This window comes from Mesocricetus auratus, unplaced genomic scaffold, assembly GCF_017639785.1.
Source record: "Mesocricetus auratus isolate SY011 unplaced genomic scaffold, BCM_Maur_2.0 Super-Scaffold_100029, whole genome shotgun sequence".
NCBI classification, from domain to species: Eukaryota; Metazoa; Chordata; class Mammalia; order Rodentia; family Cricetidae; genus Mesocricetus; species Mesocricetus auratus.
The window spans coordinates 7973286-8117464 of NW_024429210.1; the positions used below are offsets into that span (position 1 = coordinate 7973286).

Below are 144179 nucleotides of genomic sequence, written 5' to 3' on the forward strand. Positions count from 1 at the left end.
TATTGTCTTCTTCCAATCCCTTCTTCCAGTGAGTGCAGGAAGAGTCTCTCCCTCTCCTGGTGGGTAGGGGACCAAGGTTCCCTTCCATTGGGTGCAAGCAGGTTCAATACTCTGATGGCTCTCTTCTTCCCATAGATGGAGGTGGGACTAGTACCTGGACCTTGGCTGTCTCTGGGTGGGCTGTTCTGCTGGGATCAGTTCCCCAGTGCAGTCTCCAGGACTCAGGTGATTCTGAGGAGGGTACCCAGAAGGCTGGCTGGAAACAGGCCCAAGCTTATCTCATCCTGTGGGCAGAGAAAATGACTAGGAAGCTGGCAGTTTCTGGCTGGGCTGGACCATGCCAGGATGGAATCTGCAGTGTGCAGTCCCCAGGCCTCAGGTGGCTCTGAGTAGGTTACTGGATGTGCCTGTGGCTCTTGTGAAAGAATTCTCATGTTCTGGAATCCTGATATTTACTGAAATATCAGCATAGCACAAGACTTGCTATTATTTAAGAAAGACACTGCTGAGAGATGGGCTGTGCAAGCATAGCAGCCAGTCACTATCTCTTATCCCATTGCAGTGGACCCCATTCCCTGCTCTGATCCCTAGTTCATGGCGATACCTAGACAGGTGGTGCCTAGGGAGGTGATACCTAGAGGGATGGTGATGTGTTCTGCTTTTCATTCTGCTTGACAAGAGTTTCTTATATCCAGATGCATAACATTTCAGGAAACTCATTCAAAAGTGTCATGAACCAGTGAGGTTTCTGAGATATTTTCCTTTTCCTTGAAGGATTTTCTTCTCTGCCTTGACCTCTCAAGCCTCAGGATGCACATTTCCTTGGCCAGCTGTTTCTCACAGGCCATGGGGAAGGTTGGGCACAGACCCAGCTCCTCTCTGCCTCCTGCCAGTATACTACTTGCCATTTATTTTTTCTAAGTACAGTTTTTCTGTTTTGTTTCTTTTCAAGGCAGATGAAACTTTGTGGACCGTCTCTTCCTACTTTCCTAGAAACAAAGGTTGACCCAAGGGAGGGAGTGTGAGACAGGAGACTTACACAGAAAGTCACTCCTCAGCATCCGCCAAGGAAAGTGCTGACCTAGTAGAGGGGCTCTGGGATTTGACGCCAGTGCTCCAAGAAGCTACACAGCTGTGTGTGCACATTAATCACGCAGCTTCCTCTGCACCAGGCAGAGTGGGATTTCTGTGATCAAGGGCTCAGTATAAAAAATGTTGTACTCTCTCTTCTCTCTCTCTCTCTTCCTTCCTCTCTCCCTCCCTCTCTTTGCATCTTCATCCTCTCAGTCTTGCTAACAGTGTTTTTTAAAGAAGAGTAGATGCTTTTCATTTCTCCCCCAAATACTCTTATTTTTCTGCTATTTGCACTTTCCCAGTTGAAGTGCAACAGATGTTTCAAAAGGGTTCAGAACAAAATTCCTCATTAGGGACCATGACAAATAAATCACATCCTAACTGCACAGCCCCCATTTGCTCAGATCTTGGTGGTTTTTTTCCCAGGGTGAGAAATGGAAGAAGAATCTATAATAAAACTATAAGGAAACAAGCATAATAATAATCATAATAATAATCACATTTATTGACTGATCTGGGAGTTGCTGCTTGTCATCTGCACCTTCCCATCTGTTATTTCACTCCACACTCACAGCCACCCTCAGGGACAGGTATTATTGTCTCCATTTAACTTATAAGAAATGGAAATCCAAACAGGACTGGGGAATTGAGCAAAAAAATTAAGCTGATGCACATCTGAAGTGTTTGATTAGAGTATTGAATGTTACAGTGTCCACACGGATGCAAATTTCAGATTCCAACACTAAAGCAAGCTTTCTAAGTGTTAACAGTAAGATGATTCCTATTACCAACACGTTCTGGGCTTCAATTTTCCCTCCATTATTTCTGTGAATGTTAGATATATTCATCAACTTCTTTTTCTATCTCACATTGTTTAAGTGTGTTTTTTTTTGCAAATGTTAATAATGGCAATATAACCAGCAGTAGACTCTCAGAGTGAAACAGATTGGATTGTAACTCCTTGATAGATATGTATGTATCTAGTGTGAGTTTCCTGATGACTGATGCCAGATGAGAAGTTCCATCAAGTTCTAAAGCAAATGTGGCTTCAGTCACATGTAAGCAGATGATGACTACAGCTTGTAGTTTATTCAGTAAGGATGCCTGAGCAAAGGGAAAATGCTGTGAACTCTTTTGTATCCCTCATCTCTCCTGTGGCCCAGTCTTCCAGTCTTTCTCTTTCAGATCTCTGGACCAAAATCATCTCTTTTTTTGTTTTTTGTTTTTTGAGACAGGGTTTCTCTGTATTGTTTTGGAGGGTACTGGAACTCGATCCATAGAGCAGGCTGGCCTCAAACTCACAGAGATCCACCTGCCTCTGCCTCCTGAGTGCTGGGATTAAAGTTATGTGCCACCAACACCCGGCAACCAAAATCATCTTATCAAGAACTCTATTTCAAATGGCTACACACTACCCAACTAGTCAACTGGTCAACCCATTAATCATGGATTTCTGTCTGCTTTGAAAGGTGCAATGCCAAAGACCATAGAACAGGATGTAGACTGAAGTAGGTACTCAAAAAATATTTTCTGAAGGGATCAGAAGTCAGAAGAAAATATCAAAGTGAAACAAAATTCATTGAGGGGTATCAGAGTGGTGGTCTTTTTAAGGACTTCAGTCTTGAGATTGCTCACTGACCAAGGTGCTGTTCTCTCCTCAAAGGTCAGTCTCCTAATCATGATGTTAAAAGTTGTGTACACATATGGACTCCCTTGCATAAGACAATGAGAAAAGGAGGTAGTCATATGTCTAAGGCCAGCAGTGTAATTTTTCATTACCATGCCCAGCCTAATGTTGATGCAAGAAGCTTGCAGGGAACAGGGGAGTAGGAAAGCAGATAAGACTTCCTTTCCATGTGATGTCTGTTTTTTTGTTGCTGTTACTATTTTAATCATCTATACAGAATACAGATCTTCAATGATCCACAATCAAAACAATAAAAAATTCCTGGGTGCTTATTATAGTGATTATTGTTAAACTAAAACTTGGCGGGACTAGAGGTGCCTTGGAAATCATCAAATGGGAATTGTCTTTACACTATCTGCCATCAATTTTCCTGGAAGCTGATCACCTACAGACATTTTACACTAAGTTGGTCAAGGTAGAAACCATAGCAGCAGTGGTATCTAGGGAAATCTTTCTCATGGGCTATGGATACAGTTGGGAGAGTACTTGTCCAGCGTTCACTGGATGTCTGCTTTGTTACAGCAAATAAACACATGAAAAGGGTGCCATTTCAGCTCTTCCCCTGATTCACTACAGACTCAAGTGCACCCTGGGAAAAATCACCAGCATAGGGCATTAATTCAGCTGAATAATGACATTCTTCCCTCATAGTTAGGGACATTTACCTTTCCTGTAACTGCTGAGAGTAAACTTTCATCTCATTCCATTAATGTAGTTTACGAGCCTTGATACTTAAATATGATATCAATTATTATTTTTCATTTACTGAAAGAACTGCTAATTTTCAGACTGTGGAGGTACCACTTTGAAATTATGATGTTAGAAGAGAGTTGATGCAGTTTAAGACTGAGGAGTAAGTTTCACTGAATAAAAGTATAAAAATGACAGATTCTGTGACTGGAGATCTGGTTCTGCCCAGGAAGGTACTTGCTGCTGAGCCTAAGGACTCGGGTGCGATTCCTTGGACTCACATGATGAAAGAAGAGAACTGATTCCCTCAAGTTGTCCTCTGACTCCACTTCATGCTTTGGCTTGCACATACACACATGTACACACACACACACACACACACACACATACACACACCACAACAAGAGATTCATCTTTACAGGTCTCAGAAGTCATATCTAATCAGTTGAGTAATCATCATAGTTTGGTTATTTCATTCTACATTTTGGGAAAAGTTTCTGTACTACTCATTGTTCAAAACATAGCTAGGGTTAATAGGTCAAGTAACATTTCACACGATGCTATTTCCCTTATTTAAAATGAGGCTTCTATTGTCTTTAAATTAATAAACAAAAATAAAATCCTGCATCTTAAGACACCTTTTTGTTCTTTACACATGTTTGTGGAGATAGGAGATCAAATGGAACAGAACAATCAATATAACATTCACAGCAGTTTAACCTCTTCCCTTGACTGATGGGGAAACTGCAAGTTAGAGAATGGATCCATTGGAGATCAGAACTCAATGGTGCTTTTCCATTGTATTAACAGAAAACAGCATGAGGGTATGGGGGAGGGGTGGTGCTGACTGCCAGCCCTGGGGCTGGATGCACTTTATTTAAAAGTATAAGCAGGCATGCAGGTATGCCTCCCACTTAACCTGCCCCTTGCTAACTCCTGCTGGGGGAATCATCCAGCACACTATACATGAGGGCATTTTAAAATAAGCAAATGGTCTCGGAGCTTCCTATGTCTGATAGCATTAACAGTTGGTTAAAATTGGCTTACAATGTACTGGTGACCTCTCACTGTCGAGGCCTCTATAATACTTTGATTTCCTGTGAACCACTCTTTCCCATTCCTGCTGCCTTGAAGTCAAGGCGTAGAAAAACCATATAGGATGCCTCAATTTGGATCAAATGACCTGTGTAATAGCAGCAGTTACAATTGATTCCAGAGGACACACACTCTTTCCTTCTTCCATTCCTACGCTATGAGGCAGATAGAAAGAATGAGTATTTGGGACAGGGAGTTAAAAAAAAAAACCAATTGCTTCCCTGGATAGGCACAGCATGAATGCATGAATCCTTATTCCAGGACAGATTAAAGCTCACTTGACAGAAACAGAGCCAAGCTTAGACATCAGAATTCAAATAGAGTCGTTACAGCATGCACCCTTGGGGCTTCTTAGCATTAATCACAGGTGATTATGAGGGCCTTGCCATGTTGTGAGTGCCTGCCATGCATTGAGACTTGCAAATCTCCTCCAGCAAAATGATGGGAAGGGCTGACTCATAAGACAGTGATGGCTAACTGCTGCTTCAGAAAAAAAGGTCCAAGTTGTTGGAGAAGCTGAGTTTAAGAGAAAAGCTGGGGGGAGCAAAGGGAAAAGGAAGAGAGAATAGTTTTGCTTAAATCTAAAACTGCTTTGTGTTTCATAAGTTGATAAAACTCAAGATGTTTGATGGGATTTAGATCAAAGAGAGGGATGCCTTTTTTTTTTTTTTTTTTTTGAGATAGGTGACCAAAGAGCTCAAATCCGGATCCATGAGAGCCATGTTCAGTGTTTCAGTTTGTGGGCAGTTAATAACGGGGTGCGGAGGAAGAAGGCCCCTGGGAACACTGGTGAGGCACAGGATCTAGAGTCAGCAGCTGGCTCGCTTCCTCCTGAAGAAGATCGAGACTGCCAGGGGAGGAGCTGGGGATGCGTATAAGATAGGGAGCACTCTTGCAATCGTTCCCTTGAAAATAAGTCAGCCATTGGTCCCACATACAAGAGAACTGACTCACCAGAACCGTGTTCAATTCAACTGTAGTGATTTCATCATGAGCAGGATGGAATCTGCTTTAGTTCATTATTGGCTGAACATCCCCTTCCTTTTGGACTGTAGGCTACTCCATCCCCAGAGACTATTGCATCCAGGTTTTTAAGCTCAAGTCTTTTAATATACATCCCCATTGCCCCATGTTGACTCTCATTCAATAGTACTTGAACACTTGAAATACTGTTTTTTTTAATTTGAACTATAAAGAGTCAAATGAACAATTTATAGGCTTTTACAGTGGCAATGTTTTTTTTCTGTCAGAAATAAGAAGTAATTAACTTCCAGATGCAGGGGTGGTTTGCTCTGGAATTTTCTGACCTAGGTTTTGAGAGTACCCCTGGAGCCAGCCCCTTCTGTGTCTACATCTCGAGTTAAGATGGGCACAGGGCTCTTTCCAGACAAACCATGTGGTACACGAAGATTAAGGCCCCAAACAAATGGTTTCTGACTTCATACATTTTGGAACAAGAAAGAGCCCAAAGCATCCAGAAACCTTTATTTCTATGTGATTTATTTCCCAACCTTTTTGGTAGTCACAATCCATAAGTCAGAAAATTGCTTCAGTTGTGGATGGTCGCAGGTTTTTTCTTCTGTTTGATTTTCACTTTACATCAACAATCACACACTTCCCTACTGTTGAGTCATCTCTTTTCAGTGATCCTTTCTAATTTTAAGCAGGGCTTGGTCACCTATGTCATAGCATTTTCAGTGATGCAAGGTCAGAAGACAGTAACCTAAAGAAATTTAAAGAAAAGCTTTACATTAGGATATCTTTAAATTAGGGTACAATAATCACATCCCACAAATAAAAATAGAGCATCTAACAAAGTGAAGTCAAAAGGGGTGAGGTCATTTCATAGGGCTATTGGAGTCAGATTGTGGTTCTCATCTACAGAAAACACCAAGTGCATGACCTTACTGTGATTAGCAACTAAGGAGAGAAATTGAATCAGTTGCACCATGCCAGGGTTTGGGAGATGAAGTATGGTCACAGATGCAAAGCGAGGTTAGTCAGGGGACCAAACTGGACAGTTTTTACATGTTTTGTTCCCCATAACCCATGGATGTCTTCTTTATATTTTCCATCTAAATGTCTCATGAATGTTGATGAAGCTTGCTATCTAGTGATGCTATGGGAGGCTGAGCATTAATGAAGAAAAGGTGGCCATCTGTCCCAGTTCACAACTCTCTGGGTTTTTAACAGTAACCAGCCTGTCCTCCTGTTAGAATGAAGCTGGTGCCTCCGATCCTCTTACCCAGCTGGGACTTAATGCACAGGGCAGACCTGATAAACCTGTCAAGGAGTCAGGCCTGATCCCCTGGATCTGGCCTTGTGACTCCTGGCTCTAATCTTCTCCGGATTGGGGGTGGGGGACGAGCATCACTGCCAATGGAGAGAAAGTACAACGGCAACCGGGGCGTGTGGAACGGGGCTTTCTATTCTGCCATTTGCTCGCTCTCTTCACAACTAGAAATAAACATACGCCGGGGTGAATGGAGTGACTGAATAGGGTAAAGGGTGTGCCAGTCGCCTGGAGCAAAGAGAACGCCAGACACACCTCGGAAAGGGATATGTCACTTCCTTTGCTCTCTTGGTACTTTCCTTCCTAACAGTCACACAGGTCAGTTTTCCCAGCATAGCCTACCTAGATTTACCCCTGCTACCCTGTTATAATTGATAGCAGCTCTTCCATGCCGAAGCATGGATGGCGTTGTGAACTCAGGTAAGCTTGCTCTTGAATACCGACCTAGGATCTACTGAGTGGCAAGCTAGCGAATGGCACTAGCATTCCGTCAGAATTCTCACATCGCCAACAGTCCAGGAGCACCCAGTCTTCTGTTGCAAGCCAGTGCTATACTGAGTCTCACTTTAACTCCAAAAGTGAGGGAGGGCGTCTAGGTAGAGATGGGGTTGAAAGAGTCTTTTCTCTCCTTTCGAAAGCCCCTGTGAATACTCCTTCTCAGCCTGTTTTTGCTAAAAAAGCTACATCGAGATTAAACATGTGAAAGAAGACAATTTGCAGAGATCTGGAGGGCCTTCCTTCCCATGGCATCATCTAAGGCAAAATAAAGCCCTTATAAATATAAGTGGAAGGGGGAGGGGCTGCAAAAGGCCATACACTGTGTGGCCAGACATTATTGGCCTCTTTTCTTAGCTCACTGCCTCACTTCCTCTGGTGGGAATGATTTTCTTTTCCTTAGCAGGCTATTTCTATACGATGCCTAAATCAAAAGGCAAAACCTTTCCTCTATCTCTCCTGGCAGCAGCTGCCGAAAATTTCACCTAAGCTGTTGTGTTTTTCTCTTAAACTCCAAGGAGAGTGCTGTAGAGCTTCTTTTGGAGTCCATTCCCAGGTTGTTTTATTAGTTTCCAAAGGGGAGGGGGGAGCTCCTGTTGCTCTGCATCTTTGCCTTCAACAAACTGGATCTTATTTTTCCATCCTACCTTGTGGAGATCACTTGAAGACCTGTCATCTTGTTGAGCTAAGCTGGGGCTTGCCTGACAATTCCAAAGCAAATGCAACGTGGGGCATTATAGTAGCTTTTAGCTTCACTAATCACCCTTACCGACTAAATAACTGGTTCCCAGTAATGAAGGCTGCTGTTAGCATATGGTAGAGTGAGATTTCACTGGAGTGACAGACCCGTGATTCCACGAATAAACAGGTAAGATGATTGGGTCTCCGAGATCCTTTGTAGCCCAAACTGTTATGTTGTCAGGGACGGAACACTGGAAGAATGCAAAACCAGGGCCATGAGGCCCGCAAGCCAAACTCTCCCATCTGAATAGATGAGGCAATTCTACAATACTGGCCAGTAGATGTCTCTCTCTGTGTTATTTCCCTTCTGATCATTACCTTGGCCATCAGACAGTTCTGCTACATTACTTGACTGCACCGGCGAGAGAGAACTGACAATATTAAAATGACTCCATTGCTTTTATGAACTGGCTATAGGAGACTAGAGTACATTTCCATTACTGAGATGTGTTGCATGCTTAACCAAATGCTTTTGGAAGCAGATAATTAGGCATTGTAAGCTGTGATTATTTAAGGGAGACATACACTGAGGTTTGAGACATGGCACGGGGAATGTCTGCCTTTTGAAAATAACCTGGGGTGATTTGGGCTGGGAACTCGGAAGAGGACAAGACTTCTTCCTGTAACAAACACTGCAGTGGTACTAATGACAGTATTTTAAACACAGGTACTCTTAGCAGACGACTGGTGTGTTGTTCTCAGTCGTTGTTGCCTTTTTAAAACTTTGACTTCCTTGTTCTGATACATTCGGTGCCAGCACGTTTAGTTTGCATGCGCTGACACAAAGCATATTTGAAATCTGAAAGCTTTTATGCGTTAAATAATACAAGGGCCAGTATCTGGAGTAAATTACTGATGATTCTGGTTTAAAAGGAACACATTCACTACACCTTTTAAGGCCTCCCAAAAAGAATCATAAAGGCAAAAAAAATACTTTTTGGATTAAACACATAGACAATCTGGAGCCAATAAGGAAGAAGTAGATGAGGAGACATTTGCTAGTTCTTCCCAGGTAGTCACGAGGGAAGGTAAGGCGATTACTTATTCATATGACTTGTAAAGTATCCATTGAGACACCATCAAGGCTCCCAGAAGATTCCAATGAAGTTGTTTGGTAGACAGACACATGTGAGTGGAGCTGATTCTTAGATCTCTATCTGCCAAAAGTCAACTGGATCCTTGATACTCAAAGTGTGGACAATAGGTGAGGGCTCCCACCTACATCTGGAGCTTGTTAGAAGTACAGACATTCACACTTCACCCCACAGAATCAGAATGTTCACTTTCATAACACATCCCAGTCGTTTTTGTATCTTCCAAAGACGGAAATGCATCTCGTTATGGTTTTATTCATTTGTATATTTGATGAGCAATTGAGTGTGTAGTTGGTGCCTAGCTTGGAAATAAGCTCTGAGGATATGGTGCTAAACAAAACAAGACATACAGGATTTATGACACCATATTTTATTTCTATATTTATTTATCAAATAGTCATAGCACGAGTCTTGAAAACCATGATTATTTGAATCACTTAACTTACACTGATACATTTTATCTTCTAATAACTCCGTGAAGTGAGCTTTGCAATTCTTGTTATTGTCTTCACTTTAGAAATAAAGGTGACAGGGATGCAGAGAGGTAAAGCAACTTCTTTAAGCATCAAAAAAGTCAACAGTGGTGGAGCAAGGATTAGATCCAGAAGTCTGACTTCAGAGTCCAGATCAGTAAGTCAGTCAGTTACGTTATGTCATTTACCTCCTAAGGATATAAGCAGAATGTTGTGACAGAAACAGTGGAAATGCATTAGCCAGGGTGGTCATAAACCCTCATGGGAAGATGTGTGGTGCTAACTCTCAAAACAGAACATGTGTAGAAAAAAAAGCATCTGCAATGTGGCCTCTTCTAAGACCACCCAGAGCAGCCTGGAGAGATGAGAGGTGAGGCAGGGAGAGGTAAGGGAAGGTCAAGATGGGGAGTAAACAGTATTGAAAACACAGGACTCAAAGAGAACAGGGAAGGAAAAAGCTGCTCTAAGTATGCTGAGACACCAAAGAGGGCTTTTTTTTTTCAGGAGAGAGTGATAAAGTGATTGTTAATGTGACAACCAGGAGAGGACAGCAGGTTTTAGAAAGCAAAGGCAGAGGCATCAGAACTATCCAGAGTTGACTGAGTGACCCAGTTATAAGATGGCAGAGCCCTCATCCCTTGTAGCAGTGAGGGATGAAGAGAAGGACTCAGATGTACACGCCTACTTGCAGGTAGGACCAATAGAAACGGTTGCTCACACACTAGGATCTGTGTGTTTTTAAGAGTCAGTGATTCTCAGCGGGCAGAATTAGGTTACTTCTTGGGTTTCTGATTTGAGCATATTGGATACACGGTGTTGCTATTTGTTAGGCTGGGACAAGTTAGGGGCGATCAGTTGGGTGAGTGGGAAATGTGCATTGCTCTTAGGATTTGTCAACTTGAGCTGCTTCAGGGACTCAAAGTAGATACAGAATAGAAACATCATATCTTTTCACTCTTTCATTCTGGGTCTGGGATAGACTGTAGCTTGACATTTACTACATTGACTACGGAGATGCCTGTTATAAGAAGACATATCACTAGTTGCCTGTTTGGCATTACCTGTGAGTTGTTACAGCTGAGATCAAAGCTTTGTCTTGTATAGTTAGGATGACATACAATTGTAAGCAACCACCCCAGCAAACAAATCAGAAAAAATAGCACTAATGCATTAATATAATTTGCACTAAGTATGTAGGAACTTCTTGCCAGAAGTGTATGGTAGCTAGACTTCTGGCATTGGGAGGGAAGATGACACCAAAATGGGAGCACCATGCAAGCATGTTTTATTCTTCAGATGGTGGCATACTCGAGTGTTTCATAGGATGCTGCTTTGGATATGACAACCATGATGACTACTGTCCAAGGCCAATACTACTCTGCCAAAGCAGACTTCTACTCTTTGGAGACTTTGACTATTGTATGGAAGCCATTTATCTCATCACCCTGATGTTAGAGTCACTCCATTCTTTGTTGATCTCTAAACTTCATTCTATGCTACAGTTATGGGATCCTCAAGATGGCTCATACACCACTTAGATGTGCAGAAAAGTATAGTTAGTTTCCATGTTTTCTAAACTTGTTCTTGGGGCATTATATGAATATGCCTGATTGGTGGTGTGAAAGGAGGTAACCACTAACCTAATTTTAATGAATTCCATCTTAAAAGTTAGGCCAGTGGGCAAACCTGTCTCTCAGAGCTTAGGATCCAGATCCTCCGTATACCACATCCTATCTTAGATTTCTTTTGTTGCCATAATGGATGGGGTCTTTACTGGCAAATAAAAGACTCATGTCTCTGGCATCACACACAAATCTGGTTTTGTCATGGAATAACTTGTGTTCTCAATCTATAGTGACTGAGATCTTTGCTGGGTATAGTAGTCTGGGCTGTCATCTGTGGTCTCTTAGTGTTTGCAAAACATCTATCCAGGACTTCTGACTTTCAGGGTTTCCATAGAGAAGTCGAGTGTAATTCTGATATGTCTGCCTGTATATGTTACTTGGTATTTTTCCTTTGCTGCTCTTAATATTCTTTCTTAATTCTATATGTTTGGTGTTTTGATTATTATGTGATGAGGGGACTTTTTTCTTGTCCAGTCTATTTGGTGTTTGGTAAGCTTCTTGCACTTTCATAGGCATGTCCTTCTTCAGGTTGGGAAAGTTTTCTTCTATGATTTTGTTGAGTATGTTTACTGCACCTTTGAGCTGGGCTTCTTTCCTTCTTCTATACCTATTATTCTCAGCTTTGGTCTTTTCACAGTGTCCCATATTTCCTGGATATTTTGTGTTAAGGATTTGTTGGATTTAAAATTTTCTTTGGTTGATGAATCTATTTCCTGGAGTTTATCTTCAACGCCCAAGATTCTCTCTTCCATCTCTTGTATTCTGTTGGTTATGCTTGCATCTGTAGTTCCTGATCCTTTAACCAATTTTTGTATTTCCAGCATTCCCTCAGCTTGTGTTTTCTTTATTGTCTCTATTTCAGTTTTCAGGTCTTGAACTGTTTCAATTGTTTTCTTTATCTGTTGGATTGTTTTTTCTTGGTTTTTAAAAATAGATTTGTTGATTTCTTGTATTTTTTGGTTTGTTTTTTCTTCCATTTCTTTTAAGGAATTCCCTCATATTCTCTTTGAGGGCCTCTATTATCTTCATGAAATTATTTTTAAGGTCATTCTCTTCTGTTTCATCTGCATTGGGCTGTTCAGGTCTTGGTGTTGTAGAGTCCCTAGACTCTGGTAGTGTCACATAAATCTTTCTGCTGTTGGATGTGTTCTTGTACTATCATCTTCCCATCTCTTCTTCTAGTGGTTATTGTTGGGGTCTCTCCCTCTTTTGATGGGTATGGGTTAATGAGTCTATCCTCTCTTCTCTCCCAGATGGCTTATGATGGCAAGACAGGAGTGGTGGCTAATTCTAGCTGTTCTGGACTGCCTCCAAGTCTCTCTGTAGGATTCGGTGGCAGGAAGGGTCTGGTGGACTCTGTAGGTCAGGGGACTCGAAGAGTGAGAGGTTGGCTGGAGGAACCTCTGACACTCACTGCTCTACAGGAGGGTGAAGGGGCAAGGCAGCCTAACAATATTTCTTTAATGCAACTAATCAACATATTGACTAATTCACCTGTACAATGTTTTAAAATTGTATTAAAACTGTGACTGCCTTTGTTTTAATAAAGAAAATTGGTATGTTAAAATTGTGTCAGAAAATATGACAAGATAAAATTTGATATGTATTGTTTATGTAAGATATATGACAGGTGTTGGATTGTTAATGCGCAAAAATGTTTAATACATACATTTTCAAAAAAGATGCATTTATTTATTTTATGTATGAGTGCTCTGTCTGCATGTACACCTGTATGCCCGAAGATGGCATCAGATCTCATTTTAGATGGTTGTGAAACACCATGAGGTTGAACTCAGAACCTCTAGAAGAGCAGCCAGTACACTGAGTCATCTCTCTAGTTCTTAATGTTTAATATTTTAATACTAATTCTAAAGCACAATATATTGCCATCATAGCATTTTGGACACATTATATTAAAGTGTGTTAAATAAATTTCTGTTTCTTTAAATTTCATTTTTATATATGGTTGTTAGGAAATTCAAACCATACTTGTAGTTTGCTTTAATTTCCCTTGGACAGCACTGGTATAAAAATGTGAGAGAAAATATTGCACACGGAAATATTAGATTTATATTACCCAGGAGGCTCTGTTCTTCTGGAAGGCTCTTTCCTCTCATGAGGCTCCTTTCTCCCAGGAGGCTCCATCCTCCCAGAAGAGTTCTTCCTCCAAGGAAGATTGTTTTTCCCAGAGGGGTCTTTCCTCCCAGGAGAATCCTTCAAAGCCAAAGAAAAGAAAGAGAATGTTCTCAAACTCACACAGGACAGGAATTGCTAATTCAAACCCAAACATTCAGAAATTTGGTAACACTTCTATATAGACCCGTACTGTAACAACTTTTAGCAGTTTTACGTACATGAAAATTGCAAGAGCTATTTTGTCAAGAGGACTTGGGCAGGTAAATCCTGAAATCCCTAGCACAAATTTAGGGGTTCTTTTGGAGTCTGAGGTTGTAATTGCTGAGTGGGAACCGAAAACATTGGGATCAGTCAGGATAAGAGCATGAGTCATCTTAACGGGGTAGTGTGTTGAGTGTCAGGAATAGGAGTTTATATCCTGGGTAGTAAGAAATTTGATGAGCTTCACACTTCTGTTTACCTAGCAGGTTTCTGCTGTGGATCATTCCTGTACACCATGTAAATTATGCTCTGGTTGGTTTAATAAAGAAGCTCACTGACCAATAGCCGGGCAGGATGAGGTTAGGCAAAAAAGCCAAACTGTGAATGATGGGGAGAAGGAGATACCAGCCAGCCACTGAACAAGCAAGATGGGTAGACAATGAGGTAACAAATCTTGAGCCAGATAAAATATAGGATACTTGAAATTTAAGAGTTAGCTAATAATAAGCCTGAGCTATTGGTTATCATTAATAATTAATTTAAGCCTCTGGGTGATTATTTGGAAGCAGCTATGGGACAGGGAAACCTCTCTTTACAGGGTTCTGGGATATTCTTGCCTTGTTTTGGTGCTGAGTTATCCTTTCTGGCATCTTGGATCTGAGCCCCTAGACTTACTCAATGAGGAAGTTTAATGGAACTGACTCTTTCTGGGTGTTGTCAACCCTTCAATCAAGATCTAATACATAGCAAGGACTGGCAAGCAAAAGCCCTTTTCATGTCTGTGCAGCAGCTGCTGCTGGGTTGTTATCTTATGGCTAGAAATGCTTTTGAATGCTGGTCCTGTAGTACCTTGAAATCTCTTTTCCAGTTCTGTTTTTAGTGTCCTGAAAGACTGAAAACATCCAACTTACCTGACAAGTAAAAGGTAACCATGACCCATTGTCCAAAGCCTGTTGATCCTGGGACTGCCATGTAGGCAGCTGTCTTTACCAGAATTAAAGTGTGTCTTCTGGGTGTATATCTGAGGTTGGAGATAATTATAGTATGAGGTGTCCATCAAGTGAGTTAGAAGGCAATGTTACAAACTTGAATAGCCCTACTACTGTTGGGGTACAGAGGCTTTTATTTACTGGATTCCCCAAGTATTTCTTGGGAGTCTTGTCTTGACAGATTTATCTTTGGATCCTGTCATCAGTGACTGTTTTCTCACTAAGTAGATGGGGGGAAAAGACAATGGAGGTAACTGTTAAGTTAGAGTCATTTGAGCATTAGCACAATTAAGTGAATGTAAATTATATGCAATACGGAAGGCCTTGGTTTCTTATGTATTTGTTGATAGAATTTCTGTAATGCTAGGGCCCACAGCCATTTTGTCCCAAATAAATATACAGAGGCTTATAATAATTAGAAACAGTTTGGCTGATGGCTCAGGCTTCTTATTGGATAGTTCTTTCTTAATTATTACCCATAATTATTAATCTATGTATTTCTACATGGCCTTATGTTACCAGAGAACACTCCAGAATGTTAGCAGCTACATGACATCTCCCTGGTGGCCTCTCTCTGCCTCTTCGTCCCAAAATTCTCCCGATCTGGTAGCCCCACCTTTAACTCCTGCCTGGTTACTGGACAATCCGTATTTTATTCATCAACCAATAAGAGAAACATACATACAGAAGGGCATCCCCCATCGTGTCTTGTCCCGGGTTTTCTTTTATGAAAGCATTTGCTACTAGTATTGTTGGGGAATTGGAGACCAGCCCTTCCCTACATGTCATGGATAGGTGGATGGGCTGTGAGGATTCACCCTCTAACCCATGCCAGGCAGAAGACTGTGACATCAAGTTTTCAGACTGCACTTGCATCAGCATGTGAATTGATAGACATTTCACCCTCAACACCACAGTGGCAGAAACATTCCCCATACCTTTGCTCAACTTTAGTGGCAGAAGGTTTTGTGGGAAGGAGAGAACTGTGGAATCTTTAAGAAGGCATGCTTCTCAGAATTTCTTTAGCTAGGATATCTTTAGTTCAATATAAGCACTGCCACTGACCCTGGTTTAGCTTATACTGTAAACTAGGAACAGAACTAAATGCTCTATACCGACAGTTTTCCCTCCTGTTTAGTGACAGCATGGAGTCCTGTGCGCTTTACATTATGCCTCCGTGCATGATGATAAGGTTTAATTACCACTTAGACACAATGAGACGTTACAGCCAATAATAAGGTGGAGCAGTTGTAGCGATGCATTGTGACAGAGCTAAGCGATTGTTCTTTCTCTCCGCTTGTGCCTAGCTCACTGATTGCCCGGGGCCCCATGACGCCATCAGTCACAGTCTCTGCTCATGTTCTCCCATGCTCAAATTCAATTGCCTTCTCCCACTTAACAAAGCAATCATCAAGGTGTGTCAACAAAGCCACCATGGTTTTCTCTTTCCTCCTTCAAAGTTTCACAGCTAGGACATGCATTCTTACCACAGTCTCAGAAGCCTTTGAACATAGCTTGTCTTCCCTTATTAAACTGAGAAATTTTAACTTTTTGCCTAAAAGTACTTTGTGATTCTCTTTGGCATAATCACATTGCTGGCATTGCATGCTACTTTTGGATTTTAAAACATTTCTGGGTTTTATTGACTTATTTGGTTTTCCATTCAAAAAACTACTATTTTTTTCTTCATTAAACCCTTCCCCTCAGAGCTTCAGGAATCCATGGAAAGACCAGCAGAAGGAACAGGGGAGCTGGAGGGGATGAAGGACATTGGGAGAACAAGTCCCTTTGAATAAAATGTGAAAAGTTCATTTGAACTCACAGAGACTGAAGCAGAAATCACAGGTCTGTGCCAGGTCCTCTGCATATATACTATAGCTTTCAGTTTAGTAATTTTTCATAATTATTTTTATTTTAGAAACAATCTTATTTTGCATATCAATCACTCACCCTCCCAGCCTCCCATGGCCCGCACCAGCCCCCCAACCCACCCCACTCACTCCCCAAGGATAGTGAAGCACTGCATAGGGGGCCATCAAAGTTCATCACATCATTTGGGGAAGGACCCAGGACCTCTTTCATGTACCTGGGCTGCAATAGTATCTATCCCTCCATACGGAATGTGTTCCCAAAGTCCATTTGAGCTCTAGGGATAACCTCTGGCTCCACTGTTAGAGGTGCCATAGACTTCCCAGGCCTCCTAGCTGGCACCCACATTCAGAAGGCTTGGTTTGGTCCAATGCTGGTTTCCCAGCTTTACTACTAGGGTCTCTGTGCTCTCACTAGGTCAGGTCAAATGTTTTTGTGGGTTTCTCCAGCACAGTCGTTGCTCCTTTGCTCTCTACAACTCTACAACTGGATTCCAGGAGTATGGCTCAGAGCTTAGATGTGGGTGTCTGCTTCTGCTTCCATCAGCTACTAGATGAAGGCTCTAGGAATGGCAACCAAGGTAGTCATCAATCTCATTGTAGGGGAAGGGCATCAAAGGCAGGCTCTCCACCACTGCCTAGATTCTTAGTTGGTGTTATCCCTGTGGATCCCAGAATATTTCTCCAGTGCCAGACCTCTCTCCAAACCTATACTGGCTCCCTCTATCAAGGCATCTCCTTTCTTGCCCTCCTTTATTCCTCCTCTGTCTCAGTCATCCTGATCCCTCCTGTTCTCCTCCTCTCCCCTTCCCACATCCCCCCTCTCCCTCAGGGCTCCCAACTTGCTCAAGGATTCTTGTCCCCCTTCCTTTCTTTGGGTGACCATGTGCTCTTCTCTCAGAGTCCTCCTTGTTTCCTAGTTTCACTGGTGGTGTGAATTTTAGGCTGGTAGTCTTTTGCTGCATGTCTAATATCCATATATGAGTGAGTACATGCCCTGCTTGTCTTTCTGTGACTGGGTTACCTCACTCAGGAAGTTTTCTTCCAGTTCCATCAATTTGCCTGTGAATTTCAAGATATCATTGTATTTTCCACTGAGTAATACTCCATTGTGTAAATGTACCACATTTTCTCCATCCGTTCTTGGCTTGAGGGACATCTATTTTGCTTTCAGGTTCTGACTACTACAAACAATGATGCTATGAACATAATTGGACGTATGTCCTTGTTATATGAATGAGCATTATTTGGGTATATGCCCAAGAGTGGGATTGCTTGATCTAGAGGTAGGCTGATTCCCATTTTCCTGAGAAACTGCCTTACTTATTTCCAAAATGGTTGTAAAAGCTGGCACTCCCACCAGCAATGGAAGAGTGTTCCTCTTTCTCCACATCCTCTCCAGCACAGACTATTTTTGATTTACCCATTATGGCTATTGTAAGATGGTATCTCAGAGGTGTTTTTAGTTGCATTTCCATGATGACTAAGTATGTTGAGCACTTTCTTAAGTGTCTTTCAGCAATTTTAGATTCCTCTATTGAGAATTCTCTATATAGATATGTACTACACTTTTTAATTGGATTGTTTGGTATTTTGGTGGGTAGCTTCTTGAGTTCATTGTATATTTTGGAAATCAGTCCTCTGTCAGATGTGGGGTTGGTGAAGATCTTTTCCCATTCTGTGGGCTGCTGTTCTGTTTTGCTGACTGTGTCCTTTGCCTGATAGAAGCTTCTCAGTTTCAGGGGGTCCTGTTTATTAATTATAAATCTCAGTGTCTGTGCTACTCGTGTTATGTTCAGGAAGTTGTCTCAATTACAAATTCATTCAAGGGTACCTCCCACTGTCTCTTCTAAGAGGTTAAGTGTGGTTGGATTTATGTTGAGGTTTTTGATGCATTTGGACTTAAGTTTTGTGTATGGTGATAGAGATGGATCTATCTGCAATCTTCTACATATCAGTATCCAGTTATGCCAGCACCATTTGTTGAAGATGCCTTCTTTTTTCCATTGTGTAACTTTAGCTTCTTTATAAAAGATAAGGTGTTCCTATGTGTGTGGATTAATATCAGGGTTTTCAATTCAATTCCATTGGTCTACCTGCCTATTTTTGTGCCAATACAAAGCAGATTTCAGGACTAGAGCTCTGTAGGAGACCTTGAAGTCAGGGATGGTGATGTCTCTGGAGTTCCTTAACTATACAGGGTTGTTTTGGCTATTCTGGGTTTTTTGTTTTTCCATATAAAATTTGGTATTATTCTTTCAAGGTCTGTGAAGAATTGTGTTGGCATTTTGATAGAGATTTAATGAATCGTTGAATTGCTTTCGGCATGATTGCCATTTTTACTATGTTGAACCTCCTTATCCATGAGCCTGGGAGACCTTTACATTTCTGGTATCTTCTTTATTTTCTTTCTTTAAAGACTCAAAGTTTTTGCTATTCAGGTCTTTCACTTGTTTGGCTAGCTTTACCCCAAGATATATTATGTTTGAGTTAATCTTGTTTCCTACCACTTTACTGAAGGTGTTTATTAGCTTCATGAGTTCCCTGGTAGAGTTTTTCAGGTCAGTTATGTAAACTATCCTATCATCTGTAAATAGTGAAAGTTTGACTTCTTCTTTTCCAATTTGTATCCCAATGATCTCCTTTTGTTGGTTTATTGCTCTAGCTAGAACTTCCAGAACAATATTTAAGAGATATGGAGAGAGTGGGCAGCCTCATAGTACTTTCATAGTCATTTCCTTCTTTAGGTTGGTGATGTTTTCTTCTATGATTTTGTTGAATATGTTTTCTGTACTCTTGAACTGCATTTCTTCACCTTCTATACCTATTATTCTTAGGTTAGGTCTTTTCATGGTGTCCCATATTTCCTGTATATTTTGTGTTAGGGATCTGATAGACTTGAGATTTTTTTAGTCAATGATTATATTTCCTCTAGTGAGTCCTCAACACCTGAGATTGTCTCTTCCATCTCTTGTATTCTAGTGGCTATACTTACTTCTGTAGTTCCTGATCATTTACCCAGTTTGTCTATTCCCAGCATTCCCTCATTCTGTGTTGTCTTTATTTTTTCTATTTCAGTTTTCAAGTCTTAAACTGTTTGAATTGTTTCCTTCACTTGTTTCGATGTTTTTTTCTTGGCTTTCTTTGCATTCTTTAAGGAATTTGTATTTTTGGTTTTTTTTTGCTTGCCTTTTTCCTCCATTTCCTTAATTTTTTCCATTTTTTAAGGGAGTTTCTCGTTTCATCTTTGAGGGTCTCTAATATCTTCATAAAGTTGTTCTTAAGGTAATTTTCTTTTGCTTCATCTGCTTTTGAATGTTCAGGTCTTGCTGATATAGAGTCCCTAGATTCTGGTGGTATCATTATTGGTCTTCCTGTTGTTGAGTGTGTTCTTATACTGCCATCTTCCCATCCCTTCTTCAAATGGGTGCAGGTGGGGTCTCTCTGTCTCCTCTAGTCTCCCAGTGGTGTATGTGGGCCAAGACTTCAGTGTCTGCAACTCTGGATGGTCTGGCCTCTCCAGATGTTCTCCTCACTCAAGTGGAGGGCTTAGGGGTTCCAAGACTCAAGTGGAGGGCAGAGGGCAGAGAGCGAATGGGAGCCATGACTGAGGTGTGGCCAGACTTCGGGTGGTCTCTCCTGCTTGGACGGGTCCTCTCTATGTGGAGCAGGCCCAGGAAGATGCAAGGGGGGTGAGTTGGAGGGAGTTGGACAGTGACTAGAACCCACACTTACTGCAGCAGAGGACAGGGGGTGTAGGTGAGGCCAAGAATGAAGTGTGGCCAGACTCTGGGTCTTTTTGTTGTTGTTGTTTTGTTTTGTGTTTTGAGACAGGGTTTCTCTGTAGTTTTGGAGCCTGTCCTGGAACTCACTCTGTAAACCAGACTGGCCTGGAACTCACAGAGATACACTTCCCTCTGCCTCCCCAGTGCTGGGATCCTTCCAGTTTAGTCCTTTTTTATGAGACTCCTGGATGTGTAAACAAGTGGGTCTCTATCCCTTCTGTCTCTCTGCCTATATCCATACAGAATTTTCTGTCTAGAAACGTGCAAAATCTTTCACAGTGGAAACTGACAGAGGCATACAAGGAATAGACTGAGCAAGTATCTAGACAGACAACCTTGTGCGGACACAGACAGAGGCATAGAAGTGGTAGACTGAGCACATTTCTAGACAAACAACTCTGTGTGGATACAGAGAAAGGAATAGAATGGATAGACTGAGCAAGTTTCTAGACATACAACTCTGTGTGGAGAGAGTCAATGGCATAGAATGGATTGACTGAGCAAATTTCTAGACAGACAACTTTGTTTGATGCTGACAGAGGCAAAGAAGCAATAGACTGAGCAAGTTTCTAGACAGACAATTATGAGTGGACACAGACAGAGGCATAGAAGGGATAAAATGAGCAAGTTTCTAGATAGACAACTCTGTGTGGACACAGACAGAGGAATTGTTGGGATAGACTGAGCACATTTCTAGAAAGACAACTCTGTATGGACACAGACAACAGCATAGAATGGATAGATTGAGCATGTTTCTAGACAGACAAATCTCTTTGAATGCTGACAGAGGCAAAGAAGGGATAGACTTAGCAAGTTTCTAGACAGACAATTCTGAGTGGACACAGACAGAGAGATAGAAGGGATAGACTGAGCATCTTTATAGACAGACAACTCTGTGTGGACACAGACAAAGGCATAGATTAGATAGACAGAGCACAATACTAGACAGATAACTCAGAGTGGTCACAGACAGAGAGATAGAAGGGATAGACTGCACAATTATCTAGACAGACAGTTCTGTGTGTGGGTCTCTGATTCCTGTGCCTTTTCTTGAGGCTCTTTTATTTTTCTGTTGCCTTATCTGATCCTACTTCAATATGACAGTTTTTGTTTTTACATATATATATATATATATATATATATATACGTATATATATATATATGGTTTTTACGAGACAGGCTTTCTCTGTATTGTTTTGGAGGCTATCGGTCCAGCCCAGCCTCGAACTCACAGAGATCCGCCTGCCTCTGCCTCCCGAGTGCTGGGATTAAAGGCGTGCGCCACCACCACCCGGCTGTGTTGGGGAAGTCTTATGTTAATAAAGCACTGTCTGGCCAATAGGAATCTAGATAGGTGGGACTAGGAATCCAGGAGGATTCTGGGAAGGAGAAACACAGAGAGTCAACATGTAACGCCATGGGGTAGGAGCCCGGAACTATTCTCCGGTAAGAGACATACTTAGATTAACAATTATGGGGTAATTACTTAAAGCAGAGCTAGCCAGTAAGAGAAAAGCAAGGCCAACAGCTTCATAATTAATATAGCCTCCTGTGTGTTTATTTGGGACTGATGCGGCTCTAGAACCAGGCTGGTGGGAAGGCTCCTCTCAAAGAAAAGGTTTCTGTTAACAGAATGGTTGTCAGAATCGGGATTAAATTTCCACGCAAAACAACAAAAGCTTTAAAGGAATTTTAGAAACAGAAGAACAGAGAGAAGCACAGATTTTGGTAGCAGCATTTTTCTCAGGTGTGCTCTATTTTGCTAGCCACAAGCCAAGATTCACGTGGCTGGCTTACCAGAGTCTTCCTGACTCGGCATAAAAAGAAAACCAAAAAATAAAAAACAACAACAACAAAAAAACCACCAAGGTTGTTTTAAGAGACTCTGCTAATGATTGAAAGGTGTGTACGTACAGCTGGAAGTGGCAGCTTTTGCTGGATGTCAGCATGGACTGAGGCGGTAAGCTGGAATCACGCTTACGCCCGCCATCTTGGAAACCGCAGTTTAAACTGCGGCGGTTTTAACAGATAAGACACGTGGCCAGAAAAACACAAAGATTTGCTGTAAAGTCAGACTTGGATAAAGAAAAGCCTCTAAAGGTTTACAGTGTGTTTAAAAATATACGTAAGATTGAGAGAGAAAATAAAGAAGCCGGCTGTGGTAGCGCACGCCGGTAGGAATTGCTCCAGAGGCAGAGGCAGGCAGATTTCCAAAGAGAAATCCTGTCTCAGAGAAAAATAAATAAAAGTGAAAGAAATAGAGTAATAATAATAATAATAATAGATAAATAAATAAGCCACGTAAAGATGGAAAATACACAGAGAGTCTGGATACTGTATGCTATTATGTTTTTCAGTTTTTTGATTGCTAAGGAAGGAACAACTAAAGTACACTTGATTATAAATGCTGCTGAATTAATTCAACTTATATCTTTTAAAAATGCCTTGACTTCAGAATTTAAGTATAAGGATATGTTACTCGGAAAAGGAGTTTTAGTTTATGTTTCCACAGAAAATGAAAAGCTGAGGATTCCTTCCAAGCTTCTGTGGTTTCACCAACCAAGACCCCCGGAAGCAGTGGACCAGGTGTTCCAATAACTGAAACAGCTAAGATGATGGAGCTTTACAGACCACGAAAATAAGGACTTGTACAGGTTTCTGAGTTTTGTCATGATCCCCATGGTATGAACAGTGCCCCCTTCCAGCATGAAGCAGTTTGGAATGAGCGACGTCCTAATTCCCATCTTGTTTATAAATCTTTCTTTTCATTTAAATGGGGTTGTTTATAATTGGCTAATGATCACAGCCAATCTTTTTTTAATGGTAAAAAGGGGAATTATGGTATGGGTATTGTTTTTCATTTATTGATACAAATTCAAGGTCAATTTTGTGATGCTTATATTTCTCCTCTTGATTAAGTATTGTGCTTATACTGCTCTTTTAAAACATAATGCATAATTGAATACAGACTATAGATATTTACATATAATAGTCAGAACTTATAGTTAGGTAAGTTAGGTTTTCTAGATATATAGAGATGTATTTGAGACAGATAGATAGTCTTCAAACCTCTCAAAGACCTTCAGAAAATGGCATTTAAAATGGTTTAGGGTTTTTCTTGACAATGAGAAATGTCTGCTCCTGGCAGCACCAATTATGTCTGAGAGGAAGATGGGCATCGAAAAAACTCGTTATGGAGTTTGCTTTCAACATGGCAAGATTAGCCATTTGGGCAAGAAACTGCTCTTGCCTAGACTGTTTGACTGTTGCTGTACAAACTGAACATGCAGAACCCACAAAAAAGTGACTGCTGAACTCAGTCTTACAGGGTTCCTGCTTCATGGAAGAGTCTACCAGACTTTCTGCAGGACACAGAAAAATGACTGACATACTGCCAATGCAGATGGACAGTTTGAAATTTCCTGCTTTGCTGAGAAGTGTTCCAGACACATTGTGGCCTATGGGCTGAAAATGGATGCCCCAACATTACAGAGGAACTTCGGATGAATGTCCAGGCAGTAAGATGTCTCTGTAAATCCTAGTGTTCATATATTATCCTTCTGTGGTCTTTGATGGAGTTGAAGACAGATAGTTATAGTTACAGTTTTCCTTAGTTATGATAAAATATAAGCTACATAGAACTTTGGACTCACAAGGATGGGATGGATGATATTTCTTTAAATCTTGCTAAAATATTGTAACTATGTTCTTACTTGATAACTGTTCTGTTATATACAATTTGACTATGTTAAAGTTAAGACCTTTCTTTTTGTTTAAACAGAAAAGAGGAGATGTTGGGGAAGTCTTATGTTAATAAAGCACTGTCTGGCCAATAGGAATCTAGATAGGTGGGACTAGGAATCCAGGAGGATTCTGGGAAGGAGAAACACAGAGAGTCAACATGTAACGCCATGGGGTAGGAGCCCGGAACTATTCTCCGGTAAGAGACATACTTAGATTAACAATTATGGGGTAATTACTTAAAGCAGAGCTAGCCAGTAAGAGAAAAGCAAGGCCAACAGCTTCATAATTAATATAGCGTCTTGTGTGTTTATTTGGGGACTACAATGCGGCAGAGCCCAGGCGGCTGGCGGGGGATAAACCAAAGTGGCTAGCAAGGAAAAAGCTTCTCTTTACATGGCTGTTTTTACCTTATTATATTTTATTTTATCGTGTTTTGTTGTGATCTCCTAGAAGCTTGTTCTTTCCCAATGAGACAGAAATAGCATAGATTCAGATGGGAGAGAAGGTGGGAAGCAGCTGGAGGTAGGAGGGGAAACTGTATTTAGATAAAAAAATAAAAACGATTTAAAAAACAAAAAAACAGAAAAAAGGTACATATCAACCCCACATGAAATTAATACCAAAATAGCATGCCATTTCCAATGACAACCACCAATTAAATTCTTAAGATTAAAAGGAATTACTATTTTTAGTTTTGAATATGTCATATATCCATATAATTCATTGTGAACATATTCACCCCAGTACTCCTTTTATTCTCCTTCCACTCCTGATAGCCCCCTGCTTATTCCCACTAGGCTCCTCCTACTTGTGTATGTGTGTGTGTGTGTGTGTGTGTGCACACTTGGAAATGCAAATTACTTACTCTAGAAACTTCCATTGAATACTTTCTTGCCTCAATTGACCACTGAAACCACAAAATTCAACACCATGGAGGCAGCCACTGTTCTACCTTCTTGCTTACTCTTCATAGCATCCTGGGAGAAAGACAAAACTGTCTTTTTCCATTTTTTTAGACAAAGGAATAAGACATAGTGTTTTAAGAATTTTCCTGAAAAGGACAAAAATCTCATGTCTTCTTTTATATGTAGACTTCAAAAAATGTTTCCATCGCCAAAGCGAAAACATAACTCTCATCCCTAAAGGGATAAGAAATAATGCATTCTACAGCCCAATATGAGTGACCACAGTCCTGGAACAGAGATTCCGGTTGTCTCAAATACCACATGGTAAGAGTTTCATGAACTTTTATAGAAGTAGATTAAAGAAAATCATATATCATGACAATTTTCCAATATAGTGGTGGAGATATCAGGTGAGTTGGGTTACATAACAGTGAAACAGCCTCTGCTGTAGGTCTCTGGCACTGTCTGATGACATTATTAGACTTTGGTTGGTGGGAGATAGTGGTCTGCTAAGTTAATGCATTCTGAAAAGTTTCACTTAGTGGTGGAGGAATGTTAGGTCTGACACAAAGGGATGTTAGGTCAGACACAAGACTAGCTATTAAGAGGGTTGGAAGAGAGTGAAAGATAAATTCTAATTGGGCTCTAGACCTACAATGTCCCAATCTATCCATGGCCATTGAATTTCTTATCAGGTTAACCAGACTTGCAGAAGGTCCAATGTAAGTAAAGTTTCTCTTGGGAACATTCATAGTCTCCCCCAACCTCTGTGTGTGTGTGTGTGTGTGTGTGTGTGTGTGTGTGTGTGTGTTTGCATGTGCACACACATGTGTTTGTGTGAAAGAGATGAGAACAGAAGGTGATCGGTCCATATGGGAGAGCAAGGGAAACAGTGGAAAGAAAGAGGGTAGTGAAGGGTGAATGTAAGTGGAGCAATGAATGTAGGTGTATGTAAGCAAGGTGCTATGATATGTATGTATGGAAATTTACGCATGAAAACCACAGTTTCATATGCTAACCTGTCAGAGTTTCATATGAGGTAACCTGTCAGAGTCCCCCAGCTTGGGAGAAGTGGAACTGGGATTTGTGTCTGGCAGCTGGCATTAGAGCTGTTGCTACAGGAACTGGAGGTGATGAGGTTGTCGCACAAAGACATGCTCTTTACCTCTGTGAGCCACTGGTGGGACCAGGATCAGCCAGTCAGCAAAACCTGAGGGAACTTCTCTGACTGAGCTGGGGCATGATGTGACTCAGATCCACTTAGCGCCACCACCTCATCCCACCTTCCTTACTCAGCTGAAATCTGTTGGGGTTGGATGTAAACTGTCTCCCAAAAACTCGCGGGCTTGACTATCAGACCACAGCTAGAAGTGCTGTTTGGGGAGGTTGCAGAACATTTGAGAGGTGAGAGCTCAGAGAGAGGAAGGAAGGTCACTGAGGGGTCAGGCCTCAGTAGCCTGGTCTTTCTGTGAAGATATGTGCTTCCTCACTCACCCAGGTTTGAGCAAACAGCCTTGGGCTTCTCCCACCTTTCCTGCTGCTATGCCTTCTCTGCCGTGATGAGAGCCAAAGGAAAACCTTCATCCTTCCAATGGCTTCTCTGTAGGGTATTTGGTAACAATGGTCAGAAAAATGACTATTAAAACATGATATAAAAGGGTCCAATTAAAAAGTGGGCTGCAGAACTAAATAGAGAATTTTCAATAGAGGAGTCTAAAATGGCTGAGAGGCACTTGAGAAATATACATATATATATTTTTGGTTTTACAAGACAGGGTTTCTCTGTATTGTTTTGGAGGCTGTCAGTCAAGCCAGGCCTCGAATTCACAAGTGCCTAACATCCTTAGCCATCCGGGAAATGCAAATCAAAACAACTCTGAGATACCATCTCACTTCTGTCAGAATGGCTAAAATAAAAAACACCAATGACAATTTATGCTGGAGAGGATGTGGTGAAAGAGGAACACTCCTCCATTGCTGGTGGGAGTGCCAACTGGTTCAGCCACTTTGGAAATCAGTATGGAGATTCCTCAGAAAAATGAGAATAAACCTACCACAAGACCCAGCAACTCCACTCTTAGGCATATATCCAAAAGATGCCCATTCATACAACAAGGATGTCTGTTCCACTATGTTCATAGCAGCATTATTTGTAATAGCCAGAACTTGGAAGCAACCCAGATGCCCCTCAACCAAAGAGTGGATAGAGAAAATGTGGTATATTTACACAATGGAGTACTATTCAGCAGAAAAAAACAATGGAATCCTGAGATTTGCAGGCAAATGGATGACACTAGAAGAAACCATCCTGAGTGAGGTAACCCAGTCACAAAAAGAGAAACATGGCATGTACTCTCTCATATATGGATTTTAGACATAGATCTGGGGAGTGCCAGCCTACAATCCCATTGCCAGAGATTCTGGGAAACAGAAACTTCATTCAGTGGCTGATGGAAGAAGAGGCAGACTCCCATGGCTAAGCACTGAGCTGAACTCAAGAAAGCCAGTAACAGAGAGTGAGGACTGATGACCAAAGGGATTACGACTGGGCTGGTTTAACCCCAGAAACAGCTGGCCTGACAAGGGTTAACTCTTGAATCCCAGGCATCAGCCTGGGAATCCAGCATGGGACTGATCAAGACCCCCTGAATGTGAGTGTCAATGAGGAGGCCTAGGTAATCTATTGAGCCTTGGACAGTAGATCAGTATTCATCCCGAGTATACACATGGACTTTGGACTCTCATCCAACAATGTGAGATGAACTCTCACCCTGAACTCTTGGGGGAGGGTCTAGGCCCTGCCCTGGATGAAATGACAGACTATGGACACCCCCATGGAGGGCCTCACCCTCCCTGGGGAAATGAGGGGATAATGGGGGCCTGGAAAGAGGGTACGGGAGGGAAAGGGAGAGGGCCCTGGAACTGACTTGTGAAGCAACCTTGTTTCTAATCTAAATTTAAACTTAAAAATAAATAATAAAAAATAAAAAACATGGTATAATCATGTGTTCTCATAATATTGCTTGATGAAATGAAGAAGCGAAGCTTGGAAACTAATTAGCAGAGCCTGGCTATCTCACACGATTGCTAGTGTAACCAGCCTGTCCTGTATCCTTCCCTTTAGTGTCAGACTATTGAAACTGTGGACCCCAAGAAATTAGAATTCACCATGGAGGTCCTCACCCTCCCTGAGGATCAGAGTGGAGATTGGGTGGGGATCTGGGGTTGGGGGCTGGTGGGGAGGGATGGGTAGGAGGGGAGGGAGAGGGAGCTGGGATTGACATATGAAACAAGATTGTTTCTAACTTAATTTAAAAAAAAACAGGAAGAAAAAAAGAAAGAAACTAGAATTCTCCCAGGAATCTCCTGATGGAGAAGAAAAAACTGGAACCCTGGGGGCATCGGGTGATGAGCTTGTCTGATGATCTTGACTTAAATCTGAGTCAGTTGTGAACAGGGCTCTCACCTTTAGCCAGACAGCTTGGCTATGCATATCCATTATCTTCTATTTAAATCCTACCCTCAAGTCAGAACTCCCAAAATGAGAGGAAGACATCTTCTTGGGAGGAGGACATCTTCTTGGGAGGAGGACAGTTGTGCATGGATCTTTGTGTCCCTCTTCCCAGTGTAGCCACATTGAATAAATATCCCTGTTTTGGTTCATTTTCGTTTGCTGTGATGAGACAGCATGATCAAGGCAACATATAAAAGATTGGGGCCTTGAAAACTTCAGAGGGCTAGAATTCATGACCGCCATGGTAGGGAGAATACCAGTAGGCAAGCAGGCATGGTGCTGGAGCAGTAGCTGAGAACTTGCATCTTGCTTCACAAGCACAAGTTAGAGAGAGCTAACTAGGAATGGTATGGGCTTTTGAAACCTCAAAGCCTACACCTGGGGACACACCTCCTTTAACAAGGTGAGACCTCATAATCCTTCCCAAAGAGTTCTGGGGACCAAGCTGTTGTGTGATATTTTTATTGCACTCTTGACACTACGTTTGCTTTGAATCAGAGGGCAGAGCTAGCTACTACCTGACTAATATTTACCATAGTGGTTTTGGAGGACTGAGGACAGATAGACAGGAATTGGTAGGGTGGGGCTTAGAGAGGGTCTTGGCCCTTTTGAATGGAGGAACAAAAGAGATAGGAGGTCACCGATAGCTTTTCTGCTGCTTTTCTGATCATTCAGGTTCTTACTCCGATATCTGACTCTTGAGTTTTTATTAACAAAGAATAATTAGATAAATACTTCATCAAGCATTCAAATATGTGAGCCTATGGGGTTCATTCTCACTCTAACCACAAAGCCGCCTTTCCTTCTTTTCACTATTGACTGATTTATTGAGGGAAGGGTAGCTGACTCTAGCTTGATAAAACATGACTAAAGATCTTAGGTTGAGTAACACTAGAGTCCTCAAATGGCATCCCCAAGAAAGCTGACTGCACCTGAAATACTACTACACAATTTCTCAGAGCCAGTGAGTGATGATGTCAGTGTTTCCAATAACTAGAATGTCTTATAGAAACAGACATGTATGTTGACTACATAACGACAACTCCTCTCAGGTTTGGATGAGCTGATGGAGCAGGTCTTTCAATGCTGTGCCTCGCCAAATGATGCCCAAGAATGCTTGAATATTAGTTTTAGAAATTCTTGCCCGGTCCCAGTTGTTACTAAGGCAATAGCCTTCAGAGTCTGATGAGTTCTCCCTGCTCCTTGACATGTCAAGCCTGGTTCATTTGCTTTGGTGTATAGTAATTTTACTTTGTATTTCCTCCTCGTACTCAGTGATCTCCTTCTCAAAGTAGAGGGCTTTATTGTTTTTATTTATTTATAAGGATGGTGGACAGCAACAAGAAAGGACTGGGGGAGGGGGGGTACTGGCTCCCTTTGTATCACTGGGTTCTGTTCCTAGGTATAGATGTCTGACCCAAAGCCATGTCAAGACAAGGTTAGATAGTTTTAGAATTTTGGAAGGAGGAATTTATGCTTAAAATCTCCAATATTTCTTTATTTCTCATTCAGTGACCATTGGATTTACATCTGAGCAACCTGTGCAGTTGTACGGGTGATGCCGTGGGAGCATCTGGTTCAGGTGTCGAGTCCAAGAAGTCAATTAGAAAGAAAGAATAATGCCATTGCTGGATAAAGGAGCACACTGGAAAAGTAGCTCAGCAAGAAACGCCTTTTGCATAAAGGGGTGTACCAAGACCCACCCTTGACTGGCTAGCAAGCACACTTGACCATGATGGCTACTGTCTTTTATCCCTGATGTGACTGAGTCATATCCCATTGATGGGAGCTTAACCATCTGATTCATTTGGATAATTGGCTCACAGGGGATGTGGAAGGTTCAGGAAATATTAGTACTTGCCAGGTTCACTATCTTTGATAGAAACAAAACAAAATGCAAACGAAAACATTCCTCACAGACTCCGCGAGTGGTTCAGGTGCCAAGCCCAGGAGAAGTTCTCCTTTGGTTCAGGTGCTGAGCCTAGGATCTTGGTTTAATGTACATTATGATCATCTGGAAATTTTTAATAACTTTTGTTGGGGATCAGGGCACACATTTCCATCTCTAATTGGACCTTATAATTGATGCAGCCCATCTAGACTGTAACCCAGTTTTGGATACTCATTTTCAGTGACAATAGATTTTAAAAGTTACATTTTTAAAAGATTTATTATCTACTCTAGCTCCCAGCATTGCTATGGAAACACACACACTCATTCTCTCTCTCTCTCAGGCATACACACACACACACACACACACACACACACACACAGAATACAGAAATCTATGGCATATTAAAAGCATGTGGTAACAATGAATTTGGATCTTACCTTATAAGACAAAAGAGCAGTAATTTTTCTCTGCCTTATGCTATTTTTGGTTTATAGAGCCTGTGACTACAACCTGTGTCTCTGTAATTAGTCTTTTGACTTAAGGCTGCTGTGGGTCATTACTTAGCTGTTTCATCTTTCATTTTCCCTTGGGTACAGAGTGAGACTTAGTAACCAAGTGAGCCTGGAATCTCAGTGTGGCTGTCATCATTCAATTATTCAATTATTAATCATTAAATTATCAAATTATTCCAAGAAATTTCATGTTGTTACTTTCAAAACACCCAGTGTTATTTATCGAGGTAAATGTTGAAAAATATCAGGACCATAACGACTTGGTTTATTAATATAATCTCTAGTAAGGTCATGATAAAATATATTGAGTTAGTGAAAGAAGATATTAGAAAGTTAATGTTCATAACATAACTATTAACAAGATTATCAATATCAGGTTTAAGATGGTATTACAAAGAAAATGTAACAAAATATAAGAATATAGCTAATTTAAAATGACAACTCAGTTACTAATTTTATTACTTAAGGAATATCAATAGCAGAAGTTTATTTTGTTTTGCCATTTAAAGAAAAGTGGGGCCTAAATGTCTGAGTCTGTGGCTATTGATTTTGCTTTATTTTATTTTTTATTATCTTTGAGGACTTCATACAATGTATTTTGATCTTATTAACCCTTTCCCTGTCTCTTCCCAGATCCACCCTCATTGAGTCCAATCTTTGCTGCTCAAATACCTTGTGCATGGGGGGTGACCTTCTACTGGAGTGTGATCCAGGGGACCCATTCTTTTTTTTTTTTTTGGTTTTTAATGAGACAGGGTTTCTCTGTATTGTTTTGGAGGCTGTTGGTCCAGCCTGGCCTCGAACTCACAGAGATCTGCCTGCCTCTGCCTCCCGAGTGCTGGGATTAAAGGCGTGCACCACCACTGCCCGGCTCAGAGGACCCATTCTTAAGGGAAACAGACTCTGCCTTTCCTGGCATTCATCACCTGCCCACAGCTCCCCAACTAAGAGTGAAGCTTCATGCCACTGCTGTCCATGCTAGGATTTAGTTTGGCTTGAGCTTGGTGCAGGCTGTCACGTTCCTATAGTAAGAAGTCATATGGAGGGTTTCAAAGGAGAGGGACAGAACTCAGTGATTTAAGGGTAACAGGAATCAATGGAACAGGGATGATTAAATTAGGGTTGGGGAAGGGAGGGCAGGGCAAAGGAACAAATGTGCAATAAATAACACTAAGGAATTTTTTTACAAAATCGTATGGAAAGCCACTACGATAGAAGCTTCCATATATATATATATATATATATATATATATATATGTATATATATATACATTAAACATTAAAAGAGTTTAAATGGAATTATCCTATAATGGAACAACGATGCCCCTACTATATACCACAACTAAATAAACACAATAAAAAGCCCAGTTCCAGGAATGGGCTATCTCCTCCAGTGTTGTTGACCAGAGGTCCCATAAACTCCATTGTTATTGACAGTGCAATTGGTTATCCTCAGAATGCTATTGCTGAAGACACCACACACTGTGAGTCTTGCTATCATCAGTCTTAGACAGCTGTGAACTCTTAGAACAAAAAAGGACTGGCCTGGCAAGGCATGGCCACTAGTAAATAGTGACAAGAATGATGGGGGTAAACAATCACTTTCTGACGGGATTTAAGGCTTGCTCCACAAGAGAAAGCCTTATCTGGCACCATTATTGGGAACAAGAACCTGTGGTTTGGCGGGTCATAGACCTTGGAGGAGGACCTGCTATTATTCTGCTAAGTTTACAGTATTAAACTGATTCCTAATAACTTATCTTTATACCCGTATATCAGTGCATCATATAACTGACACCACAGAAGTTTCTGCGTGCAGTAGTGGGCAGTAAACAGAGAGACCCACAGCTGATCAAGTCAGAGACTATGGAGGACTTAGATTTTCTAAACGTGCGGAGCACTGTGCCTTGTGTGGTCATTTTGACCCGTTTTTATAGCCTTCTCAGAGAAGAGGAGTGATTAATGGACGCTATGGAGAGTTCCCATGGGGCCATAAGATTTCTCAGTGAGAAAACTGGAAGGTTCGACTGAAGCAGCGACATTCAAGCAGACAAAAGCCGGAACTTGCAGGTAGATTGGTTAGGGCCACTGACTGCCAAGACGACAGTCAACTGACAGACGACCCTCTTGGAGCCTCACTATACCTTTGTGGTAATGAGTTAGCCTAGTGACATCTCCGTAAGGGGAGAGAGGAACGCTGTACAAGCGGAGCCCACTTAATCCCTGTGCAAATCAGCAGGCATGCCCTGAAAGTCTCCCCACTTTCCAGAAAAAAACATGAATATTCAAAACACTTCCCAGAAAAGACATGAATATTCAAACTCTTCTCCATAAAATGAAATGTCTGACTTTGCTTTTGGCTACTCTCCTCAGGAGTGGCTGTGCTTCTCCACTGGAGTCTATTTGTGAACTTCACTTCTTACTTTACAACTAGTCTATGTCTGATTGCATTCCATTTTTTCTCCTGCAAGGGATTGAGGATCCACTCAGCCAGGGACATTTCTTCCATACAAACCTTGAAAACTCAAGCAGCCTATCAAAAAATGATGACATGTCTTGGGTTGAAACTGGGTTGAGTTGGAGAGCCATAGCAAATGTCAAGTAGGCAACACACTGCAAGGGACCACAAAGAGTTTTGTCAGAGTCTTGACTTTCAAACAGAGGAGAGTATAATTCCAGATACACATTAAAAACTTACCTGTCCCCAGCACTCGGGAGGCAGAGGCAGGCGGATCTCTGTGAGTTCGAGGCCAGGCTGGACTGACAGCCTCCAAAACAATACAGAGAAACCCTGTCTGGTAAAACCAAAAAACAAAAACAAAACAAAAACAAAAACAAAACAAAAAACCCAAAATTTACCTGTCTTTCAGCTATTTTAGACTCCTCTATTGAGAATTCTCTATTTAGTTCTGTACCACACTTTTTAATTGGATTGTTTGGTGTTTTGGTGGCTAGCTTCTTCAGTTCATTATATATTTTAGAAATTAGCCCTCTGTCAGATATGGGGTTGGTAAAAACCTTTTGCCATTCTGTGTGCTGCCATTTTGTCTTGTTGACTATGTCCTTTGCCTTACATAAGCTTCTCAGTTTCAGGAGGTCCTGTTTATTAATTGTTGTTCTCAATGTCTGTGCTACTGGTGTTATTATGTTCAGGAAGAAGCCTCCTGTAAAATGGGTTCAAGAGTACCTCCAACTTTCTCTAAGTGTGGTTAGTTGGATTTATGTTGAAGTCTTTGATCCACTTGGACTTAAGTTTTGTGCATGGTGATAGATATGGATCTATCAGCAACATTCTACATGTCAGCATTCAGCTATGCCAGCACAATTTGTTGAAGATGCTTTCTTTTTTCCATTGTGTAACTTTAGTTTCTTTGTCAAAAATAAAGTGTTCATAGGTCTGTGGGCTAATCTAAGGGCTTTCAATTCAATTCCATTGATCTACCTGTCTACTTTTGTGCCAATACCAAGCTATTTTCAGGACTATGGTTCTATAATAGATCTTTCCATATGAAGTTGAATACTATTCTTTGAAGATCTGTGAAGAATTGTGTTGGGATTTTGATGGGGATTGTATTGAATCTGTAGATTGCTTCTGGCAAGATTGCCATTTTTACGATGTTGATAGTACTTATCCAAGAGGATGGGAGGAGATCTTTCCATTTTCTGGTATCTTCTTTCGTTTCTTTCTTTAAAGACTCAAAGTTCTTACTATACAGGTTTTTCACTTGTTTAGTTAGCGTTACCCCCCAAGATATTCTATTTTGTTTGTGGCTATTGTAAAGGGCAATGTTTCTCTGATTTCTTTTTCAGCCCAGTAGGGCTACTGATTTTTTGAGTTAATCTTGTATCCTACCACTTTTCTGAAGGTGTTTACCAGCTGTAGGAGTTCCCTGGTAGAGTTTTTCAGGTCACGTATGTAAACTATCCTATCATCTGCAAATAGTGAAAGTTTGACCTCTTCCTTTCCAATTTGTATCCACTTGATCTCCTTTTGTTGTCTTATTGCTCTAGCCAGAACTTCAAGTACAATATTGAAGAGATATGGAGAGATTGGACAGCCTTGTCTTATTGCTGATTTTAGAGTAATTGTATTGAATTTCTCTTCATTTGGTTTGATGTTGGCTGTTAGTTTGTTGTATATTACTTTTATTTTTGGTTGTCATCCTAGCCTTTAATGGCTGAGCCATCCCTCCAGCCTGTATATTGCTTTTATTATGTTTAGATATGTTCCTGTTATCCCTGATCTCTCCAAGTCCTTTATCATGAAGGGGTGTTAGATTTTGTCAAAGGCTTTTTCAGCATCTAGTGAAATGATCATGTGGTTTTTCTTTTTCACTTTGTTTATATGGTGGACTTCATTGATGGATTTTCATATGTTGAACCATCCCTGTATCCCTGGGATGAAGCCAACTTGATCATGGTGGATGATTTTTCTGATGTGTTCTTGGATTCTAGTTGCCAGTATATTGTTGAGTATTTTTGCATCAATGTTCATGAGGGGGAATATTGGTCTGTAGTTCTCTTTCTTAGTTGTATCTTTGTGTGGCTTGGATACCAAGGTAATTGAAGACTCATAAAAATTTTGGCAATGACCCTTCTGTTTCTATTGTGTGAAGCAATTTGTTGAGTACTGGTATTAGCTCTTCTTTGAATTTCTGGTAGAATTCTGCACTGAAACCATCTGGCCCTGGGCCTTTTTTGGATGGGAGATTTTTGATGACTGCTTCTATTTCATTAGGGGTTACAGGTCTATTTAAATTTCTTATCTGTTGTTGATTTAATTTTGGTAAGTGATATCTATCGAGAAAATTGTTCATCTACTTTAGATTTTCAAATTTTGTGGAGTACAAGTTTACAAAGTATGACCTGATTATTCTCTGGATTTCCTCAGTTTCCATTGTTATGCCCTTGTTTTCATTTCTGATTTAGCTAATTAGCATGCTCTCTCTCTGCCTTTTGGTTTGTTGGTATAAAGGTTTGTCTATCTTGTTGATTTTCTTGAAAAACAAACTGTTTGTTTAATTGATTCTTTGTATTGTTTCTCTACTTTCTACTTTATTGATTTCAGACCTCAATTTGGTTATTTCCTGGTGTGTACTCCTCCAGGTTAACTTTGTGCAAGTGCTCAACATCCTTACCCATCAGGGAAATGCAACTCAAAACACTCTGAGATACTATCTTACACTGGCCAGAATGGCTAAAATCAAAAACACCAATGACAGTCTATGCTGGAGAGGGTATGGAGAAAGAGGAACACTCTTCCATTTATGGTGAGAGTGTCAACCTGTACAGCCACTTTGGAAATCAGTATGGTGGTTTCTCAGGAAAATAGGAATCAGTCTTCCTCAAGATCCAGCAATTCCACTCATGGGTATATACCCCAAAAATGCACATTCATACAACAAGCACATATGTTCAACTATGTTCATAGCAGTGCTGTTTGTAATAGCCAGAACCTGGAAGCAACATAGATGCCCCTCAACCCAAGAATGGATCGAGAAAATGTGGTACATTTACATAGTTACTCAGTGGAAAAATCAATGGAATCTAGAAATTCACAGGCAAATGGATGGAACTGGAAGAAAACATCCTCAGTGAGGTACCCAATCATAGAAAGACAAGCAGGGCATGTACTCACTCATATATGGATATTAGACATAGAGCAAAAGACTACCAGCCTAAAATCCACACCACCAGAGAAACTAGGAAACAAGGAGGACTCTGAGAGAAGAGCACATGGTCACCCAAAGAAAGGAAGGGGGACAAGAATCCTTGAGCAAGTTGGGAGCCCTGAGGGAGAGGGGGGATGTGGGAAGGGGAGAGGAGGAGAACAGGAGGGATCAGGATGACTGAGACAGAGGAGGAATAAAGGAGGGCAAGAAAGGAGATGCCTTGATAGAGGGAGCCAGTATAGGTTTGGAGAGAGGTCTGGCACTGGAGAAATATTCTGGGATCCACAGGGATAACACCAACTAAGAATCTAGGCAGTGGTGGAGAGCCTGCCTTTGATGCCCTTCCCCTACAATGAGATTGATGACTACCTTGGTTGCCATTCCTAGAGCCTTCATCTAGTAGCTGATGGAAGCAGAAGCAGACACCCACATCTAAGCTCTGAGCCATACTCCTGGAATCCAGTTGTGTAGATAGAGGAGGGGTGAGCAATGGTGCCATGACTGTGCTGGAAAAACCAACAGAAACATTTGGCCTGACCTAGTGAGAGCACAGAGACCCTAGTGGTAAAGCTGGGAAACCAGCATTGGACCAAATCAAGCCCTCTGAATGTGAATGTCAGCTAGGAGGCCTGGGCAGTCTATGGGACCTCTAACAGTGGAGCCAGTGTTTATCCCTAGAGCATAAATGGACTTTGGGAGTCCATTCCCTATGGAGGGATACTATTGTAGCACAGATAGGGGAAGGAGGGCCTGGGCCCTCCCCAAATGATGTAATATACTTTAATGGCACCCCGTGGAGGGTCTCACTATCCTTGGGGAATGGGTGCATGGTGGTTTGGGGTGTCAGTAGAGATCATTGAAGGAGAAGAGGGCTGGGGAATGGGGGGATTGATATATAAATAAGAGTGCTTCTAAAATTAAAAAAATGTTATATACCAAAAAATAAAAAATAAAACAAAACAAAACAAATCTTAGCTGCCCCATGCCAGCAGGGTAACTCAGTTGAAAAGAATGCCTGTAACCAAGCCTGATAACCTGCTTTTGTTTCCTGTACCCCAGGTGATGAAACGAGAGAACCAATCCAGCAAGTTTTCCTGTGACATCCACATGTGTGCTGCTCTCTCTCCCTCCTACACACACACACACACACACACACACACACACACACACACACACACACGCACGCACGCACACACACATGCACGCACGCACGGATGCACACACACACAGAGACAGACAGAGAGAGAGACAGAGAGAGAGAGAGACAGAGAGAGAGAAATAATGATTAAAGAAAAGAAGAAAGAAAGAAAGAAAGATGCTGTTACAGATTTTGATTACCCCTTATGGAAGGCCTTATCCTCTCTGGGGAGTGGATTGAGGGTGGGGTGAGGGATTGGTGGGGCGCATGGGTGGATGAAAGGGAGAGGGAACTGAGATTAGTATGCAAAATAAGATTGTTTTCAATTTAAATAAAAATTTTTATTAAAAAAAGAAGCTGTTCAACACTACAATTGCTTAGTACCGAGTCCACCAATGGATGGGCCATACCCTGCATGGATATTCTTATGAAGCCTCAAACATGCATAAAGATGTTTTGGGATGCTATTTTCAGAACTTAAATTTGTCAATTAATATGAAGTAAAATGAATTTTCTCATTATATCATAGGACAGCCTTTGTTCTCATTTCAATATGGTTGACACTGGTCACAAGTGTGTTCATTCTTCATGAAATCCACTTTTCCTAGCTACAAATTAGGAGTAAAAGCAAATGATTGTTTTAGCCTCACACTGAATTTAAAAAAATAATGTAGTAGGTACACATTCCTGGCTGAGATGTATGCCACGAATATTATCATCTAAACAAGAAAGAAAAACAATGTTTTAACGCTATTTGACAAGGAAGTTATACCATTATCTTGACATCTTACTCAGTGTATAGTAGAAAATAACCCAAATGACTACATTTTCTCTTACTTCAACCCTGGAATATTGTGGAGTTGAATAACTGACCCTTGACAAAAGGAATTAGGAACTATTTTTACTAGTAAGCCAGTTAGTCTAAGTTAGGTTGCTTTTTATTTTAAGTCAAATTAGTAAATAAAGTATCTTTAAAACTATTCTCGCTTATCTGTGATGGATTTGTAATAACTTTTATATAAAATTTATAGCTTTAATGATTAAATCTTATGTTCCCCAAAAGTAGACTACTGTAGCAACATCTTATGCTGGTAAATTTCAAAGGTTCCCCATTGTATCTGTCAGTTTTCTGTTACTGTAAGTCAGACAATGAATTTATAAAAAGATTGTTTTTGGCTTCCTGTTTGAAGACTTCAATCTAGGAGTCAGTCTTCACACTTTTTTTGGGGGGGCGGCTTGGTTACCTTTTGTGACTGTGTTAGGACAGCTCATCACGGTGGAGCACATGGCAGAGGAAACCTGCTACTACGGTTCCAATGTGACACGCCCTCATAGGCTTCTGTGTCTGAACAGTTGCCCCTGGGAGTGGTTCTGTTCTTGGAGGTCCTGAAATCTTCCCGTGAGGCCTGGCTTTAGAAGTTGGCCACTCTTGTTTCTGCACTTTTGTTCTCCAACAGAGCAGCATACATAAGCTTTCCTTGGCCCTGTGCTCCTGGGAAATCACTAGTTCCCTCATTCTCTTCTTCAGGACCTTGCTTCACTCCCTCCGAGCCTTCCTCCTTTCTTAGCTGTTTTCAAAACGCACTGGCAGGAGCTTGCCCAGGTGTTTACGATAATAGTGAAATGAAGTACATTAAAATCAGTCCCAGAATTTAAAACCAGAGGTGAATGGCAGTGAGGGCTGTGCAGTTGGGTTCCCTAGAGACTGACTTTGTTCTCCCTAATGTTTGTCTTGGTGATTTTTCCCCTGGAAGTGTCTCAGAGAGAAGACCTCCCAGAGCTAGGGGTGTCAAAGGGCACTATGATCATCTAGCCATGTTGGAGTTAAGCTACCACAATGACTGGCCTTTTTGAAAGCACAAACAGCAGCCATTTTAGTACTGACCCGTTCTGACACCTGCTTCTTAAAAGGAATGGGTGTTACCTTCCTGACATTTAGGTCTCATCACATGGCAGCCAAAGAGTGAGCCATGCATTATCTCCCAGTGAGATACTGCTAACTGTCCAGGGCTGTGTCTGCCTCTCCTTATCCAGATTTGCCAAAGCCCAGCGGGAAGGTTTCTAAGACACTCCACCCCAAGCACGCACACTCTCCTTTTCAGGTGCAATACTGTTTCACCCGTGGAACTTTATGAAGCTTGAGAATGCTGCAGTTTCTCCATAGTGAAACATTTTCCTTGCCCATTTCTGGCATTAGCCACTGTCTATCTGACTTCTATCCTCTATGAACACTCAGGTGGAGAACTCATTTTTTCCTATCCTCTTTGCGTCTTCTAGCAATAACTTTTCCTTGCCATTCCTATGATCTCCAGTTCCCCACACCCTTAAAGGTCTTACTTATTTCAGCATCTTTTGCCATTTACCTTGGATTTTTTTTCTACTTTTGCTTGTCTTACCATTCTTTGTTCTTTATTTTCTTCTGTCAAGTTGAGACTGACCTTCTTAATGTTTTATCCTCTGTTTGTGTGCATATTCATTGTCTCTGACTGTTGCCACCAGTCCCTCTTTCCTGCTCTGTGTCTTTGATATGTATTGACATGCGTTTGTATGACTGATCGTCACTTACCTCACTTTTCTATGATTTTGACTTCCATCCTACCGCTTTGTTCCAAGTTGCCTTTGATGTTCAGGGTCAATCACCCAAGACTCTGCTCACTTCTGATGATTTGCTGCCGCCCCAGTCCCAGGCCCAGTTCTGACAAAGGAATCAGGCCTAACCCTTCTCTTTTCTTTCTCCTTACAGCCGCATTAATTCAACTCTCTAGCCACCAGGTAAGAAATCACTCTCTAAACATATGGGATAACTTATTGTTGCAAATAAAAATGTCTGGTTGATCCTCAGGAGTGTTCCCTACTCCAGTGCACACTGAACGTTGAAGCCCCGAGGAGTGCATAGTTTCATGAAAGTCTGCTTTCTGTTTCTATGGTGTTTTCTCTGCTCATACTTAGTCTTTCAGTAACTATAGAGCAAAGCCTGAATTTTCTCCTTGAACTCCACCTTCCGTGGTTGCTACTTTCTTTATCGAAGAAGGAAATGGTGAGTTCCCACATGAGTTTGATTTCCTCAGTTAATGAGACAGAGGGATTTTAGGAAAGAGATATATTGACTTTAATCTCTTCCTTGCTTTATGAAAGCTTACTGTGAAGTTAAAAGGCCTATTTTATTCAAGCTGATTGGACAACGGCTGGTGTAAATATGTACACACTGCTTCCTACACTGTTTATGGAGACATTTGACATTACCCCAAGTGTGGCCTCTCACATGCAAATTCAGAGTAGCTGTGTGTGCCATCTGGGGTAATATAGATAACCTCATTTTCTTTCAGAAATATGGCAATTCACTATCATTAGAAGTAGGCATCAATAGATTATAAGTTACACAGAAGAACTCTGAAACTCTTCATCCAACCATCCATCCATCCCTCATTCCTAAGGCTTTCAGAAGCTAGGAATACATCTGGCCACATGTTCACCTCCTCCTAATATGGTAGGTCAGTATTTCCAATGAAGTCATCCACAGTATCTATTAAATATTTACTTTCGGAGCAATTCCTTAGACTGTGACTTCCTGTGTAATAGTGACATCATCCCTTGCTTGAGTAAGGGAGTCAGCCAGCATGACGATAATCTAGTTCCATTGTAGTCACTCTAGATAAGTTGTCTAACCCTTCATTTCTTTTTCAGCAAGAACACAAGAGTAAGACAACATGGCTGTAGGAAGCAAAGAAAAGAAAGAGCAGGGCAAAATTAGGTGCTATTAATTCAGTCGATGAAATTTAATTAACTATGATGTAATGCAAAACTATCCGGTAGATTTCCAATTACCTTTGAAAACTTTGTTTTCTGAATTTTCCAGATATTTATAGAATATAACACCTAAAATGAACTCTTCCATGCCTTGGTATCTTATAAAAATGTTTTAGAAGGTAGGATTTTTTCTTTTTGTTTTGTTGTTGTTGTTGTTGTTATTTGACAGACATCATCGCTACCATTTTCTTCCCGTGATTCATTTGCACATATATTAAGCTATTGCTATTGTAATAGGATAGATCATCTATTATCTTTACAGGGTTACTTCAATAAGCGCAATGCCATGGCATGTCTTCCAATGCTTAGAATAGTTTTTTAAAAAATGGTATATTTTCAGAACTTTCGGGACTTGACACCTTTCTAGTTTGCAAGGAAATCACTAAGTAACTTTCTCATGTTGAAAGCAGTCTGTGATAGAGCTGGTGATGGTGGTGGTTTTATTATTGTTATTACAGGGGATATGCTATTCTCCATATTTAAATTGTTATCTGTTATGAAAATGTGTGTAGGGAAATATCTAGACTTAAAGTGAACCAAGGTTTACTCTGACATTTGCCTGAGAAGATTTTTGTGTCTCTTCAGTGGAGAGTTCTTCTACGTTTACAGCTTCATCTCTGTTTTCTTGCTCTCGTTCATCTCTGGTCCCTCAGCTGTTTTAAATGACTTAATCTCCTTTTCAGGGACTCTGCTTCTCTAGATTCCCTCATATGAAACTGGCTGACCTGAAGTGACTTTTACTGGAGACAAATCTGCAAGCAGATGGTAGAAGTTGGTTCAAGGCTTTGAGAAAACCCTCATCAATAAAACAAAACAAAACAAAACCCCAAAACCAAAAAAACCAGGGTTCTTCATTTCCGTGATTTTTGTACCACAAAGCCCTGACAGTAGCTCTGTCACTGCCATTTAGCACAGAAGTTTCAGAAGACAAATGGCTGTCAATAGATAGATATTCTCACCTCCAAAGAGAAGTTGATTTATGGCTGTGTATTCATTTTGTTGCTGTCACTCTAATACCCAGAGAGAAACCTAATAATGTACAAAATGAGCATTTACTTATTGTTCACACACCTAGGACTCAACTGAACTTGGCTTAATATGTTATTGGCTTCAAGTCTGTCTCATGTGGCTGTTATCAGTCTGAGACCTACAGCTCCCTGGAGGTATACATTTCATAAGAACCAGAGACATCTGGGAGTTTACAGTGTGTACCTAATTCCAATAATTCTTATTATTCCAGAATACCAAAGCAGATCCCGTTGTCAACTTGAAAGTCAAGAAGTGGGAAAATGTACTTTTCCTACCAGTGTGTCTTCATTTTATCATTTGTTAATCATGTATTCTAAGGTAGGCATTTCCTATTTGTCCATAGTAAATGTAGGTTATAAGATGCTTAATAACGCTGTAGGGCACTGAAAATCTACTACCCTGAAAATTTATATCCATGGCAAGCCCTGATCAAATGATATCAACATGACTGGATATCCTCAATGGCAGCATTTAGAGGTGCAAAATACAATCATTGACAGATATAAGGCAATTTAGTAGTGAACTGTAAGATAATGTACCAGTTCAAGTTATTTCAAGTCCCTTCACATTTGGTTTTATTTCCAGGATTGAGGATTACCTAGGCCCTCAAACATCCTAGGCATGTGCTCTATAATTGAGCTATATTCCAATACCTACTTTTAATTTGTATTGTGAATCAGATTCTCATTAATTTGTTCAGACTGGTCTTCATGCCTTTCTGTATCACGGGCGTGCCTTGACCTTTTGATTCCCCTGACTTAGCTTCTCAAGTAGCCATGATTATGGGTTTGAACTACATAGCCCAACTTGCATTAAATCTCATTTAGGTTTCAGAACAAATGTAAAATGTGTGTGTGTGTTTGTGTGTGTGTGTGTGTGTGTGCCTTCATTTTAAATATTTATTGATCATGTGCTCTAAGGTAGGCATTGTGCTAAGCACTTTCATGTCTATGGTCTATTGAATCTACATATCCATTCCTATGAAGATGATCTGCTTCCGAGGTTGAGCTGAGAAAGCTAAGATAACTGGACCAAAGACTCTTAACTAGTGAAAAGCAGAGACAAGCCTTCCTCTGGTTGCTTCAGACATCCTTTCTTAAGTATTATGCTGTATGCTATTCTCTAAACCTTGGAAATCAGCTGCACATGCACAGAATCAACAGTTGCATTTTCATGTCACAGGTCACAGATATGCATAAGTAGAAACTAGATATGCACAAGTGAAACACAGAACAGACTGACCTCATGGTCAGTGGGCTGGACCTCACTGTGGAATCTGGGCATTCCAGTCTCACAGGCGATTCTGGGCTGTGTTATGTGAGCTGCCTGGAGTGGTTTATTTTGAAACCCTTATGCCTTGTTTGTGTGTAGTCTGTTTTTATGTTGCCCCTTACTCCTCGGGTCTTCAGCCTTCGCTGAGAGCTGGCTGCTTTATGGAACTCCTGGGAGGATCCTGCTATGATGAAATGGCGATGGCTGTGCTTCTCACCTCTCTGCCAACTTGGGTTTATTTCTGTGCAGACACAGATTTGGCAGGCCCTCCTGTTGACAATTATAGGCTAAATCCATTTTGGGCTGTTCCCCAAGCTGGGCCCAGAAAAGGAAGTTGAAGGAAAGGATATGGCAACTGTGTTAGGAAGAATAATCTTCAGGGACCAGGACTGGGCTTTAACTTTGAGGGTGTTCAGGGGTGGAAATTATTATGGTGGAATAGTGGGACAGATTAACATACTTTCACAAAGATTTATAGTGTGATATGAAATGCCTTCTTAGGCCCGTTTTAGATGGCAAAGGGGTTATCAGAAGCAGTCTGGGGGAGTGAGTAAACAGGGCATTTTAGTAGGTGAGCTGTTTTATTTTGTTCCTTGTCAAACTGTGCATTGTTATATAAAGTTACATCAGTTACTACCAATCCCTTTATGGTGTTTAACATCAGAGAGAGGAACAAACATTTGAGGCTAGGATCAGAAATAATGTGAGGGACCAGGAGTCTTTGTAAGGACTATGGTGCAAAGGCACCATGGCCCCAAATTACTGAATTTAAGCAATAAAAAGTTAAAGCAGACACATTATGTGAACAGTCTTGAATGGACTACAGTAATGCTTCATTGCAAAGTTTAGTGTGAATAAAGAACAAAGTGGAAAGGCCTGAAAATATGGCTTATTATATTCATATTTTGGCCATGTTTTATGATTTGCTAACATTGGTGTGGTAGCAGGAATAAAAGAATTCCAAACCAGATGACAGAAGATAAACAGATACAATGGGCAAAGCTCTATATTGACAATGGGAACTCCGGCTATGGTCCTGTTTCCACCATAGGTTTAGGGACAAGCTAGTTAAACTCTCTGAGCCTTCACCTTCTCACATGGGCAGAGTAACAGCAGATTTAGTAATTACTTACTATAGAAAGTTAATCTGAAAATAACATGAGATAAACTATGTAAAGAATTTTATAAGTTAGAAATTACTATCCATATACCAAGATTAATTATTCTTTCTTAATCCTTCTATTTCTCACCCTCTATGCTGAAAGAACAGAAAAAATGTTGGCACAGGATAATGTTCAGCTTGGAAAGTGGAGTAAGTGGTTGCCTTTGCACCCTTTGCTGCTAACATCCGTTACCCCCACTTTGACAGCTGCTTCGAAGTTTCCAGTTGGAGAGGAACAAAATAAGGTTGGGTAAGCCTCCAATTCCTATACAACCATGCCCTAAACATTATTTAAAAAATTAACATCTCCTCTCTTAGCAGATGCTTGGAAAGATGCCATGATTGAAAGCTCCCAACACTCTTTTTATCCTAATTTTCATATGGTTTGGATTTCTTCCCCTACCCAATGGGAGCAAATTATAAGGCAAAAGTAGAACATCAGCATAGTTAGAAGGTATAGCTGGAGCCTCAGTGTGAGAAGCTGCTTTTGCAAGCTACTTCTAGTGTACTACTTGATTTCAACTCATGTTAAACTTTGAACTAAACAAACAATGCTTACTTTCTCAGCACCCCATCCAAGAAAGTTTCCCATTCAACAATATTAATAATAATAATATATTTTTAAAACCTTGACTTAAAATTGTAGTAGTGCCAAGAGGCTATATTTGCTATTTTGTTGAAATAATATCAGATTTCCTGTGATGCTTTACATAGTTGTCATCTCTGTGATGTGATACATCCATGATTTATTGACCTACTGAAAGCGCTGTCATTGACTTGTCATAATAAGCTTTTCATAAGGTATTAAAGTCTAGAATGTTGTGCAATAGTTCCAACTAGAACAGAGGTTTAATCTGCTTATAGGTTTGGACTTGGTGACTTGTACACCTTACACATGAATGTTCTGCCTTGTTCCTATCACATATCTTATTCCTCTTTCCCTCTGGGTTCCTTGTCACCAAAGAGGCTGGCAAAGAGCAGGGGACATCATGAAAAAACTATGTGTGTGTGTGTGTAAAATGCTTAGAAAGAGAATCATATCCAACCACAGTATTTGAGCGTATTTCCACGGAAATGGGAGCAAGGAGGAATTCTGAATGAGAAAAAGCCTAGAAACATATTATGTTCAAGGATTTTTCTCTTTTTCTGGGACCAATGTCTGTTCTCTTGACCCTGGTGGTAAAGGAGGCCGGCCGGTCCTGGTGACTTGACAGCTTTTCTCCACTAGCGTATACTGGCATCCACATCTCCAGGTCCAGATGACTGATTTATCAGATGAATGTGAGATACATGTAGTTCAGATGGATCTGGGAGAGGTGGTTGTTAACGTTGTCCTTTGTTAGGAAGTTGGGCAAATAGGAATGGCTCAAGTTCTCAACTAATGAAATATGGGGGTGGGGGGCTGGCCAAAATTGGGGGTTGAGGACGCAAGGGAGGTCAGAGAATAGTGAAAGGAAATTGAGAGAAAAGAAAGTATCAATAAAAACTCAATCAATAATCTATAACATAATATTAGGAAAATGCATGACTCATGTATAGCTCTACACACACACACACACACACACTAAAGCAAGTATCCAGGTACAAATATGCATGGCCCAAACCACAATAGACTAATTACCATAAAATTACCTTTAAAACTCTAACTTGTAGGCAGATTTAAAAATTCTGTTACTCTTGTTGCTAATCTAGTTTTTATAGAGGTCTTCATATGTAGCCTAGGCTGTCTTTGACTTTGTGGTGATCCTCCAGAATCAATCATGCTCAGCTAGGATTACAAACATGCACACCTATGTCTGCATTAGATCAAGTATAATATGAGCTATCATTATTTGTCTTTGTGAGTGCTATTTTGCACAGAAATTTTACCCAAAAGGAAAGTTTGGAAGATATTGTTAAACTCTGGAAAACTTTATATCTTTATACTAACGACTTTTTAATTGAGGAAGGGGAAAATTGAGAGGAAACAAATACATGCCTCTAGTAATAGTTAATGTCTTCCACATTTACAATTACTGCATCTACAGATTGAACTAATCAAGGATTGGAAATATTCAGAGAAAATAACTACATCTTCATGGAATGTGTGCAGTTTTTTCATAAATAAGAAAAGTTAAAAACTTGATTAAGTTTGTTCTTTGTCAATTTCGCACATGTATATGATCCATTCTGTTTATCCTATGCACCTCACAGACCATTTACCCTGAATACCTCACACATGTATATGATCCATTCTGTTTCCCCCCTAAATTTCACACATGTATATGATCCATCCTGTTTATCCCACACACCTCACACATGTATATGATCCATTCTCTTTACCTCCAACAGATACTCTTATCTCCTTCCCACCTTCTCACTTCCTCCTTCCTTCCTAAAATTTCCTTTCCCTAGTTATGTCTTTTTGTTTTGTGATGCCTTGGTTTTAGCCAGGACTGCCTGTGTGACTCAAGGTTTGGAACTATCTACTGGAGCCTGAAAGACTCATTATTGGGTGCACAAATGAAGGTAATGATTGTCCTTTCTTCATAATCCATCAATAGTCTATAGTTTGTTGGAGGTGCCCTATGAGCCCCTTGATAGATGATTTGAAAGTGGATGGAAGTACCAAGTCTGATGGCACATGGGAGACAGCCGCCCGTGGATCTATACGAGTTTGAGTTTGAGGACTCTACATATGAAGTTTCATGCCAGTTAAGACAACACAAATCTTGATAAGAAGCTTAGGCTGTGTTTTCCCTTATGGACATCCACCTGAGTCAGACTCCCTTAGGTGCATTTACAAACATGCACACCAATAGATTAGATCATTCATTATATGAACTATTAAGTATCGGTTTTCTTTTTGCTTTCTTTTCTTTTTCTTTTTTGCACAGAAATTTCACCCATGAGACCCTGCCTTAATAAATAAATAAATAAATAAATAAATAAATAAATAAATAAATAAAGTGCATGGGAGATCACACAGGTTATATTTTAATACTACAGAATTTTATGTAAGAAACTTGAGCATTTGTGGGTTTGGATATCCAGATGAGGTACTGGGACTGATCTTTCATGAATATCAAGGAACAGTTCTACCAATCTTTGAAGTCTCATTTGATTTCTAGTCACTTTGTTCAACTGAATACATGGAGAAATGATAACACCCACAGTGTGATCATGCTTGGTTCATCTAGAAATGTGAGAGCCAATAAAATGAATGTGCCTGGAGCAAGATATGCTAAACTAAACTTGCTTCCAGCAAAATTAAAAATTTTAGGACAAAAGATACAAATTTTATAATAGGAAAAACATTTGTTTTTGGTTTCATAAAACAAAAATGTGCTTAAGGAAAATTAATTTCACATTTGTAACATGAATCTGAAAGAAAACAGAAATAAACTGTTGTTATCCAGTATGCTATTTTGTGACTAATAGTGTAGTGGTGCCATTGGATCAAAACAATTGAGTATCATTCAATTATTTTCTCTCAGATATTACATGAAATCATAAAACCTATGTCCAAGAATTACTCAGACAATGACATAGTAAATAAAAGCTGTCTTACATGGTTTTCTCTATTTATAATTTAACATTTTAGTCACCTGTTTTTGGAAGTTTGCCTAACATGGTTAGCTCCTGGTTAGCATGTGTGTTGAGCCTCTTGAGTCATAATGACAACTGAATACAGGCACTATACCAAGCATTGTGAGTACACTTCCAATTTTCCCTCCCAGGCATCAAATATTATAATCTTTTGTCTTCTTATTATTCCCATGATCTGTTAAGTGCAACCCATACTTCAGTAAACAAGTCTTAGGTGTCCTCATGATGCTTTCATTCAAGTCCAAAAGACTGATAAAATATGGAAGACATTTTTTTTCAAACTTAAGACCACTTAGAAACTGGATCCGAGTGAACAGACACCAACCTGAAGTTTCAAATGCAAGATAGTATGTGACAAAATTGTATAGTTCAAGTGAAATCTGCAAAAGACAAGATAATTTAAAAGGAGAAAGGATGGTTTCAGGTACTGAAAGATGAATGAGGTTGGGAAGGAAGGACGAGAAAGTTTTTGAAAAGAGGACAGTGATAAGAATGAAGGAGTCCATATACTATTTTTTCTGAACAAGTGCAGTTTAAGGCCCAGGGCTTATTGGGTATTCTGTAGGGACAGCAACCTTCCCTGCTCTCCCAAAACTTTCTGCCCTTCTTAATGTTGAGGGAATGAAGAAAGCCTGACTTATAGTGCACATGAATGTTGGCCATATTCATGTAGGGAGACATGTCAAGGGTTGCCTTTACTGGCACTTGAAATCAATACCTGTTGACAGAACTCTTTTTTTTTAGAGCTAGAATCCTGGCAGTTCAACAGACCTTGGGCTGGTCTCCCCAGGAAGCCTGGCAAAGGACATAAGAAACTTGCTCCAGCTTATTCAGAATGGCAGTTGACTGAGTTTCACAGAAACCAAACATCAAATACAAGTCTCAGTGTTCTACTGAAGTTGTCTACCCCATGGCTGAATTTCAAAGTTTAAAGACATCTTTTCCCTTAGGGGAAGAATTAGTTGGAAAGAGTTATGTAGGAAAACAGGTATCAATTCTCTGTTACTTTTTTTTCTACCAAGTAATTTCACATGGTTGGAGAATTTGTAGATCTAAACAGAAACAAGATTAGTTTAAAGAAAGCCAGGTAAAGCCCCTTGTTTGTTGTTTTGGAAATTAAACAACAGCAGGATTACATGATGCTAATATTTTTATTTTAACTTGTTGTTTAAATCTTGTGGCTCAAAGCCCATGCTACACAGTCTTATATTAATTCCATATATTGAATAATCTGTAAGAAAAGATGAAATACATGAGAAAGTCTGATACTCTTTAAAAAGTACATGGACTTTATACAAATAACCATAGAGAAATAAGCTAACCATTGAATAAATCAAGGGGAAATGTGAAGAGTAAAATTACAAATTCAACAACTTGCACTGTGGTTTCATGAGGAAAAGCATATGTTTCTTTTGAGGGGGTCTAGGGTGTGCTCGCAGCACAGCGTGAGCTGATGTGCTTGGTGAATACATTGATATAAAACCAAGGTTATGGAGAAAAGCAGTATGGGAGCAATGATTTATTAAAAATGGGGGAGTGATGACTAAATTAAAATGGAGCATAACAGGAAAATAGTCTTTATGGAAGCCCAGATAATAGTAGAGACATTTTCTCAAGCTTCATTCTTGTTTTTCCTTTACAGTAGGAAGCAGGTATCACAAATTGTTTCTGATGTGGAGAAGGGGAGGAAATGGCCTTCAGCACTTCTTTTCTAGCCTTAGTGGTCATAGCTTCAGAAGTGTGGCAGTCTTGTGAGGCATTAGCATTAGGGGAATCATGCAGAGGGTGGAAACATTGAACTCCATTATTTTTGCAACTTCTCTGTGAAAATCCTGAAAGTGTCCTCGTTTTTCCTCTTCTTTCTTTTTCTCTAGTTACACTCCATGAGTCTGGGACTTAGACCATCATCCAGTGTCCCTGGTTAGTGACCAGAGAAGCTGTCCTTTTTTAAATAAGAGCAATCAAGAGATTATTTTCATTCATCTGTCTTTTATATAGGTGCTATGTGGCCCTAAATATATCTATTAAAACCTCAAGCTTATCTTTATTGGTAAGGTCTAGAGAAAGTAAATTTTAAGAATTAGAAACGAAAGCATAGTATTCCCCCCAAAACTAGATTCAAATGACTATACAGAGGTAGGCTCTTAAGTAAGGCCAAGTCAAGAGTAAATTGCCAACTATATTGAAATGCTACCAATCTTCAAGTTGTGTTACAGATTCCTGAGTATAGTAGCTTAGAATATGCAGGCAAAGGACAAAGGATAAAAGATGCGTTCTATTTTCCAAAGCTTTTCTTTCTTTTTAGTGTATGGCCCTGGGGTGGGCTCTGAGCATAAGCTCACTGTTCACCAATCACTCGCTAATAACTTGAGCTGAAAGAGGGCTCTGCCCTAATGCCATTATGTTCAAGAGCCATGATTGATTGTGTTATAGTATGTTTTTGAAACCTAATTACTGTCTGAGTGAGTATCTGCACTCATTAATCGTTAGTCCTGTAAATAAGTAAAATTGACTAAATAACTGGATTTCTCTAATGATGGCTTAGGTTATCTTTGAACCACTGCCTTGCCCTACCCTCTTCAGAGCAGCAAATTATTTTCTTAATGGTAATTGCTCCCCAGTTTTGAAATCAATTTGTAAAAGTCGGCTTATAAAACAATTTTCCGTGTTGCCCTGTGGTTGCCCAGTCCCTGCTCTATGTTTGTGGTATAATGAGCACACCCTGAGAAGTACTCACATCCATTGTGTTCACAGATGGCCTCCATGGTAGGGAGGGTCACATCACTTAAGGAGAGAAGAGGCTTGAGAGGGGTTAGGTTTGCTTTCACCTTAGCAAACTCTACTTCATTCTCACACAAATGGAAAAAGGTCTGTTTAGCACAGCCTATGCCATGTACTCCAAATAAGGCAGTAATTACCATAACCACAATTTCCTTTTCTACTTCCTAATAACCAATGCAGTGTAGCTAAGGTGTGAAATTTAATGACACATTTTCTATCTCTGTTTCCAACCCGATCTAGTTACTATTTTACTATCCATTAGAATCATTCCTTAGACGGTGAGCTTGAGGAATTGGATTATGTTATGTTCATATACACCAAGGAACTTCCTCTTCCAGACCAAGTCAAGTAAAATTGACTGAAAATGCTCTATTCTCACAAAAGTTAAAACATTAAAAAGTAAAAAAATATAAATAATGTTTTGACATATTGGATATAACATCAAAAGACAGTGATGCTGGGAGACAAGGTCAGATGAGCTGAGTTCCACTGCAGTCACAGCCTCAAGAAAATTTCCAGATGGTGACCTGGAGAGAAAAGCCCCTGGAATGAAATATGTATGGAAATATAGAGATCACAGGGCAGGGTACCAGAAAGGCAGCTGTTATACAAAGAAAATTCTAGCACTCTGTGGAGGATCCACTTCGAATATCCATTTCAAAATGAATCAGAACATCTACGAAAAAACTAACTGGGAAGGCAAAACATACTTAACAGAACCTGGCCATATAGGATGCTGAAACTGGTCGTAATAATATGAATAAGAATGCCTTAAATGAGGTGATCAGAATTTTTTTTAAGCCATGGGGAATTTTGAGCTGAAATGTGAGAGATGACAAGAAAAACCATTGTTTAAAATGAATAAGGAGGATTCCCAACTGAATAACTGTCAGGCACGGGCACTAAGGTGGGTCGGGATGCAGACATCTGTAGGGCAGTTTAGGGGCCCATGTGATAAGAGTGCAACAAGAGAGGGCAAGTTAGGGAAGATGACACAGAGAGGGGCAAACTTTACACATACAGGGCCCTGAAGCTGTCCAGGACCCAGGCTTCCTTTTAAGCACAGTGGGAAAACACAGGAGAGTTTTCAGACAGAACTTGAGATGGCCCAGACTACTTTAACAGGGAGGCCATCTTGTATACGAAGGGAGGGTTAGGGGCAAGCAGGAGAACCAGGACACATTTTGATGTGAGACGAACAGTGATGGAGGGAGGGAAGCAATGACAAGATGAGAAACAAGGAAAGTTAGATTAGGCCTATGGTTTAGAAGCAGAACTTACAGGGCTTGCTTGATATGAAGGCTGGACTCAAGAAGGATCTAATAAACAACGAAGATGGGCTATGTGTTTAGTGTTGTCATTAATATGCTAGCAACAGCTATGGGTGGCATATGTCTCCAGTGGTGGGAACGCCACAAAGTGCACAACCACAGATTCATCAAGGACACTGTCAGTGAATATAAAAGGAAGAGGCCAGGAGTGGCGTGAGCTTGGTCAAGCAGCACACAGAGGAATGACAGTGGCAAAGAAGGGGACAGTATTATTTTTTTCCATGTAAGGAGAAAGATTTGCAAAAGTAGCTGTGGGTGGAGCTGAATAGCCAGATTGACTGTGCATCATATAAAACTTTTAAATGGCAACTCTCAGATAGAACAATTTATCCTCATCATGTAGCTATTGATTAAGAGTGGAAAACTGATGTTAAATACTACATGCTCCAGAGAATTATTTTAAGTAGAAGTTAGACATAGCAAGGATTCATTGGCAAGATACAGACACAGTCTGGCACAAAAGGGGAAAGCAGAATTTTAATATTCTGTGTGGTGTTTTTCACATCTCTTCGTATCATGGAAAGTATTTTCTTACTCTCTATCATCTTTTCTTCACCTCTCCACCTTATATTTGACTCTAAGTAAATGCACCAAGTGTCCTGACTGTGGGAATTCATCTGCAACGTATGGTTGCTGGAACTTTTCCGAGATTTATAGCAACATAGAGGTTTTGCAGACAGTAATATCCTTAGCCCTTGATGTTTTTCTGAAAAATTGTAGCCAGCACCCTGCGCTAAAAGGAAACATAAGTGAGGGACTCATAAGGTGTGTCCTGTAGAGCCAAACCCCCACTTTTCAAGCCCTGTGGACAGAGGGAGAGACCACTGGGGGAAATCTGCTGGAATTTCAGTGATCAGTTCTACAACGTAAGGGTGTCACTACCAGTCTTGGATCCTAACCTCATGCCTGGATGGCTGATAAGCCGTCTATGAGCTCAGAGGCAAATTGCTTCCAACCGAACCCTCCATTCCAAAGTATTCGTCTCTGAGCTTCCAGCTGTGCAGTGAAAGGAAATGAATCATTTCTGAAAACGTAACAACTGAATCAAGCCCTGCTGCTTTTTTCCTCCAACTCCAACTCCAAGCTGTGTTCAGATGAAGGACAATTGGCGTCAGCAGACTTTATCTTCCCCTTGGCTTGCACCATTCTCCTGGTAGTCTGAGCTTGCCTAGGCTCTAAATTATACTTTAACTTATGAATCATCGGTCCAGCGTGCCATTAACTACATTCTGCCTGTACACACACACACACACACACACACACACACACACACACACACACACACGTACACACATATACATATTTCTCCCTTGGGGGAAAAATGTTCAGTAGGGTCAAAGAATTCCTTTCTACTCTGAGGGGGAAAAAGTCAGAACATTTATTTTGAAAGATTTATAGATTAAAATTAGTTTTGGTTTGTTATGGTTTTTCCACAGATTTTGGTCTATTTCATAGGCAACAGTTCCATTTCCTTATAAGGAATATATTCTTTAAATTTCCGTCTTGCCAGTGACACTATTCAAATTTCTGACAGTTGATTCAGACCATAGGCTCAAAAAGGCCAGTATGCATTTAATCCATTATATAATACAAGCTGCTGTTGTTTGGAGAAGGATTGTGTTTGCTGGTCATTATTAAGCCCCATCCAAAACCTTCTTTAAAAGCAGAACAACAACTAAAACAAGGACAATGTCTGCTTGGGAACCAGGTAGCCCAAATCACTCAACCTAGGGTTTTCTTATCTCTGTACATTTCTGACCCAACTTAATTATTTAGGATCTTATGGCTGTCTCTATTGTTTTTTGTTCCTTTTACACAGCCTTGTCCATTCTTCTGCGAAGTCCCTCAGCTATGCTGACCTGACTTGGAGGCTTCCCTCTCTGAGGTTACTCCTTTGGTTCCTTGCTGTTTTGGATTGCTAATTATACTCTCATTCATCTGTTCAATCTTTCAACTAGATTTAGGTAGGTAACTATCAAAGATGACCATCTACCCAGAATCCCCAGCCTTTCAGCTCCTAACTGGGAGTTCATTTTCCCATATTTATTAGCCATTGTCCTTTTTTCTTTAGAAAAACAGCAGCATTAAGTTCCTTTCTAGGGTTTATGACTCCCAGAGCCATTAGCTTTTGAGCAGGCTTTCAGAACCAGGCCTAAATTCTTACCAGTGGAATAGCCTAAAATCCAATCAGAAAGTGGTTAGTTGTACCCATAACCTTTGTGCTGCTACTATACTCATAGTCACATTTGCCTGACTCACTGGTATCATGGTATGCAGGGCTAGCTTCAGGAATACGATTGGTGTCTTTTCTCTCTGAAGAAGGTACTGTGTATCACTTCTCATCACTATGAAAGCTAGTCAGCAGGGAGAAAGTTTTTGGTAATTGCCAACTTTATTTCTCGATTTCCTGTAACTGAAGCATGTTATACTTTCAGAATAAGATTTTACCATCTGATTCTGATGCCAAGAGCAGTGGCAACAGCCATGTCATTTTGAGCGACTGCTTGGGGGTCTCTCTGACCAGTAACTTATAGGGAAGTATCCCATGCCTGGTGTTGAGAGATTTTCATTTAATAATTCATATCTTCTAGGGGAATCATTTTCTGTCCATGCATGGTATCTGTGTTTGAACTCTGTCAATTGTTTTAATTATATTTTCAATTATCTTACAAAGTAGTGGCTTTCTGTAGGGGCTTTTCATATATTCTTAGTTTTGATTAACCAACCCTGTCCCCTTCTGTTAACTGTTGAGGGAAGCAATCTACCTATTCTCCTAAGTCATTAAGTATCTTTTGACTGTCTACTAGATACTAGACTCTACCCCAGGCACTAGAGGTACAGTAGTATATAAGATAGCATTTGTCCACTCTCTCAAGGAGCATACATTTTAGGAGACACTCAAAGTCAGCAAATAAGCAATCAGGATATACAGAACATGATTAGGTAGGCTCAAAATTGAGAAGAATTTTAAGTAAGGCAACAGACTACAGAGAGATAGTAGTATCAGAATATTGCCAAGGATGGTCAGAAATCGTTTGAGGAAGTAGCATTTATATAAGATCTATTTACAACAATTTCAGGGAATCTAGGAGAGAAGTTCTGTATGGTCACCATGTGTTTAGTACATTACAAGATAAAGATATAAAGGCTAAAGTGGAGTCTATAAAGGGAATGGAGTAAAATAAATGAAAGATGAGTTTTGAGGTAGAAGACATGGCCTGGAATATGAATGAATATTGGCCTTTGCTTTTACTCTTTTGGGGAGGGTACATAAAGCATACAAATATTAATTGTTAAGTTTCATGTACAGATAACATTTTATATCTAAAATGCAAAAGGATTCTAAAGTCTTCTCTTTACAAACAGTTGCTAATATAATTCTTTCAGCCATTCTGATAGGCATACATATGGAGTTATTTTTGGGGGTGGGGGATTTTTACATATATTATTTGTACAGCATTCCTACATATATATATATGTAAATACCCCCCAATACACACTATCACCTGGATTTAATACAATGCCAACATACCCTAGAAGTCTTTCTCGTCTTCTGCCAGGAGTGACTAGTCCTTGGCTCTTGCCTTTCATTCTCCACACAGAACTTCTTTCCAAGATTTTACATTATTGCCATTAGTAGACCTCAGCTCAAACATCACCTCCTGAGAAGCTTTCTGGACCCCCTAGCTAAAATCCTCCCCAACTATCATGGTACTCTCTGTCCCTATAGATTAATTCTGTTCACTTTTGAACAAAATATAAGCAAGCACAGTGTGTGTTCTTTTGGGTTAAGAAGAAGTGTGTTTATTTCACAATTTGCCTTACTCTTGATAGATTTTGCATTGTATCCAATCTTAGACTATTATGATAAACTGTTATAAACATCCTTGTAGATGCCTTAGATAGATGTGTGTACTCAGTCTGTGCATACTTGTTTACTTGAAACAGTTTTTTAAATGGTAGTATCAACTTATACTCTTCTTAAAAATGCAAAAGCATTCTAATTTCTTCCCTTCTCTACAAACACTTTTTATTATCATTGTTTCTAGTTCTAATAGACATATATGGATATGCTTTTTATTGTGGAGATCTTCTTAGGAAGTGGGAAAGATTTTTTAAAATATATTTGTAACACATTTCTACATCCCAAGTAATTGACATATGGTCTTGTCATAGATTTTAGTATTATGTTATTGATTATGTAGTTTGATTTCAAAATTTTAGATTTCAGACTTCCTGGCTTACATTCCTTAATTCCAATACTACATTATTTTCCCTTTGTAATAATCCCAATAGCAGTGTAAGAACTCAAGCATGTTGACATGACATCATAAGTTCATTGTCTTTTGAGAATGCAATATTTCATCTTTTATAGGGGACCCCATTCCAGGATAGAAAGGAAAATAGAAAACAGGACTTAGAACTTGAGGGGGAAAATCTGAATGGGCCTCCAGTTTAATGCAATTTCCATTCTTGGAGCCAAAAGGCTGTGCAGTCAATACCCAAAGAGAGTTGCTGGGGAGTGGGAATTGTTGGTTTCATTATATGCTCATTACACCACTGCATCAGGGTGTCTAGGATTTTTGTTCTCATGATGAAATTAAGAGTGTTATCCTTCATTTCCTGTTTTGGAAAATAGTTTGACTTAAGAAAAAAAAGGTTAATTGCATATTGTTTTTGTGAATTGGGCTGATAATTTTTCATATCATAATTAAGCTAATTAGAATTCTATTATTTTCCGACAGCTTTAATGAGGTCTTTTACTTGGCAAGGAACCTGTGAGACCAAAACCCATTGCCATTTGTTAAAAGATGGAGAAACCCTGATGACAAGCGGATTTTTTGTTGCATTTCAGTTAATAAGATTTATTCGTTAGGCTAATTATGTTTTGCTGTCTCAAGTTTGACAAACTTCTAAAGTTGTCCACTTCTCCATGTCTCCATTGCTCTTTCCACTCTAGCCTCCCTGCCCTCCTCAGAGAATTCGTGGCCTCTGAGTTAAAATAGGTTGAAACACTCTCCGTTTCCATCCGTGGATCCCCAGCTTGGTTGGAATGCTCATCTGGCTGTGATAGAGGCTGCCTCTTGGCCAGCAGTTCTTAAAATAGCTCTTTGGCTTGCAAAGCAAAAAAAAAAAAAAAAAAAAAAAAAAATTAGACATTTGAGCAGCTCAGAGTTTGCTCTCTGAATGCTTCTGTCAACTTGCTTTGGGGGGCACTGTTGCTCCAGCTTGGGAGCACTATCCAGGCTCTGGTGAATGATGGCTCTCTCTTGAGCAATCTGGTATCTGTACCCCCTGTCAAGTAATCATTACAAATGTTTCATGTAGGAGCAAGCTGGCTCTAAGCAAAGGTCTGCCTTTCAGTAGGAGCATGGGCCCGAGGGGTGGGGACCACTGTGTCCCGTCCACAGTAACATTTTCCCCTTTGACAGTGTAATTAAGTGCTAATTAACTAAATGAGTGTAAATGTTGAAGGTTGAGATAAATATCCACATCTTCTTAATCTATTTTCCTCTCCAAGATTTGATAAAGGAAATCTGGATTTAATGGAGGATATTTGTCAATTATTTTTTTAAGGCCACAAATCTGTTTAGAAGGAACTCAGATGCACCAGTTTTAATTTCTACAGGAAAAGTTAACAGCATATAAATATAGGAGAGGTACAGTAAAATGTGGATGCGATACTGCAATAATTATGGTAAGGAGGATGAGGGAAACTACCTTTTGGAAACATCTGGTTTCTGTTTTTTTCATATCCTGCAGATGTTGCTGAACTGATGTAAAATACTGACAGAATACATTAGCCCATGAAGTCACTCCAATGAATAAAGCAAAGACTAGCCTCTTAACTTTCTAAAAAATCTAGTTAGGAAAGAACCCTGCTTTCAGAGAAGGCAGCGATTAGGCCAATAATTGAGAGGGGCCCAGAGCCTTCTGAAAGTGTCAATAGTGATCTGTTCTTGCCAAAGGGGAAAAGAGATGCTTTGTGGAGGAGCAGCCAGAGTAATAAATGGATGTCTTTGTAATTCAGGCGCTTTCCCATTACCTTCCATGGTGAGTGATTGGAAAGGAGGCTCAGGAGCAGCCTTGGGAAGCCCACTCCTGCGCTTGGCAGTGGAGCAAAAAGGCTACTCTGCCTTTCGTCCTAACTACCCTGCCTATCTTACTAGCCTCCGGGGCTGAAGTGAGACCCAGAGTCACATACACAGCTCTTGAGTCAGAGGAAGAATCTTGAAAAGGGGGTGCCATTTGGTCCAGGACAGTCAACACCCTTCCCAGGCAGGAAGTGGCAGGGTAGACACACATGTATGCTGGACTTCTTGGAAGGCAAGGGACAAGCCTGGGAAAGTGGAATGAATTTAATGGGGTTTAGTTGCACATGAGATTAAAACCCTGAAATAAATGCAAAAGACTATTTTGGCCTATACCCTATTTGGCAGGAGAACTGGGAGCCCGAAATAGTCCCCTGGCTGCCTGGGAACTCTGGATCACTCCCATTATCCACCACTTTGAGCCTCAGCATCACACACATATTCAGAAGGCCCCGATTAAAATGCGTAAGGAAGGTATTTCCGGTAATCACCCTGGCTGACAAGAAGGACATACCTATATAAACACGCTCGTAAAAAAACAAGACAACAAACACAGAAACAGCCTTCTCCAGTTCTCCTCTCAGCTGTTGCCCTTTGATGGCTCACGCTAGCAGTATCATCTTTTTTTTTTTTTTTTTTTTTTTTTTTTATTCTGAGGCAAAAGGATGAATCCGTGTCAGGCCTCAGAAAAGAGTTTTTATGGTCTGTTCTGTGAGTCCTGGAGGTCCCTGGAGAGGGAGTCCCTCCAGGCAACACAGCCCTTCTACTTCCTCCACAGACCTGTGAGGGTACCCCAGCCCTTTCTCGGGCTCTACCACTTAGCCCGGCCTTCATTAGCGGCATATCTCTTGCTGGCATTATATAAGCCTCATCTTTCCATCCCGCCCAGCCCTTGTTTTCTTTGCAGTTGGCGAATTTCTGATGGTGATTTATCAACTGTACTTCCCAATGCCAGATTGTCAGGTTAAACTCAATATGACCAGTTCTTGCTCCTTTGGGGGGATTTTGGCGCTAATGCAGAGTGCTTCTTAAAGAATATTGAGCTTCATTGGCAGTGTCATCACAATAACTTCTAACATTTAGGTCTCTTTGAGAATGAGTGACACAGCTTTTTTATTCACTGATCATTTCTTCTCTGTTTCTGGTTAAGAGCCAATGTTGAATCTGCTGATCTTCCCAGGGACAATGGTGTGGGTGAGTACCAAAGCAGCATGGTGAGGTTTAGGGCTTCCCAGCGATAGTGGTGTGGGTGAGAACCAACTTAGTATGTTGAGGTTTAGGTCTTCCCAGCGATAATGGTGTGGGTGAGGACCAAAGCAGCATGGTGAGGTTTAGGGCTTCCCAGCGATAATGGTATGCGTGAGAACCAATGTAGCATGTTGAGGTTTAGGTGAAGGAATTCATGCCCACAGGAACTGAAGCAGTTTACTCAAGATCATACAGACAGGGAAATTAGAATTCAACTTGTTTTAGAATCTTTGCTTGGGACTTTAAATACTGGGCATAGTAAGCACAGTTCTTACTATAACATTGTAAGAACCAAACAAACATAAGCCATACAATGGAAATGTCCTTATGAAGTTCTGCACATGTGCCAACAATCACAAAAGTACAAAAAATGAAGGTATGCAAGAAAGGCAGATCTAGACGAAGCTGGGAGATTTCCCCTAAAAAATGTTTTGTAAAATGGAAATAGGCATTTTGGTAGGAAATGGGTGGCCTGGCTGCTTAAGCTTGATAAATACTTATACCTTCTTGATTAAAGTATTATCAGAGCTTTTTGTCACACATTATCAATTCCTAAGACAGAAGTCAGATAATCTGTAAGCATTTTATAAACTTCAAGCATAAATTTTTTTAGCCTGGGGTTCAAATATGGGGCCTTGCTCATGTTAGACCAATGCTCTGCCACAGAGTCATCCTTGACCAAAGGCATTTTGTGAGGACACAATCTGAAGACAAGTCCACGAGGATCAATGTCCCAGATGAGACAGCTGACAACTGTCCCTATTTTAGGGAGAGATCTAGAAGTGATGTTTATTCTACCATACACTTATTCAATTCAAGAATTTGATCGTGCAATCCAATAGGCTGCAAGGTTCTATAGTAAAGTAAAATGATATGTTAGATTTCTATATGAAAGATGAGATGGAGCAAGGTGATAGAGAGTGCTATGGGGAGGTAGGAGAGGTGAGGGGTGTCAGGGGTGGGGGGAAGGGTAGGCTCCCACCTCCAACTAACTAGCCATAGCTGTGTGACATTGGTCAAGTCACAATACCATCTGTGTTTTTGGTCCTTCAACTACAAAACAAATAGAATGGATTACATTTTTTTCTTGTAGGCTGAAATTTGATTATTCTGTAACTAAAAGTTGTAAGGTATAGAAAGAAATAATGGGTGTTGAATGTGGAGAGGGCTTTCTTTGAGAACTGATATATTTGACAGAGAACACACTGCTAGTTAAATGTCACCAGAGAGGAAGGAGGGAAATCCACAAGAAGTATAGCTGGTTTGCCTTGTGGATGCCAGGATAACAAGGGGCATTTCACATTGCTCACTACACAATGACTAATTATTCAAGGAGGAAACAGCTATTTCCTGGAAAGTCTCCTGGAAAACTGGATACTGATTTTGACTACCTCAATTTATTTCTGAGAATTGTAACTATTAAGCTGAAAAGTAAATTAACCAGCCATTGGGATGCTTCTAAATAATCTGAATCCTTTGCAAAACGTGACAAACATCTATTCAGTTGATCCTACTGTCTGATAGAAAATTGAAGTTGCTCGCCCCCAGGTATGTCTGAATTCCTATGAGAATGGGATAAAATGGGTGAGAAGCATCATCCATAAGAGACAGCTCAAAGTGCAGCAGGCCTGTCTCACCCTGAAATTATAAATCTATCCTCAGGCAAAGCTGAGCTCTTCCTTCCTGTCTCTAATGCATCCCATGACGGAAGAAATGTGTGCTGGTACAAAACAACGGTCAATGCCAGGCGCCTCCAAATTCTTCCTACGTATCAGGAAGCCATGGGACCTCCTGCTCTGTGGGAGCCAGCTGTTCCTTGGTGGAGCATGGTGCCCCCTCTCCCTGGAGATTTTCTCACTCCTTGTAACTTGTCCCTCTGAAAGACAGTCCAACCCTATGTCTTCCTTTTTTTAACTTAATTTTTATTTTACTCATATGAGTGTTTTGCCTACATGTATGTCTGTGTACCACATGTGAGCCTGGTGCCCATTGGATGATGGGAGAGGTGGTTTTAGCCTCTAGAACTGGAGTTACAGAGTGAGCTACTATGTGGGGTTTGGGAATTGAACCCTGTCTCTGGATGAGGAACCCATGTTCCTAACCACTGAGCTATCTCTCCAGCCCCCAAATGCCATTTACTGTTCTCCCGTGCTTTCTAACTATTGTGTAGGTGTTTTATAGACATGGATGAAGTTAATGATAATTGTTCAACAAAACCACAACACAACACAAGCCCCTTCTAGGCCACGCCAGGCCACCCTGCTCCCAGCCGCTGCTTTTCTCATCAGTCACTTCTTTTTCAGCCCCTCAAAGTTCCCAGTGTCAAGTGGCTGAGAAGTCACCGTGACTCAGCTTCTCTCTCCCTTCCTGTTTCTTGAGCTATGTTTGTCACTGTAAAACTCGCCCTTTGTGATCATTCTTGGACATCACATACAAAAGCAGTAAACAGAGCTGGGTGTGGTGGTATACACAACTGTGGTCCCAGAGCTTGAGAGGTTTTGGGGAAGGAATGTTGTGATTTCAAGGTCAGCACAGTGAAAACCTGCTGTTAAAAGCAAGCAAGCAAGCAAACAAACAAACAAACAACAACAAAAACGCAGAAGGAAAAAGTAGCAGCCTGTTCTATTCTGACAGCCAGGTTCCCTTGATGTAGCCTCTGCTGCACCCTGTCAGCTGAACTGCCACTCTGTCCTCGATGGGATACCTGGCCTTGTCTTAGTGACACGACGTAGACTAACAGTGACTCCAAGATTCATGCATCTTACTATCATAGAAGAATGAATGGGTGGGAAAATTCAGGACTGTGGACCAAAGTGTTTAAGCAGTTGTTTTGTTTCAAAAAAGGAAGGTTTATGTATTCTCTGCCTTCAAGTAACAGTGGCAAGTTGAAGTACTGTCACAGTGCCCAGCTCTTGAAGTAGGCCTGACCCTTCCTATGAATCATTACTGACAAATGTTTTAGAAGATGCCACCATGATAGAACATTCCCACTACAGAAGAAAACAAAACAAACCAAGACCAACAAACAAACAAACAACCCAGCCATTGCTCTGTTTCTGTCCTTATTGGAAATCCCCACAGGAATAGTGGCTACTCTTTCCCTAAATAGATTTTGGTTTCACATCTTCCTATTGAATGCAAGCTCGTTAGTGTCCAGCACCTCCTGTCTTCTCACCAGCTTTCTCTCCAGCTACTGTCTTTACACTGCTCAGGCCAATGTTCAGCTCTTCCCACCAACAACCTGAGGGAAGGTCTGGGATTTGAGCCTGTAGACCTGTTACATTCCTTAAGGTGCTGGAAGGAAGAGGGGGCTGCAGGAAATCCTATAGTCCCTGGCTGTTTCATAGGGAACCATTTGCATACAGCTGCATTAGCTCACCCTGAGTGAAGGCTTGTAGCCCAGTTAACTCCTGTCTTTCCCAATTGCTACATGTTCTTCTGAGTCCAAAACGATGCTTGGCATTCCTGTGTGCTGCTCTGTTTTGTTTCAAATAGGTTCTTTCTCTGTTTCACTAGCTTCCTTGCAAGTCACTTGGTAGACCAGGCTGGCCTCTAACTCACACAGATCCACCTGCATCTGTCTCCTGAGTGCTGAGCCTAAAGGCGTGCCCAGCTTGTAGCCTTACAGAGAGAAAACCTTAGTCTATTTACACCATTCTCAGGTAGGGAGTTTCTCTCTCCACTCAGGGCTTCTGCCTTCTCTCCCCACTGGGAATCATATAATCTCTTTAGGACATTTTCTCCTTTCTATTACCATTTACCATGAATTTTCTAGTAGAATTGAAGTTACTCTCACTGAAGTCACTCTCAAGAGAGTCCCTATTAACAACACTTTGAATGCAAAAAGCAAAAAATCAGGGTATAGACTTGCTGAAATTTTGGTATCTCTTTATCTTTGGGGTGTTTGAATTTATGAATTGGTTGTTTGACAATAGAAAAGAGATTTCACTTTTAAGTAAAATTCAGGGTAATAATTTATGGCTGTGTTTTCTTTTTAAACACAATTGTATTTCCTTTTGAGTTATCAGAGAATACACGGAGTGCTGTTAATTAGAAACACTAGTGTGATGTTAAATGGTAGTAAGTTATTTAGAATAGAGGAACAAAAGAAACAGGGAGGGAGAGAAGAAAATAAAAAACCTATGAGATGACCCTCAGAAAGTTAATCTTCTTTGGAGATATGAAATGTTTCCTCAAAATGAATAAGTATCAAATTAAACAGTAAAGGTGGAGGAGCCTTGAAAAGTAGGTTATGTCCTCCATGTGAGCCTGCTTATTTAACTACCTGGAGATTTTTGTTTTGTCTTTTAATTTACTTCCTTGCAAAAACTAGTGTTCCTTTGCTGCAACTCTCCTGTGTCCCAATCTTCCCTATGGATCTCCTCCAAATGGGAGGAGTTATTATCAACTGAATATACAACAAACTGAGCCGTGTAAGGAAGATTAGGCCAATAGCAGTCCAATGAACATATTAAGTAGGGGCTGAGTGTATGTCTTAATTGACCCAGTTGAAGGCCTTACATCATGTAAGGCAACATGATACACCCAAACACAGGTCTCTGATGCCAAGATTAGGCCTTTGGTATCCTGTTGCTAAGATTATGTTGTTGATTATTTTCAGTCATCTTCACAGATCATCTCTATAAGGGGAGGAGGTCCATGAGGAAGGCTGAAACAGAAGGGAGGGGAAATTCAGGAGCTATAGCAAATGGACATTAGCTTTCACAAGGAAGTAAATTAAAAGACAAAACACAAGTGATCAGGGCCATTAATATTTAGATTATTGAGGACTTGTCAGAGCATATGAGGACCAAGTCTGGGCATGCGGAACAGCTCAGCTGGCGAAGGTGCATGCTGCCAAGCCCAAGGACCTGAGTTCTGTCACTGGATCTCACATTCTAGGAGAGAACTGACTCTGTAATCTCCACATATAGTGCCGTGGAGCCTGCACAACCTCCCTCTGCCCTGCTAAACAAGTAAACGCATAAATAAATGTCCATTTAAACTTTTCTTTTTAGAAAAGGACATGCTTAGAAAGTCGTTTTGTTTGGATTGCCACTCAAAGGAAATATCTGGCTAGGCTTTATGCCTACCTATCAGTCTATCCTGTGATGAATAGCTTTGCTTGCTTTGAGTTAGTCCTAACTTGCTCAGCAATATGTTACACAATTCTTTTTAGAAAAGTCAGCAGTGGTGGGGAAGTAGCTTTGAATGCTGTTTTTGTATTATTGAAAAGTGATAAGGAGGATATTTGTAGAGAAAACACTAGCCCAGGAAGACAGTCCCTGCTTGGGCCTGTTATGTTTTGAAAGTGGCCTTCAGTTCAGCATGACTAGCAAGATAACCAGGCACATGATTCATCAGGCTTGTAACTCAGCAGGTACGTTGCTGCGCACCCAGCCAAGGAACCTTCCACAGCTCACTTCAGGCTGTGATTTTTCTCTGTGCGACAAGACTAAGAGAGGAAGGCTAGGCACTCAGTCTGCCTCTTACTGCATGTCCCACATCTTTCTACTCAGTTCTGCTCAGGACATCTTTATTAAGCATCCCTTCTTGTCTAACAAATGGCCTTGGCTGCTGGTGGGAGTGCAGGTAGGTAAAGAAAAGGATAAATGCCTAAAAGAAAGATTGTTCTTGACTGAAGGAATTTGATATGATTAGCAAATTTAGTTTTGCCTCTTGAGAAAACAAAAACAAAAACAACTTCAACTAAAGGACATGTCCAAAATCAAAGACACAGGATGTAACAATTAATTAAAAGAAATAAAGTCTCTAAATTGAAATTGTATTCAGTAATTGAGTGTATGTATAAAACTGATATGCGTACTCACAAATTAAAAAACTATATATTCAAATGTCAACTCTAGCTATCTCAGAATATGGAATTATTGGTAAGCTTTTTCTTTATTTGTAAAAATGTCCTTCTTATCTCTCTTGCAATGTTTACCTTTGACAAGAGGAAAAGACATATTTCAAAATCATCAGAGAAAGGGATGGGGATACAAGTTACATCTATATACCTAGCTCTCCACAGGAGAGAAGCCTCACTCATTCAAAGAGATTTCTCATAGTTCCAGGGTGGAAACCAACACTTCTATCTCTCTTGGCTACTGTGTAATGTTTTCTATTGACTTGAAACTGCTATAGAAAAGGCAAAGTAAAACTTGGTTTGTCTTTCCATGGCTTGGACAAACTGCAAAAGAATGCATTTTTCCTTTTATCAATTTGTTTCCTAATGTATCTAAAGATGCAACTAGTTAGTGAATCTAAATGCCCCTGGTGACAACTTCGGCATACCAGGCAGGAGGCAACTTTGCTTCAGACTGCTGTAGTTAAATACAAGGCAATCCCCAGGTTTGGGGAGTTTTTCCCTGATTCTCTTACCCTTGAGCATCAGTTGCCTGGCAACCCTTACAGACAGATGCCTATCACCCCTTATAGACAGCTAGTTGCCTGTCAACCCTTACAGACAGCTGCCTACTAACCCTTCCTGACAAAGGGGCTTTTTAATTTTGACCTGGCATTACTTTTAAAGTACTTACTCATTCACTTATGTGATTTGGAGAGTGTCTAGTAAAAGAACTCGTGGTCTGAACTGTGGGTATTTTGTGCTCTTTGTGAGCATTCATGAAGAAGGTGCACTCGAAACACCTGCCATGTGAGGGCTGCATTGAGCCATATGCTGAGCTGTTGTTTGGCTATGTAACATTGAAGTTCGGATTTTGTTTAGCACCGCGCTCACTTGCTTCATGTTTTCTTTTTCTTTTTCACATAGCCTGCTTTTTGCTTTTGGTTTCATTTTTATTTCAATGCTTGGGATGTGAAAGCCATTTGAATTCATCTTGAATCACATTGAAATGCCAGCTAAAATAAGATAAATGATCTCTACCATCTCCAGCATCAATACTGTTTGGGTGACATATTTATTGAAGAATAAGTATTAAGATTCCTAGAAAACTTGTCTTCCTATATTTGAACTTGAGTGATTTTTGAGAGGTCTTTGTTACATTTTATGTACACATAAGAGATGATTTTTATAAAATGTATTTATTAAATACAAACACATCATGTTATAAACATGAACATTTAACTAACCCAAATATGCTATGCAATCTCAGTGGTTCTTTGGGAAACAGTTTCACTTACCATCTAAGAGCACACCCAGAATAGCTGAAACTATATCTGTGGGCCATTTTGTGTATTCATCTCTGCCTATGACGATTGTGTAGAGGCAGGAACTTTGACTGCTAAAGCAGTAAACTGACTGCATGAGCACCCTTTGGGCTCCAAAAGCAAGAGACAAGTATTGTCTCTGATCCAATCTGCGTGACTCCAGAGAGTTGTAACAGAGACATCATCCATGCCTGGCTTCATGGGGAGTAGTGGTCTCTTGGGGGAGTAATATCAGACAGTTCCCACATTCCTGGAAGGTAAGGATAAGGGTTTGTTACTCTGTACCTTAGGCTACGCAACACTGATTGGTGTTGGAGCTTCCCAAAATATGTGAGAAGAGAAGTCTGGTCCATTGGTGACACTCAGCTTGGTCCTAGGCTCCCACTATGACTTGAAAGACTTGTGTGCATGAGCCATTCTTTCAAACTTTGATCACCACAACTACTCCACTTATGAATCTGTACTAACTATCTCAGAACTGAACTTCATGCAGCATCTATCTAAGTCAAGACAAACTAAGCTGAAGAAACACCCTACACTCATTCAAGCAATCATTCAATGCAGTAAAATTATTCTAAATTGTAGGATCATACTTGTGCAACCAGTTCCAGACATAAATTCACAGCTCAAACCAATGCCTGGTCTAGAACCATAGACAAAGACAAATCTGGAGTAAGAGCCAGAACCAGAATAAGGGTAATTACCAGAGCCAGAGCCAGTCCCTGGGGCAGATCTAAAATAGTCTTCAGAAGCAGAAAAGACAGGAAGGTGACTATGAAGCACAGAGGAACTTCCAAAGGCAAGACATCCTTCTAGGAGCTGGAATGGGAATACTAGAGACAACAGAAGGAAACCCCAAATAAGGGGCATACCCTTAGATAGTGTACAATGTTGTAGACAGCTATTTATCCTCAACGGAGTTCTGAGGATGTAACTTGATACCCTGAATACCCAGCCCAAAATAGCAAAATGGTACCTCAATCATATGATAACCTAATGTTTCTAGGTTATTGTTAATGATACCACTGAAAGAAGAAAGATGACCCAAAGAAGAAAGACAGGAAGGAAGGAAAGAAGGAAGGAAGAAAGGAAGGAAGGAAGGAAGGAAGGAAGAAAGGAAGGAAGAAAGAACCCACAACAGTTGAATTCCTGATGCACAAGTTCCAGTAGAAAAACACAGGCAACATACACACACACACACACACACACACACACACACACACACACACACACGGGTGGGGGGGGAGAGAGAGAGAGAGAGAGAGAGAGAGAGAGAGAGAGAGAGAGAGAGAGAGAGAGAGAAACAACTTACTTTGCCAAAAATTTCAACTCTGGAATAATAACCTCAAATGACCAAAAAGCTAGGCAAATTTTCAGACAAAGATTTCAAAACAGCAATTATAAGTGTATTTAAAGGAATGAATGTGAATATGAGTAAACATCTGAATGAAATAAGGCAGACAATACAGGGTGTGAAAATGGGCTTAGACATGCTGAAGAAAACACAATCTGACATGCTATAGGTTAAAAATTAAATGAATCAAATAGAAAGACTGAAGGAGAAGCCTTACTGAAAGAATGGAATGCTTGGAAGGTTGCATATCAGGGGTTAAAGACAATGTAGAATTTTCATAACTAGTTAAGTACACTGATAATTTTTGAGATATGTATTTTTTCATTTTCCATTATATATATGAAAATGAAAAGTCTTTGTGATACTCTTAAAACATCAAATATATGAATTATGTTCACAGAGCTCTTTACTAAAAGCATTTAAAACATTTTCAATGTAACCATAGCAAAAAAAGTTTTCAACTCTAGTGAAAAACAGGTCTTTCCCAGTACCAGAGGAATACAGATTATATAGGCAGGACTTGAAAAGACAATCCTCACATCATTTTATGTTTAGAATACTAATACTGAAGAAAATGTATGAAATGTTTATAGAGAGAAATATTAAGTCACATATATAGGTAGGCCCATAAAAATTTAAACACAAGAAGGGCTTGCAATATGTTTTTCAGTTTCTGAAGGACTATAATTATGAATCTAGACTACCATAACCAACAAAAGTATAGGTCATGATTGAAGTAGAAAGAAAAACATTCCATGATAAAAGCAGACTGGAAGAATTTATGACCATGGTCATTACACTACCTCTATAGATGGTAATGAAAGGAATTTTTCAGACTGAAGAGAATAGTAAACACATACAATAGATTATAGGTAAAATATTACAGATGGCAGACAAGAGTTGAGGATATGAAGATTAAGAAAAGACCATATGCAGTAAGGCCAACAAAACGATGGGAATAATAATGGAATAATAATTAGCATCTCTCTAACAATGAAAATTAATCCTATCAACTCCCCAACTAAAAAGATGAATTGAATTATTGATTAGAAAGATGTGACCTAGTGTCTGGTGAGATGGTTCAGTAGGTAGAGCGCTTATTGCCAAGGTTGATAGCCTAAAAGTTTTTTTTTTGGTCAGACCCCACACTGTGTAAAAGAGAATCAACTTCCCCAAGCTGTGCTCTGCCCTTCACATACACATTATGGTACATGCGTGCATATACACATAAATAAATACAACAATTTTCAAAAAGGACCCAAGAGAGCTCAGTGAGTAAAGTACTTGCTGTATAAGCCTGATGACCTTTATTGATGCCAGGAATGCACATAAAGTTGGAAGGAAAGAACCATCTCCAAGTTGTTCTCTGACCTCTGTGTGAATGCTGTGGCAAACCGTAACCACCACTAGCAACACCACCACCACCACCACCATCACCACCACCACACATTGCATGTGCATAAAACATACATATATACATACATACATACATACATACATACAATTAGAAAAATAAGGTCCATACATTTGCGAGCTCCAAGAATCACATCTTTTCATAAAAGATAGACATTAGCTTATGATGAAAGTATGACAAATATATTCCAAGCAAAGAGAAGTAGGAAACAAGTCTACTTGACAAAATAGTTTTCAAACAAAAATCAGTTCAGAGATTCATTCTAAGGGACAAATACAAGTAGAGTATAAAATTCTAAATATATACTCACCAAACTTGGATGTGCCTGATTTACTAAAACTCACACTTTAGACACAAAGACACAGATTAACCTCAACAAAATTGTAGTGGATGACTTCAATATCGCACTTCCATCATTTAGTAGGTCATTACAGAAAAAAAAAAGATAAAAGAAAAACAAAGAAACAAACATTGAGATGAAATGACATCACAGATCAAATGGGCTTAAATATCTATAGAACATTCTACCCCAAACTGCAAACCACACATACTTCTCAGGAGTCATGGAACTCATGGAGAGTAAATAGTATACTATTCAATAATAAATGTGCCACTGGAGGTATAATGTGAGAAATAAAATACCCTGAAATAAAATGAAAATACAACACTCTCAATCCTATGGTTTATGATGAAAGCATTCCACTGGTAGAAGATTAGAATTCTACATATCTGCATTAATGAATCTGAGGGATCTCAAACATATAATTTAATGATATACCAGTAGACCTTGGAAAAACAAGAGTGGCCATTGTTAGATTACAAAGATTGGATTGTGGAGGCCAATTTAACAAATCAATTTAAGAGAATATCCATTTCCATCTTCTTCTGGAGGACCCCAACTAAAACAGAAAATTAATACTGATATGTGGTAGGCCTGACCATGTGGTACTTTAGGCTTTTGGAACTTATTTTTGAGAGGAGAATGTGGAAAAGTTCAGAAAGTTGAGCTTGAAAAGCATTTGAAACTGTAAGCAGAGCTTAACAAGCAATTTGTATGATATTCTGAGATACATTTTTGGAAAGTATAGTCCTGGTTCATGAAAAAAATTACATTGAGTGAATTAACCCAGGCACAGAAAGCAAATGGTGCATGGTCTCCTTCATACATGGACGGTTGCTGCTTCCAAACTCTAATTTTACGCATTCGACTTGAAGTGCCTATAGATGAAGGGGACTAGAAGAGGGCAATTGGCAGGAACGTCCTGTGAGGGATGGGAGAATGAGAGCAATGTGAAAGACAGAAGGTGGTATGGGGGGTGGAGGTAGGAGGGTGTAAGCAGGGAAGTGTGGGAAGCTGGGAGAAAACAGGGGCATGAGGAAGGGCTGATGAAAACAAAAGGGTTAAAAAACGCCATTTGGAAACTTACTATCTTGTAACTGAACTAAGCATAATTTATTTAAAAATAGTTTGGAGAAAAGGGGGAAATGGGTCAGTGATTAAGAGCACTTGTTGCTCTTGTGCAGGACCTGGATTCAGTTCCCAGGGTCCACATGGTGTCTGTAGCTCTAGTTCCAGAGGACTAAATGCTGTCTCTTGACACTCGTGGGTGTCAGGCACACACACACATGGTGCTGTCATAAAACAACAAGAATAAGTGGCACATGAGTTCCCACCACCAAACAAGACATTTGTAGTATATCCTTTAAGGGCCTGGGGACATTGCTGACTGGGGATCTGAAAGAATGTAAAAGATGGTTGGGTGGCAAATTGCCACCTTCTGAGTAAAATGTAACCATCGCAAACACTGAAAGTAGACACAGATGTCTGTACCAGGTCTGTACAAGAATGGGTCCATCAACAGTTGAGCAGAGATGGACAATGGGCCTCATCCCTCGAGGCTGAGCTATGTGATATTAACAAATTCAGGGAGCTGTGGAGTCATTACCTTCAATTATGTACTCACTGGAGACCCCATAAGGCTTAACATATAGCTCTAAATCAAATATCATACAACAAAATTAACCAGTTTTAAAAAACTATGCTCTCTCCTTCCATCTTCCCCCTTCTGTTTCCATCAAATTATGGTTTGTTACAACAGCTCTTTGTTGGTGTTGTTTGAGACAGGATTTCCCTGTTTAGCCCTGGCTGTCCTAGAACTTCCTCAGGTCGGGGGAAGATGGAGGGAGAGAGTACTGGGAGAGACATTTGGAATCTGCAGGCATCTCTGGGAAGAGCTAGAAACCTACTGTGTGGTGACATTTTGTTTGTGTTCTAACAAATAAAGCTTGCCTGGAGATCTAAGTGTAGAAATAAGTCACTAGCTAACCTTAGTGGTGGCATACACCTTTAATCCCAGTACTTGGATGCAGAGGCAGATGGGTATCTGTGAGTTCAAGGCCACCCTGCTATACAAGATTGATTCAGTCTCAAAAAATCAGAGCCAAGTAGTGGTTACTCACATCTTTCATCCTAGTGTTTGGGAGTCACTCACCTTTAATCCCAGCACTAGGGAGGTAGAGACAGGAGGAATATAAGGCAGGAGATAGGAGCTCATTGCATTCAGTCTGAGGATTCCTAAAGATAGGATCAGTTTGGTTTGAGGATTCGGGAGAGGTAAGAAGTCTCTCAAGTGGTTGGCATCTTTATTCTCTGATCTTTCAGCTTTTACCACAATATATGACTCTGGGGTTTTATTATTAAGACCACTAGAACTTGTGCTACACTAGTACAATAGAAACTCCCAGAAATCTATGAAGGTGACCCTAGCCAAGTGGCCAAGCAATGATTGGTACATGTTGAGACCCGTGCCATGAGAGGGACCTCACCTCTGACACTGCCTGGAGGGTCAGGAACCAGAGTCATGATAGTCCAGAGACCTAGGATAGAACCAAACAGGACTAGTAAAAAAAATCAATGAAATGATTACTAATGATAATTTGTTATACCCACAGGTTGGTGCCTAGCCCAATTGTCATTAGAAAGGCTTCACCCAGCAACTGATGGAACCAGATACAGAGACTCACAGGCAAACATTAGGCAGACCTCAGAGGAGCTTGTAGAAGCGGGAGAAGAAGGATTGTAGGAGTCAGAGGGTCCAAGAATACTACAATAAATCCTACAGAATCAACTAACCTTGTTTCACAGGGACTCACAGAGACTGAACTGGCAACCAGGGAGCCTACATGGGACAGACCTAGGCCCTCTGCACATATGTTACAGTTGTGTAGCCTGGTCTTCTTGTGAAACTCATAAGAGGGACTGCCTCTGTCTCTGTTGCCTGCCTTGGGGCCCCTCCTTTTCTCATGGTGGGTTGTCTCATCCAGACTTAATAGTTTCACTGAAACTTGATATGTGGTGTTTGGTTGATATCCATGGGAGACCTGCTCTTTTCTGAAGAGACACCAAGGAGGAATGGATTGGATGAGGGGACAGATAGGAGGGGAGAGAGGGGGAAACTGCGCTTGGGATATAAAAACAAAACAAATTAACGCACCAAGTTAATAAGTTAATAAGAAAAAGAGCTGATGTGTCCTCTCATGTAAATTAGGAATGACAGAAGTATCCACAGCACTAAGATCTGTACAATCAGTCCCAAACATTGATCATACTGTTGAAGGGATGTGGTATACTTGGATCTCACTAAGCATCCTGTTGGAGAAATGTGATACACATGGACCTCACTAAACATGAATCATTCTGCTGGAGGTATGTGGTACACTTGAACCTCACTAAGCATGAATAATACTGCTAGAGAGATGTGGCTGAGGATGTTAGGTATTCCACAGCCACAAAACTTAGCTGTGCCCTTGAAATGCCCTGTCACACCTCTTGTGGATTTCAAAAGTTATTCTTTTCTTTATTATATGTATTCTTTATTTGTTGGGGTGGAGCCCAAGTATCATGGTACATATGAGGAGTGAAGTGTTCTTCTGGAGGTCAAACGCAGGCAAACAGACTTAATGGCACACACCATTACCAGTTGAGTAATCTCACTGGCCATCTTTCTGTCTTGTAACATGTGTTATTCTTTTTCTGATTCTTCTCCTTACAGTAGCTTCCAGTCTACCGTCTTACCTAGAAATTCAAAATAATCTATCTAAAAGGCCTATTTGTTCATATGAGGTCACTAGTCAATAAACAATAGGTATCATTCTACTTAGAGTGGCGTTTATCTTCATTCTTGGGGTGACAAATAGTGAAACATTCTGCCACCACAATAACCTTCCCAAGCCTCTCTCCCTTTGAAGAAACCCAACACTATATTATACCAAGAAAGTAAAAAAAGAAAAGAATACTAGACTTTGACTGTTTTGTCTCTTTCAAGCTTTCTGGAATTATCTTAGTCTCAGATATCTGCTTATTTTGCAAAAACTAAGCCAATGCAGTATTGTCAGAATAAAATAAGGAACTTATACATGCCTATTCAGCACATATACAGACTCAGGCAAAACACATAAACATAAAATAAATTGAATAAATATATTTTTAACTCAGGAACTAACTTTTATGACTTGGCTCACTTTATAAAATTTTATTTATTTTTATTTTATGTGCAATGGTGTTTTACCTGTGTGCATGTCTTTGTGAGGGTGTCAGCTACCATGGAACAGGAGTTACATTCAGTTGTGAGCTGCCATGTGGGTGGTGGGAATTGAACCAGGGTCCTCTTGGAAGAGCAATCATTGCTCTTAACTGCTAAGCCATCTTTCCAGCCCCTTGTCTCACTGTTTAAAGTAATAGCTTTAACAAAATATTCAGAAGTGTGAAATAAATCAGCAAATATATTTTACCATTTTATAAGTGAAAACTTCCACTCGTCATGACTCGCTAGCTACAATTGCAATAACTTCCCAGAAAAGGAAAAGATGCCAAGGCTGTGGACCTGATGAATTAGGCCAGGTAGGTATCTTCCAGGAATGATGGACCTGACCTTCTCACATTGTAGCTAGCTGGGAAGCTAAATGGCTGCATTCAACTTGAAAATTCTAGGGTATTCTTAATAAAAGCCCATACTTTAATACTTTTCCTCCACCTGACTTCTAGCAGAACATTTTTAAGAGTATGCATTTATCAAATGTTAATTTAAGGTAAAAAATAGTAAGGAGGAGGTGTGATTATCTAGTTATTTAAACTCAAAGCTATGACAAAGAGTTAAAGATTCTCTTAGAAAAGTCATATTTGAACTATTTGATACTTTGTATCACTATGAATAAACTTACCTTGAACCTTTATGAAACAGATGAATGACATTTTTCAATAGTAGGATTTACATGGGATAGGAGATTCATATTATGGATATAGAGAGATGGACAGGTATTTTTTTAAATCCCCATAGTACAGTTTTAGAAGGTCTCTGATATGTGCTAATATCCATGCTTCAGGGGTGTATGTAGTTTTTCTTGGATTTGAAGTTTTAATTTTCACTTCATCAGTCATTTGAAAAGTTACAACTAAAATGAAAAAAATAGTTGATGTAGGAGAAAGCAACTGGAGTCAAGTCCTGTTATTGGCGTGAGCAGCTGTTTCTCCTCCAGCAAATTCCTAGGGCTTGCACTCCTCCCAAACAGAATAGTAGACAACATGAGAAATTTCCCAGGCAGCCTTGTAGTTCCTGACTTGAAAGCAATTCTGTTATGGCAAAGTTTTGACAGGCATTGAATCGTCTTACTTGGGTCTCCAAGGAGATGCTGAACGTCCAGGATGAATGTTTGATTTAGCTCAGTCCATCACCATTTGGGTTACTTTTAGAACCATAGTTAGAGCCACAGAAGATGTGTTGTTCTTCAGGGAAATAAAATGGCTGAACATACTTGTATTATTTTGATGAGCTGGACTAGCGAGACCAAGACTCAGAGTTTTAAACATAGAAACCATGTGCTTTTTGCTGAATTACCATATAGGAAGAATAAACATTTCTTTCTCTTCAAGCACTGTTTATGCATTTCACCAGAAACATGATTGATCACACGCAAGCTGGGAGGCAATGATACGCATGTGTGAGACCCACATAGAGTAACCCACATGGAGAAATATCCTATGGCACAACTATTAAGAATGACTTCATCAGAGTGTTCTTTTCCTCCAAGGAAAAATATATCTTTTAATAACTGAATAATTCATCTATTTTGATTTTTCAGACTAGATTATGATGTGAAGTTACTGCAGTAGTACAGGAAATCAAGTTTGATTTTGTAATATAGTCAAATGAGTACTTTAGAGTGCAATGTCTGCGATCAATAAGGAAGCTGTAACTACATTTACTGTCAGATGATGATATTGATGTAAAAACATAATGGTCGAAATTATAAAATCAATTTCAATAATTTAATCAGAAATGTTTATTGATACTGTTAAAGTTGAATTCAATAGCTTCTAGTATGTAGTTAATTTCCTACCTGTCAGAAAAATGTATTGAAATGCTCTTTCTTGAAAATGGAGTTAATTCAGTAGAGAAAGCAGCAAACTTTCATGCTAGGAGAGAGAAGAAATCATTCTCCAGGTCTTGGTGAAGGCAAATGCTGGAAGCGTGTGTGTGTGTGTGTGTGTGTGTGTGTGTGTGTATGTATATGTGTATATATGTGTATGTGTATATATGCATATATATGTACAAATATCTATATATCTTATGTTCCCAAATTGTTGGGATAACTGCCTCTGAAATGGCCAAAGTGAGGAGTTGAATGCTCATTGCAATACTGCAGGGATGAGCAAGCAACACATGTGTAGAGATGTGTGGATGCTGTGTGCTGTGTAGGTCTTTGTGAAACGATATTTATTTTAAAAGCTGATAGAAAGATTAAGCTCTAAGGACTGGAATCTGGCGTTTTAACTCTTCCACAAGCTCTTAATTATGATTTTTTTCATATTACACTGAAACTCTCCTAACTGAAGCAAAAGTTACTCATGGGAATATCTGTAGGTGTGATGTTTATGTTTCAAGTAAAGATTTTGTGTCTTTTGGGAGCTTGTTCTCTTTACAAGAGATACAGACCAAATTTTGATGGCTTATCAATTAATTGGATGTGTGCCGTGGTAAGTAATCTAAATATTAAATTCTGTATGATTATTCAGAAATTGTCTATTTTCCTATTGTGTAGTGGAGTTGCATTTTCTTATAACAACATTCAAAGGATTTCACTAGCTGGTTAAACTATTTTCTGGGTCATTTGCTTGCTCTCCTATTGCACTTTCCACTTTGGAAGTGAAACTACATTTGAACTGCCTTCCAATGGTCCATGCTCTTTATTTTTCCACCATATAATTCTCAATTATAACATCAACCTGGCACTTTGAGCATTGACTCATAACATAGTCTGCCTTTTACTTGTATGCTCTTTTTGGCATGTTTTGTTTCCCAGACTAAATTATTTGATCTCCAAAAGCTGGTACTGAGTCAAATATCCTCCAGAACATTAAGTGACTAGGTAATTGCATATCATATTGTGGCTATTCAATATCTGATCAACTGAATGTTTCATAAACTGTGAAGATTAGAATTCTAGTTGCTTAATTTGGAATGCAAACCTGTTGGGCAGTGAAGGATGTTTCTTTCAATTAACTCTTAATTGGAATCAGAGAATTTTGGAAATTTTATTTCCATTGTGCAAAGGGAATCAAAAGTTTAGATAATTCTCAGCATAACAGACATTATTAAATTCCTAGTCTCTTGACACATGCCTTTTTTTTTACTATACCAAGATGATTCCTAAGAAACTAATTTGTATTTGGTAAAGATAAAAAGAAGAGTCAAGTTGCCTTAAAAATTAACCAAGTCCTTTGAGAAAAAGGGGATGTCGCCAAAGTTCTCAGAATTGATGTCATACTATAGGGAAGATTTATTTAAGTCTCTAATCATTAATTTTTAGAACTTTGGATATAAGTTTTCCTGATAAAACAAGTGAATTCAGCCCCCCAACTGCTTGAAAAGATATACTGAATATAGTTGGAAATGGAATTTGAGCTATAGGTTCTCCCCCTACACTTGGGTGGGTTTGCTGTCATTACTTCCTCCCCTTGTCAATTGGGTTGCTAAGTTACCTCCCTAGGCCATCTATCTCCTGCTTCCTGACATTTGCCATTTCTTCTATTTTATTGTACATTTAATGTCAAAGGCTCACATCAAGTATTCAAATATAAGTTTCTTTGCATCAACTGTGTTTATAGAAGGAACATGATATATGTAAGGGTAAAAATATCAATACATAAGGAAATATAAGCCAAAAATCTAAAGCCAGTATGAATCTATCTATAGAACCCAAATGATTGAAAAGACAAATCCCATTTTCCCATTAGCCTTCCGATGCATATTTGTAAAAATAAATGCCTACTCACATGGCATAAGATGATGAAATCAATGTGATGGATCATTGATTCACACATGTAATATTGTGCAAGAAATAAAGACTGTCACATGTTTGGAAATAGAATCTACTATTTACTTAATTGTCATGTGTTAGACTTGTGTTAAGTGCTTTGTCATTTGGATTCTGCTTCCCAACTTGGGTTACTAGGATTGGCAGCAGGAATCTTCCCTCACTAAGTCATCTTGCTGGTTCCCTAAACTTCAGTCTTGTTAGGTCTGAAAAAGAGGAAAATTAGGACTGGTGGCAGGGCTTGATGTATAAAGGGGTTTGTCACAAAAGCTTGGCCACCCAAGTTCCGTACCCCAAACACATAAAGTGGAGGGAGAGAGCTAACTTACAAAGTAGACCTTTGACCTCCACACTCTTGCTTGTTGCTTGTATTCTCTCTCTCTCTCTCTCTCTCTCTCTCTCTCTCTCTCTCTCTCTCTCTCTCTCTCTCTCTCTCTCTCTCTTCTTGCCATTACCAAAATAATAAGTAATTTTTACAAGGAGAATATTAAAATCATGGCATGTGTCTCATACAATTACTATTTCAAAATAGAGGATGCTTGCAGAATTCTTGGCAAAGCCATGGCTGTTGGCATTATTTTTTACTATAAACAGATAAGAAAGCACAATTTAGTGGAGTTTAAATAACTTTCCTCAGCTCATAGAGTAAGTAAATGGAAGAATGCAAGTGCTACTGGCCAGTGAACCAGGGCAGGATAAATTAGAGTAGAAATGAAAGAATATATGTATATGATATATGTTATGAAGATAAATACCCCTGATGTGCTATAACAAAAGGGAGAATGAATGCATTATTCCATTCCAGGTCGTGAGTCAATGGCAGTGGAAAGCGACCCTTGGAATGGAATCTGCTGCCACCTCAGCTGCCTCCACTGGATCTGGATTGTGTGAGAGCCTACACACTCTGGAGGCTGGTGCTCTCTCCTCATCTCTGCTGCCCCCTGGCTATGGGAAACACCAGAAGCTGTCCCATGCCATTAGACTCAAGGAACACCATCAATGCTCACCCTGTCTCTCCTTCAAGTGTCCATCAACTTCTCCAACTGTACAATGTAACAAAAGAGATGTGGCAAAAATGTCTGAAAACTGTAATTTGTAGGCGTCTGCCCCGGAAGTCCAGAGTGTACAGGTCAGATAATGAGGCTTAGAGAAAAAGAAGCAACAGAGGAGATGTCTCAGAAGGTAGAACTCTAGGAGGAGGGAATGGTTTGCTCTTTGGGTAATGGATAACACATGATATGGAAGGGTAAATGCTCCTGCTCTCAGAAATCCGGTCAAATATGATCCATTATTTGCCGGAATAAACCTATAAAAGTTAATTAAATTTCGTTATCTATGACCATGTCTTAACATAACAGAGAAGCTTGCTAATTGAAGGAAAACATAATATATGTATAGACAGCAATGGAACTCTTACATATTTCCTCTCTTATCGGTTCTGCTGAGCAGGATTGCATTTTCTCTCATCTGTAAGAAACTTTAATAATGGAGGAAGCTATAGCAATGAAGGTCTGTGGGCACATTGACTACAATTCTGTTGTTCTTTTGTGATGATTTGCCTACAGCATTCTTAGAAAGAAGAATATCGATGCTTTGGCATGACTCTCCTCAAGCAACTACAATGTGTTTAAGTGTGTAGCATGCTCTCAAGTAATTTCCCTTGAAGATAGCATGGGAGACTCATAATTCTGTGTAGAGTGTTCCTTTCTGTCTGTGTGGACATCTAACTTTATTTACTTCTTCTGCTTTCCTTTTCTTTACACAGTTAAAGCAGAAAGCACCTGTTGTGAGACGTTCAGTTGTAAAAAGGGCTGACATAACAAACAAACAAACATGCCTAACGCTATTATTTGAATGTGAAAAGCCGTCATAGATCCGTGTGTTTGAGCACTTGGGGGTATTGTTTCTGGAGTCTGTTAAACCTTTTGAAACATTAGAGGAAGTGGATCATTGGGAGATAAGCTTAGAGGGTTGGACCGCTGGCTGTGGTCTAGCTTCACCCTTCCTGGACAGATGGAGATATGGCTAATCCACTGCACATTCCCCCACCATCATAATGCCATATCTTCCCCAGAGTGAAGCTATGAGATAAAATGAGTCTGTCTTTAAGTTACTTCTTGTCAGGTTACTAAGACAAGGAATGCTACTGCTATACCAATCAAATTATCACTAGTTATCTAGAGAAACAATTGTTCTTTATATCTTATTCAAATACCATCTTTACACTTCCTGCATTTTGAACTATTTAAAAAAATAATTGATGCCTTTACTGTTAATTATGAAACTCCAATAGACTACATACATAGTAGAGGGTGTTTCTTAAATTGCTAATATTCACATAGTTATAGTGGTAACTTGATATCTTCATTAGCATTAAGGACTGTGCTAAAATAACTAATAATGAATGCTTCATTAAGCATTTGGCACCCAACACAAAGAGAAACAAGTTAGTTTTTTACCATCTGTCTACTCTCCTAGATTGTTTTCCTTAAATCCCAGAAAAGTAAAGATGACTGTCTGCAGTAACCATGATGGAAGCATAGCTCATTCTGCCACCTGCAGCAGTCTGAAGAATTCCCTGCATCAGTTAGGAATAGCAAGTCAACCGGCTTTGTAGCAGGGCAGAATTTCAGGATAAGCCAATATTCCATAAAACTGGAGTGCATTAAGAAAAAATATTTTATAGAAAATCATGTGTTTCACAACCTCATGTGTCATTGCTAATACTTAATATTTTCTCTTTTGTAATATTTGTGTGTGAGTGAGAATTCTGTCTGCTTGTGTGTGTGTGTGTGTGTGTGTGTGTGTATCATATATGTGCAGTGCCTCAGAAGAAGGCACCAGATACCCTGAAAATGAAGTTACAGATGGTTGTGAGTGGCTGTGTGGGGGTGCTGGGTACTGAACCCAGGTCCTCTGCAGGAGCAATAAGTGATCTTAACCACTGAAGTATCCATCCCTGCAGCCCCTTGATTAATGCTTTCAATTCCTTGTATAGCCTAGATATTAGCACACTGTGGATATGTAGTTAGCAGTGTTTTCCCCCACTCTGTAGGCTTTTGCTGGACTAAAAAAGCACATTGTTTTTGTCATATTGGAGGTTTTTAATCTCATGAGGTCATGTTTGTCTATTGTTGTAATGATCAAAAATTTTAGTGATTTTCCCTTCTTCAATTTTCACTATTTTTTAAATATTAGGGGCAAAATGGCTCAGAGCATATGAACTTTTTATCCCTGCTTCTGTTGTCTGATTCTTCACCTACTTAGAAACTTGGATCACTCCCCACACCTCTCTTATTCCTTGATGTTTTGTTTTGAGACAGAGACTCATGATGCCAAAGCTGGCTCCAAATCTACTGTTTACTCCAGGTCTTCCTGCTTCTAATTCTCAAGTGCTAACCACATCTGGGCACTACAGTAATGGATGTTCTTTATTTCCTTTGAAGATTTTCCTGAATATCCCAACTCAGAGGGATCCCTGGAGCCTTCGGGAAATTTTACAGTGGCACCTGGGACTTTATGCCATTATGGTTAAGACTGACTCAAGAAGGTGCTACCCCCCTTGCTTAACAGTTGTACTGCATGAGAACATACCTCTTCCACTTATGTATGTCCCTCTTTATCCAAGAAAGCCGGGTGTGATATTGAACACTTAGCAAAAGCCTAAATATGTTTCAAATGCAGAACTGGTTTAGCAAACTTTCTATTGTATTCATACAGAGGATACTGACTTTTGCAGATGTTAAATAATTTGCCTAAATCCATAGAACAGGTGCATTAGATACCTCAAATTTAAACCTATGTCTCTTTAAGTTTCAGTGTCTGAGAGAATTTTTCAGGGGACCTTAAAAGCTGTTGAGGGGTGAAGCAGGTCTTTATTCATCACTCAACAGCTTTGTGCCTACAAGCTTCCTCCCAGTTTCTCCTAAAGTCATAGGTCCCTTGGTTCAAATCCTGGGTTTGAATGTTCAAGATTCCCAATGCCCATCTCATGAACACACTCACAATGATGAGGTCATATCCTAACTGTGCTCACCAACCTCTGCCACATCTTCCCAGGTACGTCCCCAGGCTTCAGTGAGCCCAGTGGAATCCATAGGATGGGTTCTGAAGTGTAAGTAGATTCCTGCCTCCAAAATCTCTGTTGTCTTGCTTTCCAGTTCCCCGGGTGGCTGGAGAGAGTTCTAGGAAGAGTGGGCAATCAGAGCTGTTTAGCAGGCATAGCCTAATTCTCAGAGCAGAAATGACTTTGGGTAAGGTAAGGGGTTGAGATATCCCCATCTTCTCATCACTTGCCCCTAATAATCTAATGAGTGCACACCTCTGGAAGGAATTCCACTTACCAATGTAGAAATTGCCCTCTGATGGAGATGAAGTAGGAGCTGGGGACATTCCTCATTTGGCAGAGTGTTTGTCTAGCACATATAAAGCCATGGCTTCATTCTAATCACCATATAAACAGGCATGTTGGTACATGAATTCAACCCCAGTGCTGGGGATTATTTGTAGCAGGATCAGGAATTCAAAGTCATTTCTGGATATGTGACAAGTTAGAGGCCAGTTTGAGCTGCACGAAACCCTGCTATAACAATGACAATGATGACGACGACAAAATTAAGTAGTTTTGTCAGAACCTCATAGCTGGTGTAGGACAAGCCTCATCTTCTTTCTAAGACTTAAAATAGTAAAGCCTCAGATCTTATACTGTCAGCCATGATGGCCATCAAGAGGCTCACAGCACAATGCCTAGAGATGTTTTCCATCAGTTAGGAAGCTCCACTATTTTACTGATGAGCAAAGTGACCTGAGATACACATGACAGGTATTGGGTGGGGGAGAAAAGGCAAACATCTTTTCAGCACACATGCACCATCTTCCCTCTTTCATTAAAGGGTAATGATCCATCTTTATCATTTCCATGAACACTTAGGCTAGACCATTCAAGCACAGCGTCTCATGTGGCTACAAAATAAACAGAGCCTCAGTGAGGTACTGGGAAATATAGTCTCGGGCCAAATGTTAAACTGGAGGTAGTTGATAGTGTCAAGAAGGCCTGCAAGCCAGCTTCCATAACAACACCCCCTTCAGGAATATTCAAGTCATCGATTTTGCATTCGTGTAGTTAAGAAAACAGTGTATTTTTTCTATGATACGAAGGAAAGTTAAAGGGATAGCGTAGGGTTTTCATCTGTTTTTCAGGCTTTATTGCTTTACGTAAGCCTCTGAGTTAAACTGGTGGAAGAATGAAACCAAACAAAATTGGACATTATGTGTAGTCCATTGCCACCATTGTTCCTTTCGGTTTATCCTGGTTTAAGCCTCTAGTTCTACGTCTCTATTGCCCAGTTCTTCTCTGTCTTTAAAACTTTGCCAAGGATTCAAGGACCACTTTAGATTTTTTAAATGTGTGTGTATATGTGTGTTCCTGTGAGCACACACACTCAATGTCCATGTGTATTTGTTTCCATGTACATGTGCGTGCACAGTATGTGTGTGTGTGTCTGTGGTGCGTGTGTGTGTGTGTGTGTATGTATGTGTGTGGTGTGTGTGCATGTGTGTGGTGTGTGTATGTGTGTGTATGTTTGGTGTGTGTGTATGTGTGTGCATGTGTGGTGTGTGTGTATGTGTGTGGCGTGTGTATGTGTGTGTATGTTTGGTGTGTGTGTATGTGTGAGCATGTGTGGTGTGTGTGTGGTGTGTGTATGTGTGTCTGGTGTGTGTATGTGTGTGGTGTGTGTGTATGTGTGTGGTGTGTGTGGTGTGTGTATGTGTGTATGTGTGTGGTGTGTTTACATGTGTGTGTGGTGTGTGTCTGTATGTGTGTGGTGTGTGTGTATGTGTATGTGTATGTGTGTGGTGTGTGTGCATGTGTGTGGTGTGTGTATATGTATGTGTGTGGTGTGTGTGTATGTGTGTGGTGTGTGTGTATGTGTGTGGTGTGTGTGTATGTGTGTGGTGTGTGTATATGTGTGTGGTGTGTGTGTGGTGTGTGTATATGTATGTGTGTGTTTGTGTGTGGTGTGTGTTTGTGTGGTGTGTGTGTATGTTGTAGTGTGTGTATGTGTGTGTTGTGTGTGTTTATGTGTGTGTGTGGTGTGTGTGTATGTGTGTGTGTGGTGTGTGTATATGTGTGTTTGTGGTATGTGTGGTGTGTGTGTGTGGTGTGTGTGGTATGTGTGTGGTGTTTGTGGTGTGTGTGGTGTGTGTGTGTGGTGTGTGTATATGTGTGTGTATGGTGTATGTGGTGTGTGTGTGGTGTATGTGGTGTGTGTGTGGTGTATGTGGTGTGTGTGTGTGTGTGTCTGCATGTGAAGCAGCTGTGTATGCACCAGGGACTACGTGGGAAGGTCAGAGAACGAGCTCAGGTGTTGGTCCCCACCCAGTTTGACATAAGGTATTTTTGTGTTATTGTGCTGTATCTTCCAGCCGGCTCACTGACCTGCAAGCCTACAGGGATCTCCTGTCTCCTCCATCTCCCCAAGGAGCACAGGGGTCTCAGATATTGTGTAACATGCCCAGTTTTTATGTGGGGGTACAGAGATTTGAGCTTGGGTTCTCACACATTTGCCTTTACCTATGAAGCCATCTTACTAGACTTGTTTTGGCTCCTTTAAGTTTTGCTCAATGCTAAAATTTTATTAGCTCCTGAATTCTGGAAGAAAATTCTTTAGACAGGATCTTTGGTATTATACTCTCTCCCCTGATACTCTATCCCCATTTTAGCTGGAGATAAAAGATGGTGTAAAGAATTGCATTCTGTATGCTGCCTTTTGCAAACAGCACTAGCCTTATGAAACCTTTGCCTTACAGGTTCCCCTTAAGCTCTGTCTTCCCTCCCAGAAGTTATAACATATGTCACAAATAGAACAAATATCTGCCTTTTCCAGGTTCCATTAACTCCGTGAAAAGGGCTCAGCTAGTGCCTTTATCCTCACCCTCTGAAGTTGAGCTCACTCTTTGCTGATGGTGATATTTGGAACTTGATGGGACACCAGATGTCCTGGCAGCCTTTCGTTAATGTGGAACTCTATGATCAGAAAGCTGAGTGCCTATATTTGCATATGAAACTGTTCTCTATGGCAGTGCTGGGAATATTAAGTGGGTAAGTTCCAGGGAGCTCTGGAGACTTGAGTCCTTAGCAATGATTTAGGAAGACCTGTTGCAAACAACTCCAGTTAAATTAGCAATCTGTGCAGTGGATGGCCTTGATATGGGCCTTAAGAGTATCTCACATCCAGCTAGAACGTATGGCCCTCCATTTCCCTGAGTGCTCTGGGGATGGATAAAAAGAGGATGAAGATTCTACCCTAAGGGAACTTACATTCTAGTTGTCTCAGACCCACACGTAAGAACTTTATAAGGTGACATACGAGCAAGGTGAGAGTGTGAGGCACACTGTTGTGTGAGCACTGCAGGGAACACGTGAGAATAAGATAATGCCGTTGCCTTTTTATACATTACATACCTCTCAATTGAATGCAGCACACATATCATCACTTGTTATAAATAAGCTAGTCGTAACTTTCAAGGCTGAAAATAAGCCAAAGGTTATCTTCTAATGGTACTTTATTAACATACAAAAAATGAAAATCCACTGTTACTTCTTTGCTCGAGAAGTGCAGTGTTTCTTTTTATGTAAGTTTCTCTGAATGCTCTGTGTCTGTTCTTGTTCATAGTTTTGGACAGTTTCTAAGTGACATGATTTCTTTTGTCTTCCATATCTTCCAGCGGCCATATTTTCATGAAAACCCTTCATCTTTTGAAAAGAAATCCAAAGTAATCACAAGAAATATTCAGATGGAACGTTTGTGGCCCACCTAGCCGGATCTACAAATATCAGGCCATCTGAAACCCTCAGCTCTTGTGAAACATCTAGTTGTCAGTTACTGTGCTATACTCTAAAATTGTCTCATTCACAAGCAAGAATGCTGTAACAAGACACAAAAACACAAGGGTCATCATCAAATATAGACAAAAAAAACCAAGTGTAGTGCAAAGTGCTGCTTAGGCTCACCAACCAGCCACCAGGAGTCCTTTGGGAAGATTTTGAAACAGTGGGTGACAAGTCACGAAAGCTGCAGGAATGTCAAGCCCAAAACCTTGGCTACAGAATCGGAGTCTAAAGAAATGACGGTGGCTTACTTTATTCTTTCTCAAGACCCTGATTAGAATACCATAGTGAAGGCACCCAGTTCGGCACTTGTTTCACAAGACTACAGTAGGAACCGAGAGGCAGCAGAGAGAAAAACAAAGTTGAAATAGAACTGAAAAAAAAAAAAAGAATAGAACTGTGAAGACAGGCTTAATCTCTTAAAGATATTTTCCAGGTGGATTGACTGAGCTGTGCAATGTTTCCAAACCCGTAGATAAATCTCCTGGTCAATCCTGGTGTCACCAATGACCCTTAAGATTGGCCCTCCACCTCTGTCATGAAAACATTTCACGGATGCTTTATTCTCTCTTGAAAAGGAGACACACCTAGGTTTTGGAATGTGGGCTTTCCCATTCCAGGCTAAGGGTGAAGTGTGCTATGGTTGGATTAAATCTTTACTGCAGGGATGTTTGAGAATAAAGCCACAGGGTTGTTTTTATTAAATTTAAAATCATGGGTAGCATGTTGAATGTCCTTCATTCTGTCTGTCCCATTGTTTAAATTCATCAAATAGTCACCCTGGAATTATTTCTAACAATTGGGATGACTTCATTTGTGTTTGTTTTCCTTTTCTATTAATACATGACAAACTGTGAAATTTACCATTTGACCATAACCACGCCATGAAATTTGTCATCTCACTCTGTAATTTACATGGAGCCTTAGCTCTAGATACATTTCAGAAAGGATGATTGCTTTCTGTCTGATGCAGAGAACAGAACAAAGGAGGATTGCACACAGCACATAACGGAAGCAATTCGGAACAGACATCAGGAGGGATTTCCATGCCTGTCTCCCCGCCCGCCTTTAAGGCTGCAAAACCCACTGACCTGCACCCACTGCTTCCCAAGGAAGAGGGTGATGGGACAAACCAAGGTCCTGCAGCCCAATCCAAGAAGCAGTGGAATAACATTCTGGGAGAGATTATTTAAAAGCAGAGGTGGTCTGACAAATGGGAATTGGTTGGAGGGGATGTGGTAGGAAATGTATTGTGTAATGTGGGGAGTCATTTGGAAGCAGAGTTTCAGAAGAAAGCTGTCAGAACGGTACAAAAACTTAAAACTTGTTGACAAGCTATTGTTCAAAGGAACCATGAACTTCCCCATTCTCTTTCCACTCCCTCTTCTTTAAAATTGAATTCAAATTGGATTCTTCTATTTGAGATACACACACACACACACACACACACACACACACACACACACAAACATGTCTTCTGAACAATATGTGGTTAAAGCTACTTTTCAGGAAAGATCCTGCATCTGTTTCTAATGAACTTCTTGGTTTATAAAGAGGAGTAAAAAAATCTTCCTGCTCCGGGGTCCCACATCAGAGCCTCCCTGCCCCCTGCTCCCACAGCAGAGCCTCCCTGATAAGAACAGGAGTCCGTCGCCCCGTGTCTGCTGTGCCAAATACCTGCGGACTGAGAAGTCTGAGAAGACAAGTTAAAATTGTGTCAATAACAAACCACACACTGTAGAGGAGGGCTACTGAGCTAGTAGACTCTACATAATTTCACCGTGGATACGGCTTTGGTGCTTTTTTCCCTCAATATATGTTTTTATTTAAATTAGAAACGTGAATGTTTCACAAGTCAGTCCCAAATCCCTCTCCCACCCCTCCTCCCTTGCCCCTCCACCAGCCCCTCAGCCCCCCCCAGCCCCCACCCAATCCCCACCCAATCCCCACATCATTCCCCAGGGAGGGTGAGGACCTCCTTGGGGGGGATCTCCAAAGTCTATCGTTTCACCCAGGGCAGGACCTAGGCCCTTCCCCATGTGTCCAGGCTGAGAGAGCATCCCTCCATGTGGAATGGGCTCCCAAAGTTCATTTGTATGTCATGGTGACCACTAATCTACTACCCAAGGCCCCAGAGATTTCTGTGGCCTCCTCCCTGGCACTACATTCATGGAGTCTGGATCAGTCTCCTGCTGGCCTCTCAGCCATCAGTGTGGGATTCAAGAGGTGCTTTTTATTTGAAAGAGAAACATGGCAGTGTTTGGGAGTAGACACGTGGCTACAAGGCAACGAGGTGGGGGAGGAGCTGCCCAAGCCACGGCTCCCTCCTCGGTGGTCCTGTTTCCTCCGGAGCAAACGGGAAGTGGGAGACCAGATGGGTGGCGCACAGCCGCTTGGGCTCCTGGGCACTGGGCAGGGTGATGCAGGATCTGTTACAACTGAGTCATCATTTACACTACCTGAGAGGCCTCCGTTTCCTAGAGCAGTGTGACAGGCTGAAAGCAGACTCTCACTCAGTTCTATGGTGGGCGTCTAATAGGAGGTGATTGAAGAGAATGGTGCTGGGCCGGTTGCCTCAGGAACCACGGTTGTCTTCACCTGGAGTGAGTACAGTTTTCATGGACAGCAGGGAACCTCAAAGGCACATTTTGTAATCACTTTTATGGCCCCTTTCACTGATTTCTTAATACAAAGTAGGTCTTGGCTTTCTCAAGTTGCCAGTTGTTACTACATAAGCCACCTGCTTCCGGTACATTTTAACCTCTGCCTCATCTTGCAAACCTCAACTAAGAAAATAGCTGATTCTCATAATTATGGAGAAAATACAGCAGAAAAAAAGAAAGAACATCACTCAAAAGTTTCCATTCCATACCAATCATTGTTCAAACACGGACAGCTTGCTGTTTCTGCCCCTTTCCAATCAACAGCTTTCTCCTTGTTGATATTGCTTTTCTTAGTGCATTTTTTGTATCTTGTCATTGTTGATGTTTTTGTTTCTTTTTATTTTTGAGACAGGATTTTTATATATAACTTGGATGCCCTGGAACTCCACTGTGCAGTTGAGGTTGACCTTAAACTCTTCTTTTCCTAACGTTTTTATATCCATTCCTCTCTCTCCTTCTCCCCACCCCCACTGTGTATGTGTGTTGGGGGGCACATGAATGTCATTATACCTATGCGGATGTCATAAGTCAACTTGAGTCCTTTCTCTCCTTCATCATGTCAGTTCTGGAGATCAAATTCAGGCCCTCAGGCTTAGTAGTAGGAGTCTTTATCTGCTCAGCTATCTTGATATCTAGCCCTGACCTTGAACCCTTAATCTTCCTGCCTAAGCTAGAATTACAGCTATGTGCCCTCTAATGCCCAGAAACACCTTTGCTTCAAAATATTTGAGTAGACACAATAATTGTGAGTGTTTATTTCAATTCATGTATACAGTGTATCATCTATCTATCCATCTATCTGTTCATCTATCAACCACCATCATCTATTCATCTATTTTTATTAAGAATAGTGGTTGTTAAAGGCCTGGAAGCATAGAGAGTTTAGTTAGGTAGAAGGAGTAGCCTCTAATATTCTATCCTATAATAAGATAATTGAAGTTGACAAGAATTCATTGCATAATTGCAAATAGCCACTATAGAGGATCTTTTGATTGTTTGTGCTGGCAAACAAACCCAGTGTTTTATCCCTGCTAAACAAGGGCTTTAGCAATGAGTTACATCCTAACACTCCTTAGATTATTTTGAATATATACATATATTTTTACATAGTTTAGTTTAGTTTGAATTTTATATTGAAATATCAGTACATTTATAAGCATCATTTTTAACTTTTTAACTTAATTTTATTTTTTTACTCATTTTACATACCAACCACAGTTCCCCCTACTCTCCTCCCCTCACCCACACCTCTTCCCCACCCACCCCCATCCACTCCTCAGAAAGAGCAAGGCCTCCCATGGGAAGTCAACAAAGCCTGGCACATTCATTTGAGGCAGGACCAAGCCCCATCACCCCCATCCCTGAATCAAGGCTGAGAAAGGCATTCCATTATATGGAATGGGCTAGGGATAGATCCTGGTCCCACTGCCAGCAGTCCCACAAACAGACCAGGCTACAAAACCATCACCCACATGCAGAGGGACTGGTTCAGTTCAATGCAGACTTCCCAGCTGTTAGTCTAGAGTCCATGAGTGAGCTCCCAGAAGTTCAGGTCAACAGTCTTGTGGGTTTCCTTGTCATGATCTTGACCCGCCTTACTCATATAATTCCTCCTCCTTTTCTTTGACTAGAGTCCCATAGCTCAGCCTGATGATTGGATGTGGATCTCCACATCTGCTTCCATTAGTTACTGGCTCTATGATGACAGAGTAGTCACCAATCTGATTACAGGGTAATGCCAGTTTAGGCACACACTCCCCACTATTTCTGGGGGTCTTAGCTGGGGTCATCCTTGTGGATTCCTGGGAATTTCCCTATCATCAGGTTTCTCCCCAGCCCTGTAAAGCCTCCTTCTATCATGATATCTCTTTCCTTTCTCTCCCACTCCATTCCTTTCCCAAGGTGACCATACCAGTTCCCTCATGTTCTCAACCCTCATCCGCTCCCCTTTGTTGCCCCCCCCAGTTTACCCAGAAAATCTCATATATTTCCTCTTCCCAGGGAGATCTATGTGTTCCTCTTAGGGTCCTCCTTGTTACCTAGCTTCTCTAGAGCTGTGGGTTGTAGTCTGCTTACCCTTTACTTTACAGAGAATATCCACTTATGAGCAACTACATACTGTGTTTCTCTTTCTGGGTCTGGGTTACCTCACTCTGACTGACTTTTTTCTAGTTCCATCCATTTGCCTGCAAATTTCACGATGCTATTATTTTTTCACAGTGGAGTAATATTCCATTGTGTAAATGTACCACATTTTCTTTATCCATTCTTCAGTTGAGGGGCATCTAGGTTGTTTCCAGGTTCTGGCTATTATAAATAATGCTGCTATGAACATAGTTGAGCAAGTGTCCTTGTGGTATCATTGAGCACCCTTTGGGTATATACCCAAGAGTGGTAATGTTAGGTCCTGAGGTAGACTGATTCCAAATTTTCTGAGAAACTCCTATACTGATTTGCAAAGTGGCTGTCCAAGTTTGTACTTCCACCAGCAGTGGAATAGTGTTCCCCTTATTCCACATCCTTTCCATCATAAGCTGTCATCGGTGTTTTTGATCTTAGACATTCTCACAGGTGTAAGATGATATCTCAGAGTTATTTTGATTTGCATTTCCCTGATGACTAAAGATGTCCTCAAATGTCTTTCAGTAAATGCTAGCATATTGCCTTAAGATTCCTTTCTGATTAACCTTTTCAATTATACTTATTTTTATGTTTATGCATATTGTAATAATCATATTTGTTTGTATGTTTTTGTGGACAGTTCTGACTATTTTGAAGAAAATGATTCCACCACATTTAGTCATTAGCTAGGGAGCTAGGCCTCAGTGGTGTGGCTTTAGCATGGGACTGGGTAGTAGATTTCAGAGAATTGTTCTTGGAGTCCTCAGGCAGCAATGCATGGCTTCTCACTGCTGCCTTCCCACAGCTGCCACAATAACAGAGAAAATAAGAGAGTATGATTTACAACTAAAGAAAATACCTAAGTTCAGCTTTGCTGGGGATCATAGCAGTGTACTAAATCCCAGGGCAGTGCAGAAGGGGTCCCTTTTAGTTGTAGCTATCAAAGTCAGTCAAGTGAGGATGGGACAATACAATAATATTATGCTTTGATCCGCAAACTCATTGTTCAAGAAGCTATTGGGCAAAATAGTCCAGGAAATTGTCAGAAAGCCATACAGACGTTACTTTATGACACTTTTAATTAATTTATTTCATTTGTTAAATTGTGCTCCAGAATATTTCATAGCCCTGAAGATGCTGAGAGCTTTATGTGCTGTTCTTCAAATGTGGTAGAAAATATGGAACAAAATAAATACCTATTGGTTCAGCTTTAGTTGCCCAGGTCATAGTAATTTATTATGGTCACTCTGGATGCCAATGGTCTTTAAAAGTATCCCACATTTATCCCTTTAATTTTTGACTAAGCAAGCTTTTTATACATTGAACCTCTTCATAGGCTGCCAGCTTATGCACATTTTAGCTAGCTATTAAGTCATTTTGTAATTGAGCTTTGTGCAGAATGAAAAATAGTATCTGGTTTTTCAGTGGACTCTTTAGGGTTCCATGAATAGAATTATATCATCTACATTAAGGGACACCTTGCTTATTTTCCCATTTGTAACCCTTTTATTTCCTTCTCTGTTTTCCTGCTCTGGTTCTATAGTCTCTGAATAGAATAGAAGTGGAGTGCAATGCTATGAGGCTTTCCTCCAGTCAATGTGATGTTGGCTGTAGGTTTTTCTGTATATTGTAGTGAGGTATGGTCCCTCTTTCTCTACCCTCACCATGACTTTTATGGTGAAGGAGTGGTGGATTTAGTAAGACCCTTGAAGACACCCAAGTATGTGGTGTCTTCAGCAATAAGGTCTTATCATGGTAAGTAACTCAACACAATGAAAATGTCCTGTACTGTTACGGGGATCTCTGAGGCATCCCTGACCAAAAATTCTAGGGAGATATCCTATCCTGTCACTGTGACATTGATTTAATAACATACATCTGCTAAAACTAACATTGACTGTTCATAAAGGAGTTTTGATCAAAAATTATGAAACTAATTTACCAAATAAGGTTCTTTAAGGTTGCTTCATATATCCTTAGTATTGATTGATTTTGTAGTTTTATTTCTGTCCTTAATCTTGAACTTTGCAGGTGATGACACTGCCCTAAATTGTTATGTCAAGAAAACATGTGTCTGCTCTCACTATTGGTACTCAGGACATCCAGCATTATATTCCAAGCAAAGATAGCCAAAATTTGCATCATCAAACATTACATGTGTTCAAGGTGATTGTGTGAGTGAAACACAGCATTTTTCAATCTACTGTTGCAAAAAGGTAAATCTTTTTTTTTTATTTGATCATTACAGGTACTTCCAAACTTCAACCAGTCCCATATATTGCCATGCTTTACAACTGGGCCCTGTCAATTAGCTTTCATAATTAAAGTAAATATATTTCCTTCTTTCCATCCTAACCTGCCATGCCTTATGTGACATCTCAAAATAAAGCAGAATTCCCCCAAAAGAAAATAGTAGATGACAGAAGATTGTTCAAAGAAAAGTAGACAGATAGTTACTTTTTGTTAAAACAAATTGTACAGACATGCTGCTTAATTCATAGGAATTTGTGTCAAGTCATAAAGCGTGACAAAATGGAATTTCCTTCCATCATTGACTAATCCATGTGATAATCCCTGTATCACAACAACACTGGATTCTGTGGCTAGTGAGTGCTGTGTCTTCCCTGAAGGTAAGCTTGCTCTCTTCACTTCATTTCCCTTTTCTGTGTGTATTAACAGAATACAAAATGGTGTGGTGGGAATATATGGATAATAAATGTTATTGTACCTCCATCATAATTTCTTGTGATCTATTTTATTTTTATTTGTATATGTGTGTAAACTTGCATGCATGTTCCCAAGTACTTGCCTGCAGGTACACCTGGATTCCAGAAGAGAATGTCAGCTCTCCTGCAATTGAACTCTGGTCTTCTGCAAGAGAGCAGCAAGCACTCTTAACTACTGAGCTGTCTCTCCAGGCTGTCACCTTTTTGTTCCTTGAGATTATCAGCTTCCTCCCTTATGCAGGAATCTTGACCTGCTATCTTCTGTGCTTCTCTCTACCACTGCATACTTACTCTTCACTGCGAGTTATTAACACCCAGATGCCACCTGTTTAGCAAGTCCTCACTGCATGATTCTTTTGGAAGTGCAGCCTACGCATGCTCCCTACTCTGCTACAATTTTCTACCTAACCCATCAGCAGCTGGTATTATATGCATTATATGGTATATGTTCATCTCCGTAAACTCTGCCGAAGTAGAAAACTTAGATGTCTTATTTTCTGGGTAAAGATACCTAAAATGATTCTGACACAGAACAGATACCTCCTGATTCTAGCAGACTTCCTGGCAGAATATTTGGAGAATGAATTATGGAATGAAAGGATGTATTGAGTCTGTAGTCAGGTAAGGTCCGCCCACGTCCCCTGATGCCTTGAGGTTTTCTACAGAGTTCAGGCATCTTATCTTCGTTGTCCAGACTCTTCTCAGCTGTAGACTCTGACTGATTCCTCCATCTAGTCATATTTTCCTCCTTTGCATTAGGCTCTACTTTCCATTACCTCAGCTTAATCAAAGTCTTCATTCTAGTCTGCATGTCTTTGTTTTAAAGATCTGATGAAATCCAAGGTCTTTCGTTTTAATTCACTTTAATGGATCACAGCAGATTAATTCAGTAGGCCTTGTCTTCCCCCTTGCATTTAAAAACAGCAAATTAAGAATACAACCAAACAAATAAACAACAAAAAACTTTCCCCCTAAGCATTTCCCCAAATTTCACTTCTTTATGACCCATTTTATTATTTCAAAAAACAAGCTTATTATATCGCTTACGTGGTCAGAGTAGGGTGACAGATGTTTATCAATTGGGTGATAAGCACACAACCTTCCAAGTTTTCAGAAGATGGAATGAATCTGCAGAATTCATAAAGTTGATAAAGAATAATTTGAATTATGTGCTGTGAACAGCTGGCTGTGCAGGCAGTTGGTTTTAATGATAATATCTTTCTGTGACAAGAGGAATTATCATGCACTCAGAGTTGTACCTGAGTGTGTTCCATGCAAGAAGCCTACCTCTCTCCTGGCTGCTTGTTTTCATTTTCCTTCTGGGATTAGGCTAAATATTATTGTGCGTGTTTTTAATTTTTTAAAAATTTAAACATATTAAACAAATACAAATAAGGTCCTCTAGCCTCTACCTACTAAGCACAGAGTTACAAACATGCCACCATCCTAGCTTCATCTGTGTCTTAGTGTGATAAAGCTGTCAACAAAATTACTCAAAGGCTTCAGAAGAAGGACTTTTGTAAAATATTTGAAGTTACCAAATGATGCCATTGATTTTAGCAATGTCTTTGTATGCTCAGAGTCATCAATTTTGTGCAATATTTAACACTGTGTGATTTATTAAATCACACTACAGACTATTACAATATTTTCTGATAAACGATGTTTTAATGGGCCTCAAATAATATTTTAAATAGAAAGTTAATTAAATTTATTATCAAAGTTAGATATTGACTTTATTATTCATGCAGCTATCCTAGTCAGACATCAAAATAAGTATTTTTCATTACATGTAATGAGGTATAAATATTTATATAAGTTATAAATCACTCTACTTCCCAGAAGAATGTAAAACTAAGGCAATATCCTTGATCATATTTTGTTTGGAAATAAGAGCTGGCAGATGGTACCTTTTAGACATCACATAATGTGAGTGGCATGTACTGGGGTGAAACATCACATCCCGTGGGCACCATGGAAGGTGCTGTACTCTAGAGAGATGGAAGGGTTTCTTTTTTGTTTTTGTTTTTTGTACATTTAGATCAGCTTTTGGCAAATTCTGCCTTAAATAGGTAAAAGAACCTAACAACTTAGTTTTATTTTTTTAACTTCTGAAAACTCACACTACCTTAGAGATTCTCCATTTAGATAATGTGGTGTGTGTGTATGTGTGTGTGTGTGTGTGTGTGTGTGTGTGTGTGTGTGTGCATTTGCTCATGTATGTGTGGGTTCCATGGACTAAACTGATATTGAGGTCAGAAGTAAAGTTTGTTCAGCAAGAAGGGCATAACCTTGATGATTTTTTTAAATGCCTGGTCCTCAGTGCTCTTCTTCATGCTGTTTATCCACAAATAACTGGTGACAACCAGCAGTGTATCTCCTGATCTTGATCCAGTTCTGAAAGGTATGTGAATCACATGGCTGTAGCTCAGATGTCACCTTGAGTGTATCCCTTTCCAGCCTGATATACAGAAAAATAGCCTGGGTGGGAGATGCTCAATATGTAAGTTTGTCAGCTGTTGGAGAAGAAGATGCTTACGGCGGGTGGTTAAAAACGGTGAATGAAGTATGTCTGAACACACTGAAAATCAGCAAAGATCACCCTTACAATCTCAATTAATCAAATGGAATCTTTCAACATTGTAGCCCATATGCAAATAGCTTGGATCTTTCATCCAAAAATATAGACTTTAAAAATGTTCTATTACTATTTACTAATTGTACATGATGAGTTTCATTGTGACATTTTCATAGGAATAATGCATTTTGACCATATTTACTCTCCATTGCCCCACCGTACACTCCTGTTGTTGCTTTTCCTTACCTCAGCTAGACCTCGTAAGGCATCTTTGCTTGTTTGTTTGGTTTTGATGACCCCATGACTTTAGGATTGCTCTCAGCAGCTTAGCAAGGGACTGCTCACAGGAGCACAGGCACCCTATCAGTATATCACTGGAGTTAATGCCTCTCCTTCTCCATGCATTCATTAACACCTGGCTAAGAAGTAGCTGGGTGAGTCTGATTGCTGTGGGAAGGCCTATCCTGACCATGGGCTGCATGTTCTGGTAGCAGCCCAGGCAAAAAGGGCACAGCAGAAGAAATATCATCTCACCCTTTGCTGGCTTGGGTTTCCTCTTACCACTAAGTAGATTTACGCTGTCACAGCTGCTTATTCCCTCATTGATATCAGATTCAGTGTTTCCAGGCTTCCATCGTGGACTAGGGACCAGTGACTCTCCAGTAACCCTTGAGATGTCTGGTGCTGCACTGGGACACCCCGGCTTGTGGCCTGAACTGCCTGTCAGCCCTTTCTCCAGTAGAGACAGCCTAGGTGGTACCACTTAGAGCTCAAAGGCATCCGGTCTCAAGGACTGAGATCCTGCTGGGTCGTCAGCAATCAGGTGTGATTCTGCTGTGGTTACTATTTTAAAGTAGATTCAATAAAGTCATATGTACATATACATATGATGTGTTTGTTTATGTGTGCCCGTGTGTGTGTTCTGTTCCTCCAGAGAATCCTGACTAATCTAGAGAATACGAGAAAAAAAAACTTGACACTTGTCATGTATCTTCTTCAATGTAACTGCATTTGATTACCTTTGTTGAGTTATTATTAAATCCAACACAAAGTTTGTTCTACTAACTCTGGGAGAGTAAAGGCTGGAACAGCATAAAATTTGCTAAGACTAAGCATCAGATAGTTTAAGATGGCTCAGTATGGGGAAGTTCACTGGCTTCAGCTTTCCCAGGTACATCTTTTCATGTCTCAGGCTGCAGGAAATATACCACGGGAATATTACAAAACATAACATTTGACTTCCTGTGATGCTGCCTCACATTGAAAATCCACGTGTATTCTGTTTTGTGCTACGGAATAGCTTGACTCTTCAGGAGTTCATTCTATTAGCAGACAATCCTTGCTAACAGAGCTTAGGTTTCATGTCACACAGTCAGGGACCTTTTGGAACCACAGTGTCCCAGGTCACAAGGGAACTGTTGGTAAGATCTTTTGCTTTAAGCAACTTCTTAATTGAACATTTTACTGCTGAGTTTCCCAGCTTTGTCTCTCCTTGTTTTAAAAACTGAGCTCACTTTCCAATTGGGTTTGCACACCACCTTTACCTATGTGATTCCCTTCGATGGCCAGCTTTGTTTATTGTTCAGTGTATGTATTAGTTTCTTTGCCTGGGGCTTTGGTTTATAAGTAAAGGTTTCAAAACCTTTACACAATTGTTTTCCTGACCTCGGTAGAACCCTGATAATATTCTGTTAGCTGAAAAACTCAGGATATCGTAAGCGTCACATAGTTGTTTTCTGCTTGTGGGCTTAGCCTTTCAGTTCTAGGTGTGGAAAACCAATTAATACCGAAAGCCAATTTTATGCTAACTAGATTGAAATGGATTTTCCAGTCTACTCTAAAAACAAACAAAACATTCAGCCCACCACAAATGTCTAGTTATCTAAGATAATCAGTGTAATATACTCTTATACACAGTGTGATTTGTAGATAACCAGGGTGACTTGCTACTGTTTTGAGTTTGCATAAGGGTGAGCTATGGATAATTCTGACTATGCAGGGGCCCCACCTGATGCTTTATTGTGCTTGACTGACTTAAAAATCCTATGCTCACAAGAAAATTGGCAACGTACTCCTTCTCTGGGTGTGGGTTATACAGTCTGAGTGAGAAAAGCATTTGCTGCATTGACCTGATGAAAATCTTTATTTTCAATCTGTAAACAACAATGTGAATGAGAGTAATTAACCACACAAAGGTGTGGCCAAGTGTAAATGTTTTATAGAACATAATATTGAAAAGCAGTATTATCAAAAAAAAGAAAAGCAGTATTATCAGTATTATCAAAGTCAGTATTTTATCTCTGCCTTTTTAAAAAAATCTGTCTCACTCCCCCACCCCCGTCTCTCTCATTCTAACCCTGGGAATATTAATAAATGTTAAAACAATCCTTTTAAAGACTCACTGCTTTTGTGATTGCTGTTGCTGTTACAAACTAGCCCAAGAGATCTTCATAGTGGAACTCCTTTGCCATGGGGTAAAAAAATTATTTAGGTCTTCTTTCAATGATAATTATCTTCCACATAACTCTTTTTTAATTTTATTCTGTGTGTTATAGATACATTATTATTATTAATTGACTGAAAGGTTGAATAGAATTAATGTCACAAACTCATCAAGAGTCAATTTTACTGTCTGACATGAACTGTGAGAGGTATATATGCTAGTGACAGGAGATGCTTGGTACAATGATATAGCTGTTGTTATTTGCAAAAAGCTTTATAATTTTTGTTAGGTCAAGAAGCTTCCAATTCTTCAAATAATCTTTCAACCCTATTTCATGCAGCAAGCCACAAAAGGAGCTGTGTTGAACTTTGCTGTGTGCAAGTTGGAAAGTAATAACTTTTCCCATCTCTTCTGTAAGTGACTTGTACTATGGGACGAATGCAGACCCTTCCCTCACAAGGGTTTTCTGGTATTATACAGTTATATCGAATAAGGTTAGAACCTTTAAAATATAGCATTTAGTAATATTCTGGAAATAGCTTCTTCTTGATTCCTTTAAAGGTCACTGCATTTGCTTTCCAGACCTCATGTTAAGCTCAAGCCTCTACTAGTTGAAACTAAGAACATACTTGGCTCTGTGCCTTCAGTTTTCCCAAGCTTCAGAGTAAAATGGCAGTCTTACAAGAACAGCAAGTGGTGTGTGTGTGCTTGTGCACATGCTTTAGAGAGTTTGTAGATATATAAAAGCACTTTCAACATCATCTTAATGGTACTTATAAATATGCACACTGATTTTACAGTCCAAGGTAGAGCAAAACACCAGCACTCATCAGTCCATTAGCTAAGCTTAGTAAAGTGAAATAGGACAACAAAACAGGAAGAAAATCTGAGGCGGAAGTGCTGAATTATCTGTGTTACCACTCTGTGCACCTTATCAAACTAAAGCATGCTCTGATACTCCAGTCATGCCCGATTAACACCAGTTGATAGCTTTGTTGATGTTTCACTAAAGGAACAAATTTATTAAGTTACTGATACAATGCAAAAAAAAAGTCACCATGGTACTTCCATTAGAATTAGTATTGCTTCAGCATATTGGAATGAGAAATTAATTCTCACTAACTGATAAAGATGTGGTTCAGGATAGTGGAGCAAAAAACTATTAAAAAGTCTTCTTTAATGTCTGGGGATATAGTTAGCAGTTAAAAGCACTTGATGCCTTTGCAGAGGACTCAAGTTCAATTCCAGCATCACACTGAGTGGAACACAACCACTTGTGTCTTAGTATTTCTATTTCTCTGCAAAGATACCATGGCCATAGCAACTCTTTTAAATGAAAATGTTTAATTATGGTGGATTGCTTACAGATTCAGAGGTTCAGTCCACTATCATGGGGGGGGGGGTGTGACTGTATGCGGGCCAACATTGTACTGGAAGAGCAACTGAGAGTCCTACATCTTCCAGGCCAACAGAAAGTCAACTGAGACAGTGGAGGTATCCTGGCATAGGAAATCTCAAAGCTTGCTCCCATAGTGAGTGACTCACTTCCTCCAACAAGGCCATATGCACTCTAACAAAACTGCACCTCCTAATAGCACCACTCCCTCTGAGATTCTGGGGGCCAATTACATTCAAACTACCACAACCTGTTACTTTAGTATCTGGAGACTGACCCACTTCTGGCCTCTGCAGATATCTACACTGCACATGTGAGGTGAAAATCCATATGATGAGGTCCACACACATATACACTAAAAGATATGAATAAATAAATAATTTTAAAAAGCTTTTTTCACAATTGCTACCTCAAAAAGCTAACACAATTTTGATTATTTTGGAATGCAAACATATTCTTGCTACTTCAGTACACAGAAAGTTTAACCCATGTGGCCACCATGAAAACTCAGAAAAAATTGCCTTGATCCTCCCCTATTGTTTGTTATTCACCATTATTGCAATGGGAATCAGGCATTACTAGTCACTTGCGTATTTGTCACATTGACGCACTTAGAAAAAGCTGATTTTTTTTCCAATCTAGACAAAGAGGTTTTGTAAGATGAAACATTTTTTTACTTAAAACTATAACAAATCATTATACTATAATGTTATCTAACATGTGTATTGTATTGCTATACATAGAAGATGGTTTAAACAAAGGCTTCTTTAGAAAAGTATATTTCATTTTTAGTGAAGTCACCACTGTCACATGTAAGCAGTGCTCATGTGCTCCTCTTACTTGTCTTCATTAGCACAGCCACTAATGGCATCTTCATTTTTATTGTCAGCTGTTGGAATTCTTAGAAGCACAGTCGAGTAAACTGAATGCTGATGTGTGTCTACAGCTCCTCTGTTGACACTCTAATCCCAAGGATGATGTCATTAGATGGGTTCTGGAGAAGAGACTAGACACTGAGGGTAGAGTACTCATCTTTGGTCTAGAGGGTAGAGTACTTGTCTTTGGATTTAGAGTGTAGAGTACTCATTTGTGTCTCTATAGGGTAGAGTACTCACCTGCAGTTCTGGAAGGTAGAGTACTCATCTGGGACTCTTGAGGGTAGAATGTCTGTGGCTCCTTGTAAAGGATGCCCCAGAAACTGCTCCTTCTGTAAGGTGAAAACTCAGCAAGAAAAAACATCTGTGGAAAACATCTGGACCCTTACCAGATAATGAATCTCCTACTATCTTGGTCTTGGACCTCCCAAGCTCAAGATCTGTGAGAAAAAAAAAACCAGGTTTCTCTTGCTGCTAGTCACCAGTTTAAAGTGTTTTAACTAGCATCCTAAATGACCCAACTCATGGGGATTTTAAGTGAGCCACATCTGACAAAAGGCAATACATTGTCCACTAAAATATATGTAGATCTCAAAGCCCAAGTTCTAATGTCTTTTTCTCTGAGTAAAATCTCTTTTCTCATTTCCCCACAGTATCTGCTATCCTATTGATATTTTTGAGTTTTAGCCATCTTTTCAAATATGCATGCTTTGTTATTTAAACTATAGTAATGTTTTTAAAGCAAATACTGGTTTGTAAATATCATTGCTTATAGTAGTGACATGTCCTATTATTATGTAGATTTCAGTTTTGCAGTAAGATGGAGAATTGTTTCCTGTGTGCTGTTGATTTAGCCATGATCAACTTGTATGTAGACACCATATCATACTTACTTGAGTGTCTGAGAGAGATGTGGTTGTTAAGGAGTAGGTTGGAACTTGTAATAAGTAGAGAGGATTCTTTAGAGAAAAAAAGGAGACATGATCTTATCTGCAGCTCAACATAGGTTTATTTACTCTGTTAAGTGTTGGGGAGAAATAGAAGAATGTAATGGTGTACAAATGTTTTTATGTTAATTTTCACACAACTTTACTGTATAGATTCTTCTTGTTTTTTTAAATTTAAATGAGAAACAATCTTATTTTACATATCAATCCCAGTTCTCCCTCCCATCCTCCCATACCCCCAACCTAACCCCCATCCCATTCCCTTTTTGCTCCCCAGGGAGGGTAAAGCCTTACATGGGGGATCATCAAAATCTGTCACATCATTTGGGGGAGGGCCTAGACTCTCCCCTGTGTGTCTAGGCTGAAAGAGTATCCCTCTATGGGAATGGGCTCTCAAAGTCTATTCTTATATGAGGGATAAATATTGATCCACAAACAGAGGCCATATAGACTGCACATGCCTCCTAACTGACACACACATTTGAGGGGCTGGTTCAGTCCTATGTTGGTTTCCCAGCTGGCATTCTGGGGGTATATGAGCTCCCCCTTGTTCAGGTCTGCTGTTTCTGTGGGTTTCCTCAGCCTGGTCTTGACACCTTTGCTCATCGCTCCTCCCGCTCTGCAACTGGATTCCTGGAATACGGCTCAATGCTTAGCTGTGGGTGTCTGCTTCTGCTTCCATCAGCTATTGGATGAAGGCTCTAGGATGGCATACAAGGTAGTCATCAATGTCATTATAGAGGAAGGGCATTTAAGATAGCCTTCCTCCTATTGCTTAGATTCTTAGTTGGGGTCATCCTTGTGGATCTCTGGACATTTCCCTAGTGCCAGATTTCTCTTTAAAGTTATAATGACTCCCTCTATTAAGGTATCTCTTTTCTTGCTCTCCTCTATTCTTCTGCTAACACAATCTTCATGTCCATTTACTGCCTCTTCTTCTCCCCATTTCCTTCTCCCAGATCCCTCTCCCCACCCACCATGCCTCCAATTTGCTAAGGAGATCTTGTCCTTTACCCTTCTCCAGCTGACCATGTATATCATTCTTAGGGTCCACCTTGTTTCTTGGCGTCTTTGGGGGTGTGAATTGTAGGCTGGTAATCCTTTGCTCAATGCCTAATATCCATATATGAGTGAGTACATACCATGTTTGTCTTTCTGTGGTTGGATTACCTCACTCAGGATGTCTTCTTCTGTTTCTATCCATTTGCCTACAAATTTCAAGATTGCATTGTTTTTTTTTTCCTGCTTAGTAGTAATCTAGGGTGTAACTGTAACACATTTTCTTCATCCATTCTTCAGTTGAGGGGTGTTTAGGTTGCATCCAGGTTCTGGCTGTTACAAATGAACATACTTGAACACATGTTCTTGTTGTATGAATGTGCATCCTTTGGGTATATGCCTAAGAGTGGAATTGCCAGATTTTGAGGTAGACTGATTTCTAATTTCCTGAGGAATTGCCATATTGAATTCCAAATTGGCTGTACAAGTTGGCATTCCCTCCAGCAGTGGAGGAGTGTTCCCCTTTCTCTACATCCTCTCCACCATAAACTGTCATTGTGTTTTTAATTTTAGCCATTCTGACAAGAGCAAGATGGCATCTCAGCGTTGTTTACTACTCATTTCCCTGAAGGCTAAGGATGTTGAGCACATTCTTAAGTGTCTTTCAGCCATTTTAGATTCATCTATTGAGAATTCTCTATTTAGTTCTGTACCCACATTTTAATTGGATTATTTGGTGTTTTGGAGACTAGCTTCTTGAGTTCTTTTTATATTTTGGAAATCAGCCCTCTGTCAGATGTGGGGTTGGTGAAGATCTTTGCCCATTCTGTGGGCTGCCATTTTGTCTTATTAACTATGCCTTTTAGCTTACAGAAGCTTCTCAGGTTTAAGAGGTCCCATTTATTAATTGTCGATGTCAGTGTCTGTGTTACTGATGTTATGTACAGGAAGCGATCTCCTGTACCAATTTGTTCAAGGGTACCTCCCACTTTCTCTTCTAACAAGATCAGTATGACTGGGTTTATGTTGATGTATCAGATCCATTTGGACTTAAGTTTTGTGCATGCAGATATATAGGATCTGTCTGCAGTCTTCTAAACTTCAATATCCAGTTATGCCAACATGATTTGTTGAAAATGCTTTCTTTTTGCCATTGTACAATTTTAGCTTCTTTGTCAGTATTTTCATGTGGATTGCATTGAATCTGTAGATTGCTTTTGGAAAGATTGCCATTTTTACTATGCTGATCTTACCTATCCAAGAGCATGGGAGATGTTTCCATTTTCTGGTTTCTTCTTTCATTTATTTCTTTAAAGACTCAAAGTTCTTGCTATACATGTCTTTCACTTGTTTGGTTAGTGTTACCCCACAATATTTTATGTTGTTTGTGGCTATTGTAAAGAGTGATGTTTCTCTGATTTCTTTCTCAGCCCATTTATTGTCTGTGTATAATGGGACTACTGATTTTTTGAGTTAAGCTTTTATCCTACTACTTTGCTGAAGGTGTTAATTAGGTGTAGCAGTTTCCAGGTAGAACTTTTTGGGTCACTTATGTAAACTATATTGTCATCTGAAAATAGTGAAAGTTTGACTTCTTCTTTTCCAATTTGTATCCCCTTGATTTCCTTTTGTTGTCTTATTGCTCTAGCTAGAACTTCAAGTACAAAATTTAAGAGATATGGAAAGCCTTGTCTTGTTCCTGATTTTAAAGTAATCATATTGAGTTTCTCTCCATTTAGTTTGATGTTGGCTGTTGGTTACTGTATTGATTTTATTTTGTTCAGGTATGTTCCTGTTATCTCTGATCTCATCAGGACTTTTATCATGAAGGAGTGTTGGATTTTGTCAAAGACTTTTTCAGCATCTAGTGACATGATCATGTGGTTTTTCTTTTGCAGTTTGTTTATATGGTGGATTACTTTGATAGATTTGTGTATGTTGAACTATCCCTGCAACGCTGGGATGAAACCTACTTGATCATGGTTGATGAGTTTTCTGATGTGTTCTTGGATTCGATTTTCTAACATTTTACTGAGTATTTTTGCATCAATATTCATGAGGGAGTTTTGACTGTAGTTATCTTTCTTAGTTGTGTCTTTGTGTGTGTTGGGTACTAAGGTAATTGTAGCCTCATAAAAGGAGTTTGTCAATGAACCTTCTGCTTCTATTGTGTGGAACATTTTGAGGAGTATTGGAATTAACTCTTTGAATTTCTAGTAGAATTCTTCACTGAAGCCATCTTGCCTTGGTTGGGAGATTTTGATGACTGCTTCTATTTCATTAGGGGTTACAGGTCTGTTTAAATTGCTTATCTGTTGTTGATTTAATTTTGATAAGTGATATCTATCCAGAAAATTGTCCATTTCGTTTAAATTTTCCAATTTTCTGGAGTACAGATTTTCAAAGTATGACCTGATGATTTTCTGGATTTCATCAGTGTCTGTTGTTATGTTCCCCTTTTCATTCCTGATTTTATTAACTTGCATACTATCCTTCTGCCTTTTGGTTAGTTTGGATAAAGGTTTGTCTATAGTGTTGATTTTCTAGAAGAACCAACTCTTCGTTACATTGGTTCTTTGTATTGTTTTCTTTGTTTCTACTTTATTGCTTTCATCCCTCAATTTGATTATTTCATGGCATCTATTCCTCCTGGGTGAGTTTGCTTCTTTTTCTTCTAGAGGTTTCAGTTTTGCTGTTAATTCTCTCATGTGACTATTCTCCAGTTTCTTCATGTGGGCATTTCTTCTTACCACTGCTTTCAAAGTGTCTCATAAGTTTGGGTATGTTGAGTCTTCATTTTCATTGATTCCAGGAAGTCTTTAATTCTTTATTTCTTCCTTGACCCAGGAATGGTGCAATTCTGAGTTGTTCAATTTCTATGAGTTTGTAGGGTTTCTGAATTTGTGTTGTTGTTGAATTCTAACTTTAAAGCATGGTGGTCCAAAAAGATACAGGGGGTTATTCCTATTTGTTGTACCTGTTGAGGTTTGATATGTTGCTGAGTATGTGGTCGACTTTAGAGAAGGTCCCATGTGGCACTGAGAAGAAGGTATATTCTTTTGTGTTTGGATGGGATGTTCTATAGATGTCTGTTAAAGTCAATTGGGTCTTAACTTCTGTTAGTTCCTTTGCTTCTTTGTTATCTTATGTCTAGTGGTCCTGTCTAGTGGTGATAGTGGGGGGTTGATGCCACTATAACTTTTTGAGGTCCTATGTGTGAGTTGAGTTTAGTAATGTATTTGGGGCATAGGTGTTTAGAATTGAGACTTCTTCTTGATGAATTTTTCCTGTGATGAATATGAAATTACCTTCTTCATTTCTTTTGAATGATTTTAGTTTGAAGTCTAATTTGTCAGATACTAGGATAGCTACACCAGCTTGTTCCTTGGACCCATTTGATTGGAAAATCTTATCCCAACCCTTTATTCTGTCTGTCTTTGAAGTTGAGGTATGTTTCTTGTATGCAGAAGAATGATGGATTCATATCCATTCTGTTACCCTGCGTCTTTTTATAGGCAAATTAAGACCATTAATATTGAGAGAGATTAAGGACCATTGAGTGTTAATTCCTGTTTGTTTTTGATTTTTTGTTAGTGGTTTTATTGTTTCTGGATTTACCCCACTTTTTCTTTTGTTTTTGGTAAAGTTGGGTTATCTATTGCCTATGTTTTGGTGAGCATGGTCACCTTCCTTATGTTGAATTTTTCCTTCCAGTACTTCCAGTAGGACTGGATTACTGGATATTTATTGTTTAAATCTGTTTTTTATGGTATATCTTGTTTTCTCTATCTATAGTGATTAAAAGCTTTGCTGGGTATAGTAGTCTTGACTGGCATCCATGGTCTCTTAGTGTTGGTAGAACACCTATCCAGGAACTTCTGGCTTTAAAATTTTCCATGGAGAAGTCATTGAAACTGAGGTTTGCCTTTATACATTACTTGGCCTTTTTCCTTTGCTGCTCTTAATATTCTTTATTCATTCTGTATGTTTGGGGTTTTGATTATTATGTGTCACAGGAACTTTTTTGTGGTCTACTCTATTTGGTGTTCTGTTGCCTTCTTGTATTTTCATTGGGATGTCTTTCTTTAGGTTGGGAAAGTTTTCTTCTATGATTTTGTTGAATATGTTTTCTGCACCTTTGAGTTGGGTTTCTTCACCTTCTATCCATTTTATTCTTAGATTTGGCCTTTTTATGGTGCCCCATATTTCCTGGAAGTTTTGTGTTAGGGATTTGTTGGACTTAAGATTTTCTTTGGTTGATAAACCTATTTCTCCTAGTGAATCTTCATTGCTGGAGATTCTCTTTCTGTTGGTTATACTTGCATCTGTTGTTTCTGATTATTTACTCACCTTTTCTAATTCCAGCATTCCTTCAGACTGTGTTTTTTTTATTGTCTCTATTTCAACTTTCAAACCTTGCACTGTTTGAATCGTTTCTTGAAATTTTTCATTTGTCTTTTCTTCCATTTCTTTAAAGGATTTTCTCATTTCCTCTTTTAGGGTCTCTATCACTTTCATGAATTTGTTTTTAAGGTCATTCTCTTCTGCTTCATCTGTGGTGGGATGTTCAGGTCTTGATGCTGTACAGTCCCTAGATTCTGGTGGCATCATATTGGTTTTTCTGTTGTTGAATGTGTTCTTATATTGTCATCTTCCCATCCCTTCTTCCAGTGGATACAGATGGGGTCAAGTCCTTTCATGGTGGGTACGGGTCCAAGGTAGTCTACCTGTGGGTGAAAGAATGTCCAGTACACTGATGGGTCTCATGGTGAGTGCAGGCAGTTCTGAGGCACTCCTCTCCTCTGTACTGAGTGGAGGCGGGAGTAGACAGGCTCTCTCAGCAGGCTTCTGGTGCTTGGTCCTCTGGGGCAAGTGGACCTGGCTGCAGTCCCCAGGCCAGGAGATCCCAGAGAGGGAGGTGTGTTTCTTGTATGTAACATAAGGATGGATTCTGTCTTTGTATCCATTTTGTTAGTCTGTGGTGGACAAATGTTTAACTCTTTGCAAACCACTGATGTAGCAAGGGAATGCATGTCCTTAAGAGTTCGCATCATATCCCCCACAGCAATGGCAACGTTAAGAATGAGGAATATACTACTCAGTAAAATGAAGAGAGTAGAGAGTTTCCTTTGAGACTATTGTAACCTGCTTTCTTCATGTGAATCACAGGAATGTGAGATAGCCGAGCATTGGTGGCGCACGCCTTTTATCCCAGCACTTGGGAGGTAGAGTCAGGTGGATCTCTGTGAGTTCAAGGCTAGCCTGGTCTACAGAGTGAGTTCCTGGACAGCCTCCAAAAAACAATACAGGGAAACCTGTATCAAAAAAAACAACAAAAACCAAACAGGAATGTGAGATAAAGTGTGTTGACCAAAGAAAAGCAGAGCCAGACTCAGAAACAGTCATATTTTCTCTCATATTTAAACTTCCTGTGTGTGTGTGTGTGTGTGTGTGTGTGTGTGTGTGTGATGAAATTAGGAGGGACATCACTGAGAAGAGAAGGACAACTTTTCAGGTCAGAGAGAAGTTATGGGGTACAAGAGATATGGAAGAAAAGCAAGGGCTTTTGTTGGGGGGGCAGCAGAAGAGAGGCGGGGCTTCAGTGGGCAGTTCAGTAAGGGAACAGGTAAGAATAAATATGTAATGAAGTTTCAGTAATGTTGCCAATTATTTTGTTTCAAATAGTGCAGGAATATATCTACAATCCTTGCCAGTGACAGAATACTGCCTGTGCTTGTTACCAACAATACCCAGGCAACTTTCTTTGTTTAAACTGGAAAAAGTGAACTTGTGTTAGGTTGAAACAATGCCTTGCCACATCAATGTTCTTCACTTGGTTGGTTTCCTTGTTAAAAATTCAGGAGAACCTGACACAGCTTAGAAATTCCCAAGCATGTTTGAATATATGTTTATAAGGCATTGAAAATATATAATACATTTTCTTGACTTATGGCTCAAAATGCCATTAGTACCTGACTCTGGTGATGTTTCTAGGTTTAGATCCCACAGGATAGATCCACTAACATCTAGACCTTAACAATTCTATAAGGCATATCTCCTAGTTTCAGTAGAAACCTTGTATACAGGAGTGGTCCTCAGGCTAAAAGAGAATTTAAAGAATCATGAGTGAAATGTAATATTAGGGTATCATCTTCATTCTAATTCAAACAACAAATTTTAACACATTTAAAATTTAAGACAATTGCTCATGTAAACCAGGACTTTAGATTAGATTATTGTTTATTGAATACTATTAATTTTATGCTGTGTTTTTGTGATTCATTGTATTTCAGGAATATAAATACTTACATATGAAATGATACAATGTGTAATTTGACTTAAAATAGGTGATGAGGGCATTGCTAAAGCCAGAATTGTTTGTGAGTAGGCTGAGTGCTGGATATTTGGCAATTCACTATGTTACTCTGTGCATAAAATTCTGTACTGTAAGGGGCACTCTCAAATGAAACATATGTGTCTAACATTTCATTTGCTCAATGGAGGAAGCACAGCTGCAGTCTGGACACAGATCTCCCTTCCCTGGGTGCAAAAGTCTTTCAGTTAAGCCCTGGAGTCCGCAGCAATTTCCAAAGTAAGCACATAGTGCTTTTATTTATTTGTAAACAGTTTAGCCACTAGAAGGCCAAGCAGTGACTGGGACAGTGGTAAGTCAGCTCCTATCTCTCAGAAGCTGGCAATTTACCCTGAGAAATTTCAGTGTAAAAATCTAATTTCAACCCACTTTTCTCACAGGCTGAATTTTCTGTCATCTCCTATTCACAAGGCTCTATCATTAGCATATTAAGTTAATGAGTGAATCAATTATTAAAAACTGGCAATATTTTTATTATGCCTAGTTAAGTATTTAATCAGAATGTTGTGGCCTGTAAACCTTTGTGAACAGTGCTCTCCAGAAGACAACTGAAATGGCTGCCTGGATCTTTCCTAACTGTTACCTTAGATTGAGGTAACTAAAGGGGACAAGCAGGAATGGGAACAAGCTACAAAGAAGACAGAAATTGACAACAAGCCTCGTCCACTATAGTGGGTGAAAGCAGTGTATGTCTCTTGATAGACATTGTTCCTGAGATCTCTAGTGAACAACAAAATAGAGATTTAGCACGTAAAGTACTACTTAATTTTTTCTAGATTCTTCTAAAGTATGTAGCCATATAGTTGAAGCTTTAAATCATCAGTTACATTAATATTTACAAAATACTTTAAAGATAACCTGAAAATTAAATAACAGTTATGGTATGATTTAGGGCATATTGTTGATGAAAGAAGTACATACTAAGCATATTTTCACTTATTTGACATGTACTAAGTTCATTTCTGTTATGCTATCATAAGGCTAAAACCATCCTAATGCTTAGCCAGGCTAAAACTGAGTCAATGTAAATCAATCAGTTCCAGGAAAGATTCAAGAGTCATTCAAAGAAACATAAAGGAAACAAGGAAGAGGTTAAGTTAGGTATTTGTTCATGAATTCAGTGAGCATTTAGTTTACTTAGTCATCAGAAATCATTTCAATCATCCCTTGGGGAAGAGAGAATAATAAGATATGCATGAGCCTTCCTCAAAACAAGGAGTGGACAAATTGGAAACTTCAATGTTTTGTGATAAACACTAAGATGAGAGCACATTTTAAATAAATCTATAATAACATACAAGAAAACAGGGGTTAGGGACTAGGGAAGTTTCTAAGAAGACATTTTATACAAATACACACACACATACACACGTGTGTGCGCATATGTGCACTTATGTGTGCAGCCAGAAATGAAGCAATGTAAAAAACCAAAGAGCACAGCAGAAGAGAGCAATGACCTTTTCCTGAAGAACAGTGCATAAAATATCCAAGTGGCCCACTTACCTCGCTGGAAACAAGAGATATTGAATAGGTTGTTTTTAAAATTCTCATTTTTTAAAATGTGTTTCAGTGAAGAAAGAAGTTAAAGCTCAAACTAGATAAAGCCAGGAGCTCAGAAACAGAGCACCAAAGACATCTTTTCCCTGAAATGCAGCACACCAAGTCCCATGAACTTAAGTTTCCACCTAACAGTCCCTGGAGAGGGTTAATCCAGTTGCAGACACCTGACATTATGGAGAATCCTGAAAGACAACCACAGGACTAGGTGGGTTCCAGAGTCTCCCTACAGTGTGAAAGTGCACTAAAAATAAACATACATTGTCTCTGTGCCTTTCCTTCAAGAGACTGCAAGGAAAGAATCTTAGCTCTACATGAAAGACAAAGGTCACCCAGAAAAAAAAATGATTTAATGCAAAACACCAAAACCTTAGAAACCTGAATGGACACAACTTACATGGTCCAAAACAAAACCAAATTCCAAAGTTACAATGTTGGCTTAAATGATTTTCAGGTTGCTATTCTACCAGGCTTCTAGCAAAGGCAAGCACAACACCCTCTGGGGAGCTTGCTTTTAATCTGTAGGATACAATATAGGAAGAAATATGGAACCAAAAGTGAACACTGGAAGAAATGAAATTTAGCTTAAACAGCTAACAAATGCTTTCTACATCATGATTATTTAAAACCATAGTGATTACTTAAGCACAACAAAACTTGGTGACATATTTTGGTCACAGAAAAAAAAAACCTTACTGATTTGAAATATAAAACCTAGTAGCAATTAATTTTCAGTCTTAATTGGATGGCTTTAGTTAAGCACATTTTAAAATGTGTCAAAATATGTGTTTAGGATGAAGTACAGAGAAAGATACAAAGATTTAGAAAGACTAAGGGAAGTGGATACAAAAAAATACTGTGTACACAAGGAGAAGACAAAGAAACCACCAGGCACTGAAAATCCCAGTGTTCTCTCTTCCTGGAGGCTGTTTCAGCTTGCACTGGTTAATAGGGTGACACCTCACTAGACTACAACCAATGGACATAAAGATTCGTGTGCCCTATCTTGGACCTATTCAAAAGACATGTGTGTTCCTCCACACTTTTTGCTCAAGGCTAATTTGCAGGAGACAAATTTAGAAAGCTGTGTTTCATCAACTGGTTTTCTTTCTTTTTAAGATTTTATTTTTTATGAATTATGAAACAGCATACAAAGAAATGAGTTTCATTATGGCATTTCCATGCATATGTGTCATTACACCTGTTCTAATTCATCCCTTTGCCAATTGTCCTTCCCTGTGCCACTGCCTATCTCTGCCTGGTTTTATGTCAAGAGTATTTCATTTCTTTCTCTTTTCCCCATATCCCCTATGATATCTTCTGTGACCCTCATGCTACCCTACCTAGTTTCACGACTTACACACACACACACACACACACACACTCACACACTTGTACAAATACAACCTTCTGATTCCATTTAGTGCTCATATATATTCGGATGGCAGGCATTTCCATGGTGGGTAAGGACTTGAATATTTTTTAATTGGGCATTATTATTTTTGAGAATTGCCTTTCAATAAATTTGCTCATTAGATTATTACTTTTCTAGTATGTACGTTAGCATTCCATGTGTATATTTTGTATCTTAGTCTCCTGTCTGATGTGCAGGGGCAAGATTTTTCCCCCATTCTTGTATACTCTCCCTTTGGTGAAAGCTGCCTTTACTGTAAAGAAGCTTTTCAACTTTGCGTAATCCCAATTGTCAACTCCCTAGATTTATTTCTCTTTAAATCTGTATCTTTGTTGTTGTGGGATTTTTTGTTTAGGTTATATTGGGACAGAGTTTCTCCGTGTAGCCCTGCCTGCCCTGGAATTCACTCTTTGAACCTCAAACTCAGAGATCTGCCTACTGCTACTTCCCAAATGCTGAGATTAAACCTCCCGGGCAGGTGTCACTTCTTATATCACTGGCTTTGCTCCATTTTCAATGGCTTGTTGTGCAGGGTGATAGATACATATCTCGCTTCATTCCTCAACACGTAGAAACCAAGCTTTTTCCATCACCGTCAACTAAAAACGCTGCTCTTTTCTTCTCAGTGCATGCCTTTAACACCTTTGTCCAAATGAGATGCCTGTAGCTGTGTGGTTTTATTTCCAGGCCGTCTGTTACAGCCCATTAGTTTATACATTTGTCTTATATTCTCTGGGACTTGCTTTATGTCTCAATGTTTGCACAGTTTTGGAGGAAATTCCACTGGGTGCTGAGAAGACTGTGCCACTTTTGTGTTTGGCTGGAATATGCTTTATATTCTTCTATGTCTGTTTGGTTTATGGTATCCTCAGCTCCAGTGTTTCTGAACTTGGTTCTTGTCCAGGTGACCTGTCTGTTGGTGAGTATTGGGTATTGAAGTTACTTACTAACACTCTTCTGGATATTAATCTGTTGCATCATATAGTAAATATTTTAATGAAATTTTGAGTGTTATGTGAATGTAATTTCATGATTATAATATACTCCTGGTGTATTGTTTTGTTGAGGAGTATGAAGTGACCTTCCTCATTCTTTTTGATTGGTTTGGTTTGAAGGCCCTTTTGTTAAATATTTAAAAAGGTATACCTGCTTTATTTTTATACTCCTTTTGCTGGGAGTACATTTTATTAGCCTTTTACCCCAACTTAGGTGCCTATTATTAATAATAAGGTATATTTCTTGGAGGCAGCAAAAAATGAATCTTGTTTTCTGATCCAAATTGCTAGTCTGCTTTTTCATTTAAGAAATAGAGATTATTAACACTCAGAGTTATTAAAATGTGTTAATTACTGTCATTTGTTGATTCTTTTTGGTGGCAGTGGGTTTTGAGACAGGGTTTCTCTGTGTACCCCTGGCTGTACTGGAGTGCACTCAGTAGATCAGACAGCCCTCGAATTCACAGATACCCCTGCCTTTGCCTCCCTAAGTACTGGGATTAAAGGTGTGCACCACCACTCCCTGGCCAAATGTTGATTCTATACTATTGTATTTGACCTCTGTTAAGAGAAACTTTTTCTTTTGCTAGCCGCTTTGGTTTATCCCCCGCCAGTCGCCTGGGCTCTGCCGCGCGAGCCTGGTTCTAGATCCGCATGAGTCCCAAATAAACACACAGGAGGCTATATTAATTATGAAGCTGTTGGCCTTGTTTGTCTCTTACTGGCTAGCTCTGCCTTAAGTAATTACCCCATAATTGTTAATCTAAGTATGTTTCTTACTGGAGAATAGTTCCCGGCGTCCTACCCCCATGGTGTCACATGTTGACTCTCCTGTGTTTCCCCTTCCCAGAATCCTCCTCGACTCCTAGTCCCTCCTATCTAGGTTTTCTATTGGCCAGACAGTACTTTATTGACAAATGCACAGGCAAATAACAGGACTTCCCCAACAGACCTCTTTTGATTGATTATGCTGGAATTGTTCATCTATTCCTTGTGAACTTTTTGCTATGTTTGTGCTTCTCTTAAGAGTGAGATGTTCCTTCCAGTATGCTGTGTAGAGCTGGCTTGGTGGTCTTAAACTCCTTCAATCTGCTTTATTTATCCTTCACTTATTTTTAAAATTTTTTGTTTATTTAGTTTTGAAACAATCATATTTTACATATCAATCCCAGTTCCCTCTCCCTTCCATCCTCCCATATGCCCCACCAACCCCTCCATCCCATCCCCCATGCAATCCCCATGGAGGGTGAGACCTTCCATGGGGGATCATCAAAGTCTGTCACATCATTTATGGGAAGGCCTAGGCTTCCTCCATGTATCTGGGTTGAGAGATTATCCCTTCTTGGGGAATAGGCTTGCAAAGTTCATTTGTGCACTAGGAATAAATACTGGTTCCACTGTCAGAGGTCCCATAGACTTCCCAAGCCTCCTAACTGGCACCCACATTCAGAGGGCTTGATTCGGTCCAATACTGGTTCACCAGCTTTACAACCAGGTTCCGTGTGCTCTCACTTGGTCAGGTCAGCTATTTCTGTGGGCTTCTCCAGTACGGTCTTGATCCTTTACTAATCACTCCTTTCTGTCTACAGTGTTTAGCTGTGGGTGTCTGCTTCTGCTTCCATCAGCTACTGGATGAAGGCTCTGGGATATTGTTTAAGGTAGTTATCAATGTCATTACAGGGAAAGGACATTTAAGGTAGCTTCCCCACTGTTGCTTAGATTCTTAGTTGGGGTCATTCTTGTAGATCTCTGGACATTTCTCTAGTGCCAGATTTCTCTTTAAACCTACACCGGTTCCCTCTATTAAGGAGTCTCCTTTCTTGTTCTCCTGTATTCCTCCCTTGTCTCAGTCTTTCTGATTCCTCATGTTCTCCTCCCACCTCCTCTTCTCCCCTTCTCTTTTTCCTACTCCCTCCCCATGTTCCCAAATTCCTCAGGACCTCTCGTCCCTTTCCCTTTCTCTAGAGAACAATGTACGTCTCTCTTAGGGTCCTCCTTGTTTCCTAGCTTATCTGGAGTTATGGATTATAGGCTCATAGTCTTTTGCTCTATTTCTAATATCCATATCCATATATGAGTGAGTACATACCATGCTTGTCTTTCTGTGACTGGGTTACCTCACTCAGGTTGGTTTCTTTTAGTTCCATCCATTTGCCTGCAAATTTCAAGATTTCACTGTTTTTTTTTTCTGATGAGTAGTACTCCACTGTGTAAATATACCACAATTTCTCTATCCATTCTTCAGCTGAGGGGCATCTAGGTTGCTTCCAGGTTCTGGCTATTACAAACAATGTCACTATGAACACAGCTGAACAGATGTCCTTGTTGTATGAATTTGCATCCTTTGGGTATATGCCCAAGAGTAGAATTGCCGGATCTTAATGGAGAGTTTTGTTGGGTATAATGGTCTTGATTGAGAGTTGTTATGCTTCAGAACTTGGAATACAACTTTCCAGGCCCTTAACTCTTCAAAAGTTTCTGAATGATCAGGTTTTATCCTAAGGACAAGCCTTTATAAGTGAATTGATTTTCTCTCATGTCGAGTTCAATGCCTTTCTTTATTCTTTTTAAAAATTTATTAACAATAATATGCTGTGGGAGGTTTCTTTTCTGCATTTGCATCTGCCTTTTGTGCCTGGATGGGCATTTCTTTATCCATGTATAGAAAATATTTCTTTTCTGATTTTGAAATAGTCTCTTTGCCTTCACTATGGCATCATTCTTCTTCTGTGTCCATTATACAATGGTTAGGTCTTTTCATGGTGTAGCAGAACTCTTCCATGTTCTAATCATGGATTTTTATAAATTTATTCTTGACCTATTGAGTGAACCAATTCCTCTGTCTTCTCTTCCAGCCACAATACTGTCCCCCACATAATCTGTTCTGTTCATGAGGCTTTCTGGTGAAATTTTTATTTGGCTTATTTAGGGTTTAATTACCAGTCATATCCCAGTTTGCCTTTTCTTCAGCAAATTCATCTCTTTTTTATTTAAATTAGAAACAAGCTTGCTTCACATGTCAATCCCCGCTCCCTCCCTACCCCCTCTGCCCCCACCAATTCCTCCTACCTCCCACCCAATCCCCACTCCACTTTCCATGGAGGGTGAGGCCCTTCATGGGGGATCTCCAAAGTCTGTTATATCATCTGGGGCAGGGCCTAGACTCTTCCCCATATGTCCCGGCTGAGAGAGCATTCCCTCCATGTGGAATGGGCTCCCAAAGTCCATTTGGATTCCAGGGATAAATACTGATCTAGTACCTGAGGCCCCAAAGAATGCTGACGCCCCCTCACTGACACCCACATTCAGGGGGCCTGGATCAGTCCCATGCTGGTCTCTCAGCCATCAGTCTTGGGTTCATGAGCTCCCCCTTGTTCAGGTCAGCTGTTTCTGTGGGTTTCCCCAGCCCAGTCTTGACCCCTTTTCTCATCACACCTCCCTCTTTGCAACTGGTTTCTAGGAGTTCAGTTCAGTGTTTAGCTGTGGGTGTCTGCCTCTGCTTCCATCAGCTATTGGATGAAGGATGTAGGATGACATACAAAGTAGTCATCACTTATCGGGGAAGGGCATTTAAGGTAACCTCTCCACTATTGCTTAAATCTGTCTCTTTATTGAATTCCGTTTTCTTATCTTACATTATTTCATTCATCTCTTTGTTTTTTGTCTTCTATGTTTGGACATGTTTATAATCCTTTTCTTAGATATTTATTTTGTGTGTGTATCTGTATGTGTGTATATGTCTATATATGTGTGTGTGTGTGTGTGTGTACACATGCACTATCAGAAGCCTGCTGAAGTCAGAAGAGAGATACTGAATACCCTGAAACTAAAGTTATAGATAACTGTTAACAGTCATATGGGTGCTGGGAAACAAGCCAAGTCCTCTGTAAAAGCAGAAAGTGATGGAAAATTCTGAGCCATCTTGCTAGTCATATATTCCTTATTTTGAATTCTATGTCTGGACGTTTTTCAAGATCGTTTTCATTGGAGACTTTTATTATCAAATTAGTCATGTTTAGAGGAGACATGTTAGAGAAGACATGTTGTGTTAGATTTTCTCTTTTTGTGGTGAGATGTGTGCAACAACCCTGCACCTTGTCCCCATTCAACAATGTATAGGAAACATACTGAACTTCTGGGATGCCATGGCTTCTCCATCAGAGAGCCCAAACTATCTGATCCTAGCTTTTCTGTGTCTGTGTGCCTGATGTTTTTTTAGGTGTCTGTCCTTCCTTTTTTCCCCCTCTCTGCCCCAGTTAGGTTTATTCCCGGAGCCATGTGGAGCACAGAGGCCTAGTGTTGAAGTTCCACTCCAATGAAAGATCCTGCCTCAAACAAAAGAAGGAAGGCATCTGAGAACTGATGTCACAGCTTGTCCTCTAACCACCATGCCTGTGCTCCGATTAGGCATGGATGCTCACATGTGCACCTACATAAATGAATGCCCCCACGCAAGCATATATGAAGGAAGGAGTGTAAACAAATGGAAAGAGAGCATACAAATGGATTTTTGTGATCTTTTAAACTAACAAATGGATTTATGGACACCCTCCTTGAACTCACCTCTTAATGAACGCAAGATACTTCCCACAGCTGAACCTCTGGTGTCCTGTACTCACTGCAGGAATTTTTATAGCATGGCATAAACAATGGTAACATCTTCTGTAAATCATTTACTTTACAACTATTCTCAAGGACACTGGGGTTTTAGTCTTGGTCTGTTTGCTGTTCTCTTTCTGCACTGTCACAGAATTCTGGGGACCATCATATTCATGGACAATACTTGAACATACTGGAGCCTGGGGTAGGAAGGTCTGCCTTACTCCAAGAGTATGCCTTTAACAAGTTGAAATAGTAGGTGACAATTTAATAGTACAATGTGCATTAGTTTATATCCTGACTGCAGAAAATAGTATTTTATAAGGCAAATGGCATAGAGTAAAATTCCTAATATTGGTTAAGTGCTTCTCCTGAACTCATTTGCTGTCCTATAATGTGTAGACAGTCTAACTGGACCACTCTTAATGAAAAAAAATAATATACTGTAGGAAAAGTTATTGATGACAACCTCTTACAACATTCTGCACAGGCCATTTTGCTTTTTTATACATATAAATTTTTATTTAAACTAGAAACAATCTTGTTTTACATAACAATTCCAGTTCCCTCTCCCTCCCATCCTCCCATGACCCCAGCAGTCTCCCCCATCGCATCCACTCTGCAGGGAGGGTGAGGTCTTCCATAGCGAATCATCAAAGTCTATCTCATCATTTGGGGCAGACCTAGACCCTCCCCTGTGTATCTAGTCTGAGAGAGAATGGGCTGGAGAGATGGCTCAGCCGTTAAAAGGCTAGGCTCACAACCAAAAATATAAGAGCTCAGGTCATTTGTTAAGTGATAAATTTTGTTAGAAACAGTGCAACCTGAGCACGAGTGGCTTCTGTCTACTATGCCCACACTCAGGAACTGCTTCTTAGTTTCTGGTTCACTTTGTCATTTGGGGGTGATGTGAGTTGTCACTATAGAACAAGCACAAGCACTGCTGGGAAATACTATACCGCTCTGATATTTGAGAAAAATCCCTTCACTATTGAGAAATGCTTGCTTCTGTTACTACCCTTTGGGTCTCTGGGAACTGAGGCTCTGTAGAAATGGCTGGACTTACTTGCATGTGCAACTTGGCATGCTAGCTTGAGATGTAATTGAAGACACATTTCTCCACGAACTTAAGTGTTTTGTTTAGAAATATATTTCCCATTATATTTTCTTGCACATTTAATTTACTTTTCAGAAATAGTTCCCTTCATGGTTTCTTTTTCTTTCATTTTTTTTGAAAAATAAATTTATAGTGTGAGAGAAGTTCTGATGTGGTTTGGGTGTGGCTAAGTCAGTTTTGGCCTCGCAAGTATTCATGGACTGGAATAATCGTATCCTCTTGTACTGGAAACCATTTAGTTTTCTTTCAGAAATTCAGAAGAGCTTGAGCCTTCCATTCCCCTTAAATCTAGAGTATGAATCTCAGTGAACCCTTGGCGTGTACAGCCTCTAACCAGATGGGCACGTGTGTGTGAGGAGTTCTGTCTGTGAGTGAGGTGATTTGGCCAAAGGGTGATGCCACCACATCTATTTTCTTCTGAAACAGACACGGGCACTAGAGAATGGCAAGATCAGGATGTGTCCTAGAAAGAAAAGCCACTCAGTCAGGGGATGTCTGGTTTCACCGTTCAGCCCCTCCTCTGGTCAACAGTGCTTCGCGTTGCTGGTGAAAATTCAAGCGTGAAGCCAATTTTTTATGCTCTAGATGGCAAAAAATGCAGGCAATTCTAAAGGGTTTCTCTCTCTTCCCCTGGCAGCTGGTATGTTTACACAGTGGGGATGAAAGGCCCGACATCTGTGTTTACAATTCTACATTGCAGGGTCCCCCAAACCCACAGTTAGGACTCATTTATATCCAAGCACCTCTGCCCCAGAATTACAACAGCAGAAGCTTTCAACTTCTCCTCCGTGAATGCTTTGATCTCCTTGGGCAGAAGGGTCTTTGATGAGTTGTGATTGGAGGAGAACTGGAGGCTTTATATTTTCACAGCTCCCTCTCCTTCTCTACCCCCAAACCATAAAGGAACTTGACCCAGACCTTCGAGTATCGAAACAGCTTTCTATAAAACCCATTGTGGTCATCAGAACAAAAGTTAGACCCCGGAGTGAAAAAAGCAATGGGCCTCAAAAGAATTTGTTAGTTAATAAACTCATGAGTTTACTTGATAAATAATAGTAGGTAGGTTAGAATATGCAGGATTTCTTATTTTCTTATTAGATGAGAATTCAATGCAAATCTCATTTTTATTCAATGTAAATCCACTTTTCACAAGATCCATCTTGGACATAGAATTATCTAAGAATATAAGCTAGAGCTGAGAAGTGGCTCAGCCATTTGTCCCACAAGCATAAAGACTATAGTTCAGATCCGCAGTACCCACATAAAAAGCTGGTTATAGCTGCACATGTATTTCATTCCACTGCTGGGGAAGTTTAGACGGGAAGATCCTAGGAACTTTTTGTTCAGCCACTCTAGCCAAGGGTGAGCTCCAGGTTCAGTAACTGAGAGACCCCATATCAAGAAGTAAGTTGAAGTGATTGAGAAAGACACTTCATGTAGACCTCTTGTATCTAGATACATATACATGCACTTACATACATGTGTGCACACAGAGAAAATTAAGGGGCCTTTTTGTTCCCAGGTTATGGTGTATTTTAGGCATTCTCTAACCATTTCAGAGGAATGGGGGTGGTCTCCCCACCTCTTAGCCAGCTTTATGTTCATGAGATTACATCGTCTTCTTTGAATCATTGAATATCCTACTGAAAATTTCCTTACCACATTCCACTACTTGATACTTTTAAACCTTTGGCTTATAAAATGTGGCAAAGTAGTTCATCAGATTAAAAATATTGATAGAACTAAAGCCTTTGAACTTGTCAAAGTTTCATTACCAACTTTATACTCTATCCTGGCAATTGCTATAGTTTGCATCTCTACTTTATGTGGAATTTTATTAAAATTAATACAGATTTGCATAGAGTCATAAGAGGCAATATAGTGAGATACCCTTTGACCCTTTGACTTACCAATGGCAACATGTTCTTAAACATGTTACCGTTACATCTAAAAATTAGACACTGCCACAATCCATACATTTGGTAAGGTTTCCCAAGTTTTGTTTATATACTTGTGTATTTGTATGGTTGTATTTAATTCTATACTAGGTTTGAGAATGTACCACCATAGGCATGACACTAAACAAACAGTTCCACAAACACAAAGGGTTCTTGGGCTGCTCTGTTATAACCACACCCTTCTCTTTCCTTTCCATTATCCAAAGCCTTGGCAACCACTAATTTAGTCTTTGTTTCTTTCTATTTTTCCTCTTATTGAAAATATGTTTTTTTGGTTCTTACAAAATATATCCTGATTATAGTTTCCTCTGCCTGTTCTTCTCCCAGTTCCTCCTCAGCTCCCATCCTATCCAGATCCACTCCCTTTCTGTCTCTCATTAGAAAACAGACATCCAAGAGATAATTAAAAAATGAAATAAGATAATATAAAACTTAACATATCGGAATTGTACAAAACATACAAACAGAATGAAAAGATCCCAAGAGGAGGCACAAGAAACAGAGACCCACTCATTTATACACTCAGGAATCCCATAAAAAATGCTAAACCTAGAAGCCAGAATATATAAACAAAGGATCAGGTGCAGACCCATGCAGCCCTTTGCATGCTGCCGCAGTCTCTGTGAGTTCATATAAACTTTGACCATGTGAACTTGTTTCCTTGGTGTCTTCCATTACCTCTGGCTCTTCTCTTCTGTCTCCTCTTACACATGGTTCCCGGAGTCAGGAGGAAAGGAGTTTGAAGGGGTGTTCCAAGGTCTCTGACTCTCAGGATACCTGGCTGTGGGTCTCTGTGCTTGTTTTCAAATCCTGCAAGAGGAAACGTCTCTTATGATAGCTAGGCAAGGCTTTGATTTATTAGTGTAGCAGAGTGTCATTAGGGGTCATTTTATTGATACTTTTTGCTTCTGCTTTTAGAACAGTAGTATTTTTGCCTTACCCTATGTCCTTTGGCTACCTAGTCTCAGTTTCTTAGTCACCCAGGCAGTGTTATGTATGGGTTCCATCACATAGAGTGGGATTTGAGTCAAATCAGATATTAATTGGTTTCTTTATCTTTGTGCAACTATTACCCTAGTGTATCTTGCAGGTAGGACAGTATTGAAGATCAAGGGATTTTTTACTAAATTGGTATTTACATTTCTCCTTTGGTAGCCTTCAGAGTCCCTTCCTGTAAAAAGAAGCTATACTGTAGGCGTGAAATTCCTATGTAGACACCAACTTGACTTCTCCATATTCAATGAGTTGTGTAGGTGTTGTCCTCAGCATTGTGGCCTCACAGTCAGTTTCTGGAGAGCAGCGTATAGTCTTGGAAAAAGCTTGGGTTATTTGCAGATTCCCATGGAATTCCCTTTGTTTCACAACTCAATTAGATATATTGCAATCCCAGGACTGGGAGTTTCATTTAGTGACGTCCAGCTGGGACTTTGGCTCCCCTATTATTTGGTGATTTTACTTAGATCTCCTTCAACTATGTATATGTTGGGGGAAGTTTCTACTGTATTACTTTTCCTTTCTATCCTTCAAATGGTCCTTACTTTTAGATGTCTCTACCCACATTTCCTCCTTTGTCTCCTATTTCCTTTCTACTCTCTGACTGATCCTCCCATCCCAGTATCCACCCCACCCATTCATAACTATTTTATTTCCTTTTTCTAATGAGATACATTTGCTCCCCTCCCAGTCCCTTACTCTATACTTAACCTCTGTGGTTCTATGAATTGTAGCTTGGTTATCATTGACTTAACAGCTAATATCTCATTTAAGTGAGTACATACTCTATTTCTTTCTGGGTTCAGGTTACCTCACTAGGGATTTTTTTCTAGTTGTATTCACTTATTTGTGAATTTCATATCTTTTAAAAGAGAAATGGAGTTTTGCTATTGGCTCAGAGGTCCAGGGGAGGGTCAGTGGCTTTGCAGACTCCAATGATGTCCTGTGCCTATCATTGAGTGGCCCATAGAGTCAGAAATCACAAGAACACTGGACTTCCTAAACTAACACAAACATTGCTGCCACACCATTCCTATGACTTCTATAGAAATCATTTGAAAAGAGACCCTGTGGAGTACTGCAGAACTCAACCTCTGTGCTACTGTTATAGAGGTGATGGAGCAACACTCATTGGGAAGACAGGCCTGGCAGTGATGAGTCCTGCAAGTTCTGGCATTAAGGAAACTAAATAGTGAGTGCCAGTGGCAACTGTGCCTGAGATAGCAGCTGTGCTACTCTGAGGCCCAGCTGCAGAAGATATTTACATCTTCCAACGACAAAGAGAAGTGACTACGTGGAGGACTCCAATGAAGTATCTGTCCCTCATACATGTCCCTGATTCATTTCCATTTTCAGTTTTAAGGGAGGCATTTGTTAACACATCTAAAAAGCTTTATTTGTAATTTTAGATGCTTGCAATAAGGAAATGCTCATAGCCTAAGGGTCCCACAATAAAAAGCAAAATGTGTGTAATCCCCAAATACGTATGGAATTTCAAACACAAATTCACTTAGAGTATTAATGGCTTTAATGAAGACAGGCATCTAACTTAAAATCAACAAATCATTAGATCTGCAGTAAAAGTGTAAGCAATGAACTAATTAATATACTTGCTAATTATTTTCCTTGATAAAGACATTGGCTGTTAAGTTTAATGATGCCTCAAAATTCAGCTGAACAATGAAAAAGGCTACCAGGCAGTTATTTGAAATCATTTATTTAAAAAGCAACAACTTAACTGCTCTCATCAGAACAACAGAGCTGCAGTGTAGCCCTGTACTTGGAGAGGGCTTGCCTAGAGTGAACAAGGCATTTTGTCCCTATCATTGCCAAAATAGCGAACTAGCAAGTAAATAAGATGAAAACAGCAGCAATAATTTCTGTTATTATTGTTACTTTGTATTATCATTTGACCAAACTTTGCCAGTCTAGATTAAATCCAATGTCCTGGGTCTTCAGAGGGAGTATTAAAGTACTCTATAAAGCATGAGGCAATGAGGTATTTAAAATGCAGCTTGTTGGTGTGTTTGTGTGTGTGTGCAAATTCTTGCATGTGAGGGTGGGCACAAATGTGACAGTGGGGAGTGGCAGGAGAAAACAGGTGGCCTCCAGCCTCACCTTCTACCTTGTTTGAGACAATGTCTTTGTTGCTGACTGCTCTGCGTACCACACTAGCTTCTGCTGCCTCTACTTCCTTCCATCTTGCTCTAGAATCCTGGGGTTATAGACCGGTGTGATGGTACCTCATCCAGCTTTGGGTGTATGAGTTCCGGAGAGTCAGTCTCAGGTTGTCAAGCTCACGTGACCTCCAAGCCATCTCCCCAGCCCCTAAAGTGTAACTTCTGATTTCAGGTGTTGATGACTCAACTCCTTTAGGTTCAGGCTGCAGTCTTTTAGAGAGCCGCTTTCATCCTAGCTATAGATTAGATAGAAAAGTGGAAAACTGACTGCTTTCACTATGAGGAAGCTTGTACCCTAGCTATGACTTTCATGAGGCATTTACATAAACTTTTAGAGTTACCAAACAGTAGAAGCGGGCCCTGTGTTCTCCTTATCCTATGCACCCCAAGAAATATATCAAGATGTTAGTCACTAGCTCCAGCTTTCACCAAGCACATGATGAGCGTGAACCTCTCCTTTGAGAGGTTAAGAAAGCACTGATCACACTTGTTACTCAGGACATGACTAATTAACACTAATCTTTCCATTTGCATAACCCTAATTTGGGTGCCCTAATAATTACTCCTTTAAAAAAGAGACGCTCCATGAAAACATCTCATGAATAAATCTAAATTCTTCCTTTCCACTTACTGCCTGAACTTGTTTTCACAAAAGCAGTGTATGATTAAAAAAAAAAGCTCCACCATTCACATCTCAATGTGAAACCCTTTTCATCATGCTCACACATACCATCAAAGTCTAAGAAATACTGCAGTTTATTAAGATGTGCGTTTTTAAACTCAATGGAAGTGACAGCCTCAAGTTGCAATATGACTCCAGGCCAAAACTAGAGACAGTTCCCACATTCCTTGGCATTACCTGGAGAAAGAAGTGTTACACATGCACTGTTGCTTTGTCAAAAACTTAATTCTTCTTGACAGCTTCTACGTGGAGACTAAGGTCAATCAGCGCTCTGACTTTCTCATCATTTTGGACAGCAGCTAGTAGACAGTAAAGAGACATCACTACACCATCAGAAGTTCTTGAGAAAAATTATCAACTGTCAATCACAAAGCATTGTCCTAATAAAACAAAGGCCAAATGTAAACCAGATATTTTTGATCCACACCCTGTGTAATGTGGGTCTATCAGAATAATGGAAATTGAAATGTATTGTGCGCACAGCCTTTCTTTAGCATTGGTTTGAACATTTATATAGAAGTCACTTGAGAAACGTGCCTTCCGTGTTCATTCATCTGTGGTCCTCTTGCATAGGCTGGCCCTTTGTGAGCAGTTAGAGGCTTGTCCTATTTAAAGGACTGCCTGTAATTATTTTTTTGTCTCTGTGTTTTGGTTTGTTTCTGTGCCTGTTGTTGGCCTCCCAAAGTTTCTTTTGATAAAACATTCAGAGAAGTAGGCATCCAACTGTTACCCTTAGTTGGATGCAATCTCTGCATGTCACTGGTCTCAACCCTACTAGTATATCACACCTGCAGCCACAAGATCCTTGACCATATCACTTACTGAGTTTAGCTACAAAAGGATTGAGCTTCAAAATGGCACACACTGTCCACTGAAAGCAGCCCCAGAACTCTCCTCATTCTGTTCTCCTAGGCATCCCCATGCAGCACTGTCAGTACTGATGGTTACTGTCTTAGGGTTTATATTGCTTAGGGGTTATATTGCTATGATGAAACACCATGACCAAAAGATAAGCTGGGGAGGAAAGCATTTATTTGGCTTATACCTCCACATCACTGTTTATCACTGAAGGAAGTCAGAGCAGGAACTCAAACAGGGCAGGATCCTGGAGTCAGGAGCTGATGCAGAGGCCATGGAGGGAGCTGTTTACTGGCTTGCTCAGTCTGCTTTCTTACAGAACCCAGGATCAACAACCCAGGGATGACCCCACCCACCATGGTTTGGGCCCTCCTCCATTGATTTCTAAATGAGAAAACTCCTTACAGCTGAATCTCAGGAGGAATTTCCTCAGCTGAGACTCCTCCTTCCTCTCTGATGACTCTAGCTTGTGTCAAACTGACACACAATATCACCAAGTATAGTTACGCACCTTTTGAAGGCCCAGTTTTATCTGTTATTTGACTCTGATTTATTATTCATTTTACATTGTGAAAAACATTAACTCTCATAGTAGCTTCAACCTTAGTAAACAGACTCATGCCTGCACAGCATCTCAAACAAAAATACCATCCCACGATAGGAGAATCACTATAGTTGGTGGCAAAGTCTTTGAGCAGACACCACTGTCTCTGCTCCTGTGTCAGTTATCTGATGGTTCTGATCACAGATTGAAAGCACCTGCCACAAGAATTCCATCCATCCCTCAGGTCTACTCTAAACGATTCCCTCTTCTCAGCTCTCACTTTGGGACCAGGTGAAATAGCACACAGTATCCCATTGCTGGTGTAGTTTACCGTAAGTGCAGCACGGTTTGGTGCCCATGAGAATAAACTTCTGATAATGCCACATGATGCAACCGTTTATTTTTCCCTGGTTATGTGGGAGCTAGCTTGCCATGCTGACATCCTTGCTCTTTGGTCATGCAAATGTGAAAGAATGTTCTGATCAATCGCAAAGCAGAGTAGAATGACTACAGCAAATTCCATAGACTGATTTAGACACAGCATCACCATTTGATTTCCTAAGGATTTCATAAATGGCACTGTGTCCACTTGAGTTGTTAAATTGAGCCCTCTCAATGTGTAACTCTCATTTTTGTTGTAAGCTTTTCAGTGGGTTGAGTTGGGAAAGTCCATCTGATAAAAATCTTAGTAAAGAAAAACTGACAAAATAAATTAATTTATCTCACATGTCTATTTATATGTCGGATGTTGTGCCAGGTGAGTGGGATTCTACAGTGAATAAAAGTGTCTTCCTACCATATAGTTTCCCACCTTTTGAAGGCCCAGTTTTATCTGTTATGATGCTGTGAACTGACTAAGGTAATGAATAAATTATCAAACAAATAAATGTGAAAGCAACAGAAATATATAGGTAAAGCGTATTACCTGGAATAGAATATTCAATAAATATAAAATATTTCCTATTAATAATTCCAACGAGAATTACATAATATTGCAATGCGTGATACAGTCAAACCATATTGTGTAGTTATTACTCTAGGCAGTGGATATTATGGTTATTGTTGAATATTCCATCACTCAAAATTTAATGTCTTAAAATGCTAATAACTGACTTTTCAAACTCATAAACCTGCAGCACTTTGTAGCTGAGATGTGTCTATTGGAGCCTGGAGGATACTGAGTAGGATGTTTCATTTACATATCTAGTAGGGAGTTCAAGCAAGGATGTTGGCTAGCAGCCTGGGTTTCTTTGTCTGTGAGTCTGGCAGTGAAACTGCTTGAGCTCAGTCTTGCTCGGTGGCAAGAGCATTTCAAGTGACAGAAAGGGAAAGCTGTGCCTAAAGCTGGGAACCTAACTCTGATCAGTGTCTTCTGCATCATATTTCTAAGAAGCAAGAGGACTCCACCAGCTTCCCGGCAGGCCTAAGGCTCCTCTGACCAGCAGGATGAGAAACCTGAACAGAAAGAGAGCCATCTTCATTCAGGAAGAGTGAGCTACAAACCCAAATGCATGCATTCCTGCTTATCAGCATATTCTCTTTATTTGTGTGATTATAGTTTATAAGCAGTCCTGCCATTTGGGATCCCCGATGAGAAAGACAGTGCTCCTGGAATTTCACATGGAATTGGGGCAGGACTGTTGATTTGCTTGATGGTCCTAAGCTTAAGTGTCTATAGAAAGCCCATGCCTATTTACTTCCTCCCAGACCCAGATACTTTCCACTCTCTTCTTCATTAAGTAACTGGGCTTTGTCCAGTCACACACACTGCTGTAGACTGTCAGTGGTCAGACCAGTGCTACCCCAGTTACATGACACACAGCTGCAGAATGAACGTGTCACCATGACTCTGAGACCTAACCTCCTGAGATCATTGTTCAGTTGTAGTATGCCATCTGTGGCCTGGGTCCACCTTTGTGATTTTCTGAGCTGTCTTCTCTTTCTACTGGTAATGGAGGAGACTTTAAATGTCCACTTTTTCTTTTCTGCATTGTAAAGCCATCAGGACTTAATTAGTGGGAAATTCTTCAGCAACAATTAGTTTGTTAAACTATCATTCAATCTCAAGTGTTCTCTTTTTATTAAGAATTACTTGAAAATTAGATACCCAGCTTTGAGTTTTCTTGAGTAAATTCCCATTTATATGCCACCCTTACTGAATTTTCTAATTAGATTGTGTTTGTAAACTACTTCTGGCTGAAATTTGTTAAATTTTTCATTTTACACTGACCTCTAGATATTTGTAGATTCAGATAATGAAACTACAAAACACATTTGATTAAAACTGACAGCTTTGAGTTGGGCAAAGTGTTTGAAGCCATTGCCTAGGTCTTTGAAAATCTACTTCATGCTTATTCTAGTCCTTCTCTCTATCAGTCTCCTTTGTATTTAGACAAAAGTTGTAACCATATGTTTCTGATTCATTTATAATTACCTTAGTCTTAGCTCAGAAAGCTATTGTTTTAATGTTTACTGTAATGTGTAATACATTTAGGTCCTTTTTAAACATGTAAAATTTAATTGCCAAACTTCACCTGAAAATCAAAAATTGATTTTTTTACAAGATTCTGGATTCTTGGATGATACTAGATGTAAGTGGGTGAACTGCATTGTATTCTCTCATGTTTGCCTAGGAGTCTGTAGAGATCAAGGATTTACAACTGTGTCATTGGCTAAATTGGCAGCACCTTGCCCCTCTGTAGACAGGGTTTGCTTGTTTTATTTTCATTGTTGGGTACCCTGGAAAGGTCATGAGAGGCTTTTAGTATTGTTGGGGACATAAAACAATATAGGATGGAGTCTCACATCGTTACAAACTTTTAGAAACGAGGAGAATAACAGCTCCTCACAGAAAGACAAACAACTGTGTAAACACAGAAAAAAGAGATTGCATGGTCCAAACATAGACCAAAATATAAGGAAATGAAGGAATAGAAACTAAATGAGTAGATGAGAGATATCCTAGAAATGCCAAGGGTGTGGTAAAGACTGCACAGTAAATTAGTGATCCTCTTAGAGAAACAGAGAGAGAGAGAGAGAGAGAGAGAGAGAGAGAGAGAGAGAGAGAGAGAGAGAGAGAGAGAGGACACGGTTACATAGAGAACATTCAGTCCAATACTGGCCACAGTATTTATCCTTGTCCCTTTCGTCCAACCCTGCACTTCTTCAAACTTTGGGAATAGATCTGAGCTACATGAGTAGCTTTTTGGCCATGTTCTACATGATTCAGAGCACTCTACTAGATTTCAAATAAAGGTATAAGGTGAATAGGAGAACTATTAACATCTGCAATTCTAGAGAAGTGTTTCCTGGCAGTTCTTGACACTTTTAATTCCAACTCATATTTATAACATATGTTTCATAATGAAAATTGAGTGTCCTTACCATGAAACTCATAAAGGTTTAAATCTTTCAATCAAGTATCATGTGATGTATGTTTTGTTGCATTTCTGGGTTGTGTTTTCAGTTTCCTAGAAGGAGTTGAAATAGAATGTTGGCAATGGTAGTAAATCCCGTGAGTGATCAGAAGAGAGTAGAGTCCCAAGTAGTACATCCCATGCATCAGATTGTCATCTGGAGAGACCAGACCTTCCCCACATCTGTCAGCAGAAGCATATAAACCCAGATTGTCTCAAGACATTTTTGGTCATGAGTCCAACAGGGTTTCAACAATTAAACCTACCAAATAAAAGTCCTCTTATAAGTTTAGAGGGCCAGTGTTTTCAGTAGCTGATTTTATAAACTAAAGGATATGGTCAATAGTTACGTGTAAATCCTCTCATATTAACTGTTATGCATTCAGAGGACATGTTTTAGAAAAGGCAATGATATTTTAGAAAATGATGACACTTCATAAATAAAATCTGGCAGCAAAATTTCTTGGCAAAAGTGACCTCTAAGTCACCATGTCTCTGCTTATTACTATATGTCCCAGAAACACACTCTTCCTCTAAGTTCATATATACTGAAGTGTGCATTCATGTCCTCTAAGTTCAGATCTACTCAAGTGTGCATTCATGTCCTCTAAGTTCAGATCTACTCAAGTGTGCATCCATGATCACCATCTAGATCCCTCACATGCAACTCTACTCAGTGAGATAATCTAAAATAAGTGCAAACAGCTGAAAAGGGAAATAAATTGATTTCCATGGAGTTTGGGGAAGAATTGAGTTTACAGTAACTGGGTCACATAGATCTGCCAAAGATGAAAGGAATAATGGCAGACACGCAACTGCTGTGACTTTGATGTCTTTCAGGATGTTTGTATTCCCCAGCTATGACAGTCCAAAAACTCAGAGTCTATATTACCTAAAATGTTGGCAGAACTACTACTCGTTCAACTGCAAATTACTTGTCTGATCTCAGAGAATAAACTAAACACTGAATTGGCTTGTGGAATCACTTCTGGAACCTACTCTTGCCTTCAAAACTGCCATCCTATCAGAAGGATATGGAAACATCCAACTGTCCTGGTTAGGAAAGCATATTGATGCTTTTTTGGAAAAAGCTTGATGTAGTTTGATTGCGAATAGTTACACACAAAGTCAAGATTCAGAAGTCTTCAATATAATGGGGTCACCAAATCACTTTTATAGAAAGCAATATTGAAAACATATACATGGTTATCTTACATCATCACAACAAGATGATGTAAGATAGAACCAAGGAGCTATAAACTCAAAGAAGAGATGATGACATAATAATGTGGTAGAATGGTGACTATAAGGACAGGAGATTTTTTTAAATGATGACAACGTTAGATACTATTTTTAAATTGTTAGTGTGCTATTTTGTGCTGGGACAGTGTGTGTGACCATCTAAGAAAGGAGTTACAAGAGAATGGGATGCATTCTTTATGATGTTTGTAGAATCAGAATCTAGACAAGCAGAGAATCAGAGTATCAGGGTACTGAGACACAAGAAAGCCCCCAAGGCTACCTCTTCCAAATTTCCATCACATTTTAGGAACCACTGCTCTGTGTTCTTTTACCCGCTCTAACGCATCCTACTCTACAAAACTCTAAGGGTCAAGTTTTTGCAAATGTGAGTTTGATTATGGTGAATTCCCATTTCTTCTAGAATGAGCAGACATTCTCTACCTCAGTTGGCAAGGCCTTGTGTGTCCTGAGATACAGCTGCCATTCTGACTCCATCTCTTTCATACCAGCCCCTTTCCTTGCAGATTTGTCCACACTGGCTTTCTCCACATTTTCTTCCAGCCCTGATGTTCTGTTTCCCACATGGTCCTTTTCGTTGTTGAGACTTTCCACTGACATTTCTATTTGGCTTGTTGAGTTTTTCATTTCCAGCATCATTTCTGTTTGATTTCTTTTTCTTTCTTTCTTTCTTTCTTTCTTTCTTTCTTTCTTTTTTTTTTTTTTTTTTGGTTTTACGAGACAGGGTTTATCTGTGTTATTTTGGAGGCTGTCGGTCCAGCCTAGCCTCGAACTCACAGAGATCCACCTGCCTCTGCCTCCTGAGTGCTGGGATTAAAGGCATGCACCACCACCACCCGGCTTCTGTTTGATTTCTATTAAGCAACTTTTATTGAATTCTGTTTTCATATCTTGGATTGACTCCCACATTTTATCCATCCCTTTGCTTTTTCTCTTTGAATATATTCATATCCTGTTTGAATTGTTTGAAAATAGTTATAGTCACACCTTTGAATTCATTGTCTGGGAGTTTTTCCAGGTCATTCTCACTGGGGTTCATTACTATGGGTTATGCCATTTGGGGAGTGATGCATTTGTCTTGGGCTTTTTCTTGTTATTTTTGTTTCTGAGTTGGGACTTTTGCAACAGAAGTAGTTTGCTAGTTGCATCTTTCTTTTGAGCAAGTGATTTTTCTTCTTTCGATGTAGATATGTACAATGTTCAGGAGAGGGCTAGGTTGTAAGAGGTTAAGGTCCCTTCCTTTGTAGGACTGGGAATGAGAGTTACTTCAGAATTCACTACTGTGTGTGTGATCAGACACTATGAAGGTTCCCCTCTAGCCTTCTGCTGTGACTCTCTAAGTCACATTGCTACACTTTGAGTAAACTCTGGTCAACTGTTGGTTGGGACTTGGAGCTCTTGAAAATCTGGGTGTATAGTAGTGATGAGACCTATGGGATATGTAAGGTCAGTCCCTACCTGGGAGCACTGGAAAATGAGACCCAAAGGAGTACATCCCATATACAGTGAGAAGGGAAGCGCCTGGTATATTACATGGAAGGGAAGACCCAGGAGGACCATGGTGGTGAAATACCAAAGAAGCTGGGAGGCCTATGGGATGAGGCAGAGATATACCTACCCATTGACTCATGGAAGCAAGCTAATCAATGAGATGGATTGCCCATATTGTGAGAAGTAGCAGAGCCTACCCGATGGGTTTGGGAGGCCCCAGAAGAGGAGGAAGCTACTTTTTAAGGAACAATGGAACCTGTCTGGCATGCAAGGAGGGAACTAGAGTCCCAGAGAAGCCAGGCATGCCTATGGTATGGAAAGGAGTGGACCTAGATGGTGCATATTGGAAAGAAGTCTCAGAAGATTGTAGTTTTGTGGAATGGGAGAGAACACATCTACCTGATGGTATAAGTAAGGAGAATCCTAGAAGAGGTCAGCAGGCCTACAGGATGGGTAGGAGCATAGCTCCACGCTAATCTCTTGATCACAATATTTTGTGGATGTATGTTGCTTAGCAACATGACAAGTACAAATTGAGGGCAGGAAAAGTATCACAAAAATGGCCGTATGTGTTTATAACGCTATGTATGAATAACACAGACCTCCCATGTGTTGTTTGTTTGTAAATACTTCAGGAGTTTGTTAATAATACACAGAACATAACCCACGATGGGCTATAGTTTGCCTAATAAATAGTAGCCTTCTAGCCATCTTCTGATATCTTCTCTCTAACAGAGAAAACAAATTTGTACATGAGAAAGAAAGCTCATAACCTGATATGGATCATAAGAGGTGTGTGTTTACATGAATTACACATTCCTGAGGTAGGAATTACAATGAAACTATTGTAGCCTTGGTCTTTCTTCATATAGTATGGGGTGTTGGGTATACATTTTTTACCTGAGAATAATATACTCAACCCTACAGATTTTCCTCAACAAATTCTAGAGATGAAAATATTAAAAATGAGGACCTTAAGGACAGGAAGGAAAAAAAAGATGAATATAAGCTATTTCATCATGGGGTTTTGTGTGTGTGTGTGTGTGTGTGTGTGTGTGTGTGTGTGTGTGTCATAGTGGTCACTCCACAGAGTTTGAGAAAAAGTCACCATTCTCAAAGCTCAACATATTTCCCAGAAAGATGGATTCATAGGACAAGTCACATAAAAGAACTGAATTTATTTCAATGTCTTGCTCTGCATTATATAAAGAATCCTTTGAAATTGAGAGGAAAACCAATAATAATAATAATAATAGCTTCCTTTTACTATATGCTAATATTTAAGTGATAAGGAGCTATTTTAGAAAGAAAGAAGCATGAATAGATGTGAAATTATTTCAGAAATTTCATTTCCCAGGATGGAGTATGAAGACAAATACCCTAATAATCTGAATCTGTCAAGGAAAACTGGCCATGGTTGTCTACACATAAGAGCAGGCTCTTCCAGCTAAGCCTGAAGTTCTCCCTTCCTCAGCAGTTAAGTGTCCGCATGGTAACAGATGGCCCCAGCAGGGCTTCTGAGGTGTCAGTGCCACCAGTGAGAGCCAGATGGAACATAGTGAAAGTACTGATCTCAAACACTTGCCAAAATGGGAAGGTCCTTCTGGACACCTTTTATAAACAAAGCCACACTATTCAGCCAAAGCCAGTGGGAACAGAGACATAAGCAGGTTCTGTAAATCACTGAGATCCAGCAGCTATGGCATAAGCAGGTTCTGTAAATCAGTGGGATCCGGAAGCCACGGCAGGTTTAGTAAGCCTGAATTGCCCAGAACAGGTCAGTCCCTTCCCACCAAACTGATTCAGATCAATCAACGAGCATTTATGGAGTGCTTGGTCTCTGCTCATCGGACGAGACACAGCAGCACCTCCTGTCTAAACAGTGCCAGAAGTGAGGGAACCAGACCACCTGGACCCCGATGAAAAGGAAGAACAAATGTCCTGGGGACAGGCTGGGTGACTTGAACATGGTGATGCCCTTTTTTTTCTCTCACAGGTTTCACTTCTTTCTAAATGTGTTTCTGCTTTGCCTGGGTGAAGACACTTTGTGTTAGAGAGATAAGTCATTCTCAATAATATTTCACACGTAAGTTGTTACCATCTGAATATGGAATAGCTCCCAGTGACTAATATTTCCAATGTTTGTTCCAGAGTACTATCTTGAATACCTGTCTCTTTTTTATCTGCTGATGGGATAAAAGATCCCAACTAAAGGAACTTAAAGGAGAAAGGGTCTGTGTAGGCCACAGTTTGGGCTACACTTCATCATGGCAGGCAGTCACAGCAGCAAGAAGTTGCAGTAGCTACTCAGCATTGTGTCTGCAGTCTGGAGAGAGGAATGGCTGCCATGGATGCTAGTTAGAGTTCAGCTCACATTCTTCACTTACACAGCCTGCGATTTGGATGGGGCTTCCCACTTCAACTAGTGTTGTCAAGACTACCCACAAGAGACATTTGCAGAAGCTCATCTCCCAGGTGATTTTAGATTCTTCCATGTCAACAAATGCAGCCACCCATTACAGAGGATGAACACCCTGCAGGAGGTAGAATCCGACTGCTGGAAACAAGTGTTGAGAGACAGGTGTTTGGTTCCAGACTGACACTTGGTTTGGGCCTTGCACTCTTCCAATGCTGCATTGTAACTCCCTTGTGTCTTGCCTCTGCTATGAATACCATGCATATCTCACCACCATGGACTGAAATCCTCCAAAGCAATAAACCAAAACAAACTGTGGTAGTTTGAATGTAATTGGCCCTCATAATCTCATAGGAAGTAGCACTATTAGGAGGTGTGGCTTGGTTGGAGTTGGTATGTATGGCCTTGTTGAAGGAAGCATGTCACCACAGGGATGGGGCTTGAGGTTTCCTATGCTCATAATACTGCCCAGTGTCTCAGTCAACTTCCTGCTGCCTTCTGGTCAAGAAGTAACCAGCACCATGTCTGCCTGCATGATGCCATGCTCTGTGTCAAGATGATAATGAACTGAGCCTCTGAAACTGTAAGTGAGCTACTCCAATGAAATGTTTCTATTTTTTAAAGAGTTGCTGTGGTCATGTTGTTGTCTCTTCACAGCCATAATGACTCTGACTAAGACACAAACCTTTCCTCCACTGAATTTGTCCAGTGACTAAAAGGACTGCTCTGCAAGTCAGTGATCTCAGTGTAGGGAAAAAGGAAATGATTCTCAATGGCATCTGCATTTCATCTCCCTGAGACTTTCTTTTCTTTCTTTCTTCCTTCCTTTCCTTTTCTTTCTTTCTCTCTTTTTTTGAGTACCAACTCTGTTGAGTACTAAATCTAAAAATGATTTTGAGAATTAATTTATTCACCATACTCCAGGATCAAACAATCAAACCCTTTTAGGAAGATGAACATGTCTCCTGTGGCAGCAGACCTTGTGAGAAGTTGTTGCTTCTAGATTTCATCAAGTTTTATTGCCTTCCTAATTAACTATTTTCATCATATACAACTTAAGTCCCTCAAGCATCCTTTTACATGTCTTTTGCAAGTCCTGGATGGTTGAATAGTAGTTGATTACAAGCCTCATACAATACTAGTTACTGAATTATCACTTAGTGTTTTCAAACTCAATTTCTGCTAATTCCTTCTGTGGACTCTGAATGCCTGTAAATGAGTGTATTCAAAGGGACACCATGAATGATGTGCAGTCATGACTGTCACTGGCAAATTCCTTTCCTTTTTCTTCTTCTCTGTGTCTTCCTTCTGGGTGTTGGCCAGCACCTTTGCAAGCTGTATCTGGGACTTAGGCTCTTTTTCCTCTTTGCCTATGGATCTGCCCCCCACCATTCATGCAACTGATTATTAGCAGCGTGGCTAGCTTTCTTTCCCTTTTCCAATCTCCCTCTTCCAGCCAGTTGACAGTATTTGCAGGTTGCCCGTCAAGGGTTTTTTATCTTGAACTTTAATAAAATTCTTTGAACTTTCTTCTAAATCTGTTGTTATTTTTTATTAACAAGACAAAGAACTCAATGGAGGACCCCAGATTTCCCTAGTAACATGTATGTGATACTCCAGGTGGGCCTCATAACATTACTTTGCACTAGACATTGAACTGAATGTTGTATCGAGGTCATCTCTATCTCTGCAGGCAACAAGTCTCTGAGGCAAGGTTAGCCATTTTATGCTTCACAAAACAGAAACATAAGAAAGGCCATTACTTTACACTAGACTCCAGCATAAGGTGGTGGCTCCAGGATGTAGGTAATATTATCAATTTTTGTATTACTCTTAAGGATAACATTACATAACTTTCATGCTAATTAATCAACATAGTGAGTGTTAATTAATCAACACACTTGTTTAATTGAGGATCTTATTGTTGCCCAGGTTATCCCAGAACTTATTATATAGCATAAGCTAATCTTGAACTTCTGATCCCCCTGCATCTATCTCCCAAGGGTTTTGATTTCAGCCTTAGATTACATATGTATACCAGAACAGCAGTTTATGTTAAACTGAGGATTGAACACAAGGCTTCCTGTACATGAAGCAAGCACTTTCCACTGACTACATTCAGTCCTTAATCAGCATATTTTTCAGAATAAAACTGTTCACATTCTGTCTAGTGAGTGACTCTCTCACTCCTATCTTAAAGAATGATTATTTTCTAGACTACACATTTTTCTCCAAATTTAACTCTTGTTTAAGCCTTCATTTAATTTATAATTTCACATCTGCAAGCATAATAGTTGGTGATATCTAATACTTCTGTTATTGTCCTTTACAATGCAAGTCTTTGCATTTTTGAGCCAGAAGCTCTCAACTTTAACTGGTTGTTGGAGTGAGAAGAACTTTAAATGATCTCATGCTGGGCTTCGCCAAAGACTAATAACAGTTCTGTGGTTGAAACACTGATTTGAACAGTTACAAATCTGCATATACTATAAATATTCATTTGGTTTGCCCTGTTTGTCTTTAACTACTCAGACTGGATTTGTGGATTGGCCAATTCTATGCTCATTCGCAAATATTGCCTCCTGACCTGTCTCTAACACAAATTGAAAACAAATATTCACTCCTTCACACTTCCTTGCAGCCAACAGTATCATATAATAAAGGTCTGGCCAAGACAAGAGGGTGACTCTCTGTTGAGGGCTTCTGGAAAGCCCATACATCCAGGTGTTTCTAATAACTTTTAGTCTGAATGCCGACATTTATCTGCACATTTCCGTAGAATGAGTGTGACTTATGCCAGAAGTAATTTAAGAAGCCAAAGGACCACTCTATCTCTTTTGATTGATGTTCCAACCTCTTTTGTTTCCTCACAAAGTCCTTGGAATCTATGTCACAAGAATCCTATAGAGAAGGAAAGGATAAGGAATGTGAGAACCTTAAGGTTTTCTTTGAAATTTTGTAGGGATTATTGGAAATGATCATCCATTAAATGCTTTTTGTTAATAATGTCCTTGCAGGGACATGTGACAGTTATCAGGTGAAACCTAGGGGCACAGATAGCATAGACTTGCAAGGCAGAAAACTTATTTCAGACCCCAAGTATTTATATTAACGTATGTAATATATTTAACAACTTTAAAAATTGCTTATTATTGTTGTATTGTCTGTGAGTACAGATGTGCACATGCTGAGGTGTACCTCTAGAGATCCGAGGATGACATTAGAAAGTGGATTCTCTCATTCCTTGGCTTCTAACCCAAGTGTTAAGCTTATGCAGCATGTGCTGTTCTCTACCATGTCATCTTGTTGGCCCTTCACTAACATTTCAAAGTTTAATGGATATGCAAAAGCATCACCAAAGTTTTCATACACACCTCCTTGTGCTCAACTACCGTATCAAGAAAGGAATATTTACTAAGACCCTAAAGACAAGCCTTCTTCTAATAACCAGAGTCTTAACCAAGCATGTCCTTTCATGTCTGTAGAAAGCAATCCACTGAAAGGAACTGCAAAGTCACCTTCTCTCCTGCTTGCATAGACTTTCTACTTAAATGGGAAATAAAACCTGTACTATGGCACTCTTGATTATAGGGATATAAGAAGAAAGAAAGAAAATGCAAACCAACAAAGCAAAGATTTAAGTTGGCATTACTTTCTAATAACTGAGATACTGGGAGACACTCAATAAACATACCAGTATTGTTAAAATGATTTAACATTCAAATAGTTGAATGTAAAATATTATCAATGCGGGTGTCATCATTGATCTTCCTAGGGTCTCGCTGCTAAAGAATGGAGCTGTAAGATGATTTCAACAAACAATCCCTGACAGAAAACCAAAGGCAACAAGGCACAGGGACAGACAGCTGACAAATGCAGTGTGGGGCCATTAAAGCATGTGATGAATTTGCCAGGAAAGTATATATTTGTGCAAGAGGTGAGCTCATATCTCCCATAAATTTGTCAGCTTTGACACAGTGTTCTATGCTTGGCATGAGTAATGCCTTGCTATTTGCTGCCTTTGTCTGGCAAAAGCTCTATCAGTCACTCCAGGGTTATTTACAAAGAAACATGTCTATCAGTTACAAGGACATGACTTTGCTGTTAAAGATAACAAAAGAGGAAATCAAGCAATGGCCTCTCAGCAAGGGAGGCATCTTCTCTAGACAAGCTCTGGACTGGAATGAATCAGACGGACAGCATTTGGCCAGGCTGGCCCTGTGCCTAGCATGACCAGCCTCAGTGCATTTATACACACTGATTAGATTAGGAATTATTAATAGCGGACTACAGAGTAGAGCAAAGGGTCATTTAGAGTTTAATTCTGTTCTCAGATAACTTCATTTAGGCTGATGGGATTGTTATTGTAGGGGTTTTATATGTTTATAGGAAACAATATACTCAATAATGAAGTCCTGCCTCCTTCTGCAAGGTCAGGAAAGCTATTGTGTAGCTAGATTGAAGTCTTCACAATTGTGTTAATTAAGTAACAGTGATTGGACTTGGTCTACTCTTGAAACAAATTTAAGGGCCTAAAAGCTGTTGAGAATGTATTCTTTCAATATAAATATATAGTAAAGCAAGGGAGAGCAGAAAGCAGCCCGCAGTTGAGTAAACAGAGAAGCTGACACAAAGCTTTTACTTAAGGAAGGCAGGAACCTGGTTGGCAGATATAATGTCTTGGCACATAAATCCAAATGTCTTGTCAGTTTAGGGTTACATGTAATAGTTCCCCATTTCTCTCCTGATGAATCTAAAGCACAAGGCTACAGGGTTCACACTGGTGGCTCCTCATTTCTTATCAGTGACTTGTCTCCCAAGGCCTAGCTCAAGGCAGATGATCAGAGAGCAGTAAGAGGCACATCCTTCTTCAATAAAGGTCTTTGTCTTTGATATTTCTTAGCAGGTCAAGGACATTAGTGATGGGGAGCCCGGTTCTTTCCTACACTGATTCCACTTTGTTAGTATGCTTGTGAGTTGGATGTTGAAATGTGTGTTTGTCCTGAGCTCAAGGAAACCAGTTATCAAAGTATGTGGAAAATCACAGCAGACTTTGGGACCTTCTCTAAGGCTTCTACTCCTTTCCATTCGGTCCACATGCAGTGACACCTCATGAAAAGAAAAATTCCGATGTAAAATTTGGTGCCAGGTAATCTTTCTAACTCTTTTCCAACTTTCCTCCATGCAGGAGAACAGCACACTCATACAGAATATGTTTTCTTCAATAGAAAGACTATTGGATGGGGATATATTCATTAAAACAAGCTTTAAAAATGCCTCTAAGCCCCCTAGTAAGTCTCATCTTTGTGGAGTGTTTTATCAAGACTTGAAAGCATATATGAAATATGCACAAAGCACATGACAAATCCGAGAAGGGGATGAGCTGACTTTTCAAATAGCTAAATGCAATCAGGCCAATGACTAAACATGAGCCTGATCAGTTTATTGAGCCCACTTGAGGTTTTGATCACTGTTTCTGGCCAGACACTGAGACTGAGAGGTTTGTCATCGATCTTTGCCTACTCCCTATTCTTAGGCCACCAGGAGAGCTGAGTCAGCATTTGTCTTTATTGTGGGTGTTCATAGGTTACTACTTCCTTTATGACTTCAGTTTGAGTCCTTGCATTTTTATCTCAGTTGGTATAATATGGTCTTGGCTGATGTTTTATGAATGTAACATACCCATATATGGTATGTATATATGAATATATATTGTAAAATGCTGACTTCCTGTCTATTTAAACCATGACTTTATTCAGGTTCCTTGTCTCAAATTCTTCAATGATTTCCCATTGTTTCTCAGTATCACATATTTAGTACAACAAACAAGACCCTCTCTGAGCTTCTCAAGAATACTTTTTCCCATTTGTCCCAGATGTGCATTACGTTCATGTAGTAACAGTCATCTTCATGATGGCATATGCTAGGTTACAGTATGATGGCACAACCATCTTTGCAGTGACATGTATTGGACTGTAGTCTGATGGTACAAGTGTGAGGTCATTTGGAGTGCTTCAATTGACTGTTGTAAGTCATTCTGAAGACGATGGGTTGTGTTAGCCACGTAAGCCTAAATGAGCTTCTCAAAGTTTGACCTGGATTTGAAAAACATAGCTATATCACTTCATTGTTACATGATGCTGGGATTTTTATTTCATTTTGTTAGCTTGCTTGCTTGGTTTAGTTTCTTTAGTAGGCTTGGGTGTAGATGCAATATGAAGTTTTACAGCCATGGACACACCAAAATATTATTATAAGACTGAGCAGATGACTCAGTTGGTAAAGTTGCCACCAAGCATATAAGGACTTATGTTCAGATCACAAATACAGAGATACAGTCCTAGAATCCTAGAATTATGGGAGAAGGGGTTTACAAATAGGCAGATTCCTGGGGCTTATTGACTAGTAAGTCTAACAAGCTTAATAAGCTTCAGAATAAATGAGATATGCAGCTTCCAAAACTAAAGGTAGTGATAGAATAAAAACAACTGGAATTTACTTATGCCCAGTGCATATATATATATATATATATATATTGTGGTAGTTTGAATGCAATTGACATCTATAAGCTCATCGAGAGAGGCACTATTAGGAGATGTCTCTTTGTTGGATTAGGTATGGTCTTGATGGAGAAAATGTGTCACTGTGCGGGTGGGCTTTGTTCAAGCTACACTGAGTGTAGACACAGACTCTTTCTGCTGCCTGTGGATCAAAATGTAGTACTCATAGCTCCTTTTCTAACACCATGTCTCCCTCCATGCAACTTTGTCCCACAATGATGTTAATGGACTACACTTCTGAAAATGTAAGCCAGCTCTAATTATTCTTTTATAAGACTTGTAACAGTGTAACATAGTCATGGTGGCTCTTTACAGCAATAGAAACCTTAAGACATACGTGCACATATATACAACATAATAAACACATGCAGATACATGTGCATGCTGCACACTCACACACACACCATTTTTCCCCTCTAAGTTCAGCATATGTAGGATGAATGTTGGCCAGTTGCTCTTTGTGGTATAACTTCCATCTTGCCTCTCCTATAGAAGTTACTTCCTGTTATCTTTTTTGTAGATTTCCAAAGACTCTTCTTAGCATGTCTATGTAACATTCAAACATTTACTTCAACACTTCCAAGTTTCAACTATGATAACTTTTCAAATAAATGGAGTCAAAAGTGTGGTTTTTGTCCTTAAGTGTGTTTGCTCACTATCAAGAATTGATTCTTTGTTAATCTATGTATTTGTTGATGTGTTATCCTCTCAATCAGAAGACTTGCTTTTTTTGGTTGTTAATTAATTAATTAATTAATTTTTATTTAGGTTAGAAACAATCTTATTTTACATAACAATCCCAGTTCCCTCTCCCTTCCATCCTCTCATGCCCCCCACTGACCACCCATCTCATCCTATTTCTGCTCCCTAGGGAGGGTGAGGCCTTCCATGGGGAATCTTCAAAGTCTGTCATATAATTTGAAGCAGGGCGTAGGCCCTCCCCCATGTGTCTAGGTTGAGAGAGTATCCTTCTATGTGGAATGGGCTCCCAATGTCCTACACTAGGGATAAATACTGACCCAATACCAGAGGCCCTGTAGACTGTCCAGGCCTCCTAACTGACACCCATGCTCAGATGCCTGATTCAGTCCTATGCTGACTTCCCAGTTGTCAGTTTGGGGACCATGAACGCACCCATGTTCAGTTCAGCTGCTTCTGTAGATTTTCCCAGCCTTGTCTCTTTACAAGGGTGTGATAGCTCCATTTCTGCTCCTCAAACTTTGGATGCCAGACCAGCAGCATCTGGAGCAAATGAGAACTTACAGAGAGGCAGATTACACTGTTTAATGAGTCAGGAACTGTGGGACTGGGATAGGAAGCTGGGCTTTAACAAGCCTTGAGAATTCAGATGTGATAATAAATTTGAGAATCACTAACTTTTAACACGATAGACACTGGGCAGATTGCCTGAATCCAAGTGTTTGCCAAGTTGTTTTCCTTCCATGCTTAGTCTCCCCATCTATGGATGGGATAATAGTAGGTAGCATTTTTATGGAGTAGTGGGAAGTGGAAATTGAAGTAACACAAAGAGATGCTTAGCAAGATGCAGCACCTGCTGTATATTTTAAAGTTTTAGCTCTTATTCAAATTGAGATCTTTGTCTATCTAGGTTTAGAGCAACTCTTCTTGGTGCTCATCTTTCTAACATTGCCTATGCTGGCCTGCCCCTTCTGCTTACCATTTCTACCACCTCACTTTATTTCTTTGTATGCAAATAGTCTCCTGTAAGCAAATACCAATATTGTCTCTTGCAAAGTTGTTTGGGTTTTTGAAAATCTAAATCTAACAGAGAACAGATATAGATTCAGTTTCTCTTTTGGCAATAATCTAATTTCTGGAAGCCTACCTGATTTTCTTTTCCAGCCTTAGGAGTGTGAACCAATACTTATTTTCTGGGCTGATATAGTTGATATGAGGATGGATTAGAGTACATTTTTGCCTTGTCTTCAGTGATGGATCATTCTTGTTTGTTCTAGATGCTTCTGGACTTGTTATCCTGTGTGATTTCTAACTGGTGCCAGGTTTTGACAAACGATAGCATCAAGGCATGGGCCTACCTATTTTCCCTGAGTGTTTGGATGTAATGATTTCAAAGATGGCCTCAAAGCTAATGAGTCTTGCCACTAGGAGTGTAGCACAGGAGCCCTCACTAGCCAATCAAATGCCTCCTTGGAAAATGGTTGAAGTGGGGAAAAGCAAGATGAATGGACATGTGTGTATCATATTCTTTGAGAATTGAATAGTGAATTTATAGTGTTCCCTGACTTGACATACTTCACACTTGTCATGTTGGCACATTGAATTATGCTCTCCTGCCCATGGGGCTTTTGATGATGTTTTAGAAACAGGTAATGGATCTCTCTGTGCTGTATTCTTATATTTGCAGCAAAAGGTCTAATACTAAAAGCAATGGCATAGTGGACTTTACCTCAATCGACCAGACACAAAGGCCTACCTCTGCTCTCTGTACCCTCATTAGTCCCATGTTCTTACCTAGGCATGCTTTGCCTTTCTCCAACTGAAGATGCTCCACCTGAAATAGCAGTGTAACATCAAATCAATGCTGTTTCTATATGTGCAATTTAGCATGGAGAACAATAATTGGTGGCTATGAGGGCAGCCATGGTGCAGTAGAAGTAGCATTGATTAACTGTCTTGAGCTCTCTAATTTAAACTAGCTCGGCTATGGACTTTCTGTGCATGGACTTGGAAGAATCTCTAACCTCTCATGCTGGTACCTTAATTGCAAAAACAAAACAAAAACTCTCTTGACTATGCCCCACCAGGGGAGTATTTGAGAAGTCATTTTGAAAAGTATATTTTCTATACCTTTTCCAATTCTAAAATTATGGAAATGAGAGAAAACCTCCTAGATGAC

The 144179-nt window shown here is 39.9% G+C and overlaps 3 long non-coding RNA genes across 3 annotated transcripts; all 3 read left to right on the forward strand.

Annotated features, from left to right (window-relative positions):
- The first annotated feature begins 21635 nt into the window (after positions 1-21635).
- Positions 21636-37614, forward strand: LOC121134703. Its single transcript, XR_005871826.1, has 3 exons — positions 21636-21692; positions 25082-25219; positions 37547-37614. It is a non-coding gene; the product is annotated as an uncharacterized LOC121134703 (long non-coding RNA).
- Positions 37615-45009: 7395 nt separating this feature from the next.
- LOC121134662 lies at positions 45010-79935 on the forward strand. Its single transcript, XR_005871778.1, has 2 exons — positions 45010-45145; positions 79055-79935. It is a non-coding gene; the product is annotated as an uncharacterized LOC121134662 (long non-coding RNA).
- Positions 79936-84854: 4919 nt separating this feature from the next.
- On the forward strand, positions 84855-86852 carry LOC121134689. Its single transcript, XR_005871807.1, has 2 exons — positions 84855-85351; positions 85978-86852. It is a non-coding gene; the product is annotated as an uncharacterized LOC121134689 (long non-coding RNA).
- The last annotated feature ends 57327 nt before the right edge of the window (positions 86853-144179 follow it).